This window comes from Diadema antillarum, unplaced genomic scaffold (genome assembly GCF_040938485.1).
Source record: "Diadema antillarum isolate AM-2024a unplaced genomic scaffold, OU_Dant_1.0 seq00002259_RagTag, whole genome shotgun sequence".
Taxonomy (NCBI): Eukaryota; Metazoa; Echinodermata; class Echinoidea; order Diadematoida; family Diadematidae; genus Diadema; species Diadema antillarum.
Window position 1 is genome coordinate 1 of NW_027272888.1, and position 125,160 is coordinate 125,160.

General features: G+C 38.6%; 4 protein-coding genes and 1 non-coding gene across 5 annotated transcripts; 3 read left to right on the top strand and 2 right to left on the bottom strand.

The window, feature by feature from the left end:
• Positions 1-674: 674 nt before the first annotated feature.
• Positions 675-22,603, top strand: LOC139714379 (116 kDa U5 small nuclear ribonucleoprotein component; the record flags this gene model as incomplete). Its single annotated transcript, XM_071626085.1, has 19 exons — positions 675-774; positions 1,668-1,917; positions 3,132-3,323; positions 4,335-4,425; positions 5,188-5,323; positions 5,867-5,994; positions 6,821-7,014; positions 8,327-8,438; positions 9,216-9,356; positions 10,894-10,987; positions 11,645-11,735; positions 12,463-12,549; positions 13,268-13,394; positions 14,649-14,736; positions 15,413-15,531; positions 16,952-17,046; positions 17,551-17,704; positions 20,569-20,676; positions 22,128-22,603. Coding segments are annotated over 19 exons (2,403 nt in total), but the record flags the coding sequence as incomplete, so codon positions are not given.
• Positions 22,604-26,965: 4,362 nt separating this feature from the next.
• Trnat-agu (transfer RNA threonine (anticodon AGU)) lies at positions 26,966-27,039 on the bottom strand. Its single transcript has one exon. It is a non-coding gene; the product is annotated as a tRNA-Thr (tRNA).
• Positions 27,040-32,565: 5,526 nt separating this feature from the next.
• LOC139714378 (ciliogenesis-associated TTC17-interacting protein-like) lies at positions 32,566-64,485 on the top strand. The gene is made up of 6 exons (XM_071626083.1): positions 32,566-32,584; positions 37,880-38,065; positions 53,061-53,116; positions 53,887-53,973; positions 58,296-58,356; positions 64,110-64,485. Exons 1-6 carry the CDS (start codon positions 32,566-32,568, stop codon positions 64,271-64,273), a joined length of 573 nt encoding a protein of 190 aa, XP_071482184.1. The 3' UTR covers positions 64,274-64,485.
• Positions 64,486-89,127: 24,642 nt separating this feature from the next.
• LOC139714380 (ciliogenesis-associated TTC17-interacting protein-like) lies at positions 89,128-91,081 on the top strand. The gene is made up of 3 exons (XM_071626086.1): positions 89,128-89,310; positions 89,916-90,081; positions 90,824-91,081. Exons 2-3 carry the CDS (start codon positions 89,956-89,958, stop codon positions 91,079-91,081), a joined length of 384 nt encoding a protein of 127 aa, XP_071482187.1. The 5' UTR covers positions 89,128-89,310; positions 89,916-89,955.
• A 6,091-nt stretch (positions 91,082-97,172) lies between these two features.
• Positions 97,173-104,316, bottom strand: LOC139714381 (uncharacterized). The gene is made up of 7 exons (XM_071626087.1): positions 104,193-104,316; positions 102,671-103,687; positions 100,930-101,068; positions 100,164-100,328; positions 99,335-99,486; positions 98,320-98,426; positions 97,173-97,391 (listed from the first exon to the last, which is right to left on the bottom strand). The coding sequence occupies exons 1-7, from the start codon at positions 104,314-104,316 to the stop codon at positions 97,173-97,175; spliced, it is 1,923 nt and encodes a 640-aa protein (XP_071482188.1).
• Between the last annotated feature and the right edge of the window lie 20,844 nt (positions 104,317-125,160).

Sequence of the window (125,160 nt, forward strand, 5' to 3'; positions counted from 1 at the left end):
GTTAGGATTAGGTTCTGAATTAGGATTAGGGTCAGGGAAGGGTCTGGGGTAATTGTCCAGGGGGTAATTGCCCCAGACCCGTAATATAACGCTATTCTTTTATATGGCATGGTTATTAACTGATGGTTGCTTTGACAGGAGACCCCAACGAATCAGGTCTTTATAATGTTTTTTTTTTTTTTTTTTAAGAGCAAACAGAAACCAAAGTGAACAAATCAGTTCATTTCAAGCAGATGGGAGTTTAATTGAGTTGTGACCCCCATTAATATACAAGCAACTGAGAACAAAGAGGCTGAACCTTATGTATGTATTTTATACTCTGTAAGTCTCCAGCAAAGTTGATCAAAAGAACTTGCAGATGATATCATCCCCTAGGGCATTGCTCATGCTTGTGTGTGTTTCTTCGCACCTTTGTCGGCATCATCCCCAGTTCCTATATACCAGTTTCATGGCTCCTTCTCCACTGTAAATGGCTTGGCAATTATCATTGTGCCTGATGCAGCTATGCATGTTCACCTAGGATTTGAAAATGTGATAACACATTCCATTCTGTAAAGAATTTTGTTACATTTTCTGGGACTCTCAATCTCAATCCTATATTGGTGTATACATTGTAGGCAGGTTTTCTTACCTCGAAGATGAGTAGGATTTGATGTCAAATTTGTTCACTTTTCTCTTTCCAGCGTGGAGTGAGCATAAAAGCCCAGCCAGTCACCCTGGTCCTCCCAGATTGCAAGGGCAAACATTACCTCATGAACGTCATGGACTCACCAGGTGTGTATATTTCACCCCTTGACTTGAAAGCCCCCAATGTGGCTTTGACTGCATATGAATGGGAAAGAAACATTTAATTAGTTTTAAAATAAGCATTTCCATTTTCCACAATGTTGTGTTTAGCTGCATTTGTGTTTTTCATTGAATACTCGTAAGTGCTATTTTTTACTTCCATTTCCTTTTAAAGGAGACCTTGTGTTGTTGTTTTTCAGAATATCGGTTAGTCTGCTCAAGAGCCACCATAATTTCCACAAATCTATACATGGAGCTGTCGATTTAGGTGCAACATGGTGTGGGATTATATGAATTGTCTGCTACATCCATATTTCTTGCAGTTATCTGGAGATCTAACATTCATTCCTTGCATCTCTAAAAATGTGAACATCCATCACAAACCAGCTGTTTAAATATGCATCACTGTCAGAACTTTATAAAAGTCACATTTGTCTCTACCGAGGGTGTTGGTTTACTACCACTATTTTCAAATGTCATGCACATTTTCAAGGCAAGATTTTGTCCAAGGAGTCCAGTATGCTTACCCCCTAGTTTCGCCTTAGGTTTGCTTGACTTGAAGACAGCTGATATTTGTGAAATCATCCAAACTTTGGGGGGGGGGGGGGGGGAATGGCAGAAGTACAGAAAACAAGAGCGGTTACAGGGAGCCACTTCATAAGAAACATCTAGAAAAATGTTGATGCATGCAGCCTGCAGTGGTCTGTCATGGCCTTCATAAGATAAACTAGAAGATGTGCCTTACTATATAAGATTCAATTTGAAGTGTCAACAGATGGTAAAAAGCATACCAGTGGTGTGCATATATCTTTAAATAGTCCAGATTTCATTAGATAAGCAGAGTAATCATTGAATACTGGTTTCACTGTCCACATTGTCAGGCCACGTAAACTTCTCAGACGAAGCCACGGCGTCGTTCCGCCTCTCTGACGGCGTAGTGGTGTTTGTGGATGCGGCGGAGGGTGTGATGCTGAACACGGAGCGCATCATCAAACACGCCGTCCAGGAGCAGCTGGCCATCACTGTCTGCATCAACAAGATTGACCGCCTGGTCCTGGAGCTGAAGCTGCCACCGACCGACGCCTACTACAAGCTCAGACACATTGTGGATGAGATTAATGGGCTCCTCAGGTATGATGTATAGGCCTGAATTCACGAAGGTGGTACAATTGAAACCATGATTTAAACTATGAACAAAGACCGTAGTTTTGTATGGGGCGCCAAGTGTCGCATGGCCTATTTTGTTACGAAATCAGTCTTTTCATCGATTTTATCACGAAATGTTAACATTACATCTTCAATGAAATGATCTTTTTGTTAATGAAATGGTCATTTCCTTGACGAAAAAGGCCATGCAACACTTGGTCATACCATACCCGCACCAAAGGACCACTCTAACACTCCTATAGTGTACTGTACCATATTATCCCGAGCCAAAAGTGAACCACTTCCCGATGTGCTCCAAAAGTGTACCATATCTGTACCAGAAGTTGGCACAAGAAGAACGCACACACATCATAATGAAGAGCTGAATTTCTCTGTTTGGGATACCTGTAAGTAGCGTAAAGCATGCCCTGTTGCTACAAAATGTGTATCCTCCTCTAAAAATTACTCATGAGGTGCGCTTTCTCCACAGAGTGCGTGAACACTGCAAATCTGTCATGATATGGTACTGTACGCAGTGGATTGGTTTGCTTTGGTTCGATTTTCGAGCGCTCAAACGCCACCATTGTATTTATTTTCCCAGTGTCTTCTTGCTATTTTAGGCACTGTGCACCTGTATTTGAATTCTGACCTTAGAGCGCTTTGTGGCATGCTGTGAAATGGTCAAAGAAGTGTTGTATAGATTACATCAACAAAGTTTGTATGCAGGATTGATTATTTAGTTTGCCTTCTATTCTTGACCTGGTAGAACTAACAACAATCAACAAAATAACAAGACCCTGTCAATGTGGATGTTGGTATGAGGTTGTGAGTATGGGGTTGTTTCCTTTAAGGGGAAAAAACAGCTTTTGCAAGTACGGACCTTTCTCATCTTGATTGTACTTCTTTCAGTTTTGTGTGATGCCTATTTTTATGTGATTGTAGAGAAGAAGTGAACTGTAGTAAATCATTGTAAAGTGTTTTTGTAATGGATTTTTCTGTAATCATAAACAGACTCTGTACATCAGCATTTATGAGACCTCTGAGATAATTTCCATTTAACAAGTGTCAGCTTTAAAGTCACACATCCAATGCCATGAATACTGTGGAATCTAATGATAGAAATTTATTTCCTTATGTAGTGACTTGAATCCATCTATGCATTTGTGATAATCCACACTCTCTTTCTTTCCCCTCAACAGTGTGTACACTGACGAGGCGGAGCAGAAGATTGTGTCCCCCCTCCTCGGAAACGTCTGCTTCGCCAGCTCGCAGTACAGCGTGTGCTTCACACTGGCCTCCTTCGCCAAGATCTACACGGACACGTACGGTGACATTGACTACAACCAGTTTGCCAAGAGGCTGTGGGGCGACATCTACTTCAGCCAGAAAACGTAAGTCCCGGCATTGTACCTTGCACCCGTTTAGTTTTGAAATGAAGCTTTCAGTACCTGCAGTTGAGATGAAGCATTTATTACTTGCAGGTTCAAAGGAAAATATTACAGTATGTGGTGACATTAAGGGCAGTATTTTGCAATGTTGCCCCCACAAAACCATACAAGTAATTTTGTCGCTTATTGCCCTCAAAAAGTCATGGAGAGACGGTATGGTTCCATACGTTAACTTAAATGCATGTTCACATCTATCAGTGTCATTTATTAATACCCTTCGTCTGCACAACACTTTGTGTAGTGTCCCTGAGACCTATTCCAAGTTTACCTCTCCTCCTGTGCAAATTTACCATCTCAATTGTAGTATATGAATGAACAAAATAATAATGCAACCACAGTAGTGACAGCACACACATGAGTGTCACTCATGGTGATAGTCTACAAAATTATCTGATTGGGAAACTTCAAAATCTGATATTTGAAAGTGTGGAATGCACAAGGGTTTGGTAATATGAGCAGATACCCTTGTCAGTGTTAACAATATTTGCCCTAAAAATGCAACATTGGTATGAAATGAAATGGTGATGCCAAATACCGTCCAACATGGAGCGTGTGTAACGTTTATATCATTTTTATCAATGAGATTGTGGGAGGAATGAGAAAAGAAGAGGCAAAAACAATAGACATTTGCACTTTGCATAAGACACATGTCATAGTTTTTGTACTGTACACTTGGGTATATATAAGATGAGCTGCACATGTTTTTGATTCTGTGGAATCAAGACGTGAACAACTGGAACATGTGTTAAGCAAAAATGATTGCGTGCTTTTATTTTTGTGCTTGTGTCTAGTTGCGCAAAATGCGAGAAAATTTCCACTGTTACAGTATTGTATGATTTCTACAATTTCAGTACTCACCCATAGGTTTGATAAAGTAGTTTAATTATTAAGTTGACTATGTAATTGTGGACTTCAATGACGTCTAAAGGGATCTTAACCCCTGTTATTTTGCAGTCGCAAGTTCACGAAGAAACCGCCAGTCAGCACGTCACAGAGGAGCTTTGTAGAGTTTATCCTGGAACCCATGTACAAGCTGTTTGCACAGGTGAGAGCCTTAATCCCAGGCCTTTGTTATAGCGTCATGTTTTATTTGCCTGGTGTCGAAGTGATTTGCATGGTTTTACTGTAAATATTGTCATGCATCAATTGCCAAAATTGGTTGGTTTTGTTTTTGTCTTGTTTTTTGTTTTTGTGTCAGTTTATTTGTGAATAATATAATGTATGTATATTTGTACTCATTGACAGTGTATGTATCTCTGTGTGTATGTATATACAGTATTGTAATTATGCTTTTATGTATGTGCGCAGTAGTTTATTTATGTGTGAGCATATGCACATATGCACTAATCTCTTCAATCAATGGCACATCTATCTCTCTACTGGTTGGTATACATACCTATTCATCTACCAACCTCTCAATTTATCTGTCCATCTATGTTTGTATTTATCTATTCATCTTTCTATATAATTCATCTTTCTATATAATTCTATCTATTTATATCTATATGTGCATCTATCTATCTGTCTATCTATCTATCTGTCTATCTATCTATCTATCTATCTATCTATCTATCCATCTGTCTATCTAATCTATCTACCTGTCTGTCTATCTATAGATCTATCTAGTCTATCTATCTGTCTATCTATCTATTTGTCTGTCTGTCTGTCTATTTATCTATCTGTCTATCTATCTATCTATCTATCTGTCTATCTATCTATCTATCTATCTATCTATCTATCTATCTAATCTATTTGTCTATTCAATCATCCTACTTTTTACCCATTTGCATCTCTTTTTGATGTGCAGGTGGTAGGTGATGTTGATTCCACTCTCCCTGGAGTCCTGGATGAGTTGGGCATCCACCTCACCAAGGAGGAGATGAAGCTCAACATCCGGCCGCTCCTCAAGCTTGTTTGCCGCAAATTCTTTGGTGACTTCACAGGTGGGAACCACATAGGGCAGCTTCAAATTCATAGTGATTAAAAAAAAAAAATGCATATGCAGGATATTCTTTGAAAGATTGGTAATTATTGCAATATGATATCTATTATGATATTGATAGGATGAATAATAAGTATAAAAGTGTCAATGTATATGCTGAACTGGTTATAATGATGTTTGTTGACTGGTATAACAGATTTGACACTTGAAGTATTTGAGAATGTTGTAGTGATGTAAATACCACCCTTGTTACAGTTGTTAGATAATTTATGTTACAGGGTATGTAAATGAAAATGTTATCACACTGCACTGCATGAAACGTATAATCCACTTCTCCAAAACAGTGCTTTGAAATATGACAAAATGCTTCAAAGTATAAATGCTAATACAAAGAGATATTGTTGGAAAGAGAAAACAAGTTTTCTTCCAAAGTAGACATATGCAGAAATTAATGATACTGTTTCCAAACTATGCTCTCATAAGTTTAAATTACTCACATGAGGAAAATCCCAGCAAATGTTTGTGTTGCTTGTCTCATTGCCAGGATTTGTGGACATGTGTGTCCAGCACGTTCCCTCACCGGCCGACAATGCCAAGACCAAGGTGGAGCATTGCTACACAGGTCCAATAGACTCGGACCTGGGAGACTCCATGGTGGATTGTGACCCAGAGGTAGGCTGTACTCTTTGCACAGGACTTTCATTGCAACCAATACATGGTATTCAAACTGAATATTTGCTGCAATGTATTTTTTTCCTAGAGTGGAATAGTTGTCGCTATGATGATTGCTTCGTACAATTGTTATATTTCGTGTAGACCTGGGGAACTCCATGGTGGATAATGACCCAGAGATAGGCTGTACTCTGGGCACAGGACTTTCATGGCTAGAGACACGGCGTGTTTAAATTGAATGATTGCTGCAATATTTCTTTTTTTTTCTGAATTAAAATAGTTGTTACTATGGTCATTACTTCTTATGATTTTTATATTTCATTCAGCTGTTCATACGTCAAAGAGGTTTTATTACTTTATCATAAGTTATAGGTGAAAAATTGAGCAAAGAAAATGGGGTTCCAGTGGGATTCCAACCCGAGACCTCCGGGTCGCTAGACCGGTGCTCTATTAACTGAGCTATAGAAAGCCCTAGTAAGTGCTTGTCCCAGAAACCCTTAATTCTCAGTGCTTATGTGGTCAAAAGCTATCGTGGTGTGTATGTGTGACACACAAACACAAGCACACACATTAACCTGACATACATTCAAAGGATGTAAACCAACTTGAGGATAAATGTGATGAAAACTTTATTCGAAGTTCGTAGTTTATAAAAAAACTTTAATGTAAGTTAGTAGTTCATGCTATTTGAAAAGTTCACAGACATTTCTTAACCAGAAAAAGACAAAGTGTGGTGGAACCTATTGAATCTCTGTCCCATTAATCCAAAAGACTCATGTTGTCTCAAAATAAATTTGCTTTCATTGTGTGTTTTTACCCTTCCTAGGCTCCCCTAATGTTGCACACCACCAAGATGTACAGCACAGAGGACGGGGTCAGCTTCCATGCCTTTGGTAGGGTGATGAGCGGCACCATCCACGCCAACCAAGAGGTGCGGGTCCTGGGGGAGAACTACACCCTGGAAGACGAGGAGGACTCCCGCATCACCATGGTGGGGAGGCTCTGGATCTCGGAGGCAAGGTACGTGGGTCAGGGGTCAGAGGTCACTCATTGAAGCTTGGCAACACAGTCAGGGTAGAGAACATGTTGAACAAGGATGAAATAGCCCCAAATTAGCATAGGGCATGTATCAGAGCCTTAACCCTAACCAGGCCGGGCTTTTTTGGGTGTTCTGTGGCCGGGGAGGGGTTGATTCAACCCCCCCCCCCTTGAGATCTCGGCTGTCGCTCGCGCAATCGCCATAAAAATTAGCACATACATTACCTGTGGCGTAATCTACCAAACCATACAAAAAGAAATGGCAATTTTCGTCACAATGATTAATTATGCTAATATATGCATAAAATTATACTTTTTGCTCTAAGTCAGAAATTAAAGCTCTTAGAATCCTAATTTTCGGTGATAACATTCTTTGTAGCATTCGTAACAATGTACTTGAAAAAAAATCTGGTATCAAAATCAATTTCTTATATATTTTATTGTTTTATGAATTTCTTATGTATTTCTCTGTTTTTTCGACCTTTTGTTTTATCAGTTTTTTTCGCAAAATTTATGACAGAACCTATTTCAAGCATAATTATTATAAAATCAATTAGTTTCAGCCTATGAAAGTGAAAATAATCATATCTTTATGAATAAGAAGAGAAAACTCCATTTGCATAGACTTTGTAAACAAAATCACGTTTTTGAGCCATTTTCGGTCTGACAGGCATGTAGAAAAGGTCGTGCAGCGTCGTAACAGTATGCACAATTTTCGCGAAAATGGTGTCAAAAGATGCGCGAGACTTGAAAGTAAAAAGTCAGTGAACGGCGCAGTCAAAAATTTCGCACGGCGGAGTAGTCGCGGAAAATGTCGAGGGGGGGGGGGGTTGATTCAACCCCTCCCCGGCCTTTTTAGGGTTAATGAAAAAAAAAAGGAAAAAAATCATACAGGTTTGACTCAACTGCACTTGTACTTCTCTACTTGACATTTACTGAGAAAAATGCTACAGTTTCTGTATGTTATGTGTAGCCAAAGAAATCACGCATGCAAATTTATTGAAATGTAGATAACGGTCGAGAGTATTAATGTGAAGACTGTGATGTGTCTGTAGCTTGAAAAGACAAAATTGAGAGAAGTTTCTGTTGCAATGGTACCAAAGCATGTATGGTACTTACATGCAAAGCCTTGAGATCCTGGAAAAAGCTTTAACCCATTGAGGAAGAGCTGATTTTATTATAGCACACATTTCCCATGGACGTCTGTCAATGAATACTCAGAATAGAACCAGTCTTCAACAAGTTGATATGCATCCTTGTTCCATTGTTCCTCCCAATTTCTGTCCCATCCCAGATACAAGATCGAAGTGAACAGAGTGCCGGCTGGAAACTGGGTCCTGATCGAAGGTGTGGACGAGCCCATCGTCAAGACGTCAACCATCACAGAGAGCAGGGGCCTGGATGAGGTGAGTCCACCTTACCATTCCTTTGTAGAGCGCTTCCTTGACTCATACAACTGTTTCAGATGAAGAGGAAACTGCTGCAAGTAATCTGCAGAATGAGTTTTGTGACAAAACTGTTCATTATCTGTGAATAGTCACAAGGCAGGTTGAAAGCTGTCACTGCCTGAAAAATCACTTGCCACTGTTTAATAGATATCTACATGCACAGGGTTTTGCAATGAGCATTGAAACTGGTCATAAAGTGGAGCATTAGAGCTGTCATTGAAGTCCTATGACATTCAATTTTTCCTTGCAGCTGAGATTTTGGTGATAAAAATACCAAAACTGTGTCATAATCCTGTTTGATATTGTCATTAATGGAGCAAAAAAAAAAAGAAGAAAGTGTCTTCATGTTGTCTGTCATCGTGTTTGAATGTCTAAAGCCTTGGAAATGTCATGTCTCTTTGCAGCATCTATTTAGATTGACACATTTTTCTTCTGGTATGTTTTACTAAAGTTTCATGCCAGAGAAGATCAGGAAACACATTTGAAAATAAGATGATATGGGAAGGATAATGCGGCCCCATAACAAGTGTCTGTTATTTATTGTGAACACAAGTGTCAGCACTTTAAAGAGAACATTAATTGATTTCAGTGCACACCAGTTTTAACAATGATGTTGATGATGATGATAATGATGATGATAATGAGTTGTAAGTTGAGTTTAGTGATGACAGTAGTGATAATGATGGGTATTGGAATCAAAATGATGAACCCCATCTGGTTATTGCCTTTTGACAGGTGTATATCTTCCGGCCTTTGAAATTCAACACGACCTCGGTCATCAAAATCGCTTGTGAGCCGGTCAACCCGTCAGAACTTCCCAAGATGTTGGACGGTCTGCGTAAAGTCAACAAGAGCTACCCTCTCATCACCACCAAGGTTTGTTGTGGGTCTTTCTTGAAGGGAATCTCTCCCCTAAAATGTGAATTTTGATAGGTGTGAGAGCATGTCCTAAAAACTCTAGAGAAAATTCTATCCCATCACAAAAAATGTCCCAAACTGTGAAATAATAATTTTAATAAATCAGCATGCACTAGTGCGCGCTTCAATAGTAGCCAAATCTGAAAATAGTAGCCGCGCATAGACCATTGGTGTGTGCATGTTTCCTTCGTTTACCTCCGTCTGCACACAGCTATATCAAATACTGTCTATGGGTATCACCTCATCGAGCCATATGCATCCGCATGAGTAGAGGCTGCCGCGGCTGCAGTTGCCCGGCGCGGTGTGGTAGCACCAACCTAGCTGCATATGTGGCGTGGACATTTGCATGCGTTTGCGTGTTTTGAGAGTATCATAGTATACTGATTGTACAGAAAATTATCGAACTACGCAATCGAATGCAGTCGATAACACCAGAAGACTACTCTTAGATCAAGGCGCATTTAATTTTTAGCATTTTAGAGATGGCTCTATGTCTCTTTATATATTGCTATATCTCTGTATGTGGGTAACGTTGCACTCTTATATTTCATAGGGATATTACCAGTACAATAACCTACAATGTCATAAAACTAAATTTCTGTGTACAGATACCCTTTAACTCTTTGAATGCCATGGTGTAAACCCCTTATGTGTCACATTATTCTGAGACGTTGATTTTACATTTTGTTTATTTTATTTATATGTACTTTTGTTATCAGCCAGTAGTATTTTTTGCGATCATCTTTGACACATGCAAACTCCAATATGGCTTCTTCTTGTTTTAATCAGTAAAATGTGGAAACTTTGACCTCTTATGTATTTGTATGTTTGCACATCTCATGAATTTTCCAGTAAGCAGACCTTGGCCGGTCATTCAACAGGGCATACTACAATATAAACAAGAAAATGGATTAATGCAAAAAAACAAAGAAATTCCCCCCAAATAAAAGCACCATTGCAACTCCCCATCATCTTGACTCTGTAGAAGATGCGGGCCAGATTTAGTGGTGCCATAGCAACACTCCCCCAGTTGATACATCCAGGAGCGAAATAATCTCTGTCTCCATGGATCTACAATTGGGGGAACATTTTTTTTTTCTTCCATGTTTGTTTAACATGATTAGGGGGTAAGACCAAGTCTAGGTGCTTCATACTTTTCCTTTGCAGATACTTTCTTTCTTTGTAAATTTTGACCAGTATACTTCTTGTAAAATAGTACATTGCAACATTAGAGTAATTAGGACTAAAATTTTCACTACTAGCCTCTCTACCAGTAACTCAAAGTTGCACATCTGAGCTTAAATCGTGTGCATCGATAGTGAAACCCCTCTCCAAGTTTTGACTCTTCTGCAAACAGCAAAATAGCAGAGCCTGGGGAAACAAGTCTAAGTATACAAAATGCAGTAGAAGATCTTATTATATTTTGCAAACAGGCTTTCAAATGTATGAATATTATTCAGATACGGTAAGCAATTTGTGTGTGTGTTAATCTTAGGTGGAGGAATCTGGGGAGCATGTAATCCTAGGGACGGGAGAACTTTACCTCGACTGTGTCATGCACGACCTCAGGAAGATGTACTCAGAAATTGGTAAGATGAGCCCTTGAAAACAAGATGCAGAGACCCATTCTGAAAAGATGTGTCTAATACAGTTTCATATACTTCAGCAGCAATTTGACTACTGGCAGCTGAATGGTTGTTACAATTTGTACATTACTGTTCCTATCTATTGTTTATTCCACAATTTTCAGCAACTTATGATATTGCAAACTTTGATTAGAAAAGTGCCTTAGAATTGTTGAGACATTGTGCTCTTGAAATCTTGAGGATTTTGTGGAAAGAAAGAATTCAGAGTCCAAGAAGACTCTGCCAAGCATGAGTGCCTGTTGGTGTTGTCGGACCCTCTCTCATACTGTAAATGACATACATTTTATGGGCATAACATTAGCCAAGTTCGGTCTTGTAGACCATTGGCAAGTGGTGGCAATTGGGAGGCAGTATTTTCATGAGTTTTTAACTTTGCAACCATCAGTCTATTCCCAAGCACAACACAGCTGGGATACTACATGTTCTGTTTAGTTTGTTTTTTTATTCCTTCTATACTCATATCTCTTGTTGATTCATGCATGATTGATAGACTGATTGACTAATATTTGTTGTTTTAGTTTTCGTTATGATTTGTAGGTGGCAGTAAGGTGACAGATGTTCAAGTTTCACTGTTATAAACTTGGTTTGATCTACTCTCAGATATCAAAGTTGCCGATCCTGTGGTGTCTTTCTGCGAGACTGTGGTGGAGACATCGTCGCTGAAATGTTTTGCTGAGACACCCAATAAGAAGTGAGCTCCTTAGCAGATTCTATAATCTCTTACAGAGATGGTGTATTCAATTGAAGTTATTAGCGTTTGGGGGACTTACGTAGATTCTTAGTGTGCCTAGCATTTGAGGGAAAGGTTGGTTGTTTGCAGTGATTGAATGGATGTAAGTAATGTTTGATAAGGAGCACAACTTTCTATTCTGAAGAACAACAAGAGAACTGTCAGCAATATTGATTTGATATTTAGGAGTGACCTTGGATTTTAGCATTTTGAGAGTTACTAACACTTATGACTGGAGAAAGAAATTACCATCTTAAATGTTTTGTAGTTTATCGCTCAAGGTGACCTACTAGGACTTTGAGATAACCATTGTGGTTGATGTCTCGCTGATCTGACTTGCTTTTAAGTCATTACCTGTTTATAGAATGTCCCAAGTTTAACTTTTTTTTGGATAAATATTTCCATGTTCTTAATATTTGTCTTGTCTCTCTTGTCACTGAAGACATACAAATATCCTCACACAAGCTGTTCTTTCATTCTTCCAAGACAGGAGCAGCCATTTATGTTTTTACATGCAAGTTAAATTGAAAACTTCATGATGGTAATGATGGTTGCAATCAGGACACAGCACATGAATTGTGGAACTCGTAAGTGATAGTCAACCTGATATAAATCGAAGTTGATATGTAGGAAGGGTTAAATATTTGAGAAGCTCTTCTTGACTGATTTCCGTCCCTCTTCACTCCAGGAACAAACTGACCATGATTGCAGAGCCGCTGGAAAAAAATCTGGCCGAGGACATTGAGAACGAGGTTGTTCAGATCACATGGAACAGGTACGCACGGCTCTCTGCATGCTGATTTCTCAGGGCAGCTCTGTCTGTCAGGCTGTGATTTTAATTTTATGTATGTCATGTGTGCTTCCTTGGTAAGAGTCCCATTTATTTTGTTTCATATGTTGAGCTTATACATTGTGATGGCTCCTTCTGTGCACTTTGCTTAACTTCTTTTTTTTTTGGGGGGGGGAGGGGGAGGGTAAACTGTGCGATGATGATAATGCTAGTCCACGCTATTATACTTCTGTTTTCACTCTTTCTTGAAAATAGTTTGCAGCTGAGCATTGAATTAATCTGTTGTAATATTGCTAGACAACGACATCAGGAATTGATGGAAATGTATGCAATTAAGTATTTAGAATGACATATTTTTGTGACAGTGACTTTATTTGCCATGACTACTTCTGCTGTCTGTGCTATTCCATATGTGTTCATTAATTTGTTTCTTTGATACACAAATAATAACACTTATTAAATTTCTTCTTTCTTTTTTTTTTGAGGATACAAGATATCATAGTTTACTGGTTATTTTTTGTCAAATTGTGTTGTTAATTCATCTTCCTTCCTGCATCTTTTGAGCCTTAAAATAATTGATATATGCCTGTTATCATTTACATGAGGCAAAAGGTGAGCTTACATTTGGATCGGCTTGAAATCTCACCGATTTAACTCAGGATGTTCATGCCCTGTTTTGTCTTTGATGTGTCATTTTGTTCAGGAAACGCCTCGGAGAGTTCTTCCAGACCAAGTATGACTGGGATCTGCTGGCCGCTAGGTCCATCTGGGCCTTTGGGCCCGACGCGACGGGCCCCAACATTCTGGTTGACGACACCCTTCCCTCTGAGGTAAGGAAGCGTGTTGCTCTGTGTTGGTCAAATTGCAATTCTGCACCACACTCATATAGATTTTAAGGGAATTGGTCATCGGATATTATGGTTCTTTGATTAGGTGCTGTATATGCCATATATTTAGTGAGTCTAAATTTTTTGCGAATTGGGACTTCCCAATGATTTCGTGAGCTGTTAAATTCGAGATCGTGGAGTCCTGTACTGAACGATGAAATTATACACATATGTCACATTCATATCGGGAGTAGAGTCAATATTTTTGTGTGTCTTGAATTTCATGAATAGCACCTGACTCGTGAAATTCACGAAAATAAAAACCTCACGAAATATTTGGCGTATACAGTAAATCGATCTTGGTTTTCTACCCACCGCGTTATATTTGCAAAACCAACAGTAAATTATTTGTTGTTTCCTATGATCTTTGCATAAATATAATTATACACCTGATTCCTTTAGTATGGACAAGCGAACAAATAGCATGTGACCATTAACATTGCTGACTGACAACCCCTTGAATGATATAGTGCAAAAGTATCAAAGCAAACAAAGACTGAAAATAAAAAAGCTATGGTGTTTTTAAGTCTCAGATCATTTTATGAAATGATTTCAGTAGCAACCACTTGAGCAAGTCAGATAAGATGATAGTTTCGTAGTTTCACATATTGACATGCATAGAAGTCTTTACTTGATATCTTTTTCTTGACATGAAAACTATAAGAAAATCGTTTCTCTTTGTAGAAGCTTTTTGTTGTAATACAATAACTTAGCAATGCTAACCTTTGAGGGGAAAGGGCCACTGTTGCTTAATTATCAACCAAAACCATGGTTATTATGATATTTTTGTTATCAAACATGTTTGAGAGTTGTGAGTTGCTGACATCATTGCAGTTAATTTCCATGTTTGATTGCTACTGACATCGCTATTTTGTTAAAAATGCATAAAACTATGAAATTTCATGACATTTTTATCTGAAGTTCAATGCTTATGAAATATTCATCATTTGGTTCATCTGATTTTAATTTGTTTATCATAGTCAGGTTGAACACGATGTGAAATGGCACTCTACAGGAGTTTCTTAGTTTTGTCCCCTGATCCAAACCATTCCATTTGCATCACAAAACAAAGATGTGACCAATCATACACAGATGTAGATGTGCAGTTTTGGTCATACATGGCTGTTGAATATTCATAACATATGAGATGATTCCCTGAGATGTCACAGCCACATATGGCTCTTTGCTTCCGAACAGGTCGACAAGGACCTTCTGACATCAGTGAAGGATAGCATCGTCCAGGGATTCCAGTGGGGTACCAGGGAGGGGCCACTCTGTGATGAGCGTAAGTCAAAATATATGAAGGTCACTTATGAGTACATTCTGCTGAATACTTGTAGCGTTCACCAATGTAATTTCACATGCAAGGAATTAAGAGTCAAATGAGAGTTTTTGACGAGAAATGCAGCAATGCATTGATGAGCAATGTGCAGCAGTCAAGTTCTTTAGAGAGGCTTAATCCAACCACATGAGAACTGATGGCCAGGGAATATTCTCATACTACCATGGACATGGTAAGTTGAAGGGGTCATAAAATAGCCAGATTAGTTTATATTCACGGGGGTGTTTCATCAACGTTTGTCAGCGCTGACAATTTCAGCAAAATCCTTGGTTTTTATTGGCTGAGATATGCTGGTCACTGACTGTTGCTATGGTGATTGTCAGTGATCCAACTTGTCAGCGCCGACAAACGTTGATGAAACACCCCCCAGATGACATTAAATCTTCAGTGGAAATGGTCCTACACATAATATTCAAATGCACAAGGCCTTGGTATTGCTTACATGGTAAGGCCGTAATGAATGAAACTTAAGTTTAAAACTCTTCTGTAGCCATAGCTACAGAAATAGATTACAAATGAGGGTTACAGCAAGGCATTCCAATATTCAAAGATGCCAATAATATATCGAAACTCAGCTTTGCTACATTTATTTTTATTTTTTTTTACCTGTTGCCTGCAGCAATCCGAAATGTGAAGTTCAAGATCCTGGATGCAGTGATCGCCAACGAGCCAATCCATCGGGGAGGTGGTCAGGTTATCCCCACTGCCAGGAGGGTGGCCTATTCAGCCTTCCTCATGGTAAGTTTTGTTACTTGCAAGAAAATGAATAAGTGGGACTATGTAGATTAGCCAAGCCTGGATACAGTTGTACAGAACAAATCAAACGAATTGGACTAAGATATTTACACAAACAAATGAATAAATAAAAGAATGAGTGAATGAATGAATGAATGAATGAATGAATGAATGAATGAATGAATGAATGAATGAATGAATGAATGAATGAATGAATGAATGAATGAATGAATGAATGAATGAATGAATGAATGAATGAATGAATGAATGAATGAATGAATGAATGAATGAATGAATGAATGAATGAATGAATGAATGAATGAATGAATGAATGAATGAATGAATGAATGAATGAACGAACGAATGAGTGAATGAATGAATGTTAGTTAGACATATTTCCATAGCCTTCTACTATGCTAGCTCAGCTTTCTCTAAATTGTGATGCAGAGGACTGTGGTTGGTTGAGGAGAGATACCTCACAACTTGATACAGTTGTACAGAACAAATCAAACTAGAAAAGCACTGTGAGAGCGCAGACCTCCGCCAAGCATGCAAATCATTTTCACCACTGATCTTGTTCTTCCGTGGAGATATCAGTGATTTCCACCCATACGTACTTATAGCATTGTGTGCTGAAAGTTGCCAGATTTCCCAATATAGAAGCCTTTGTTACGTCATAAACACTCAGCTGCATGGCGCGCCTCACCCTAGCAGAAACTAGAGCACGCACTTTAGTGCGCGCAGGCAAACCTCAAATACGCGTAGCCTGAACTCCCAAGTTCATTGACCCTACCTGCCAAAATGTCAAAAATCCTTCATAAATTCCCCAAAAATTTTCGGATCACTACCAAAAGTTAATCGTTTGGTACTTGTGTCATTCTCAACCTTTCCTGCAAGTTTCATCCCAATCCGTTCACTACTTTTTGAGATATTTTGCACACGGACAAACGAACCAACTAACAAACAAACCAACGGTAACAAAAACATAACCTCCCCCCTTGGCGGAGGTAACGAGTTGGACTGAGATATTTACACCAAAAAAAAAATGAATAAATAAATGAATGAGTCAATGAGTCAATCAATCAATCAATCATCATCGATCGATCAATCAATCAATCAATCAATCAATCAATCAATCAATCAATCAATCAATCAATCAATCAATGTTAGTTAGACATATTTCCATAGCCTTCTACTATGCTAGCTCAGCTTTCTCTAAATTGTGATGCAGAGGCCTGTGGTTGGTTGAGGAGAGATACCTCACAACAACTAGCCAGTCAAATGTAATGGTTGGTTGAAGCTTTGATTGTAGCCGTAAAGCTTTAAAACACTAGGAAAAGATGTGCGTGATGTACGTGTTGATGAAGCAGGCAGCCATTTATTATGTATATATCTCAAATGTTTTCCTTGTGATGTGATGCAGGCCACCCCTCGACTGATGGAGCCCTACAACTTTGTGGAGGTGCAGGCCCCAGCTGACTGCGTTTCGGCTGTCTACACAGTACTCGCCAGGAGAAGGTAGGCGTTTATGTTTATCTACCAAAATATCAATTGTAAAATTCATGAAGGAATGGAAGAATTCTGAGCTCTGGTGTACACAAGGTTGACTTTGAGTGGCAATTAGCAAATCACAACCTATGAAAAAAATAACCACCCGTTAGCCAATGCGAATCATGCATTCCAGAAGTTCAGTCAGTTCTGCTTCTTGCTAGCCTTGCTACCTTTGCCAGGCTTTTCATGCAATAAATTCACCAGTTCATTATTATATGAAAATATTCTTTGCATAGTTTTTGTGCGTTTGTTTCTGTGAAATGCCAATGAAAAAAAAAGAGAAAACAAATATTATGCCTCAATTTAAGTGTGCGTGTGTTCTCCTTTTTTCTTTGCATTTTGATAATTTATCATTTAGATGTCCTGAAGAAATTTACTGTTTATAATTACCATATACTTGATAATGTGTGTGATGTTAAGAAGATTAATGGTTTCCATCGTTTGTCTCTTTTCAACTTTTTCCTTATGCAGAGGTCACGTTACCCAGGATGCACCTGTGCCAGGGTCGCCGCTGTACACCATCAAGGCCTTCATCCCCGCCATTGACTCCTTCGGCTTTGAGACAGACTTGAGGACCCACACCCAGGGCCAGGCTTTCTGCCTCTCCGTCTTCCACCACTGGCAGGTAGGGATGCAGTCAGTTGTCATGGCAACATACCCACTCATCTCGTTGATCCTTTGTTTCTGTTTGGGGGTGCTTTAAAGAGGGGTGCTCCTGTAGTACCGTAAAGTTCCGTGTATAAGACGCACTATTTTTTCGTCGGAAAACGTTGAAAATCGGGGGTGCGTCGTATACGTGGGTACAGTCGAATCACGGAAAAAAATCTGTCATGTACACCCAATTTTATAAGGCCAACTTGGGGCCATGTATGCCCATCGACGTTTGGAAGGTAAGCAGTCACTAAAACTTACGGACAAATGAGCGATCTGGCAATCTAGACACACACAAAAGCTGCAAATACGAGATAAACTTACATCGGTCTTGTGCAGTAACGATGTATCAATCTGGCCATAGACAACAGCTGTAACAGCACTGATGTATGCTACAGATGTCAGTCTACCAAGCTACCAACAGCCATCCTAGTAGCTGGAATACGCGATGTACAGGTATCATTATTAAATTACCGATAACGTAAAACTTATCAATGTACTAGTATCAATATGGCCATAGACAAAAGCTGTAAAATACGGAGTAGGATCGACACTATGTCACCGTAAATATGAACGATGTGTGAAGCATGCATGCATATCCATGTCGTTCGTTTGCTCTTCATTTCAAGAGGCCAGCCAGGATAGCATAGCTACACTGTAGCTAGCTAGCTAGCTAGCAAGCCTTTGGCAAAGGCAGCAGCTGCAGAGAGGCTTTTGCAATGGACTCGCGTGCACACAGCGATCGGATCGAAGCGCGCTTGCCCGTTGCGCGCTGTGTGTGCAAGTCCATTGCTCTCTGTGTGCATGTGCTGAAATTATAGCGAGCTGCCTTTTGCAAAAGGCTAGCACTGTGCATACAAGCATGGTACAAGAGACACACATGTTACTGGTAATCCCTCCGGGCAAAACTGTAACAACAGTGCATGAGTGTAATTACCGTACGCACCGTACGTCTTGCCGTATGATCCCTCTGCTACACTTGTTGATGTGTTTCTTATTTTTTGTAACGAACCTTCCAGTCTGACATGCGTCAATATGCGAGACACCCTCTGCTATGTATGATAGCAAAGATCGTACTGTACACTCATGAGTACGATTATGCATGACACATGTACCGCGATTGAAAGGCGAAACAATAGCAAGTGAGTACCGAGACAAGTCTCGCATTTTGCGTCTTCCATATTTTGCCGATGTCCGATGAATACCGTTAAAAGAAAATATAAAAGGAAACAAAAAATAGAGCAAATACATGCTGCATTCTAGGGAAATTTTGAGCTGAAATAATATGTATGACACACGCAATATTTGCGTGGAAATTTTCGTGTTTTTTTTTTTTTTTTTAATTTTAGGTCCGAAAGTAGGGGTGCGTCTTATACACAGGTGCGTCTTATACACGGAACTTTACGGTAGTGAGTAGTGTAACAAGTAAATGTGTTACTATGCATTCTCTCCTGGGGGATCAAACACTAATAGATTTGTTATAGTTAGCAAAAGACTGTGTGAAAGCAAAGAGCATTACCAATAAATCCCCCCCCCCTTTATAGTGCCTGTGCTTTATGTATTCAAGATGTTATTCCTGTATGAATGTGCATGTGTTGTTGTCAAGCAATAATAAGACCTGGATTGAGATGAAGATTGTTCTATTTAAGGCCGACATTTTGTCTTTCGTAGTTTTTAAGTTCACCCTGTGTCACAAATGCTATAAAGTCAAGAGGGGCCTGAGCTTTCAATCCCAGCAAAATCTTTGTCAGAGGCAAAATGACCAACATGTAAGTGAAAGCAATGACATAATGGACTACACACAACAAGCACAGTCTGAGGAGGGCTAGGGACATAGCATAAGGAAAACAAAAGGGGTGGGTTAGAAGTCAAAATGCAGGGAGCCAAAGGAAGGGGGATTAAAGCAGGGGGGTGAACAGACAAAAGGCAGAGGTGGGCCAATGATAATCTAAGGATCATGGGGGCAACCTATAGAGAAGGATAAAGATGAATTTGGAGGCAACATCAAACAAGGCAAGAAACAACACAAGGGTGAAGAATAGGAAAGGAGCGAAATAACAGCATGGGGGGGGGGGGGGGGGGGGGAGGGGGGTTAATAAGCAGTGAGTCCTAGACCTGGTGTACAAAGATGTTGATAAAAAAAAGACCCTGCTGGGATCAAAAGCTCAGGCCGCTCTTGACTCCATTATACTCTATTGGCTCACCACTTTCGGATAAGCAGTTTTCAGCCTCCTTTTTTTCTGCATAAATGCTATGAATCATCTATAATAAGTTCATGTTGGATTATCAAAGTCATCTTTTTGTAGCAGTGCAATGTCTATCATCCAACAGCTTTTAGTGGGATGAGTTGTCTGACAAGTCACGAGTGTATGACATCATCCTCAAGAGGAGTGCCAGAGCTTCAGCTCCTGATAATCAAGAACTAAGTAGATAATGGTAGTCAAGTCAAACTGATACAGTGGACTCCCGATATAAAGAAGTCCTTGGGACCGGCAGTTTTCTTTCGTTATATCGAAATTTTGTTGTAACTGAACAAATAAACAATAACAAACACGGAGCCGATAATTTTGCGACCTGGATTTTTATTTCCTCGTAACCGGAAATTTGTTATAACCGTGTTCGTTATAATGGGAGTGCACTGTACAATATTTTTTTTTGATATATTATCAAATTGTAATCTATTCTACAAACATGTAGAGAACAAAGCCAAAAATAGTGTGTAATATGAAACTTTTCTTGTCTTAAAATGTGTAAGGACAAGATCTGTTCCATGTGAGAATTTGATATGAATTTTTTATTTTACCTTATTTTATCTTATGTTTTGTATGTGTCCCAAAGATCGTGCCTGGTGATCCACTGGACAAGAGTATTATCATCAGACCCCTTGAGCCCCAACCTGCCACTCACCTCGCCAGGGAGTTTATGATCAAGACTAGGCGAAGAAAGGTAGGTTTGTCTCCTCCCACTTTGTTTTTTGTGTTTGTTGAAGTGGCAAACCAATGGCTTTTGGAGGGAAAAAAAAAAAACTTTGTCTATCACTTTTATCATTAAAGACTTCATCAATTCATTGATTAAGTTGCTAATTGGTTGATAGATATCAGTTATCAATTACATACCTTAAAGAGTGTGTGATTGACACAAATTTAGTTTGGTTTAGTTTCTTAATTGATTGGCACACAGTGGTTATGGGAGAGACACATACTGCTGTAAACCCTGAAATATTCACGGAATGAAATTTTCATGCATTAGAGCTGATGGCCTTTTTCAAGTCATCAAATTTTCACTATTCAGTGTATAGTGTAGAAAAGAACTTTGCACTTTGATTGTGTGAATCTTGGCTCCTCACAAAATTCATGAAAGTTTCATGAAAATGTATGGCTCTACATTATTTCACTGCTTGCATCATTCATGGATGCATTGATTTAAAAGTGAATTTGTTGGTTTGTGAATGGATAGTGTGATTGAGATTGGGTCATGATTTGATGTGAAAGATTGATATGGTGGATTTTCACTTTTATGCATGCAAACATTTAAGCAAGAGTTTGAATTTCTATAAAGCAAGATATCTTTGTGGCATGTAATTTTCGCGAATTGGAGCGAATGGCCATTTTCGCGGCATGAAATCATTGTGAATTTTCACTAGCATTCAATGCATGTAGTGTAGACAAGAACTTTCACATGCATTTTAATTTTGCAAATCTTGACTCTCCCAAAATTTGCAAAATTAAGATGCCTGCAAACATTTCTGGTTTTACAGTAGTGTATTAATTGCGAGATGTAGACGTACACTTATTATTGGTACTGTTGTTTTTATTGCTGCTGTCACTACTTCTATTACTACTACTACTACTACTACTACTACTACTACTACTACTACTACCACGATTACTACTACTACTACTACTACTACTACTACTACTACTACTACTATTACTACTACTACTACTACTACCACTATTACTACTACTACTACTACTACTACTACTACTATTACTACTACTACTACTACTACTACCACTACTACTACTACTACTACTACTACCACTATTACTACTACTACTACTACTACTACTACTACTACTACTACTATTACTACTACTACTACTACTACTACTATACTACTACTACTACTACTACTACTATTACTACTACTACTACTACTACTACCACTACTACTACTACTACTACTACTACCACTATTACTACTACTACTACTACTACTACTACTACTACTACTACCACTATTACTACTACTACTACTACTACTACTACTACTACTACTACTACTGCTGCTGTTGCTACTACTACTACAATTACTACTACTGCTACTACTTGTTGCATCATCATGTTATTATCATTATTTATCATCGTCTGAATTCCTTTACCTGTCTGTTCAGGGTCTCAGTGAAGATGTCAGCATCAACAAGTTTTTCGACGATCCTATGTTGCTGGAGCTGGCCCGCCAAGACGTCATGCTCAATTACCCAATGTAGGAGGGCACGGCCATGCTTCTGCCGAACTTCTCAGAAGGCCTATGGACTCTATAAACAAAGCAGACAAAACAAAATCAACGACAGAAATCTCCTTCTTTATGGAACACAGTGGAATTGTGATGTCATTTTCTCCCGTGGACTAGCTTGAGGGTTCTTCAATCCTACAAGAGATGCTTTTTCTTGATTCTTCTGTGTTACGCCCATTGAGATGGATGCAAACCACACGCAAAGTTGAGGAGTTTTTTTAAGGCCATTGTGTGAAATACTTTGAGATAATAGCGGGCTCAGGAATATTAATCTCCATCACATGGAGTGTCTTTTATCATGACAGATTACATTACAAGGTCACATGTTGTCAAATAGCTCAAAACTCTTCCCAGCTAATGACCCAGGGTGCTCAGAACCGTTAATGTAGGTCCCCAGAGACTGTACCAGAAAAAAAAAAAATTATATATATATATATATGTATATATATATATATATATATATATATATATATATATATATATATATATATATTGCTATGGAATGTGCATTGCCAAAATTCTGTGTTCAAGGCCGTTTATTTCACAAATTATGCAGAATTTTATATGTCTGAACTGAATTCTTCAGTTATCTTTGGATGAAATCTTGATTTGTGTTAATGGTAATTGTTTGAGATGTATTTCCTGCTCCCAGAATGTCCTACTTGAGATATGCCTCAATTTGTGGTAGTCCTTCATGTGCTGTGAAGGAGGGCTTTGGTGTCTTTGAGTCCTGACAGAAATTAGAATTTGACCTTTAGTGTGCTCTGCCTGCAATAAATGAAAAATTTTTGAGCATTGTCTTGTGAATCACAAACTGGCCTTGAGTGTAAATTTTGTCTGAAATGTTAGATGAATTTGTTTTATTCCATGTCAGTGGTGTTGAATAACATTCCAAATGTAAAATGTTGAGCATGATACATTTCAATCCCGCTCATAATGGCTTAAACCAAAGATCTGCATTATGAGATAGGTTTAAAATCATGGCATGCTGACATAATTGCTGTTACTGTAGCATCAGCCTGGAATAAGTGGAACAGTAGCAAGACCAGTTTCAAGTGTGTTGCTGTAGTAAATGCAAGGATTACATCTAACAAATGGTTGCCACCCTGTTAAAGAGGAAATCCACCCCAAAATAAATAAACTCTAAAAGAAAGAAAAAAGAAATATTCCCTACAGAAAGATACAAAAATAACAAAAATTGGATAAGCAGTAAGGAAGATATGACATTTTGAAATTTCACATTTTTTAGGAAAACATTTCTTGTCCAGTCCTTATGAATATTCAAATCAGCAAGTTGATGATGTTATGCTCTCACAATTTCTTATTCATTTCATTTACAGAAATGACAAAAACCTCATATTTCAGCTGTCTTTGTCTTGAAACTTGTCTTAAAACCACCCAAAATAAAAAAGAACAAATGTACTCTGATATATCTTGGTATAGAAACATGCTTTTGCTTGTATTAGCTAAAAAGTAACAATTTTGATATCATAAATAACATACATGAAAAGTTGTGAGGGTATGAATATCATCAACTTGCTTACTTGATAGTCAAGATATGTTTTCACCAAGAATGAGATATTTCAAAATGTCATATCTTCCTCAATATTTTTTATCCGATTTTTGCCATTTTTGTATCATTCTCTAGGGAATATTTTTCTCTTTCTTTTGAAGTTTATTCATCTTGGGGGTGGATTTGTTCTGTAAAGAAATGGTCCAAAATGTCTGTGTTCTGTGTCATGCACAATGGAACCATGTTAGAAAAAGGTCAGATATAGCAAGATGCCTAATATAAAGAGATTATTTTGCATGTGCCATTTCTTTTTTATTCTATTGTTCATCATCCCTGATATAATGAGATACTTGATAGAACCATCAAATTTCAGCGGTCCCAAGCAGCTAATTATAATGAGGTTCCTCTTTATCATTGTGCATAGGAAGTATCGGATGCCAGTGTCTTGTAGGACGATTTCACAGCAGAGGAGCCTTCAGTTATAAACCTGCCAATTTGTATGCTTTGTAGTATTTTTGCTATTAGTTCTTTTTATATTTTTACAACCAATCCATAAAAGAAGGTATGCTTTTGAAACAAAAAAGAAAGCTTTTTCTACTGAAATTTGAAGCCCAATGTAGTTCAAAGAATGGTTTAAAATCATGATGATAAGAAATTTTGTGTAGTATCTTTGGTGTGTGTCTGTGTTGTTTTTTTTTCATTTTGTTCATCAATACAGCCATCGAATTTTTCAAATGTATTTTCAAAATGTGAAGTATAAGTAGTAATGGTGAAGGATAAACTCCTTGTTACAACATGCCTTTGCAACCCATGAGAACAGCTATACCACTTTTGTCATGTGTATCTGCTGAGTCTGCTACTCAAATTGTCCTTCATTAGGATGTGGAAGTTTTTTATGATGTGAAAAGCAAGGACAAAAACCTTTTGCAGAATATGTAAAAGTTTCACATCAGCATGACCCACTGTGTAGACCCTTGTATCATGGAATTGTGTTGCATTAGCACATTCTTTTATGTATTGTCTGCTGTGTACATACATCTCCTTGAGAAACTGATGTACAAAAAAATACAGAGCCGCAGAGCTCAGAAAAAAAAAAAATCACATTGCTGTAAATAAATCATTCTTTTTGAATTTCAACAAATACAACATTCTTTTGAATTTTTTGTCTGAGGTTTAGTCTTCTGGTGGTATACATTGTATTTGGAATGGATGTGGTCAGTGGAATGTATGATGGTAGAGTGATCAAATGCAGGGGGTCAGAGTGTGAATGGCTTGTTGGGCTACTTTTGTAATTTGATGTTGTCAACCCATTTTATAGAACGGGTAGTAAAAATTCTGCGATCTCATTGGTCAAGAGCTGTGTGTTAATTTTTACTGTTATGGCGCACTTATAGCAAGAGTTCCTGCACTTGTAACGAAGGGTTGCGCACTGAGCAAGCGCTTGTGCACTCAGTAAGAGACGCCTATGGGCTAGCAAACCATGCATCCAGTAAATTTGCCATGTATCCGGTAATTACTGGATGCATGGTTTTCATCTATGGCAAGCAAAAAGGAAATGCATCCTGTAAATTTGCCATCCACCATCATGATAAAAAAAACTGGATTTCTGGCAAAGAAAAAATGTCCACTGTTCCATAAAACAGATAATGCGCATTTCTTTTCATGCATCAGTAGGATTATTAGTGAACATGAGGTAGCTCTGGAATTTAACCTACACCCACTTGTAGGTTGTAAGCATTCCATGTTACCTTTATGCAAGCAATTACGACTGATGCACTCAGACCTGTGTGTTATATGTATAATGGGGTATAAATCTCTTGGAGTTTCACACAAGGGAGAACCATTCAAGGTATTTTGATCTAATCGACTGGGTACTTATTCTTCAAGTGTGTTGTTTGTGAGAGCAACAAGCAATCGAGTGTTTGGGAATAAAACAGTGTGAACTTAAGTTAGTGCACCCTCTACAGGATATATACTGGTATTATACCTTATGTCCCCCAAAAAAAAATTACAACGGGACCCTCCGCAATGATATCTTTAAAAATAGGGAATCAATCCAAATATAAATTCAGGATATGAAACTATAACTCATTGCCCATATCTTACAGAAAACCCCATTCGATTTGCTTCAGTGGTCAAAGAGAAATGAGGAATTTTGTAGAGGATGTCAAGAATCTCTTCCCTCCAAGTTCTGTCTATATTGTATTCACACACAAAAGCATCAAAGTGCTAAACTTGGAAGAATTAGACTCATGACATGCTTTACAACTTTTCACATTTCTCTGTGACTGCTATGGGGTTTTCTGCAAAATAGAGCTAAGATCTTATATTTTGATACCCTGAAGTAGCATTTAGACAGTTTAATCATATTGGGTGTTATCAATGCAAAAATTTGATTGTAATTTTTTTGGGGGACATACCATATAATAAATATACATATATACATATATATGATAGACTTTGTATATAATATAATGGTATCACTCAACTGAACGGTCATTTAGGTGAATTTTCTTAAAGATTTTTTTCTTTTTAAGATTACCGGTATCCTTTGTCAGAAATTAGATAAGCTCAGGAGATTAGGTTAAGGGCAAAGATCAATGCATGCAATCTCATCATCAAACAACAATTCTGCAAATGAATTGAGTAAACACAGTAGGTCCCTGTTTCATGGAATTTATGTGGGAGAATCAAGGGAGAGCACTCTTGGCTAAAGAGACTATTATAGAGATCTAGAGTCATGGATTCAACATCAAAAATCTGAACACAAATTGACAATGAGCATATTAATTACAGGATACATATCTGCTTTAGGGTGTTGGGGTAGTATGTTTCAAGCTGTGGACAAATGTCACCCTTTTTTTAACCAGGGATATGTGGCATAGAAAGATGTAATCAATTTGTGTTCCTAAGTCAGAAAATCAAATGTTAGTCACTAGGTAATAGCCAATCAGAATTGAGTATTCAGGGACTTTTCTTTTCTGACTTCTCTTTGATCTCAACTTCTATGCAACAGGCTCCGGATGTCTTAACACATCACCAACAAAATGTTGGGCTTGAAACACCACAACACGCTAGTCCACACCTAACTGTTCATGTTCACATTCATAGCCAATCGCAAAATACAAGTCGGTATTATGATAAGGGATGACCATAAAAGTAAAGTAGTGTAACAGTGCAGCAAAAGAGGGACACCCACCCCAAGGCACTGCCCGGATTCGAACCGGGGATCTCCTGTTTACTAGACAGGCGCTTTAACCAACTAAGCCACAGCGCCGCACGAGCAATGAGGAAGATAGTAAAGATATATACTTACCTCCGCAGTATGGAACGTTCCATTGCATGTAAGGAAGGGTTTGGTGTGATGCTAATTTCTGACATGAAAATTGCAGTTAGTAGCCATTAATATGTACAAATATGCACTTTAATCATCAATTCCCAGCTGATATAGGATAATGGTGATGAGTGAAGAAAATTATTCGTATCTTAAACTGAATTACAGTCTCGCACTTGCATACAGATAGCCCCATGCTAAATAGTTCACCTGTATTTGCATGATGCCATAGTGATACATAGGAAGTGGTGCTGTATCGATTCGGATATATTTGCTATCGTAGACCTTCATAGACACGTACGTAAGATTGTGACCGATATCAGGAACATATTACGTAATATATCGCCAAAATTATCGGAAAAAGCCGTACCTCGTATGCTGATCTAATATAACCTGTGCGTGAAGATCCTACGTAGGTTTATGCTGTGTGCAGAAATATCTGGAAATTGTAGTTTGATATAGAAGTTATCTTTGTCCTTTCACGATCATTTCCCTGGTTGTGAACGCAATCTCTGAGTCTGAATACGTATTATATTCACATGCTCTACGAATACGTATACAAGGACCCGACGTAGGTTACAGTGCAGTTGTAGTTGCCAGCGCCAAGAGACACTGATCACTTGATTTTACGATGGATGTGCTTGGCGCACTGGATGGACCGTCCGGGCTGCAACAGCCCGGGGAGCAGGAGGCGAGTGGGTAAGTCACCGTCCCGTCTGAAGAGTGAGAGCTCAGAATAGGGAGTAGGCCTAGCTGAAGTTTTGATTTGGAGAAGGCTGTGGCTCTTAGTCCTCTCGCTTCAGCCTTCTAATAAGTTCTAATAATACCGTATGTCATTTACCATGTTTACTGTCCACATTGCCATTGTGTAACATCGGTGACAGGAGATGTAATGTTACATAATTTGTATGAATTTGTAAACTGCGCTGCGTAGGCCTACCAGAGTCTAGCTATATACAGATTCACTAACTCACAATGTTATTTAAAACGACTCATTCTGCTTGAATGAATTTTCTGTTAATTTTCTGATGAGAGAAGGGTCTCAAACAACTTTAACCTTGTTAGAAATATTTTTATTGACTGGCACCAGCTAACGTTAGCTGCTTGCATGCTGCAGGCAGCTGAACTCGGCACAATCAGTGACAGTGACAATGTTATTGTTAATTGTTATTGTTGTGTCTACTTTAACTAATAGTATCTCATGTTCTACACACTGACTAACGTTAGAACCCGACACAGATTTACTGGCGTATAAATTCATCATCTAACGCTCACATTTTTTACCATGTCCAGTTAACTAATTACATTGTGCTACGATGTGCTAGAGTAGAACTAAAAACAGCTGCTTGCATGCAGTGCAAGCAGCAGAACTCAGCACAATATTGTTACTATGGTCCACACAGATTTAGGCACACTGTTCATCTTTTTGACCATGTCCAGTTAACTACATTGCTGTGCTAACGTTAGAGTAAAAACCCCCAGTTTTCTTTTGCCAGCCTCCAGAAGCCGGACACTTGTCACTTATCACAAGCTACTAGCTGTTAGAACCAAGACAGAAAGATCTGTCTGTCCGGAGGAGTCTTTTATTTTTTTGACGTTATCACTCTCCGTGAAGCCAGACGCAGTCGCCGCGGAACATAGCCCTGACGGCCAGATACAGACCGATCTTTCAGTCAAATCACAACTACACGAGCCAGCAAATTAGTCTAGGATCTATATTGCAGGGGTCGCACTTAACTTTTTTTTTAACTAGCCAGGCGGACTACTTAGAATCAATTTTGACACTGAAGCAATATTTTGGCTAGCCAGACGGACTAGTAACTTCAGAATTTTACGATTTTTAGCTAGTCCGACGTGATTTTGGGTGGCCAATGGCCAGCGGACCATCGCCAATTTCGAACCCTGTATTGTCTCGACACATGCATATAATCACATCATTTCACATTCTGGCACTGTCGTTCACAACAGGAAAGTGCCTTAGTCACCTCAAAAAAATCCATCTAAAATCCCAAATTTTGCCATAAAAAATGCAGAATCGGCGCAACTTTTCCAAAGCACACGCGAGTTAACTTAAGTCTCGTGTTAAGAATCAATGTCGCTGAAAAGGTGCTAAAAATTGAGAAATACGCCTATCTGTAGTGAGATTTTTTGCTTATAAGCTGCACCTTCTTGGAGATTTCGAGAAGAAAGTGCAACTTGTAAAGCTCCGATGAGCTTTCATCTTATTTTTAGCGGCACAAACAAAATTGTAGAAGATTTTTACCTGCACACTGTACACCCAGCACTTGACAAGCACAAGGTACGATAATACGCCAGAGGCAGAGTGTACCAGACTGGGAGAAGAAGAAGATGAAGAAGAAGGAGGAGGAGAGTGTGAGGGTATCCTCAAAAGCACAACAGTAAAACAAAATCTCTGTACATGCCGATGCAGTGACTAAATGTACAGGGGTTGACTGCAAGTACCGACTCGAAAAAATTTAGGACACCAACGGGCACCGCAGTGCCCCCAATGCAACCTTGTGCCAGCAAGGTATGGTGCGGCACATTTTTCAGTGTGATGTATTTATCAAAATCCACACTGTGATAAAGCAGTTTGATACAGTATTGATGTAGATATAATTTTGTATAATTATTTGAGTTGTACAAATTATACAAGTCCACCTTCATGTTGATTGAGTGAATGCAGCAATATTAGTAGAACAAATCAGTGAAAGTGGGGAAATCGGACAATCCATTCAAAAGTTATTAATCTTGAAAGTATCTGCACAGTCACTGCTGTATGAGAAGATTACTACAGTGTATGATGTCACAAGTGTACAGTGTACATTTGTATGCTATATAAGGAGAATATTCATGAAGAGAATTTCACAAAATTTTACTTTTTGAAAAAGTGCACATTTCCTCGACTCGTCACTGATATTCATATTAAGGGAATATCATTCCCCCTTGCCATCTGAAAGAGGGAAGTCAAGTCTTCTTTTATGATGCAAGAAAAGTGAAAATATGTTGAATTTTCTTTATATTTTCTTCATATCGTATGCATGTGACATCACAAGCTGTAGTAATCTTCTCATCCAGCAATGACTTCATGGGGTGAGCAGAAACTTCAATATGTTAAATGCTTTTAGGGTTTAGAAATCTTGACATTGGTTTATACCGAATAAGCTCTCTCTGTCATCTGAGGGAACTGCAGCTACAAAAAGTAGGTGCCTTATATTGATTCTTTTCAAGCCTTTTTTTCTTTTACAGTTTTAGATAAACTTGATTGGAGGTTGTCTGTCTTTTGTAACGATACAGAACTACTGCTTTAATAATTATTCTACCTTTATCCCAACATACATTGCATCAATTGTCTTGATTGAAACAGGTCAGAAATTCATCAACACAACATTCTCTAGTTGCTCCATCTACAATTTTAGTTGTACCTTACTTGTTTCCTGCATGAGTATAATATGGCATACAGTGTACACATGACACCATACAAATGTGTAACTCACACATGTTTGCATACGGTATACATGTATCACTCACAAGCTCAGACTAGGACTGTACATTGTACCTGTGTGCACTCAACAAGGACAAGCTTTTTTCATTTCAGTTTTTTACAGCAGTAAATTTGTAACTTGTTCACTCAGGAATTGATGTGCATGAATGTAAATAACAGCAGGACTGTCCCCAGCTAGCAATTGCAAATTTGTACAGTGTAATGATAATAATTAATAGTAATACAATTTAGTACAATTTGTAGTAGTGAATAATAATAATGATAATAATAATAATGATAATAATAATAATAATAATAATAATGATAGATAATAGTTTCATGATAATAATAAGAAGAAGAAGAAGAAAAAAAAAAGGAAGAAGAAAATGAAAAAGAGTAAGAAGAAATTTTAAACGAATGAAAATCAATATTTCAAAGCAATTATCACTTCTTCATTGCTGGTCATGGATAGGTCTGTCAAGTCAGCATGCTAAACTGCAATTGTGTCATCTTCCAGTTCTAAAGTTTGGCCACTGAATTATTAGCTGCAGAGTTAAGACTGGTATAAAATGTGGCAGGCTGAAAATAGGGCTAGAGTAGGTGGACTTATTATGAAATGCATTGTCTTTTTATAGATCCTATGCATTACCGGTACCTACCTTGTTAATTATTCCATGACTGGTAATGAAGACTGAAGAGTGAAAGAAAATGTGTTAAACTGAGAATTCAAAGGAATAGAACGTAGGGGTACTCGCATGAACAAGCACAATGTGGCTTTCACATTTACCGTATGATTAGGCATTTGGTATTAATTCAACAACAAAAATCATTTTTATCATTTCATTTACCCCGAGATCCATGATTTTGTGAAGACAGACATACTGCATTCATACAGGTACAAGTGTACATACCCGTTTATTATCAGTTGGTATGGGAATTTGCTATTTGAACAACTGCTGTAGAAGTGGATATTTTCACATTCTAATGAGTAATTTTTTGCGCTTGGCTGTGTGAGATGAATTTTCACGTTTTTAATTCTGCGAAATTGGGACATGAATTACTGGAACATACAACATGGCATGCAGAAATATTTGCGTGCTTTTATTTCTGCACTAGTTTCTGGTTGCGACATACATGTTCTGCGAAAATTTATACTTTTACAGTATTCAGTGACAGAACAACTTCTGGAAAGTCTACCTATAGGAAGACTACTGTATGACCTGAAGAAAACTCCCCCATATCGAGGCAAGCTAGTGTGCAATACCCTTGCCATCATTCTTGACAAACCCTGTTACGAATGGCAGTGCTCCACAACATCTTGTTCCAATCAGCGACAGTTAAAGATGTGTTTAGATTTATCTTTTAATTTTTTTAAATAGATATAATTATGGGCATCCAATCAAAAGCTCTGCCCCTATGATATTTGCGTGTGTGTGCGTTACTTCAAAAGATGTGAAGTATTGTACGTACATGTATACTGTGTATAACATACATTTTTCCACACAAAAACCTTGAAATTGGTTTTGAACCACTTTACCGTTTATGAGGTTTTGAATATTATTCCTCTTTGAGTTTCATCAAGTAACCACTGATGAGGTAACATTCATTTCTCAAATTCACTGGTTTACAATGTTGTATTTAGTTCTACATTGGACTTTGCAGCAATTCTCCTAAATGATTTGAGGACCTGCTGAGTCAAACTGATCCCTGCTTGTAGAATTAGCACTGTAATTGATGCCTATCAGTCAAGTTGTGACTCCCACATAAAGTAAATACTGTCATTAATTCATGTGACTATTAAAAGTAGAATTGGCATTAACTATTTTTCCTCTCCATCTCTTTCTTTTATTCACTTCATGTCATACACAGAGAAGCAGAAAATGCACCAGATTTACCACTTGCTGAGGCTAATAAGACAGCTCTGGATTTCTTGGACTCCATTAGTAAGTTACGGTTTCTGCGACATTTTCTGTACAAAGCCCAGGATGTACCTCTCACTGCATAGTAGGCTCAGGTTTTTATTCTTATTTTATTTCATTTATTTATTTGTTTTTTTGAGCAGGATGGACGCGATTCATACAGCTTTCTCTTCGGGCAATTAGGCATTGCATGCAAGTATGGTAGGGTAAATACACTCTGTGCTTGTGCGCAATGCTGCAAGGCAGATATTGAGTGTCAGAACATCAATAATTCACTGGTGTTCCTTCGTCTCACGATGCCTTCCCAGTATCCATTGATATCTGTGGTCTCAATTAGCTGCGTAGGTGCAAGATAATACCACCCAGAGCTGCAGGCTATGAGTTGGCCTCTTCCTTGCTTGCCCCCGGATACCAAAATTGTTGCACTCTTCTTCCCTGCCCCCAGAAACCAAAATTGTTGCACTGTTGTTCACACCACCTAGCTCTTCTCTGATTTTACTGGGGGATATTAGATGCAAATCAAATTGCAAGCACATCCATATGAAATATTCTTTACAGGGATTGTACGTGCCACGACAAATCAAAACCATACTGGTATAAAGCACTTTCATATTCATCTTCATGATCCCATTCTATGATTATGCACATTTGTTCACTGCAAGGTATTCAATTATTTGTTTTTTGGATTTGTTTTGTTGAATTAACATTCAATTGCATTAATACAAAAGATTGTTTACTGTAAACGTCAATATTTTCGCGCGATTAATTTTTCGCGCTGAGCGGCTCGAAAACATATTCGCGGGTTCTTAAATTCGCGCTCCGCAGCGGGTTAATACACAGTCGCTGTTTTCATCCAGCGATGCCAGCGTATGAAAGCGACGTAGCGAGCGGCGCGAGTGTGAGTACAAGCGCTCAACTACGTAGTACATGTACACTGTACACGTATTTTACTCGATACATGTACTGTAGTACTAGTACTGTAGTCGCGGAGATGTAGCACATCAATCGGCCATGGGCTTGGTGCGTGCGGTGCGTGCGATGATACTGCTAATATGCGTAAACATGTCTGTACTATGTAGCAGTATCATCGACGAAGCGCACGCAATTCAGGCCGTTCAAAATGTGCATAGAAAATTGCGAAGATATATTCGCGCGTTTTTGAATTCGCGCTAGCCGAACGTAACGCGAAATCCGCGAAAATTAATGTACCGCAAAAATTTCCACGTTTACAGTATATCTATCATATTTTAGATCATTTAGAGTTGTGCTAAATGAAGGATAAAGAGAATTGAGCTACAAGTCTTATTATCACAAACTCTTTATGTGCCATGTTTGCACGCCCGACTCGGTCAACGGCATGCAAACTTCGCATGTTCTGCTCAAACGCACACAACCGCCCAAACAGATCGATAAATCGCCAGATGCCACTGTACAATAAAAGCGTTTCTTGTGACTCCTGTCACATGTAGCTTGTATTTTATGTGGTGATTGACTGTCAAGGGATGTTCCCTACTGGATTTGTGAGTAAATTCTAAATTTCTGTCACTGTTGTGTGTGCAAAAGTCATGCCTCTACACTAATGTAGCTACTGGTCATTTGAAAGAAAAACAATCATAAATTTGTCACACAATTTACATCAGAGCAAAGCTGGTCATTTTCTCTGTAAATTTGCTGAATGTTGTCCAGGGTAACAAAAATCTATAAAAGTTAAATAGATTTGAAAAACAGAATGCTTTCCCAAAGCATGACTTTGGTGCTATCTCAGAATTAGTGTGGCACACAGGGGGTTTACACCATGGCACATACAGAGTTCAGTGGATAAAATGAAGGCAATTATGCAACTGCTAACCAAAATGCTTCAGAAAATGTCTTACTTTTTGGGAAAAACAGATGTTTGAAGCAAACAATGACATGCCAGGACCATCCCTGTCAGGGAAGAATTTCCCCCAGTGTTTCTATGTGCTTTCTAGACAACAAACAAGATAGAGAAGGATTTTTTTTCAATGTCGTTTCATGTGGGAAATCCTTCTGTATCCTGAAGGTAGAATTGGGACATACTCACTAAAGTGAGAGATTATTATGTGGAACCTGGAAAGGTGCAGAAAGTGTATTACCTCCTCAAAGAACTGTGAATTGAATTTTTTGGAGAGTAGTCACATGCAGACCTGATGATGAGAAGCAAGACAAGCAACATTAAACTTCTATGACCCACTCAACTGAAGCTGTCCTGCTGTTTTCATAAGGCTCTTTCTCTCCCCCTCTCGAAAGAGACAAGAAATGGCACTCTCTTTGAGAGTGAAGGCATATGTTTGCTTTGTCTTGCAGACGTGGGAGAGATAACCTCTTTAAGTGTAATTGCCAAGGCATCCAGAAACTTGAAAGGTAGAAATGCTGAATTCACTGGGCACCCTACGATCCTACTACAAAACACTACATCCTTTTAATGTTCCTGTTTATATTGAATCTGCCATTGAATAAATAATCTGGAATAGGGGCAAGAAATCTTGCATGTCAGTTAAAAACTGGGAACATCCAACTCTTTGCTCTTCTTTGAGAATAGACTGAATGTGTTTGATTGGGATGCAGATGTATCGAAAGCTGGCTACATGAACTCTTTGACATGCTGGCTATTTTGTCCACAACAACAGCTGCAACAAGTGTGAAATGAATGCTTAATTTCTGAACCTCAGCTTATTCCTATACATACTTTAGATGTCCTTTGAATGCTAATCCTCATCAAAACTCTACTTGCATTTGCTGTTTGCGCAAATGTTTGGTCTACTCCACAAGATTAGCACAAAAAAAAAGTTTAACCTTATTTTGTTGCCAAAAGTCATTAGAATAATTGACCAATTTGATCAAGATCATGTGATTTACATCATGCTGTCTGATAACTGGATATGGATTGTCCTTTAGTTGTATTTTTTTTTCTCTTTGTACAAAATTGTATTGACTGTTTAGATATATCAGAAATATGTGAGAGTTTTGTATTTCAATACCTGGTATCTGACTATTAATATGGATGATGCTTCGGGGGGGGGGGGGGGGGGGGGGGGTTGGTTTTTTTTTTTTTTTTTTTAAGTGTTTTGAAATTTGTACACTGGGATGGGAGCTTTTATGGATTTGAACTGTGAAACCTGTATCTGATCCAATTTGCATTCATAAGTTTTTGTGTGGTAGGATAAGGTAGTGCAGGCTTTGATACAACCATTAGGAAAGTACTTTCTTCTTGGGTTGTGATGGAATCTGCCCTTTATAGTCAGAATGGCAATTTTTGTGTTTGCTTAGAGAATTGATCAGACTTACTTGCACAAAATGGAATAATAAAGCAATGGTGCACCAAAATAATTGATTTTAAAATGATGGAATCCATACAAACTTTAGTAATGAGCACAAGTGCTGGATATTTCCATGCTATAATGCTTGTACATTGAAAACTTGTACCAGTGAATGACCTTCATAAATCTCATTTGGGGTAAAAAAACAAGTACACATGTATGAAGATGTACCCTCATATGAAGCCATTTTGTTCCTATCAACAAGCATTTGCTAGCCAGAGCTGCTCTCAAATACCTAATGCTTCATGCCTACGTATACAATGAATGAGTAATCTTGGCAAGATTTATAGGCCTTTTGTTTACACAAAGCATGTCTGTGGATAGCTGCAATCTGTAGCCTCTCCTCGCATTTGCAAACATTCTGTGATGTTGAGATTGTTGCCATTGAGGGATTTTTTATGCCAGTCATTATTTTTTCAATGCTATACATTCTGGCAGACTTACATTGTGATTGCGTACAACAGATATTCAGTTCATGGAATTTTAAGGGAAAGTTTACATTTCAAGGTCTTACAAAATATGTATAAAAAGATATCAAGGACATGTTGTTCTGATTCTGTAATTCTAAGCAGAGAATAAGAATTGCCTGTCTACATCTTCGAGAAGCCATATTACTAAGTCCTGTTCAGAATAGGTCTTCTCTTTGTCTCGAGCTCTGATTTTGACTCTGGTCGATCAAATCACCAGCCAATACCTCATACAATGAATCCTGAATGATTTCAGAGACTTCTTGTATTTTTGGCATGATTGGCAGTGCTGTTCATAGCATTGTACATGTAGGTGAAAAGACCAAAAGATGTTGTCTTCCTGAAAGAAGGGTACCAACTGCTCTCAGTAAACACTATTGATCCTAATCTATCTCTGTGCATATATACATTGCTTTTCTCTCTACCATGAAAGAGGCACTTTGGGTGTCTTCTGTTTACGTCAAAGCAAATGTTTAATAGTTCAGCAGTGTGCTATAGAAATTTCAGTGAATCTGTTAGTTTGGTACTAGGACAAATCATTGGCAGAAAAGGCATCACAATTATTATTGCTTTCAGTATGGGCAGTTTTGCAGCATATTTTTTATATACTTTTAATTTCCTTTCATCATAATACAATCATAAATACAATCCACATCTCAGAGTCAACTTCACTCTTGCTTTGACCTCTTGCCAAGCTTTTATCTTTTGTGTGAACTAGTTAAACATACTGATGAAGCAAAAAACATTTGAACTGAACCTAGAAAAGACAATTAGATTTTTTTTGCATCTAGAGAAAACTTAGTGAAAAACTGAAATTAAATTACCATATTGTAGCAAAGTATTTTGTACATATCTATCAATGATTTAATATCGATAAAGTTTTTTGGGTTGGTCATGCTGCTGAGGCAAAGTCGCCTGATAATTTTTTTTTTTTAAATCCCCAGATAAAAATCTCATGTATATTTTATTGTGCAACTTTTGATAGATTAGATTTGAATGCATTAGCTTTTAGTATGGTCTTCAAAATATAGTGTCATGTCTGATCATATTTCCATGCCTTGACCAAACTATTTTGATCAAAATCTTTACAGAAGTTCAGTTTAATACTGTCAAGCTTCCTCCAGAAGATTTTGCCTATTTGGTGATATTCTTCAACCACGATATCAGAAGGCCTGGTAGAATATACTCTAAAACCAGAAAATTTTGCATGCATGAAACTTTTGCAAATTTTTTGAGATTTACAATTTTTAAAGTGAAATGCACAAGAAAGTTTCTGTCGACGAAATGCATTGAATGCCAGTTGGCAGTTTGCAAAAGTTTCATGTCGTGGAAAAGGCCGTCGGCTCCAATGTGTGAAAGTCTCATGCTGCGAAGAGTTCTGGTTTTACATTATTACAATGATATGCAGTCAAGATTGATCGTCTTGGCAGCAGGTGTGATAATTAAATCCACTTTTCATATTACATTCCACATTCACTGTATTCAGTTAAGCAGCAAAGCTGCCATATTTGCAGTTTCCATTGCAGATATTTTCAGAAACCCGTTTTATCTCTCCCTCAACCTACAAACCCACAGCCACAGAAGACCTCCAAGATATCCTCTTTACTGACAGCCTCGTGGCCATTTCCACAATCGGCAAGGAGCTGGGAGAGTTCACAGTCACCGTTGAGCCGGCCCGGCACAATGGAGAGGACTGCCTCCTCATCCATGCCAACAGCCACGGCACCATCGACAATATACCAATGGGAACGTCACTTAGAGGTAAGATTTTGAAGATTTCCACTGGGCTTCTTTGCAGGCTTCCTATTACCCAAATCTAACATACCCGCACGCTGTATGTAGGCCAGTTTTAAAGTTTGCCTTTTTATTTGCTTACACGTACCAGGTTGATAGCCAATTAACTCATTGAGGACGGGCTGATTTTGCTAAAACACCCGTTTCCCATAGACCCCTGCCCGAGTATACCCGGGACTCTTCCTCAATGGGTTAAATTACCTTAAATATGGACAATTCATCAATATTTAGCCAAATATTCTGTGAGAAATGTTAACTTGAAAAAGTATTTGCTTTCTTTTTTTCTTTTTTTCTTTTTTTCTTTTTTTTTTTTTTTTTTTGCTGAGTGTACATACATGCTACAGGTCATAAATTTCATACATTTGTAGGTAAATTAAATACCGGTAGTAATAAAATGAGTGTACAATATATGTCAGGAGCATGCTTGTATAGATGTAGTCATGCCACTCATAATTGCTGCTGTACTGGATGATATCAGAGGTGAGATATTGATAATTAAGTACATTGTAGGTGGTTGCACATGTATCTTTGGGTGATAGTGTTACTTTTGTGTATAATCCCATTTAGAAAGACAAATATATCCTCACATAGGTTTACATATGTCACCGACGGGACAAACAGGCGTCCACTCGGTATTTAAGTAAATACAAAAGAAATATAAATATCAAAGTGGGAGAGCAATTTTCTAAATCTGTTGTTCAAATAAGAAGACTGGGGGAGAAAGAACGACGCATTATTAGCAATTCTTTTAAATTGAATAATGAATTTATTTATTCATTTATTTTTTAGATCTGAATAACAATTACAAAACAATACATTTTTTTGGAATACAAGAATACAAAGAATGAAATTAAAATTTAAACCTAAAACAACGCAACACTGTGTTCAAGGTAGAGAGCTAAACCATCTCCATCGTGATCCAGGCTGTGCACATCAGAAGAAACAAAATGATACAACAATAGTTAAGCGAATAAAAGAGACAGATCCACGTGATAATAACAACGAAAGTAACAACATCTATTCTGTTAACAATAATGATAACAATTGTAATTAGAAGAATACACGATAAGATAATCATGATAATGAGAGAGGAAATAAGAAGATGAAGTAAAAAAGGAGAAGAAGAAGTAGAAGAAGACGCAGAAGGAAAAGAGGGAGAAGAAGATAGCGATGAAGTAAAATAATACTTTCCCTTATTTTAACAAAAGAAATCAATAATAATATGGAGGACATTCATTATTATAATGAAACACCTTATGGTACAACTGGTATTACTTCTACGAATACATTCATACGAAGATTATTATTGACCTGCATGAAATACATTTTCATTTGAACTCTAAAAACCAAGCTTTAAATATTATCTTCACTATTCAAAACCTGACGTAATAGTGTGTCGATAATAAGATACATCTAAAAAGAAATGAGGAAATACACCAATGAAAGCAAAGACCTGCAAAAACCTCTCACATCAGGTGACAAACTATTGGCGACCTATGCAAAACAAGGGTACAAATATTCATAAAAACATATTGGATATAAGCCTCGCCAACGTAGTATTATATTAAAAATATTTACAATTTGCAAAGGTCATAATTACCGTTAAAACAGGAGGCAGACAACAAAGTCCTGACAAACTCCGTGATGGCGAGAGTATGCCTCAGCCACCTGCAAAACATATCCATTTCATCATTACTCACTGTCAAGTAGATGACATGTAGATAATGCAATGTAAACAGAAGGAATTTCATCACACAACATATGCTAATTAGATCATTGTTGACATAATAATAACAGTATTGTTGATGTCATAATAACACCATTATTTCCCATCCAGGGTAGCAAACAGGGGTACGCGCGTGCACCTACAAGGATGCGCGCATCAAGAAAGCGCTACCCCGCGCGTGCCCCAAAAGTAAGCCACATAGCGCATTTGGACACCGGCACACCGCACACGAAAATGGCAAAATCTACAAATTTCTTATTCTTTACGTTAGATAAATCTACATTTACAACAATTCAATCCTTCGCATCGACAATGCAACATCAAATAAATCATATCATCAGAGAGGCAGGAAAGATCTGAACAAGATGCACTTACTCAAAGAATGTCAACCAAATTCTTTATCTTAAATTAAATGGCACACATTTAGCCTTGTAAATGAATTCATTACGGCGAGAATTCGACAAAGTGCAATCTATCAATATTCAATGACTCTCCTTTACTTCAGCATCCGAGTGCCTAATAAATTTCAATAAAATTACTTCAAATAACTCTGTAAATAATCAATATTTGCATACATTGTCACACAATGAATAAAATGATATTTCTTGTCAAACTTACCGATATTAACTGGTGTTAAATGTGGATAAATTATCCACAAAACAAGCGAGAGTGCGGGGTGTCCGGTAACGTTGGACTCGGATCAGCTCAGTGGATGAAAGCGTTCTTTTGTTATGATTTCTTCTATGACAACAACAAATAATTGCGCATGCGCATTAACAAAAATACACAGAAATAAGCAGTAGTAAAGGGGGCACACGTGTTGAAATATTTTGTATCATAACACATATATTCATTGGAAATTTCAGATTGTGCACTAGGTTGCCACTTGAATGGGTTACCATTAATATATTCTGGAGTTTATGACATCATATTGAGTTAAATACTTTTAGACAATATTGCTTCTTCCTCAGTGCTTATTGAACAGTTCAATCATTGGTACAAATATATCTTTCTTACATATTTCTTGTATAGATGAGGGTGTAGTTGAGGTAATATGACAATGCCGCCATGTCACCATGTGAAGATGCATATACTCAGGTTTAAAAAGTAGAATGGATGGAGAGCGTTATTAAATATACAATATTATACAGTGGACCTTCAAACCTTTTCAAAACTTAAAAAGCTATTTGCAAACATTCCATTTAATGAAGCACACAGTCTGTACTGTATATCTTGACATGATTCTTGTAAAATCTTTTGAAGACCACTACAGACAGCTAGTACTAAGAGGAATGTGCATGGACTGAGCTTGTTTTACTACATCAACTGCATTCAACAGAGTGTGACATGTATACATTTCTGTAGACCTCTATGAAATAGCAAGAGTAATATCGTAACATTTCTTGCTTTTCTGTCACAGTTACCCAATATTTGTTATAAATATAGCCTACATCTGTAGAACTATTGAAAAAAAAAAATAGTATGATAATAAAATAGCCCCAGATTGACATCAAAACAAAATTTAAGGATTGCTTTCATAGAATGTGGATAAGAGTGTTATGTGTGAATGGCACAAGGAATATGATGAAATATAGGGTCATGTGTGAACAGTCATTTCAAGCAGTACTGCTCATTTTTTTATCAGTTTTTTTTTTTAATGTGATTTGAGAGAAGCCATCAAATTCAAAATTGGGCCCTGCCAGCCTCCGGAAGTGAGTCCTTTTCGATGTTATTGAATCAGATGAATGTTGGCGGTTGGAGTTGAGGGTTGCCTAGGAGTGGAGGGGAGGAGGCAGTTGGGATGGCGTTAAATGCAATAAGATTACTCAAGTGTGAATGTGCCTGGGGCACGTAATGACGAGGACCTGCCTTATGTTTAAAGGGATTGTAGAAGTGTCTGCAGTATAGTAGATGAAACATGATTATGAGGTCATAATGTACATGCCTAAAATGTTATTTGTCTGCTTTAAAAGTTTTGCTGTATAGTAGTCTTAAAAAAAAAAAAAAGTAGTGGCTCATGTTTGACAAAAGGAGCAAGCTGTATTTTAAGAAGTTTAACTCTGACATATTGCAAGGATGTCTGATAAATGCTGTGATAGCTGCAACAATGTAATACCTGAACTGTCATTTTCACAAAAAGAAAAGAAAAAACTTTCCTGATCAGGCTGAAGCAAACAGTTTTTTTACACACATGTGCAAAAAAAAACAACAACAACAACTTTATACTGTTGTTGTTGGCTTCAGAGCGAGGGAGCAGTGGGGGGGGGGGGGTACTAGGAGCACTATCAGTAATTGCATTTCATAATTTCTCCATGGACTATAGTAGATACAGCATATCATAATCCTGAGATGATGAAGTTAGGTTATGATCACAGAACACACCTAAAGTGTAATTGGTGTTATGTCATGCAAACATGCTACTTAGTGTAATTGCATGCATGCATCTAAGATGTAGGTCTGTCTGTGCAAAAGGGAGAACATGGTCTATGTTGATAGGTGCACAAGCTACATGTATTCTGTTCATGATAAAGATTTTTTTCCCCTTTTTTCCCCTTGTTTTTTTGTTGTTGTTTTGTTGTTGTTTTGTGAATAAACTACAATTTTACCCATGTCGCACATGTCGCGCAGTTGTGTGGAAAACTGAACTGTGGAAATGCTCATTAGCAACTAATTGCCCATTATTGCGAGGAGCACCTTGTGATAACTAGCTCTGTTTGAGCACTTTTAAGCTTTATTTTCAAGAGGACAGTTAAATTTCCAGACATTTAGACATTTAATATACACATATTAAATACTTTTAATAGACGTCCACGTTGGCTTCCAAAAGCTGCACTGACAGCAATGATGATGGTATGTATATATGGCAACCACAATGATACATGTAGAGCTTTAAAAATTTTCTGAGGGATATATTCATTATGGTTGTTTTTAAAAACTTGTTTGTTTGTCTTTTTACCTTTTAGCATGTCATTATATTCATTTATCAACATCAAAGCATAGATTTCAATTGTACCTTGTATAGTGACTTTAGAAACCTGATCACATCTACAGTGTATTTGACAAAAACTTTGTTCCAATGTGAGTTCAGTTTTCCTTAAAGGAAGATGCAATGATTTGTACCACTGCAAGTGTACAGTGCTTTGATTCTGTATATTTTTCCCGAGTCCCATGACATTGATTCAAGTGACAGTACAGTGTAATATCCATGAATGATCATTCATAGAAAACATGAGGAAGGGAAATGGGACTCTTCTCTGTTGTCATCGAGCCTTCTTAACACATTTATAGCCACGTTCATACACACTTGAAATTACCGGGTTTTGAAAATCAGTTTTTGCAATGTAATGCAAAAACCGCTAATTCTTGTGTGGACGGACACACACACACCACACACAAAAGTATTATTTTTTCAGATACATGATACGCATCGCGATGCTAAGATCAGTGCCACTTGATTTTTCAACTGTCACAACAATTTGACCTGTTCGGCATATGTGTGAATGATGACAAATAAAATTGATTTGTGCATCACGATGCAAAAAAAAAATTATAACTCCGGTATGTGAATGCAACTACTGAATGGCCATATACGGGTAACTGTCTTTAAATGTAGGGCGATGAAACTCTGAGGGAGGAACTGCTCACTTATGTCCTTTTTGTGACCAGCAGTTGACTTCAGTTAATGTTTTCTCCAGTTGAGCAAATTGTATGTTGTTGCCATTATCTGAGTGCAAAGAGGGGACTCTTTGGGGTACTCTCAGCTCAGTTTTCTGAATATTCTCTTTCGTTCATTTGCATGCGCAGTCATTCTGCAATCCTTACTACTTAAGGGAAGTGCTGGGAGCTTCAATCCTTTTTTTAATCCCTAAAATGTCATGAAAATTCATTTCATTTTAATTCAGTTTGATTTTATTGTCTGTTTCTGGAAATTTGTTTTGTTTGCATGCATACACATTACATTGATACATACATTGTACATATATGCACGTACAAGCACATGTATTACATAGATACATACATGTAGACGTGATAGACATACAAGAGATATACAGCAATACAATATCAATATCATTATCAAAAATACATAACGTTAAAGAAAAAAAATTAATCAAATGCGAGTCGGCATTATGTTGGGTGTGATAGGCTGCCTATACAGGTGTGTAAATGTGTATCAAAATGTAAATTAAAACATATTTAATGTGATCTGGGTGCCTTTGTGGCATTACAAAAGGCAAAATGAGTTCTCAAGACAATTGGTGGTTAATATCATTCACAAAATATAACATAGGATTTGCATAATTCTTCAATCTTATCTCTTGCACATTTCAAACTACACATACTCACTACTATTTCAAAGTAAATTATATGCAATTTGTTTATTCTCTGGTCTTTAGTTGTAAATTTCAATGTTGTAGTCAGGTGCTTTTTTAACTCTATGACTGCCCAGTTTTGTGGAAACAATACATTTCATGATATAGAAATGAAATATCTGAATTATTTTGCTGAACCCTTGTTTTGTCAAGAGAAATGTCTGTCATGCAACATCATCATTTGTTTGTTTGTTTGTTTGTTTGTTTGTTTGTTTTTTGTTCAAGCTGTCTGAGGATAAAGACTAGGCAAGACCAGTGAAAGTAGGTCAGGATCTAATCATGCTACCTCTAGACCATGTCTTTCCGACCAGTGTTTCATTTCCTTGCCTCACGTAATTCAGACCTTCATCTCTGTTCCAGCGCAGAGGCAAGTTGCCATCCTCGTGATAGCCATCAAACATTCAAAGGTTATGTTAAGTCATGTTTTGGTTGCCTGTCAACAAACTTTTTTTTTTTTTTTTTTTTTTTTTTGGGGGGGGGGGGGGGGGGTTAGGGATGGCTTTTCACTCTTGCTATTCATAGAGTATCATATAGGGACCTTGAACAGATATACAGTAGAGATGATTGCAGTTTGCAGACAGACTAATGACAGATGCAGAGGATCCAAGTGATTGTCAGTCCATTATCATGGTGTAGTCTGTTCAAAAGTAAAAACAAAACAAACATCAACAAATCAAAACACAGACAGTTAATGTACATACATCCTCTCTTCTTCGTGTTTCATCTATTTACAATTGTATGTACTAACCAAACTGTTGTTCAAAGTAAATCAATGGTGTGAATTTTATCAAAGATCAAAGTATCTATTCCTTCCCAGGATGTAAAAATGCTAAATGCAATTTATGATGAGTGCATCCACATTCCAGACAATAATGTTCAGCTTTGCCAAAGTCCCATTCTTTGCAACCACTCATGTAGAGCTAAACCACAGTATACCAAAGATGATTTTTATAATGCTTATACTATAATACACTATAGTGCTTTAGAAGAACATGTTGTATTATCATTGAAAGTAGCAGTATCTTATCATCAGTGTCATCTTATTATCATTATTAATCATCATTATTATTATTGTTCCAAGCTATCCAGGTTGTGCCTTCATCATCGTTTTCCCAAGATAACTGAGATTTGAAACCGGTTGATAGTTGGCAAAACAATTCTGGTCAAGTTCAGGCTTTTTAAGAAAATAAATTTAACACAACCAGTCAAGTTTGATAATTTCCATGTTTGATGTGATGACCCTGAGATTCATATTGTAGAAATTTCATCTTAAATGGTAAATTACCAAGATAAGCATTGGCTTAAAATGATTTTTTTTTTTTTTTTAGGTACAAACTGAAAATAGCATTAATAATATTATAAGAGTGGAGTCCATGCAGAGAAAAATAGATCCCATTCAAGTCCAGTCACCAGCTGCTGCAATATTTACACACTCTAAGTGAAACACATCCCGGTATGCAAGGCATAGTCTGTGTATCATCAACAGCATGGTGATGAATGAAATGTGCTTTCAGTCACTGTACATGTACTGGAACCTATTTTCTTGTTGGGGTCTATAGTCTTCCTGCAAATGTTAAATCCTGCATGATACGTTAAATGTACAGGTATAACTCACAATTCGATATGAAATTCACTTGTTCTGCATATATTTCCAGTTACCCAACAACTTTCAAAGTCTGATAGTCCTTATTTCTGCTGATGAATAGCTTGACGTAAATGTCATTTTTAAATTCCAGATGAAGACAAAAAAAAAACTCAGAAAGCAATTCGGCCCATAGTACAGGCTACAGTTTATTTGGCTGTCCAGTTTGTTTATTTGCAAGTTGATACTGATCGTGCGATCATTTTCTGTCTGCTGCACGGCTTGTCAACATACATCTTTGTGATGGCTGACAGCGATAGCAAGCACATTGATTGAATCAGGGAGAGATCAGTGACGAGGCGTGGTGGGAAAAAAAACGGAGGAGTCAAGGCTGCTGTGCCACACTCGGAGGGGTGTCTGCCTTTGTGATGCGCAAACAATAACAGCTGCCAGTGATTCTCGCAAAGCATTTATTATTCATGAGGCTCTGTGGTAAAAGAGAAAATAAAAAAGCTACTCTCTGGGCACAGCTTTGTATTTAATGCTATCAACAATTTATCTTGGTCAGGATGTGACACTCGCCACGGCTACTGTTCCAATTAAAAGAGAGTATAGAACAACTCTGGTCTATCAACTAGAGAGAAAGAATCACCAGCAGAAATGGAGTAATACCCACTCAAACATGATACAGTACTTGCGGATTGTCTGAACTTTACCTATATATCTACCAAAGTCAGGGGCGGATCCAGGAATGCTGTAAAGGGGAGGTGCTTTTACAAAATTAAAGGGGGTGCACACACCCCCCTCCTCATTTTTTCTTTTTATTTCTTTTGTTTTTGAGCAAAAAAAAGAGCGGGCACACGCCCGGTGCGCCCCCGCCTGGATCCGCCACTGAAAGTGGCATCACTTTCTACCCTTGATAAATTTGTTCCTTTTCCATGGTAACATTATGAAAAGAAAATCTGAACAATTGATTTTTCCAAACTTTCTCAACATTATCATTATCTATTACTTTGTTTTCACAAAGTGACAGTGTCCCAGATTATGACTGTAAAACTCCTCCAGCACTTAATTGTGTTAGACTTACAAGTTTTACAGTGAACAATGGGGGAAAAGACCTATTGCCAACTGTTATTGTGATGCAGACAAGTTCCACTCTTTATACACAGTAATCTATAGTAGATGTTGAAGTACTATTGAATTAACTTGATGATTTAGAATTAGTTACAAGTTAATGCTATATCATTTCATTAAAGATGAACTTTTAATGAAATGATTCATTGCCTTCCAATCTAAAGTTTAACCTTTCCATTGCGAATGGCTCCTAATTTTAAACGATAGAACTTTCTGTTATGCTTGACTGGATATTTCTGATGTACATTGTCAGCAGTCGTTATAGTTTGTCTTCTTGCATCAGCATAAGTATTCTGAATTAATTTTTACTTTATTATCTTGTTGCCAGGCATCCAAGGATAGCAATGAATGAACCCCTGATTTGGCTGTCTTTAGATGAAAAACAATAAAGTAAATACATTGATAAATTAAAGAGATACGAAGTTAACCATTGGAAGTATTCACGAGCTGGCATCAGATGCTCAGTAAGCCATCAATAATAGTCTTCTTTTATTCTAGTATCACTATTCCCGAACCGAAAAAGAAATTGATTTCAAATACATGTACAGTGTAGTTCAAATCGGCACAAGCTGACCCATCAGTGAAATAACTGAAAACACAGCCCTTGTTTATTGTGTGTGACTGATTGACAGTCATAGGATGCTTGTTGGCAAACGTGTACATAAAAATATTGTAGTCATCAAGTTATGTACCAAGATAGTATGCATTTGATAGCAGATTGCATCCCTAGTTCCTTTAAGTCACATGTTATACCCACAGCAGGAGGGGTGGGACATCCCTGTCGTGGTATGCCACCCCATGCTGTGCATTTAGAGCTACGTGTGCATTATACAACACCAGCAGTCTTTCAGCTTCAAACCTCCTTCTGTCATTCAGTTGGCAATGGTGGTGGTGGTAGGGGTGATGGGAAGGGTGGAGTGGTGCAGTGTTTACCCATTTCTTGTCAGCAAGAAATTGTTGACTATCTGTCTCTCTTTTTCTTTATCTATAATATTTGTATCAGTCTATTTGTTGTTGTATGTATCAAACACTCTCTTGTTCCTTTCTCTGTTGTCACTTAGTCTCTGTTTCAGACTTAAAAGGTCAGTATAACAGTATCCAATAATTATATTATATTGGATGGCCTTGAGGTTAATACAAGGAAATATTGGACGAGTCGAAGACAAGTCCAATATTTTGCTTAGCAAGTCCAATATTTCCTTGTATTAATGGAAAATAGGACATCCGATATTATCATTATTATCCTACAGAGGATTTTAGCAAAGAATATCACTTATGCTACCTTTCTGTCTCTGAGTATGCTGTATGGTCTCCTACTGTACTTGATCCTGACATGGGGTATGGTTCACTCTGCAGTGCAAGTTAATCCACTTAATTCCCAGATAAAACAGTGATCTATGTATTTTGATGTACAATATTAACTAATTAATATATGACATTTGTTGGTATAAACACAGAATTTTAGAGAAAAAAAAAACGATATTGTAGTTAATTCGTGATTGACCAATCACAGACGTTTTTACTATATATTTCGGGTCATTTCGTATATCTCAACCAATCACGGAGCAGTTTATAAAAACTTTGGGGAATCCCCCTCTTGCCATCCAATATTTTAGATATTGGTCGCCTCAGCAAAAAATATTGGTCGAGTTCAACAAACTTTCTATAAAGTGGGTCGGAGGTAATGAGGTGCGTTGACAAAATAACACTTGTATTTGGGTTCTAAAAATCCTCTGTATGGATAATAATCACAGATATTTCTCTGTCGATAACCAGTTACACCATAAAGTCAGTTTATCCATCAGTAGTTCAGTGTCGGGTGGTTATTATTTGTTTTAAGGATTTAGACATTGAGGCACTTTTCAAAGTGTGACTTTGTCAAGAGCACTTGAAAGAAATTAAAACAGGAAAATGGAGAGTTGTAAATTTTATATCAGAAATCTTTGAGGCAGTCGATATAATACATATGTAAAATGTACATTCTTTATGACATCACAGACAAGAACATTTCTGTGCATTACATCCTTGTGAACATTTGGTCATTGTCTGTTGTTGATTCTCTATACAATGTATGTAGTTGAACTTTGTAGCCTTCTTCCTCCCATTCTTCTGTATTACCTCCCATCATCATCTCCCTTGTGTTATCTGTTGCAAGCTGAATGTTTTGGTTCCTGTAGTTTATTATGATCTTTGCAAGAACTGTTTTTTCCTTTTTATTTTTCTTCTTTTTTTAACCTATAGTTTCATATTCTTACAGTTGAGTTGCCTTTAAATGATGGCCACTCAGAAAGCAATCATGGGCTAATTTTCTTTATTTTTTTCTTGTTTTTCCTTTTTTTTTGTCACCATTTTCATATATGTTACAATGACTGTGCCTTCTCTTCATTACGTTCTGCTTTATTAAGTTTACTTCATATTTCTTTTATGATTCCCGCCCTTCGGCCAACACGCTCACTTTGTATAACTGCCACCAGCTATCATCTTTTACCCTCGAATGATGGATTGTGGTAGGGGCGCATCATTCATGTCCATGGCTAATTACACCTGATGGTAATAATCTGGAGTGAGGTGCTTCCCTTTGCTTTTATCAGCCTATAAACATGCGCCACTCCATCCCTTCATGGTCAGCAGTAGCCATCTATGAAAGCAAAGCACTCTCAATCATTTGCACAGCATCAGCTGTACATGGCAGGTACTGTGTAGTGCCAGGATAGGAAAATCATGGATAAAGTTCTCTTGTGGGATATTACTTCTACGTTTGATCACAGACAGTTTTCATGTAGATGCGTGTATGTTATGATTAAACATTTGTAGAAGCCCTCTTCTGCAAGCCATCCTCAGCCTGATTTCTGCCAAATTTTGTCTGAATGGTACAAGACCAGCACTGTTGAAAATGGACTAGAACATGCAGGAAGATTGTTACTAGTTTTGCTAGTTTCACTGAGTACCACTAAAAGCCACTTGCCAGCAAAAATTTTGCCGATATACTGTATGTGCGTGAGAGTAACTTTTAGATACTGTAAACGTCAATATTTTCGCGCGATTAATTTTTCGCGCTGAGCGGCTCGAAAATGTATTCGCGGGTTCTTAAATTCGCGCTCCGCAGCAGGTTACTTTACTGTAGTACACATTCACTGCTTTCATCCAAAGCCTCTGCTACATAGCTTGCTATGCCAGCGTACGACAAGCGACGTAGCGAGCGGCTCGACTGCGAGTACAAGCACTCAAATACGTAGTACAGCTGTGACTCTAGTACCGTAGTCACGGGGGACTGTAGCATCGATGCGTGCGGTGCACACATGCATGCTACAGTACACAGCAATCTAGGGTATCGTCTCTTCGCACAGTACTAGTAGCGTAAACATGCCTGTACATTGTACTACGTAGCAGGATCATCGATGAAGCGCACACAATTCATCCCGTTCAAAATGTGCGTAGAAAATTGTGAAGATATATTCGCGCGTTTTTGAATTCGCGCTAGCCGAGCGTAGCGCGAAATCCGCGAAAATTAATGTACCGCGAAAATTTCCACGTTTACAGTAGATGGAGAGACTGATAATCAGTGATATTATCAATTGTCTATAAAGTGTTTATAGTGCATTGCATTACAAATGCTGTTAGGATAGAAGGAGTGAGTGAATATCTGTGCTTTATGTACTATTTATATCATGAATATAACACTTTTTTTTTGTACATGTGGAATATATAGTGCAAGTAGTTCGTATGATGAGAGAGAGAGAGATGGGGATGATGTCGTGGGATATGAAGTATAATGTCTAGTGGAGGTGAAAGGACCAGAGAGTGGCAGTGAGATTATCACTTAATAAGCTGGGCAAACATAGGTCCGTGGCGTAGGAAATAGGCCTGAAGTCCTGCTGCGTGCAGCCAGCAAATTGAGACAATTTCCCTGTCAGGCTTGAAAGCTTTTAATATTGCCTTGAGAATTGTCAACACTGGAATTGTCCTCCTTGACATGATTTCCTCACAACTTTGACTTCAAAATGTCAGCAAAGATAACTTAATTTATGAGTTCATGAGATTTTGTGACAGGAAGGGCATCTTTTCTAGTATGCATGCCAAATTTCTGACATCCTGTACAATTAATATTCATCTGCCATGTGGCTTTCTGGTATGTCTTAAACATATTAACCTAGCTGGTACAAAATTGATGTGCCACTCATATAGAAATTGACAGTATTTCCAGCCATACAATTTTTTTCAAAACTATACCAACCCGCCATGCACAATATGAAGAAATGCTTTGCAAGATCTCAATATATTTCTCTAATGCTTTGTTATATAGTTTTTGTTTTGTTGTTGTTGTTGTTGTTGGGTTTTTTTTCTTTTTTTTTTTGGGGGGGGGGGGGTCAGATGTAGCGACTGCAAACTACCTTGATATTTGAGCCAAGAAAGATCACAACTCAGGATATTATTCTCCGTGACAACCCTGGAATGGGTAGGTTTATGTGCATATATACTGTCATCTTCAGATGCAGAAGGATAGTGGCACATCATGCTTTCTTTTGAAGCTCTCAGCCATTCCTCTAGGTCCCAACAAATACGGTAGTTGAATCAGTACTGGGTACCGCAAGAACTGTTACCACTCAAAAAAGACACAACTTGCCAGGGACCGGTGTGTGGCAAGGGATGATCTTGCACAGTATTGTGATGTCATAATGCCCAGCCCTTCCTGTGAACGTTTGTTTGAATGCAATCAAATGCTCTTTGCATGCCTGTAATCTATCACAGCGACATGTCTATTTATTTGTCCCAACCATCGATAGTTGGGGGATGCTGACAGACATCTTTTTTTTACTCCGGGAACATGTGACACATATTATATCTACCAGTTTTATGTGTGATAAAATCGGAACGTTGAAGCAGTGCCTTGGTGCCCTTCAAATTGAAGATCACTCCTTTGTCTGTTTGTCTGCATGTGAGTTACGGAAGAAATGAAAGCAATGCAATGTCATCTCATGAGAGCAAGAAAGGCAGTAATTCCATTGGGGAAACCTTTCTAAAACTTTTGTCTTTTTTCAACTTTGCAATAGTATACAATAAAAAAAAATGTTTTGAGCATGTGTTTAACTCTGTTAAATTTCATTCAAAAGAAGAGGAAGATATTGTGTATTATGAGTGGTTTTGGACAAGAAGGGCACTTCAATGGCATACATAGCCAAGAAGGATGTTAATAATATATCTACCCAACTACACATAGTTGGAGATTTCCTCAGTTTCAGAAACAGGGAGACAACAGTGTCAGAAGAGTATAAATATATGTTAATGCTTGTCACCATATCTAAGTCATAACTTCAGCTATTGCAAATGTACTGTTTGCATTTGCGACCTTCTCGTCCCAGCTGAGTATTTCATGTTTTATTTCATCTGGCGATAACACATTATTGCATGCCAGTGATGACATAAAGATGGTATACCAGCAGCTGAGAAGCAGCTGGGGCATGTTCTCTGGATGAAGATCAAGTACTGTTGTCATTCTCTCTTCCAGCAGACATTGTGGAGCACGTCTTTAAATATGATGAAGACGATGTCTATAAAAGGTGTCTATATGACACAGTGCAGGCTGTTGAAAATGGAAGTGAAAAGTAGAATGGCATTCACAATGTCATTGACCAGTAGCTTCTCTGATGCGAGCTTGGCCTACACCTTACCAATATTTTGTCACCCCCATTGAGTGAATAACTGAAAACTTTTCAGTCCTTCACTACACCTGATGTACCATAATCATTACAAGCACACACACCCACCTACACACACACACACACAATATCAATGTACTTAGCAAATCGTCCAGTTATATTTCAGTACCTAACAATTGCCTGAGAAAATTGCAAGAATTGAAATAGATGAACAAGAATATTAATTTCTCAAGTACAGTGTACATTGTTTTCATAGGAAATATAAGGACACAATTCAAAAATGTGTCAGAGAGAAAAGATGGGAAATTGTGTAATGTGTGTGTGTGTGTGTGTGTGTGTGTGTGTGTGTGTGTGTGTGTTTGATATTGTTCCTTCTTCTCCTTCCAGTACACTTACAGTGCAAAACCTTCTTGGAGTAAACACAACAAGTGATATTATTTGAAGTAGGTATGGCTACATTATTCCTCTTTTCTTTTTCCATTTCTCCCTGCAGCTTATATCTCCAAAAATCTGAAGACATTAGACCAAAACCATCACGAGTATGTAGAGGTAAGCCATGCGACCATCAAATACTGCACATATTCATGATGCGAAAGCTGAAGATGATGGTTTGAAACACTGTAGGAGCTACTACCAGTAGAGAAAAGTCACTTTTCTATTGAATATACTGTAAAAAACAGAAATTTTGCGTGCATTCTAATTTCGCGAATTTTGCGAGAGCCAGATTCGCAAAATTAAAATGCACTTGAAAGTTGTTGTCTACACTATAGATGTGTATTGAATGCCAGTGACAATTCTCGAAAATTTCGTGCCGAAAAATAGGCTGTCAGCTCCAATTTGCAAAAATTTCATGCTGTGAAGATTTCTTGCTCTATATTTATAGAATGCTGTGATGCTATAATTCAGTATGTTATGTTTCCCTGTGAAAAGTTATCATTTTCAGCCCACTTTATGCAGAGAATGCTCATCTTTATTCAACACAATTGATGTATAACTACATATATGGAACTAAAAAGAATAAATATTAGAATGATACATGTACAATTGTATGCATTGATTGGTATCGAAAATGAAACCTCATCAGACATTTAAAGGTAAACAAGACACTTTTAACTAATGTATGATAGCAGATGACCCAATATTGAGATTTAATGGTATGTTGATCTGTAGTATACTACTCAAATGTCAGAGCAGTCTCTATATTTCACCCCTCTGTATAATCATAATGTCATATCATTTGCCTGTGCTGTCTAACATGCAAGTCTTCTGCAAATGAATGTTTACCAGTAGTTGTTGTTTTTCATTTCCTGTCATTACAGTTGGAAGATGTACAGCTTGATAAGAAGACACACATTATATACAAAGATGGCCAATACATCCTCAACAAGATCGTCGCTCGGGGCCAGGTTGGTATTATGATCAGTAATATCACTGTCTTCAGTTTGTGATGGTGTTGATGTGTACTGCACTATCGATGAGAAGGTGCAGGGTTCAAGCCCTGTCTTGACACTTCTGTCATTGAGCGAGATACGTTTTGGCCACCCCTACATTTCCTCTCTACCTAGGTGTGTGAAGAGGTGGTACTCAGGAGGGAACAGAACGTTATCTTAATGAGATTTGAATGAAAATTGGCAAAGAAAATGGAGTTCCAACAGGATTTGAACCTGAGACCTCTGAATCGCAAGAGCTGTGCTCTTATACCTACTGAGCTATGGAAAGCCCTAGTTTGGTTTTCTTCCTTTTAATAAACCCCTCAGTTTTCATTGCTCATGTCTTCATAAGATATCACAAACCTGATATAAACCAGAAAGAAAGAAATCAACCTGGGAATAAATGCGAGGGATCACTGAAGTGATGCAGTTGTTTATGTAATGAATCCAAACATGAGCAATGAACAGTTCAGTAGACTCCCATTGTAACAAAGTCCTCGAGACTGGCAATTTTCTTTTGTTATATTGACATTTTGTTATAACTGAACAAATAAACAATAAAAAACTAAGAACCGGTAATAATGCGGCCAGAATTTTAATTTCGTTGTAACCGGAATTCCGTTATAACTGTGTTCGTTATAACGGGAATGCACTGTGAAAGATTTCATGCACAAATGCAGAACTAGAGCTTTCCAAAACTCGGCCAGTAACAGCACCAGCTAGCAGTGTGGAGGTTTTGGGGTCAAATCCCAGTGGAATCCCATTTTCTCTGCTAAGTTTCATTCGTATATCATTTCTGGTCAGTCTCCTTATGCTTAAATTTATCATACTAAAATCTAGCATGAGTGTACAATTAAGTGGTTGCCTTACCAGAGTGTTCCCCAAGGAGTGCAAAGAATAAATGCTGGTTTGATTCCAGGGCCCGGTTGATAAGATGTTGACGAGTTGACGATGTTGACGAGTTTTGCACATCACAACATTGTTGAAATGTGCTGTATCAACCGTAACCAGGCCAGGCATTTTTGGATATATGCTAAAACAAGGCTTCTCGAGGATTCTCACATTTCAGAATTACAATGCGAAACGCAAAGGGGGGGGGGGGCAGATTCCAGATAATTTGAGATAATTAAGGTATCTTCAACTTTTGACCCTCACAAACTCTGCCAAATGTATGAAGGTGGCTTCTCTTAAAGCTGATTAATAGTAATTAGAGGGAAAACATATAAAAGAGGCAATTAGGGACTTCCCTACAAGTGCGCACCAAGCTGTACTCCATGTAGATTCATTCAAAGTTGCATAATCTTAACCAGATGAATACTCCTGCTGATCAGGAGTGAGTCATTACCATCTGTTTAAAGGCCTCCCAAAGTGTCTCTAGAGCAAGTTGGCCAGCGCCTCTATGAAAGGGGTTAATTCGTGGTTTAGTGGACATGGGGGAGACGGCACGTCGCACCGATGTGCTCAATCACGGCGTCCCATGAGCAGGCTTCGTGGCGTGCCCAGTTACCCATGCACTCTCAACCAGAGACAGAGGAAGCACCCAAGAGGTTGCGGAGAATATTGATTGCACCCAAACAAGTCTCATCTGTAAATTCGCCCATTACCAGTGCCTGCAGTGTCATCGGGCTGTTTGTCCCATTTTTTTTTTCTCTGTTTCTATCTCTCTCTCTCTCTCTCTCTCTCTCTCTTTCTTTTTTATTTATACACATCTCAGTCACATTGTTGGGAGCAAAGGACATATTAGGAGGTAGATTTTGCAGCTAGGTGTTGTTACATGACGGGAAACAGTAAATACCCATAGTAGACCAGAAGCTCTAGGTGTTATCTGCACCTCATGTTGAATTCCTTTCAAAGACAAGGTTACATCTCTGCAAATCCTGCAAGCTTTCGTGAAATTCAGATTTTGAAACCAGAGCAATTTGACTAGTCGGTTGCGATTCCTCCACTTACATGTATCTCACAATCACTGTTATACGATGTGCCATATGTGTACATGGCCAGGCTTCACACATATTTTATTATGATAAAGTTTATTGACCTTGACCACTGGCCAATGATTAACCTTTAACCCTCTGCACAAAATATCTATTTTCTTATAAGTCTATTTCATTTCTTATTTATTTCAATCCATTTACAGCAATATATATATATATATATATATATATATATATATACACATACATATATATATATATATATTTTTTTTTTTTTGGGGGGGGGGGGGGACCACCTACGTGGTGAAATTTATGGCCAGAAAATGGCATGTGCTTAAATTTTGGTGGTTTTTAAACCTTAACCCTTGACTTTTCACCCCTGTCATTGTAAGCCACTGATTTTTTGTTCATTTCTAATCTTCTTACCAGATAATGATAGTACCACTGGTTATTCTTAGCTCAGGTATAGCTGGAAAGTGATGTTTTTGTATTATTTTATACCAAAGTACAGTAAGTTTGACCTTGTCCTTTGACTTACCATGCCCGCTGTGTCCATGCAAATAATTATCAGCAACTATTTCTACCTGTCCAACAAACAAAAGTATAGTGACCTTTGACCTTGTCCTTTGAACTTTCAACACTTGTGTTTCAATTCCACCAATGTGCATCACCACTGGAGAGTCCTCCAGCTGAAGTAATGGCTGGATGTGACAGTTTTAGCCGAAGTTCAGTGACCTTTTAGCTTTGTCCTGTCTTTGTCATGCTTAGTTAATCACTGCTTCAAATTCATAATTTAAATTAGTATAGTATGGATGTGATTTGTCTTATGATGTGATGAAAAATATATGTTGCATCAGAATTCCAAGACTGACTTTGGCATGCATTCTCTCAAGGAAGGATTTTTACACTGTCAAGGGTAACTTCCCCCTTTTAATCTGGCTGGATGTCTTATTGTTTAAAGGTTGATAGTTAAGAAAGCTGCTTCGTCACAAACTGTTGCTCTGTGTGCAGTAGTTAAAGATGGGTGGTGGCAGAACAACTAAAGCCTAGTGAATGAAATCTGGCAAGTTAATGGAGATTAATATATGTGTCAGCAGTTATATTTTGGTAAAAGTAAAAAAATCAAGCAACGGTCAGCAGATATTCATGTAAGAAGAATTCAAGGAACACCTTTTTATGCCTCTGCCACAAAGTGGTGCCGGAGGCATTATGTTTTCGGGTTGTCCGTCCGTCCTTCCGTCCGTCCTTCCGTCAGTCCATAATGAATTTCGTGGACAGGGTAACTATCAAAACCTTTTGAGGTATCCTAATGAAACTTGGCATGTATGTGTATTAGGGGGTGAAGTTGTGCCTATTAACTTTTGGATGCACGTGCTCAAGGTCAAAGGCCAAAAGGTCAAGGTCAAATACATAAAATTTCACTATTTCCATCATATCTATGCAATGCCTGAAGATATTTTCTTGAAACTTAGTGTATACATGTATTACCCAATTAAGATTCTCCGGTGAAAGTTTGGGTCATGAGGTCAAAGGTCAAAAGCTCAAGAAAAATATTAAAACTTCACTTTTTTGAAATTGTTCAAGGTATCTTCATGGAACATAGTATATATACATGTACTGACTGGCAGTGATTATCTGGAGAATTTAGGGTTCATGGGGCCAAAGGTCAGGGGTCAAAGGTCAAGGGCAACACTTCAAAATTTCACTATTTCCCTCATGTTTATGCAATGCCAGCAGGATTATTTTTTTTTACACTTGGTGTATGCATGTATAACCTAATAGAGATTCTCTGGAAAGTTTTTTTTTTCTTTTGTTTTTGCCTCAAAGGTCAAAAGGTCAAAGATCAAGTGAAAGTGCTGAACTAAGTTTTTCCTCCATATCTCGGAAGTGGCTCAAGTTATCTTGAAACGTACTACATATTTATGCATGTTCTGCCTGGTAGTGATTATCTTATGAATTTTAGGGTCAAAGGCCAGATGAAAATGGTAACAATTTACTATTTAATACAGAAATTGCACTTTTTCTCCATACCTTGAAAATTACTCAATGCATAAACGTATGAATGGGTCAAAGTCAAGTTAAAGTTCTTCAATCCCAAATACATACTCTCCTATTCATCCAATTAAACCTAGGTCAAGGAAGGTGAACATTCAACACATTTGTGACAAACTTGTCATTTTAATATTTTGCCAATTTTGTGAAAATGTAATCATTCATTGTCCACATGTACTATCTAGACCCATTAGGAGAATCATGCATTATGGCGGAGGCATAACAGTCGCCATAGCGAAATTTCTAGTATAATATGTCGTTTGACTGTTTCTGACTCCATTTGTTTGTTTGTTTGTTTTTCCATGTTTGTAGGAGGTGCAGAGAACAGCAGAAACATTCAGTGAAGACAGATTAAAAGGTTTCATCTCAGAAGGTAAGAACTCCACTCACGTGAAAATAATAAATGTCCATGTGCTGAGCCAGATTTTGCTACTCGAGAGAGATGCTGTCAGAATTGTTATGCTTGAAAAGTATTGATCGTTCAGCTGTTGTAGAGTATTGGACTGACTGACCAAGCCGTCAGGTATCCCCTCCAAGCGAGAAAGCTTGCTTAAAATCACGCCTCTATACAGCTGATAGGAGTTCCATCAGCTTGAATTTCTGTCAATAAAGGAGCTCACGTTCCATACTATTGCCCTTTTCCAATTGTTTGTGATGTCTCTCTCACAACGTTCTGGATAATGTTGACCACATCGTATGAAAAAAAAAAAAGAGTGAAAGATTAGGAAAAAACTAGTGACAGTATAAACTGGTTAAAGAAAAACAACAAGTGAGAGTATTTAGACTGGGAAGAGGTTTTCTGGCATGACTTTGAGCAACAACCTGTCTCTTACACAAATGGTTGTGGATGCTCTCAAAGTGAGGTGTGTGCTCTTTTCTTCCTTTTACAAGAACAAATCAAAAACAAAAAGGAATTAGAAAAGAAAATGTGAGCGTGTACTGTACACATACTGTATATAACCCATATCAGTAGCAGGGTTTGACACTAACATTTTTTTTTTTTTTTTTTTTTTGTGGTAGCCTAAGAACAGAAATGTAGTGGCCTGAAATAAAAGGACATAGAAACCTCTCAAGATTTATTTTGAATTTTAGCTACCTGATCAGGCTACCGAAAGATAACCTTTTTGGAAATTTGGTGGCGCAACATCTAATTTTAGTGGCCCCGGGTCACCGCTAATGTGGAGCCCTGTCAATAGATAAGATTGTAGATAGATAGATAGATAGATAGATAGATAGATAGATAGATAGATAGATAGATAGATGATAGATAAGATAGGTATTTATATTATGTCATTATCAATAAAATGCTGTATACCAACTGAACCATAAGTAGTCAAACACATTTGCAGTTCGATAGATTGTGGAATTATTGCTTTAATATATGTATGTAGTGTTAAATTGTAGCTATTAAAGTTTTAAGAAAAAAAATATCTGTAACACATTTTATTTATTGAATGACCGAGAGCCAAATAGTATTTGTCATAATTCAGCCCTTTTTAGTTTTGGGGGGTTTTTTGGAGGGGGATTCTTTACTTTTAGTTTAGTTTTTTTTTTTTTTTAATGTATGCAACTGATAGAACAATGTGAAGGATATGAATACCATACTGTAACATACAGTGAGATGACACTCTCATAAAAAAAAAAAATGTACACATAGATCTCACAAACAAATAAATAACATGGAATCATCAACAACCTTTAAAACCCATCAATACATCTGTAGAAACAGAACAAAGGCAGTATTGATTTTGCGTCTCTCTTCGTGCAGTTGAATATCAGCAGCTGCATGACTGAATGCAATGAAACGGAGTGAAATGTGGCATCACTTAAATGAGACAGTTCGATACGGTCACTATGGTAAATTACTGTGAATATATATATGCCTCACAGTCATACAGTACACCTATTGGCCACATGCTGAACTTGAGTCGCTGATAATGAATATGGAAGGTATAAAGAATTTTACTGAACTGGTATTATGAGAGTATTCTCACTTGTGTAGTGTTGGCATTGGGCTGCAACTGGCATATTTGTTCCCTGTGTATATAAAGTGTTGTACAAAATTGTTAAGTGCATTATTACAGAAACCAACATTGAAGAGAAACACTTCTAGTGATCAACTGTGTAGTAAAGGCATCAGTCTGCCTTATTGTACTTTCAGTTTAAACTATGTGTTCTATTAAACTTTGTTATGGGGGGGGGGGTAAAGACTAAAGTCTGGGTGACACGACATTTGCTCCTGCGACAATTGCTCCGGTCTTATTTTCTCTAAGGACTTAGGGTTAGGGTTAGGGTTGTGATAGGGTTTTAGGTTTAGTTTGATGTGAGAATTAGGATTAGGGTTAGGGTTATGTTTATGGGTTGAATTTACGTTTGGCTTAGCATGCAGATATATCATGGGAGTGATTGTCGCAGGAGCAAATGTCATGGAACCAAAGTCTGAATTACAATTTAACAAGAGATCCCAACTTTAATGTGTTTAATAATCTTGTGTGGAACAGCATTATTGCTGCAGATATTTGCAGGACTTTTTGCAGTCGTGTTGAACTGTGTGGTTTAGAAAATTACATAGCCACCATAAAACACTCCATTCTTAATACAGTATACTGTAAAAGTGGATATTTTCGCGCAGCTAATTTTTCGTGCTTGGCCGGGTAAACAGAGTTTCGCGTGTTTTTAATTCCGCGGAATCAAGACATCACGCACAGGAACATATGGCAAGCAAAAATATTTGCATGCTTTTATTTTCGCGCTAGTTTCTGGTTGCGCAAAATGCGCGAAAATTTCTACTTTTGCAGTAAATACCAAATTCTGCCCTGTCCTAAATTACATAGATATATATACAAAGGTAATGCTGTGTGTACTGTATGGAATAAAAAGTTGTTAGAAATCACAAGTATGCCCATCTTTTGCCAAATTCTGACGGTATTGATAACTTGATGATTGAGATATGTTTTGGTTTTAGTTTTGGTTTTGTTTTGTTTTGTTTTGTGTGTGTGTTTTTTTTCTTTAAAACAAAAAAAATGAAGAAACCCAAAAACTGTTTATTTATTTTTTTCCCAATATGCCAGAATTTCATTTGATTTCTAATTCAAAGGATAGGAGCTATAGTCTTTGATAAGAAACAATAGCAATAAAAAATTGTGCCTCTTGATATTGAAAACACAACTTTGCCAGTGTAATTTTTCTTTTCTTTTCAAAGCACTAGAATTTCATATGATGTGTTCTTGATCTTGTAAATCTTCATAGTCATTTTCAGATGAATGCCTCGCTGTAGATGTGTTCTATACAAATATTAGACAGAATATGAGATGATAATTGCTTATTCATGATACAATCATTCATTCTTGCAGATAAAACCGCTGACCAATCCTGTCAGGTTTAAAATATGATTCCAAAAATATTACTCTGTCTACCTCCACTACTTTTTAAGTTTTTGTTTTCAGAAGAATTGATCCAGTGAGCATGATGTACTGCATGTCATGCATTTTATGCCATCGATCCCACCATGAAGTATGACTCTGATGATAAGAGTTGGCATGTTTGTGTTTCCAAATTTGGTTTGGATCAGTTTCGGGATAACTCAGCTTGGCATGTTGTACAAAAGCAGGATTTGTGTAAATGCCACCAAGAAAGGCTGTTACATCACCCCGCTCTTTGTGCCATACTTTTTTCTTCTTTTCTCGTTTGATTGGCTCACAAGTGAAAGTTCTCTCCAAGATCTTCTGTTTGTGTGGCTCATTTATCACAGTTAGGGCGTTGAGATATTTTAGATGTCTATGGATTGAAACATACATTGACAGTGACAGTTTGCATGCAAGAAGTAAAATTTATTCGGTTTTAAAGGATTCGGTATATACATCACGTTTGATGCCCTTGTCCATCCCTCCATTTTGTTGTTTTGGGGCTTTGTCTGTATTACTGTTCGACGAGTAGATGTAGGGCAATGCGTAAATCAAGATGTTACTGTCAAAACAACCGAGCCAAAAACAAAACAATACCAAACCAAAAACAAATAAAACTCTGCCTAGTAATTTGACCCATTGAAGATGTTTTTGATTTCAGTCAAAGACTTTACTTCGCACAAATATAAAAACGCAAGAAGGCAATTTCGGTCACCCTAAACAAGTTTTTTTAGGGTTCATGAGAAGAAGGACTGGATATCATAAATGTATGAACAAGATGTGCTTTGAATTATAAATGATAAAAGTCATAATACAAATGGTTGAACCAACTGTTATTGTGTTTTGACCTCTTTCTTTCTCTCCTTGTATGACTCTGTACGGAGCAGCTTTCTGTACTGTAGACTATATAACTGCTTAAATGCATCACTAACATGCACTGTACGTCCAAACATGTGCTAAAATAAGAAATGTATAATAAATGCTATTGATAAGAAACAGATGTACACAGTGTATACTCTCCTCATTCTGGACAACCAGCATTAGTACTGTATGTTGCAATTATACATGAGGACCATTGAATAAAATAATACACTGTTAAATCAAATTATGTAGTGCTGTATTCAGTTACAAAATAATTGCCTTAGAGTGCAGCCCAGTTCAAATGTTTGGAGGCATATACTGCATGATGGCTTTTAGAATTACTCTGCTGTATCAGACAAAGCTTTTTGATTGCAATTCAATTTTCCATATAGATGTATTTCAGGGGGAAAAAATCCCTATAAATTTTAGATTTAAGATGTCTGCCAGGCAGTGAAATGAATAGCCCAATTGAAATTTGGCAGACTTGAGCTATTTTTGAGAGACTCTACAAATCCACTGAATCCTGTGCTTTATAGGCGGTTCCTTGATGTAATAGATCTGTGTGTGTTACACGCTGATTTTTCAAAAATGAGAAATAACCCTTCTTGAGTCAGACAGATATAATCACTAACAAAGTGGCTCATCGTACAAAGTATATCCATTGAGCAAAAAAAGCAAAAGAAAAACATGCCTTTTATGGTTAGTAGGTTTTGTGGACACACAAATAGCAAGGTACAAAAGTTGTGAAATAATCCTTCCTGCAGCAATTCTATCCAGAATACCTCAACCCCTTTTGCAAACTGTGAGAGTTGCACGATATTCAGATTTTATTTTTCTTTGAAATAGATGTCCCATGCAGGGGTAATGATTTTCATTAAACCCTACTGCATGCCAGTATACTTACAGTATGACCACATGATCACCTGGAATGCAAATTATGGAACTTCATTCTATATCAAACGTTGCTACCTATTAAATGTTTCAGGGACACATACATTGTACATGGCAAGGGAAAAAGATGAGTGTAGTCACCCTGCTGCACACATTTTAATACAAATCCTTGCTTGACGAGTTCATTACCCTCTGAAAAATTGTGAGGGTTGCTTTCTATTTCAATTTGCTGTTACATCCAAATAGATGGGCCCATGAAGGAATGGTGTTTTGTCTAGCTAGTACAGTGATTTCTGACCTTTCAAGGATCTTGTGACTGTAGCCTTGAAAGTATTTTTCTATACATGATATTGGCATTGATAGCACCAGTCACATTTTTAAAAATCTAAACTGGATGTCTCCCTCTCCATGTTGCAGATCAGTGAAGTGTAAGTACTCCTGAAATCTGTTGTCACTTTCCCCTGTGTAGATTTCAATACATGATCTGTTCACAGCCACATTTTGATAGGGATTTGGGGTTTCTTTTCCTGCATTAACCCCCCCCCCCCCCCCTTGCTGCTTTCCTTGGTATGAAAGTGTACTGCATTTAATTTTCATTGCATGTTAGCAACTGTAGAAACCTTTCTGCATTATCTCCATTATCATGAACTAAATTCCTATGGGAGCATTGTGGCATAGTGGATAAAAGACTCCTGACTCCCAATCGGAGAACCTGAGTATGATTCCCGCCCAGTGCTTACATCATTGGACAAGACGTTTTTACCCACCATGTCCCTCTCGACCCAGGTGTATAAACGGGTACCTGGCAATGCTAGGCTAATAATAATGGCAGGGCCCTCTGGTACCAGAGCAGTGGCAACACTGAAGAGGCTACCCTGGATAAAAAAAAAGACCTCTTTATTTCATATTTATATATCATATGTATCTACAAAATTAATGTATGAATATAATCTGCTCATGATTGGTCCAGGTTCCAACCTGATCCTGCAGCGTATGATGGCCAGGAAAGGAGTACCAGAAGATCTTGTCTTCATCTCCTTCGACGCAGAGGCCAAACTCTGGACTGCAACATACGTGAGTACAAGGTTTACTCCTGTCAACAGCTCTGTACTTTGTCTGGACCCTTCACATTAGCAGGTCCATCATGACCTTTGACAGGCACTGAGATGGCACTTGTTATTTTGCCTCATTTCAGCCTTTTTGATTTAAAAAAAAATCCTTGTGAACTTTACCATCAGAATCAAATAAACAGCGAGCAAAACAGAAATTAAATCATGACATGAAATATTTTTAAACATGCCTTCAATTGTACACTTAGCGTGCAGATTTTTTGCTCAATATCATTTCAGTGCTGTAATGTAACTTCAGAGGTATTTGCTAGATGCGTAAATGTTATATTATTTCTTCTCTGTTTGCTGTGGATGGATCTTTTCTGTTTGCTATGGATGGATGTCAACTGGATGTTCAAAAGTACTGGTTTTACACGCCAGGTGAATTATCATTTCATGGCCAAGATTTCTGCCGGCACGCCAGCCCCACCCCAATCCTAGCAGTAGTTTTCCAGCGCCTTGAACTCGGGCAGTTTGTCAGGGAAAAAGGAAGGCAGTATCCACTGCACATCCATTGCAAGTCCACTTTCCCAAGGAGGGATAGATTTGTGGTTTGTGATTTGTGGTTGGAGAGGAAAGGGATATCACTTGGATAGTCTCAGTACCAGTCCATCCTATTTTGGTTCATCAGTGGTGAATTCCCTTTTAGGCATGTTCATGAGCATTGGCTAGCCATGTAAATTAAGACTGGCATCATTTCTAGCCCCTTGAGTTCAACGATATGTCTGAAATTAAGAAAATAATAATAATAATAAATAAATAAATAAATAAAGATAAGGTCCTAGTTGTGGTTAGTTGGAATGCAATGTGATTTTGAGAAGTGGACATTAATGCGTGAAGACCAGGGTGGTCAATGACCGACTAGATGACCATCACTTACAGATAGCCACAGATGATGCCAACACCAGAGAGCATTTGATTTCACAGCAGTCGTCTTTGCACAAGGAAATACTGTGCTGTCTTTTTTGGCATGCTGTACGATTCGGGCTGCACAAGTTTTTTGGGTTTTTTTGTCTTTCTTTGTCTGTTTGTTTTTCCCTTAATGTTGTAGGTTGATAAAGATGATGTTAACCTGAATAGAAAGATAAACCTTTTGTGATGTGTCATCTCTTCCACATATCCTTGATCACATTCCATTTGTCCTGTTTTCATGTTTTTCCAGTTCATTTCATATTCTGTTTTGCAGCAATGTTCTTCAAACAGCTTCAAGTGAAATGCTTTGTAGAACTCGCCTTAACCATGGAATATTCAAATTCACCTTTCTGATGACCTTTGCATGCTTGGAGTGGCAATTTCAATCATGTAAATTGCATTCTGAAAAGGTTTCATATGAACATCTTGAGTGCTCTCTTCATTGTATGGTGGTTTTTGTTTTTGTTTTTTTCTTGTGCATTGTCTTCTACCATCAGCAAAGTAAAAGTTTCCAACCTGATGCGTAAACCCCTATCTCCTTCACTTTGTTTGGGAGTCACAAGTATGATGTGACATGATCCCAGCTGTTCATCACGTTAATTTGATTTGTGCTTCACGTTTCTGCGCAACATGCTGGACAAGGCTCTTATCAAGGCAAAGTGGGGGGGGGGGGGGGGTGTAGTCAGAGAAAGTACAAGGACTAGATACAGTAGTTGGCTGGTGACAAATTATGCTGACAAGTCAAAATTGGTGACTTAAACTAGAAGTAAACCTTTTTTGAGTGAATGTACAGCTGTAGATTGAAATAGTGGAAGTTTCACTTTTAAAATGTCATGGGGGTAGGATTACAGTCTCTACAGTAGTGGGGTCTCAGTGGCTGAAAGTGACAGCATACACAGAAGATGGGACGTCTGCAATGAAATCATACTTCATATGTCCGAATATTTGACCTTATTTGATATAACCCAGATATGGCTGAAAGGGGAAACTCCATTCCATTTTCACACTGAGTTAGGTATTATGTGAAACCAAACTAACGGAACAGTGAGTTGATGTTCCAGAAAAGATTGGACAGGAAACAGAATATTGTGTTTTGAAGTGTCATTATATGATATCACAAGTCAGTCATGTTGGTTACAGTCAGTGAGTCTCTGATATATATTGTGTCTTTACAACAAATGTGATTTATTTCTAGTGCCTGAACTTCCGTGTTCACAACTTTATAATTTAAAATCAATCATTGCTTTTATACTGACAAATACAGGGATGCACAGGCTGGATACTTTGTTCCTTTTGTTCCACAGAAAGATGTTTTGATGAGTGAGCGTGAGCAGGTACAAATGCCACTGTTATGATTATTCACTGTCGCCAGAATCTATAAAATGGTGTGTGTGCTGCAAGATTCTGAACCTTCAGTGGCAAACCACATGACTAGCATGTTGACAGTGGTCAACAACAACACATTGTATTCAAGGCATGGTCCTGAATCAATATGGAAAATCAAATGTTAATGTAAGGCACAAAAACAAAAGGTTTTAGACAAATTGATCAAGCAATTTGTAGCTCAGTGAGGACAAGCTATAGTTTTCAGTTTTCTTTTGATCAAAATCCCAGGTACCAGTTACTAAAGCAGGGTACAATGTATAAAACTTGCCGGCAGGGAGGTGGAGTCAATATGCTGTTGAAAGAAAACAAACAGCACAGTCGAGAACGCAATAGCAACAACATAACGAGCAACCCTTCAGGGTCGCGAAGTACATAGTGTTCAGAGTAACTGTCAAAGAGCACTGCCATCATTTTGATCAGTATTCCTGCCCTAATCCCCTCCTTCCAGCATTTTGTGATGTAAAAGCTTTGCCATTTCCCGGATGCATGATCTAACAAAGATGTGAAATTACAAAGAACAGATGTGGTATATAATTTTTCAAATTATGCTTTATGGTTTGCTTGGTTGTTTTTCTGAGGCCTGGATATTTTGTGTTTTTCCGTATTATGTGACCACCATTTTCATATTTGAAAATGGACTCTTGCAACATCCTTACATGTTTACTTACAATAGAAAAAAAAATGACACTTGCCTGTTGCCTGATAGAAAAACCTGGATTGATAATGATGATATACAACTTTACGACAAGTAGATTGAAGCAAAATAAAGTAATTTGATTGAATGTGAATTGGCAAGTAAAGAGGAAAGAACATTCTTTTTGTATTCTTACACACTATGCTGGTTACTTCTTTCTCTCTTTTTCTTATTTTACAGTCCTCTATGCATATTTTGTTCACAATGACCAAGCAAATTAGTTTTGACATGGTAGACAATAAATTACTCTGGAGGAATTCGCTGATATCGGCTTACAAGTTTGAGGCGGGCGGTTTTGAGGGATGAAGTGTTCGGTAGAGGAATCCACACCCGCTCCTTCTACTCTCTCCATCACTCCCCACCCCCACCCCCCCCCCCCCACCCTTTCCTCATCTACTGATTCCATACAGACATATCAACAGACAGACGCATACATGATTTAAAAATGTTAAAGCAGGCAGATACTGCTGTACAGTACACTATCAGGTTTGACCTGAATTTGCCATGACCCTCTGTTTCCCACTGGCAAGGAGAATATCATTACATTGAATAATAACGCTGCCTTAATCCTCTTCGCTTTCCCTAATGCGGGGTTTATAAAGGCTAATGACATTCAGCAGGCTAAATTGTCAGCAGCAGAAGGTACGTACCTTCTTGCTGTCACCCTTTAAGGTTTATTGGAACGAGAGAATTGCAGATTTCGTCCACTAAATCTGTGCATAATGTTTCTTTGGTCAGCGTATTTTGCTGTGTTTTTATGCAACTCATATGGGAGGCTTCCACAGAGATTTATTTGCAAGGCAGTGTAATTGAGTTCGCAATTTTAACCCTTTATGCACCCAGGCACTGGGCTTAACTTGCCAGGATTTTCCCATCAGCAATCAGGAATACATCCACTCTTGACCCAGTTGTATAGAAGCAATCTCACTCAGGTGTAGGATTGTGCCTCAGTCTTAGAGGAAGGCCATTGTGATGTCATGATTGTCAGGGGGATTAGCTAATCTCTATTCATTGACAATTAGTTTCCTGACATCTGTGTGGATCGGCAAAGAAAGCGCTTCAGTGTAAGTTTCAATTAGAGAACCAAGCAGAGTAAGGCTTAATCATATTGGCAGGTTACAAGTTACTGCCATTAGATATTGATGAGATGCACCAACAGAAACATGTGATGCATGCATTTCCAATACTTAACATTATGTCCATTACTCAAAAGCTATGCGCTATGGATGACATAGCGTACAAATCATGGCAGTCTTGACATTTGTAAAAGAGTGCTGCTGCATGGTGTGTGCGTCACATGAAATTGTGCCAAGATCAAAATTGTGATGTTTGCACTAGTGTGAAAGGCACTTCCTGTCTGCTTTTCTTGCCCATCTTGTCATATCTATTACATGGAGCGCTCTCACTCTCTTCATACCTGTTCTGGTTCATCAGATAATACTTATAAAGCTGAACCATGCCATTATTTCTGCTCTGTTCCCGTCAAGTGAAGACAGCCTTTCCCTCATATCTTTCTCGCTCTCTCTCTCTTTTGCTAACCCACTTCCTTCCTCACTCACTCTCACCGTTAATGAATTCACAGTCACTTCAAATGTGAAGTGCTTACTACTGAACTCCCATGGCATCTCCACTCCACATGTCCTTGCACCCTGCTTCCCAGCCGCACCACCTATCGATTCTTGTTCATGAGGTGCATACTGCTGTGTTCACTGACACTTTTCATGTTCTCGTGGCTGGATTTGAAACCTGCAAAGAAAAACAACAACAAAACAAAAATGTGAAGGAAGTGACATAAGCTTGCCAGGACACTGTCATGAACATACCTCAGTCCACCAACTTCTTTCCACTTTTAAAGTACTCGTACCATGCTCCGCCAAGAACAGCACGTGCCCCGTATTTCATGTGAATATTTTCAGGTTCCAACCACTTTCTTTTCCCTTCCCTAAAGCTATGCTACTGCAAAACCAGAAATTTTCACGTGCATAAAACTTTTATAAGCAAATTCCGCGATGAGCCACGATTTGTGACAGTTAAATGAGCATGCAGGCTTTTTTTCTGCTCATTTCATTGACTGCTAGTGACAATGCGCAAAATTCTCATGCCACACACACACACACAAAAATGGCCTTCAGCACTTGCAAATCTACTGCGTTTGGTTTTACAGTATCCCCTGCATGAAGAACTCTTTATCTTGTCTCCTCCTCTCCATCATCACTTACACTCCCCACCCCCTTCCCCTTTGAGTGACACACCCCACCCTGACCCCTACACCCTACACTTTAATATCAGAGAGCCATCCTTGTCTGCTTTTCCTCGTTACACCAGGTCAATCTCCTTCAGCCATCCGAAGTGTGTCAACCACCTAGTGGTGTAACCTCAAGCTATGATCGGATCGGAAAATCGGATCGGCAAATTTGCCGATAAATCGGTATCGGATCGGAAATCGGCAAAATGATCGGCAACGTATTTTCGCGTGTTTTGCGGCTTTTGTTTGTTTGTTTGCTTGTTTTTTACGACCCTACCCCCCCCCCCCCACACACACACACACACACACACACACACACGTTCCCGGGTGCGCTTCCGTGATATGTTTTTTTTTTTTTTAGCATTTTGTTTTTAGCATTTTTTTTAAAGCAAATTATTTATTTTAAAAAAAAATGTTCGTTTTGGTATTCCCTTTTTACCGTGCATGAATCTCGCAAATACGAACATACCAGTGGATCGTACAGTTTTAACGTTACAACTTGCGTCGACGAAAAATGTTACTAAAAGTTGTCTATACGAAATTATTTTATCCATTTGTGACAGAATTATTAATACTAACTTACGTAACTAATGTGTATGCTTGCATCGCATTTTATCTTTTCGGCGATTTTGTTTTTCAAGGACGTGCACGCGATTTTACAAGAAAAAAAAAAGAAAAAGAAAAAGAAAAGAAGACAATATTGCCGCAACTAACGTAAATGCCTTCGCACTTTCAATGTTGGCTTTAGCTTAACTTTGCGTGGCGATGATTTCCAATGTCAGAAATTATCTTTTCTTCTGTGACATATAGTTATCACGTACTTACAATTGTAAAGGTATGTTTGCATCGCATTGTATCATTTCGTTCGCCTATTTCTTAACTTAATACACACGGATTAGAAGAAAAAGAACGGAAAGAAAAAAGGAAGATGAGAATGTGTAACTAACGCAGCGGCATCGCACTATCAACGTCGCTGTGAAATAAGTTTTTTTATGCATGATTGTTGGTATTTATCACGTAACAAAAGTGCACAAAATGTGACGAGATTATCGGGAGAAAAAAATTATTCATAAGATTATCGCAGTCTCGTTGAAATTTGGAAACAATTGGCGCAAAAAGGATCTTGAATTCGGTCCTGCACGCCGTGTTGGTTATCAAAAACGCATGCACAAATGCGAAGAGATTATCGGGGAAAAAACTAGGCCTAAAGAACGCATTTTCAATCCTTGTGGTGGGTGCATTACAACAGAATACAGCCGAAATAATTCACGAAATCGTCGCAATCCCGCTGATATTTGAGGTAGAAATAGGCGCAAAAAAGATCGTGATATTCGGCCTGGTCGTATACCTTTTAAGAACGCATTTACAAAATGCGAAGAGATTATTGGCAGAAAAATTAAGGACACATTTTCAGCCCCTTCTGGCGCGTGCATGATAAAGATTAGAGCTGAATATCAAATCATCGCAATCCCGTTGAAATTTGAGGAAACGGTAGGCGCAAGAAGGATCTCGAATTCGGCCCTGCATGCTGTGTATTTTTTCAAAAAACGCATGAACAATTCCGAAGAGATTTTCGGGAGAAAAAATAATGAAGAACGCATTTTCAACCCTTCTGGTGCGTGCATCACAAAAGATTAGAGCAGAAATAATTCATGAAATCAACGCAATCCTGCTGATTTTGAGGGAGAAAATAGACTAAAAAAGGATCATGAATTCGGCCGACCGTGTCGTTTACCTTTTAAGAACGCATGTACGAAATTCAAAGAGATTACCGGGAGAAAAATAAAAGGCAAATTTTCAATGCCTTTTGGCGCTTGCATCATAATACAGCCGATTAATAATTTAAAATCATCGCAATCCCGTTCAAGTTTGAGGAAACAATAGGCGCAAAAAAGAATCATGAATTCGGTCGTGTTGTATATCTTTTAGAACGCATTTACGAAATTCGAAGAATCTTCATATCGGGAAAAATTAAGGACACATTTTCAACCCCTCTTAGCGGGTGCATCATAAAGATTACAGCCGAATAATAATCAATGAAATCATCGCAATCCCGTTGAAATTTGAGGAAACGGTATAATAGGCGCAAAAAGGATCTCTAATTCGGCCCTGCATGCTGTGTATCTTTCAAAAACGCATGCACAAATGCGAAGAGATATTCGGGAGAAAAATAACGCATTTTCAACTCTTCTGCGTGGTGCGTGCATCACAAAAGTTTAGAGCCAAAGTAATTCAAGAAATCACCGCAATCCTGTTAAAGTTTGAGGAGACAATATAGGCACAAAAAGAATCATGAATTCGGCCGTGAATATCTCAGTTCTAATCCGAGAGGATGCATTTACGAAATGCGGAGAGATTATCGGGAAAAAGTATAAAGGACACATTTTCAACCCCTTTTTGCGCGTGCATCGTAAAAGATTACAGCCGTAGTAAATCATGAAATCGTCACAATTTGAGGTAAAAATAGGCGCAAAAAGGATCGTGAATGCGGCCGTGTTGATTATCTTTTAAGAACGCATTTACGAAATTCGAAGATATTCGGGAGAAAAATAAAAGACACATTGTCAACCCCCTTTGGCGCGTGCATTATAAAAGATTACAGCCGAAATGATTCATGAAATCATCGCATTCCCGTTGAAGTTTGAGGAAACAAGAGGTGCAAGAAGAATCATGAATTCGGCCGTGTCAATCTTCTAATCCGAGACGAAATGCGAAGAGATTATCGGGAGAAAAAAATAAGGCGCATTTTCAACCATTCTGGTGTGTTCATCACAAAAGATTACATCCGAAGTTGTTCATGAAATCGTCACAATCCCGCTGATATTTGAGGTAGAAATAGGCGCAAAAAGGATCGTGAATTCGACCCTGTCGTATACATATACCTCTCAAGAGCGCATGCACAAATGCGAAGAGAATATCGGGAGAAAAATAAAGAACCCCTTCTGGCACGTGCATCAAAAATAGTAATACTACAGCTAAAATAATTCATGAAATCATCGCAGTCCAGCTGAGCACCAAGAGTGTGAAATGCGCAGCAAGTTCAATGATAAACGCGTGTTACTCCACGTGCGCCGATGTTTACAAAAAGTCACAAACGCATTTGATACAATGTGATTTTGTTCATAATCATTTTACACTTTAATTCACAAGCAAACATTCAATTCTTTTAAAATGGGTCTATGCACGAAGAAGAGATAGGAGTACAAATCATCAGTCACAAATTCGACCCTGCAGTGTATGCTTTCAAGAACGCATACAAGATACGCGAAGAAATTTTCGGAGAAAAGTTAAAAACCGCATTTCAATCCCTTCTTTATTTTTTCTTCCTTTTTGTATCAACAAATCAATTCGCAAATGATCCTTTTCGTTCCTTCTCAATGTAATGATCCATAAACAATGCAAGTTTCAAAATATCAATCTGTAAAATGTATTTTTTTTGGGGGGGGGTACTATAGTGTCAACAAAAAACATGAAAATAAATTTGCAAGTCATTTAATACTTTTTTAGGTTGTTGTTGACCAGTAAATTTTCTGTTCGGACCAATAAAAAATTGGTAAAACGGGGTATTTACTGGTCCGACAGAGACAGGTTGGACCGGCAGAAAAAATGGGTTAGTGTGCAGCCCTGCGTTAATATGATTATCATCAATACTCAATAATCATGTCAAAGAAGTAGTGCATTAAGGAATATTTCGGACATAAGACGTCATTTCAGCGCCGCAAAATTAAGCAAAACGCGGCCTTGACAGCGCGATGCCGCTCCGTTAGTTGCACCAATATTTTCTTCTCCTTCCTACGATTTTTCGTTGTTTTTTTCCCTTCAAAATTGCGTGCATGCTCCTTGAAAAACAAAATCCCCGAAATGATAAAAGCCGATGCAAGTATAAACATCGGTTACGTGAAAAGTATCAATAGTTACATGATGTATGTCATAAACGGAAGGATTATATTGTAGTTACACCTTATAATATAATTTTGTACTATTAAAAAGTAAAATTTTTCATCGTAAGTGGTAATTTAGTGGTATGTTCGTATTTGTGAGAGTCACATTCATGAGCGGTGCGTTGTGACATGCGGTCCGTTTTTTTTTTTTTTTTTTTTTTTTTTTGCGCTTGATGGGTCACCGATCCACCGATTTTTTCCGAAGATCGGCGATCTGTAAAAAATTGCCGATCATGCATGATCGGCATCGGATCGGCATCGGATCGGATGATCGGTTACACCACTACAACCACCCCTGCCCAACTCTTGCCCCCCCCCCCCTTTTTTTTGGGGGGGGGGAGCAGAGAGAGAGAAGAGAGTCCTATAAGCCCCTGTTCTCCATTCGTCATACCCCATTTCCCTGTATCATATCCTCTTTCCATTCATGTATCAGCAAGCTTCACTGTTGGTCATGCAATACAAGGTATAAGAATTTGTGTTGCTGTGTAATCTCTTGCTTCTCACAATTTTTCAGCCTCAACGCCATACTGGATGATATATTTTTTTTTTTCACTCCTACCAACATCCTAGATTTACGTTATGTAATTGATCTACCTGTCTGGCTCAAGGATATGTAGTTGATGTACCCCTCAATTCTTTTAATGACTTTCTCTTGGCTTTAAATCTCTTCAAATAACATGGAGAAAGAAAATATCAGCACTATAATTAGCTTCTCCATGGTCAACATTTATCCAGGACCAAGTTAATACTTTCGAGAAAAAAAAAAAAGAAGAAGAAATGTTCTGATGGATAACCATAGAGATAAAATGAATCTGTACCTTTTGATACATTGTGAAACATTTAAAGTGCTGGCTATCAGTACATGCTAACTTGACCCTGCATTGTCTCATCCATGTATTGGTTTGGTAAGTTTTTGATGAAATTGGGCAACTACAATGTATCAGTACATGATGCATACTATCATTCTGTGAGTGCCTACTTGGGGAACAATATGTTTTCACTCATAAAAAAAGAAAAGAAGTATGAATGAGGAATGGTGTTGTGAAATGACTTTTCAATGTCAGGCTCTGCTGTCCACCATGGTGGCTTTATCAGCAGGCTTTATTTCATATTTTTGTCAATGTTTCATTAATATTTTACCCATTTTATTCAAATATTGTTGCATATCCAGCACTAGATCAAAATCATTCAGTTGCTGTCTGTTCATCATCAGTTGTGAAGCAAAAGAGTACAAGCCTGTAGACCATGTTACAAATGACCATCTAGCCCTCTTCAGCATGACCAGGTGTACTTAAAGGGATGGTACAGTTCTGGTTGAGATGGGGTTTCAATTTGTTAACATAATTTATTAATGATTTTTTTTTTTTAGATAATGAGAAATGTCTCATGAAATATGAAAGAGTATATATTTTTAAAAGGGATTCAAAGTTTTTATGATTAAAATTAGTTTTTAAGCGGTTTAGATTTCCAGAACAGAGCAATCCGCATGAAAAGATGGGACCCACCTTTTATAAGAATTGCTTTGTTTTACCTTGTTTTTGCATATCTCGGCCATTTCAAACCAATTTTCATCAAATAGACTTTGAATTTGTCTTGGAATTGTATGGCTTTAAACATTTCATAAAAATATGGTTTCTAAGTACCTCACAAAAAGTTAAAAGAACAAAAAAAAAAATCCTCACCTCAACCAATACTATACTAGAATCTGTATCAAAATTGCAAATAGAGTACTCAGGCACGATATCTAATCAAGGAGGACTAGATTCTCAGCTTTCAGTTCAGTGACCCCCCCCCCCCCCCCCCCACCAAAAAAAGAAAAGAAGAAAAGATCACATTAATTATTTATATTCCACTCCTGCTGCTCAAATTATATTCTGACCGTACATATCCAGGTCAGTAGAGCACCAGCTCTCAAGACAGCTGTCTGAAAAAGGGAGGGTTCAAACGCTGTTTTTCGTCTGAACAATAAACTCAATTACAGTCTCTTGTATTCTTTCTTTCTTTAGATCTTTTGTGTGGGGAAATGATCTTGTGCACATTTTTGATCGAACATTTTGGAAGTTTTCATTAAAAAAAAAAAAAGTGTATTGAATCTATGGAGAGGGTCTGAGCAAGGTTTGTAACCTGTTTTATGCACTTAACCCATTGAAGACGGGCTAATTTTGCTACAACACACATTTCCCATAGACCCCTGGCCGAGTATACTCAGGACTCATCCTCAACGGGTTAATTGTGCAATCCACATTGCACTGTCCCTTCAGATTGTGTAAGTGATAAAACACAATGGGCAGTACACTGTAGGCTCAATAAGCAAAGTCAGGGGGGGGGGAGGGATTAGGGTCTTTGCATTATAAATACAGCATATCACTGCAGCCAAAAATGGAGACCCATTATACAAGACATTATGTATCAAGAGAGTCATGAATATAACATGATTTTTTTTTTTAGATACCCTTTCTTTGATGCAGTTAGCATAAAATTCAAAATGCAAAATGAAAGCTAGAACATCTATCTTCTTCCACAATTTATGATGTCATATTCATTGTTTTGTGATGGCTTGGATATTGTTAGGCAAAAGGGAAAGAAGAAGTGGGGTAGATGGGGAGAGGTAAATGGGGGAGCCTTCTCCTGTTAGGCTGAGCAGCTCCCGTAAGATGCTGCCGTAAGTATGTCAAACTCTTGTCTGCTGCAGGTAAATACCGCCGTAAATTGTAAAACTCGCTGCTCACAGGGAATCACCTTCTTCTGTCAGAGCGTGTTGATGCAAAAGGGGCAGAACTTTTGCATGCATTGCATGCAACGGTGCAGTGGATCTATTGCGGCGGAACAGATGGCCGTAGCTGCAGTGTCGGGACCTAAATTGGCAACATTTACGTCTTAAATCTTCGCATAGAAGTGGAGGCAGAAATTGCTGCTTTCTGAATACAAATGACACAGAGGAATGAGAGGAAACGTACAACATGAAATCATTTTTTTAAAGAGAGTGAGATCATTGACGAAGTCCTCATACAAAGCAGTCATGCTATGATGGTAAAAGGACAAGAGTCTATGTTTCCAGGACTTCTGTCCTAATACAATTATGCTTTTGAAAATAAGCGTCTTTTATACTGGAAAGAAAGACTGAGAATTTTCTGCAGAGGCTTTCTCTGTCAAAAAAAAAAGAGTCCCTGAATCCCTCAATGTGGATGGACAATAAGTTCAAAAGTGGCATTTTAAAGTAATAATTTAAGAAAAAGTCCCTTTACTGGGAAATATTTTTCAGATGCACTCGGTACATAAACAGCTGTTGATCATTCTGTGTTGCATTTTCTCATGTATGTAGACATAAATGACTAACTGCCTGCCAAAATGTCTGTCCCAACACTTAACATGAATGGGGGGGGGGGGGGGGGGGGGGGGGGTGAGCAGGTTTTTCGTTAAAAAAAATAAAAAATAAAAGATACTTGCATACAACGTTTATTATACTCTGAAGAGCCATTCCTTTCAGTAGTGGGTAGGTTGAACATTACATGATGATGTTGTGCAATAGCAATCATATTTCCCAACAAGCCGCATGCAATTCCCTCTAGTGCTGAAGATCGATGGGTACTGCAATGGCCCACTATGTGGATAATTGGTTATCGAATATAAAGCATTAAAGAGCAACCACAATTGAATATGTTCTCAAATTGCAATACTTTTGACATGCATTTTGTTTAAAATATTGCATTTTTGTCTTTACCCGACTGAAATTATGTTATCATAGCGTCATTTCTCTTATTACACACATGTGCCCATTTTAGAACAAAACACACCAGTTTCTGCAAGCAGTGTTGAAGGAAGCCATATGATGTCATATTACTAGTATGTTTCTCTGGCTGTTATTGCCTCCAGATAAACATACTCTCTTCTCTGTTTTTGTCTTCATTTAAAAGTTTACATTGGTTCCTAAACAAATTAGATTTATATTAATTTCTTCTGTTGCAAGTCATTCTTGCCGGTGTTGCCATTCAGCAAATGTAATTAACATTAAAAGTTGTGCACCAATATATTTTCCACATGCTTTAACACAAGACACAATTACATGTCGGCACTTTCTCTCTCGTCTGTCATAATTCTATCTATGTATGGGCGGCAGAAATGCTCCCCTCAGTAATATACACGTGTAACATGAGGAAGTCAACATGATATTTTTCATCAGGGATATTTGATTTGTTCACAATGTGCAACTCAGACTTTGCTTGCTATTTAATAGTGCATTTTCAGTATGATACTTGTATTGCAGTTTCTGTCAAAGTACAGTTTTTTTCTTGTGAGTGGTATAACTTCACATTCCCCATTTGCCTTCGTTTTCCAAGATCAGAGGCAGAAATTTCATTGCAAAATTATTTTAACAAGGAGTACACTTTATAATGATACAGGCAAATATGTGTTTGAATGTAGGGGTTTTGTTTTGTTTTGTTTTGTTTTGTTTTGTTTTGTCTTTTGTTTTCTATGTCGCACTCATAAGCGCATATGCAATAGCTGGTTTTGTTTTTTTTTTTATAAAAATTAATTGCCAATGACTATGTTAAAAGCCACCAACTGGGGAGGGGGAGGATTATAGATGCCATGTATATATCATAATTAGGAATGAAGGTTACAATTTAAAAACATTGACCATGAAAACAAAATAATGTGTGTTTTATTTTTGCTACTCAGCATTTCGTATTCTTTCTCATCTTCAACAGAAACATTGAGCAAAAAAAAAAAGATGGTTCGTAATTTTTGGCAGTTAGTCAGAATTGTTGTTGTGCGTTACTCTTTGTCAATGATAGTCCAAACTCAAAGTATGTATAACTACATCACAGTAGCTGTGCAGTATCCACTTTCATTTCCTTCTCTCTCTTTTTTTTCTCTCTCTTTTTTTTTTTAATACACTGATCTCATAATGCATGTGACACAGATATTATCCAGAGCTGGGCTGACCTTTCCGTAGTTCAATCTCATAAGGTTTCCCCAAGAAAGGCATCGCGAGAGACAGGCCTGAGACGGCCACTCTGGCTCTCAGCTAGAGTACGCCCTGCGCCCTGCGTGTGATTCATTGTCGGCAAATTGGTGTTGACACAACTGCCAAGCAGACATAATGCTCTGTGCATCCGGCGAATGTACAAAAGCCGAGATATGAAAAGGAATAACTCTTGTCGTGAATATCCGATTTAACAGCATATCGTGCCGCTGAGTGCCCTATGCCAGAACTAATTAGTAGCTGGGTCCTTGCTGACTGTAGCTTATATGGATTCACACTAGTCTCCCCATCCATTTTTCAGCTGTTTTCCAAAGTGTCACAAAACCATCTTGAAGAAACTTCAGCATTGGCAACAAAAAAACCCCCCAAAAAGAGAGGGAGAGTTCAAGCTTTTTTAGTTTTCTATGTATTCATAAGGGAAAGGGATACTGCTATGAGCAACTTTGAGTAAAAAGTTTGATCATTACATGATGAGAGTTAGGATCAATAATGTTGTAAAAGCCTCCAATTAACTCATGATGGGTGAATTTCTTTATAGTGTGTATCGTGATGAACAGTTTTTTTCAGTCCGCCTACTGTAACAGTTGGACTGTGTGTGTGTCTGCTTTATAGTACTAATATCATGGCATGTTCAGAAATTGGTAGCATCTAAAGTCTCCATAAACCATTTGAAATGAATTGCATTTTTTTTTCCATTTTGGAAAGGTCTGAAAAGTTAATTGATTCTTATTAGTGAACTCTCCCCTTAATAACATTAGACAGGTACATGTTATGAGGGTCTATCATTTTATATAGGTCTGATATTTTCAAAAGGGTGGTGAGTTTTATTCACACTTATTAGCTACATCTCATGAGAATGTGCAGGGAAGAGTTAATTGATTCATTCAGGCGTAGTAATCACTTTAGGCACACACTGTGTGGTGTATCACAATGTGCATAATGTTGCATTATTAGCGACAATTAAAATGGATTTTCATTCAAGCGATCAACAGAGTACAACAACACCCAACCAGGGTTGATTTCCAGTTCATGTTCTCTCTGGGTTGTTTTTTTTTCTCTCTCTCTTTCTTTTGGGTTTGTTGTTGTTTTTTAGCGATTTTTTTTTTACCCTGGTTACGGCGCAGATGAAAGCTTTTGAGGCATCCAGAGTCTCAGTGTATTAATTAATGGAAGTGTTGAAGTGTTGATCCCCAGGGTAATTTGCTGAAGATGTTGTTTCTCTCTCAGGCAGGTAATGGATTATTGCGTAGGAAGAGGAGGGGTGTAGGGGTTGGATAGAGATGTAAAGGGCTTGAATACCCGGTATACAATAAGGAGCTGATGTTTGATAGTGTTTTGTATCAATCATACAAGAAAATATGCTGCGTGGGTAGAAACAAATATCCTTGTAGACTGTTGTCTTTTCCCCACAATTTTTCTCCATCACCTTTTTTTCACCTTCTCCCCTATCTGCCCATAATCTCTTTCTTTATATTAATAATAATAATAATTGCATTTATATGGCGCTTCATACTGACGTTTCTAAGCACACTTTTGCTACTCATAGACTAGAAAACACAATAACATTAACAAAATCAGCGTTAACAGTAACAAAAGAAGAAGAAAGAAAAGAAAAGAAAAGAAAAATACATGTGATACAATGGTAAAATAATTGATAACTGTGTGCGCCTCCAGAAAAAAAAGCATGTCTCTTTTCTCTCTCTCTCTCTCTCTCTGTATATCCCTCTTTCTGTGTCTTCTTCAACAGCTCTTGTTATTTTGTTCTGCTTTTTATGCGCTCTGTACCCATCCACAACTTTTCGTGTGATTCGTATTGCAAAATTAATGCTTGTACACGCTTTAATTGGACCCATCCCTCAACCCCCCATCCCTCAACCCCCCCCCCATAAAACAAGTCCTGTCTGTTTTGCAGATTGCATTCAGTCTTCATTCAAAGTGTGAGCATTTCTTTCTGTGTAGATAAGATACACCTATTGATAATCTATGACATTTTATTAGAACAGGATTTGTGGTCTTGCAATTTTTCGTCATGCTTCATCAATATATAAATCAGTGTATGTGATTAAACAGCAGAGGGAGGGACATTCCTAATTGAGCTACAGTACAACAAGCTGTTATGATGGATGCTATGGGCTGGATTAAATGGAGACAGCTCTCACCTAGAGAGACAACCAGCAAGCATCAAACCTTTTATTTTTGCTTTCTTTCTTCTCTTCTTCTTAACACATTTTGTGTGCACTGTGTATCCTTGTCCCTCTCTTGAGGATTCTCGTAGGAGACGTGAAAGATGCATTCCACCTCGAAATGAATGTCATCTTATTGGCTGCGTGATTGGACCTAATTAGGACTTAACGAGTTTAGACGGGAAGTCGACTCTTTCACCCGACTTGAACAATTTGCCAGCCATGCCACTGCCATCATTTCTCTTCCCCCCCCCCCTTCCCAACTTTGCATTAGCGACACAAGATGAGCCTGTTAAAAGCACTGTCACTTTCATGTGTCATTTATCATTGGCAATATCATTAATGCAACCCAATTTCCAAAAAGGATATCAGATTTAATATGTAATGCTACATGTAAAATCTGTATCATTTTTGTGCTGTATGCTCATTTGCCTTTCCAAGGATCCTTTCAACTTTTGAATGGAGAGAATTGATGCTTTCAACCATCTCAAAACAATTTGCCATCCATGCTGCCTCATCATGTCTTTCATAGAGCGATACAATTTTGCATTAGGGAGCTGATGTGTCTCTTTGAACTACTATCACTTCCATGTGTCATGTACAAATACTGTGCAATATCACTGGGGATATTTACGTACGGTGCACCTGAAAGTTAGAAAGGAATAAAGATTTAGATTCACAAACAATGCTACATGAACAGTGTACATACATGTATACTTTTTGATATACCGTAAAGTTCCGTGTATACGACGCACCCGTGTATAAGACGCACCCCTACTTTCGGACCTAAAATTAATAAAAAAAAAAATTCCACGCAAATATTGCGTGTGTCATACATATTTTTTCAGCTCAAAATTTCCCTAGAATGCAGCATGTATTTGCTCTATTTTTCGTTTCCTTTTATGCTTTCTTTTAACGGTATTCATCGGACATCGGCAAAATATGGAAGACGCAAAATGCGAGACTTGTCTCGGTACTCACTTGCTATTGTTTCGCCTTTCAATCGTGGTACATGTGTCATGCATATCGTACTCATGAGTGTACAGTACGATCTTTGCTATCATACATGGCAGAGGGTGTCTCACATATTGACGCATGTCAGACTGGAAGGTTCATTACGAAAAATAAGAAAAACATCAACAAGTGTAGCAGAGGGATCATACGGCGAGACGTACGGTGCGTACGGTAATTACACTCACTGTTGTTTCGCCCGGAGGGATTACCAGTACTAGTAACACGTGTGTCTCTTGTACCATGCTTGTATGCACAGGGCTAGCCTTTTGCAAAAGGCAGCTCGCTATAATTTCAGCACACGCACACAGAGAGCAATGGACTTGCACACACAGCGCGCAACGGGCAAGCGCGCTACGATCCGATCGCTGTGTGCACGCGAGTCCTTTGCAAAAGCCTCGATCTCTAGCTCTGCAGCAGCTGCTGCATGCCTTTGCCAAAGGCTTGCTAGTTAGTCTGCTAGCTAGCTACACAGTGTAGCTGTGCTATCCTAGCTGGCCTCGTGAAATGAAGAGCAAACGAACGACACGGATATGCATGCATGCTTCACACATCGTTCATATTTACGGTGACATAGTGTCGATCCTACTCCATATTTTACAGCTTTTGTCTATGGCCATATTGATACTAGTCCATTGATAAGTTTTACGGTATTGGTAATTTAGTAATGATACCTGTACATCGCGTATTCCAGCTACTAGGTTGGCTGTTGGTAGCTTGGTAGACTGACATTGGTAGCATACAGCAGTGCTGTTACAGCTGTTGCCTATGGCCAGATTGATACATCGTTACTGCACAAGGCGGATCGTAAGTTTATCTCGTATTTGCAGCTTTTGTGTGTGTCCCGATTGAAAGATCGCTCATTTATTCGTAAGTTTTAGTGATTACTTACCTTCCAAACGTCGATGGGCATACATGGCCCCAAGTTGGCCTTATAAAATTGGGTGTACATGACAGATTTTTTTCCGTGATTCGACTGTACCCGTGTATACGACGCACCCCCGATTTTCAATGTTTTCTGACGAAAAAAGAGTGCGTCTTATACACGGAACTTTACGGTACTTGCGTAGCGTTGTAGTGTTTAAGTTTTGATCCATAGTAATAATGTGTTTTGTGAGGTCAACAACTTAGTTGCCAAATATATTTTGTGTGAAGGAAAAATGAAGCAAGGGCCAATTCAGATTATACCTCACTGAAAGTACTGTAAAACGAGGAATGTTCGCATGCATTTTAATTTCGCGAATTTCGCGAGCGCCAAGATTCGCAAAATTAAAATGCACGCGAAATTTCTTGTCTACACTATATGCATTGAACGCCAGTGGCAATTCGCGAAAATTTCATGCCACGAAAAAGGCCATCGGCTCCAATTCGCGAAAATTTCGTGCCGCGAATATATCATGTTTTACAGTATAATCTTCCACCTTGTTTTGCAAACACGGATGATGATGATGTCTCCTACCTTTTCATATTCTGTGCCTTGGAGTCTGAATATCATTATATCATGAAGGCATACAATGCAAATCTTGCTACCAAATCATGTCACTATCTTCTGTAAGGTTATTCAAAGATGCAATTGCAAGAATACTGCCAGAATAACTTTATCAACAGTAAGTCTCAGAAATTAAATGACTACATGACTACTGGTATAAGAGGAATAGAGGAATTCTACCCTTTTTCTGTAGAAAGCTAAGACATCTCATGCTGGTAGAATGGGGGTATTGGTTTAAGTTATTGGGGCACATTCCAACAGTATTGCATTCCTCATTCTGGTTAGGTTGGGTTTTAGGGAGTTGTTTTGCCTTTTGTCAATTACCCAGTTGCAATATGTTTGAAGTGATTTTATCATTCTGGGCTATCTTTTAACAACATTGAATTGACGGCTTAAAAATTAACAGGTTTGACTCCAAACCCCCCTAATTAAAAGTTTGTAAAGGGGGCAAACTTTTCACCAAGGCTATTTTATCAGCGGCATGAATAAGAGTCACCCACAAGGTCCCCACAATCTGAGGCGATTCCTCCGAGTTCAGCCCAGGGGGGAAAAGCACGGCTAGACAATCAACCTAGGCGCAGACAGGTCGGTGAAACCATCAAAGCAGTTATCGAGAGCAGGAAGAGTGCATGCAGCATCAAAGGAGAGGGGGGATGTGTGATCACCTAGAGAAAATTGAAGATGTGCTGAGGTTGGAAAGCAGGATGGCACGTGAAGTATTGGAGAAGGGCAGTTCATCGACGCCATGCCTTTTTTTTTCTCTCTCTCTCTCTCTCGCTCACTCGCTCTGTCTCTCCTTGACCAAACCTTGTAAACAAGCTTCGAGCGCATAGAATAATATCATATTAGTGGGGCCGTGCATCACAGTCATAGGAGCATCATATCTCAGCCGGCAGAAGAGAAATGAGGTGCAGAGAAGCAATTTTATGCCACTGCCTCAAGGCTCTGGGAGGCATTTTGGTTACCCGTCCTACCAGAATAAATGCATTCAGTTCATATGGTGACTCCAGAGGATTTTTGTTTTTGTATTATTGCCCTTTATTCTCCAAATTGATACTAGTCTTTTAAGGTAACAACCCTGTACCAAGCTATAGAATTGTCTCTAGAGGGAACAGGCAATTAGTATCGTGTATCTCAAAATATACGATCAGTGGCATGAGTAATTGATTAATAGAATTGTGTTGTGCAAAAGATTACAGAAAAAAAAATGGCAGCGACAATTTCACCTGTGCTCTGTTGAAAGTGTTTTCAGAAGTTCATTCAATGCTTTTTATTGGGCATATATTTCATGCTTTCATTATGATTTGGATTGACAACATTTCTAAGAAATCACAACACCTTTGCCGGATAATGTGACTGATAAATTGTATCTGTACAACTGTTTATGGAATCTGGTTTGTCTGACCTTAAAATGCCTTCTCCATTCACAATGAAACCTTGCAGGAATTAAATGATATTGTGTCAGAGGATTGGAATATATATATAGAATCATACCTTGAATAAGAACATGAAGTTGAATGAATGAAGTTTTCTGATTTTGGCACACCACGCACTCATTAATGAATGATGTAGGATGACTAATGCAGAGTAAGCAGTTTGGACATTTATGAAAGCATGAGCTGCAATCTGAAGATGTGATTAATATCAAAGCATTATTAAATGATATGGAAGATTGTGAATACTCAGCGGTCTGATATTGATAGAGCCTTATAGCTACATTATTTGAAGTGCACTCAACGTGCCTTTGTGCCAGTTCAGCATCCTATAGCATACACTGCATCTCTGCAGTGTGCAATCGTAGCTGAGTATTCAGACCTCACAAACGCTTCAATATTCTTCCTTTCCATCAGTCTTTGTCTTCCTCGTCCCTCCCCATCGTATCCCCCCCACCACACCCTTCCACACTGTACCCCGTCTACTAGTACACCGCACCGTTTCCACACCATACCCCTCTTCACTGCACCCCCTCCCCTGCACTCCCTCCCTATCGCACCCCCTCTCTACTGTACCCTCTCCCACCACGCCCCTTCCACACCTCACCCCCTCTCCAACGCATGCCCTCCCCACCACATCCCTTTTCTAATGTATCCCCTCTCTTACATACCCCTCCCACCATACCCCTTCCACACCTCACCCCTTCTCCACTGCACTCCCTCCCCACTGCACCCCTCTCCCATCTTTCTCACCATGCCAATCTTTTTTCTCTGTACCCCTTCCTCTTCTCCTTCCCCATCTCTCTCTTTCCATCTCCCCTCTCTCTCTCTCTGTCTTTCTGTCTGCTTTCTGTTGCAGTATTTCTCTTTTTCTCTCTCTCTCTACCTTTCCGTCATGCCACTTCTCGATCCCTGATGAGCCATGAAAGGTAACAAGGTGTTCATGCATTACTGCTGCAATTTGAATAAGCCAAGCGACTGACGTTTGAAATTAGCTCGGCCCACTTCTCTCCTGTACCTCTCTCACTCCTTAACTGAAGCGTTTGTTATCCGAGGCTTAAAGGAAGTGTAGCCATTTTTGTTGACAAGCTCTCCACAAATCCACAAAATTTCTTCTGATGATGACATTTTCGATGGGATGAGCATCTGTCAATTCTTCGCCATAAAGATAGAAGTCCACTCAATGAAATATAATAGGAAGATGAAATAATACAGAAACAGGAAAAAAGTCAGCTTACCATATACTTTTGAATAACACTATTGTGATAACTAAGATGAGATATATATCAAGTATTTTAAGAAACTAAAAAGGGAAACTGGAAAAAAAGAACAGAAATACTGTCATTAGTACTCGTCAGTTAGACACTGTAATAGGAAACGTAGGTGCTTAAAGCTCATGTTACTCTGGTACCTAGTGACATCAACAAATGCAATGTGATTGCTAATATCAAAGAGGAGCCCAGCAACATAAACCAAAATACTTGTTGTGTTGTAATAAAGTTAGATTTGCAGTCAAAAAGGGATAATTCTTTTAAATTAAAGTGTCTTTTTCCCCTCTTTGTAAATGATAGTATATTCCCTTGGTGTTGATGTTAAACACCAGGCATCAAAAGTCAAAGTCTGCTTGGCACAAGCATTGTAAGTTGTGAATGTGCAATCAATGTGTACTAGTTCTGCTCCCAACCATTGTATGCAACTCAGGGTTTCCCCCTTTAAAATGCACTTATAATTTGTGTTCAGGTGTCTGGCCACAAACGACTTCAACATCTTCATCCCTGTTTTATGGGAAGTTGTAACTGCCACAAGTTGTTCGTGTTTTTTTTTCCAACAAAAACAAAACAAAAAGGAAACCAGTCTGATGTAATTTCATCAGCACCCAGACAGATCCGTGTAATTGCAAGTCGGCCTATCTTCATCCTACATGTTCAGAAATTGACTTTTGCCTCGGTGCTGTCTCAGTAAGATGTGAACACACAGCTTCTGCTCAGTGTTCTCTAACACCCTGAGCATTTGTTTGGGTTCTTTGTTGTTGTTGTTGTTGTTGTTGTTGTTGTTGTTTTCTCATTCATGCTTTTTTGTTCAATTCAATTCAGTTCCTACATAAGGGGCACATATTATTGTATAGCTGTTAGCCCCCCCCCCCCCCCCAATCCCTATCCAAATCTGCCCTTTTGGGGCTCTCGTCGATATCTCTGTGTCATGCTTTCCCCAAGCAACATGGACTCCACGCTGGGAAAGTGTTGATGGCTATCCGGGGAAGCATTGTGCCATGCGTGAAGAACATATTGCGGGAAGTCGGGACCAATACACCACAAAAACAAGAAATGGCCGTGTCAACCGGTTGAGTGTGGTCTCTGCATCTCAGCTGATGGGCTCAGCCAATTTCTTTGTGTGTGTGGCGGTAGAGAAGGGAAAAGTTCCTTTAGGGTTTGTGATTGCTGCTCTGCTGGTATGCTAACTCGTCTCATTTGCACTCACCAGAATTTGGTCTTCCCTGTACTTTGTGTCCTGTCAGGCTCAGTCCAACCTCGAGCTGGGAATCTTTACGATTTGCTTGTCCCTGAGATTTAGTTCATCTTGACATTATTCAGAGCCTTTCATCAAATATGCCATATCAGCAAAGGAGGTTTGGGTGGTTAACTCTGTGGACTCTTCGTGATGCTGAAACCATTTTGATTATCTGTAGACTGTGTGTCATTGGATAAAAACATTTCTGGACTTGCGAATCAAAGTATACTCATTCTACTCATAATTATAGGTGAGACAAATGTATAACTACATTGATCAATGACTATATGTCATGACTTTCGGTCTAATTTGTCAACAAGTTTGTGTTCCACCCAGATGTGAATAGACATTTGTGTTTACCTTTGATTTTTGAAGGAAAAAAAAACAAACAAAAGTAAAATCTTAAGCACTTTCTCACCACTAGACCAAGAGTGCATGTGGTGTGAAAAAGCATTGATAGTCACCTGCAGCTATTTGTGGAATATTATACAGGAAATTTTAATGGTATATGAAAGAATACTGCCTCTTTTTATCATTTGCATATAGATGAAACTGAGTGCTTAAAATGATTTTCTGTATAGAAGATACAACAGCATTAAACAGCTGTTGCTGATAGCCTTTGCCATTTTCTCAGAGATGTGATATGGACCCTTTAATGCCCGCACTGTTAGCATACAGCCTGGAAGGCATGCATTGGCTTGTGTGTTTGCAGATATGCATTATATCCCAATGAGATTACTGTATTGAAAAAGGGGGAGGAAGAAATCTTAATTGAGTTGATAGGTATTACCAGGTATTTACAGAAAACTTTCATCAGTGGGGAAAAGATATAATCACAACAGAATTGAGGTTCAACCAATGTTTATGCTTGTGTCAAGGTGTGAAGGAATAATTCGACTTGAGAAAATACAGTAGTTGATGAGCACTAGCTAGTCAGATATAAAAGTTGGTTAGAGCTTTATTTTGTTGTGATATGGGAGATGTTTACCTTGGCAGTGTGTGTGGTGTCTGTTTGTTTTTGTGGAAGACATGCGATACAGTTGGAAAGGTAATCCATTGCAGGGCAGTTGTATGATTTCCTTCTATGTCGTACAAGACAACAGCATTTCATTAAAGCAGTTCTTCATAAATACAGGAAAGGAAAGCACAGGATTGACCGTCTTTGATGTTGTTGACAGTGTTCTTGGATGCCAAAGAGTTGAATGGCTTCTGTGCCTTTTATTTCAAGGTGTTTACCATATTAAAGCTACTGATGTACGGCACAAACCCTTCAAAAGGCTTATATAACATACATGTACAAATTTACTACCTTTCAATTCTTTATATTACTCTGACAGTTTTTCTCATTCAGGTGTTGTGGTTCTGGTCTCTGGTTCATGTCACACCTTCCAGCAAGTACAGAATTTTTTTTCCACTTATTGGAACTTGATCCCATGCTGTTGTCTCGTTCAAGCCCTTATGTGAAAAAAAAATGAGACAAAGCCTCTCATAGCTTTTATAACATATGAAGAAATTGTGCTGAACTTATTACCATTATTGCATTGCTTCTTTTCATGTGCTTGTTAGACATGATATCATTTCTTGTTATTTTTTCCAACCAGTAAACACACAGGGTATACTATATTTATGGAAATGAAATCTGTCCTATTTTAATAGTGAAATAAGATTTCCAACTTTCCACTTGCAGTATTCCTGCTTGATCTGGATTTATTGGTCTATTCTCCTGTGCTGATTTGACCAGGGGGATTGAATCAGCATCATGCATTATTTTCTGTTTCAAATGTGGCAATAGGCGCAGTCAGACTGGCAAAAGATCAAGAAGTTTAAGATCGCGATCTTTAAGATCTCAAAGTTTTGCCAGTGTGACCGCAAACTTCCTGCAAAACTTCTCGATCTGTTTGCGGGCGGTGTTTTCGAAGCACGAGGCCATTGCCGTGTACAGATGTGCATTGTTACGTCACAATCACTAGCCATCGGATGTTGCACTCTTTCTTGCATGCGTACCAATGGCCCAAACTGCGCGATCTTAAACTGCTCGATCGTTTGCAAGTCTGACCACGCCTATAGAGTACAATAATGAAAGACATGTGGATACATATTCTGAGATGTGTCTTGATTTGCTTTCATCTCATTTTCTTGTGATGACAGAGGGGGCTGGATGACCGCACCCAGCGAGTCGGAGAGCAGGAGGTGACGGTGAAGGGCATCGAGAGGACAATTAACTCCTACGGCAGCGTACCGGACACGTGGCAGTCATACTTTCTCCCCGATGGGTAAGTCGTATCAGAATGCCATGTGACTACCCTGTGCCGAGACCTTTTCATTAAAGGGAATTTCTATCCTAAAATTATGTTGCTTTGTATATAGATAGAAATCTGAGAAGTAGTTCAAGGAAAATGTGAGGGGGAATCAAAAATGTTTAAGAAATCAAGTTTTACAAAAATTAAATGTGGCTATAATCTGCTCATTCGGTTGTTTGTGAGTAGCGAGGACTTCTGTATTTTCAGTAGATATACAAGTTATCATACATACAAGAATACACAATAAATTGTCATGACTGTGACTATGGGTTAGCTATAGGTTAGATATTAAGTACTTGCATACGTGTATGCAAGACATACTTTGGGTTTTTACCAAAAAAAAATTCAGCAGTGACAAAAACTCTCATTGAAAAATCCTTTAATTCACGTTGTGCGTACAGTTATTCAACCATCATACTTTACTAAACCACAACAGCATGCCGTATTTGCTGATGAACATTTGTGTATTAAAGCAAAAATGTTATAGGGATGAATCACTAATACCTAGTGCCTCCTCACATTATGCATAGTATTTCATCCATTTTACTCACTTCAGTCTCTGCTTCACCCCCAATTAGCCACCTGGCCAGCAGAGTGCACGTTGGCTCCCCCGTCACGATGCATCTACTCAGGATACCAGAGCCTCCACCGGTGGACGACAGGGAGGAGAAGCCGTCGTTTCCAAGGAAACCCCTCAACTGGGAGGAGGACATGCAGTTGTATTCACAGTTCTTGGACAGGAAGGTGAGTCTGGAAACCTCACAGGAATATAATGGTCAAGGGATTTGGTCTAAACCTTTACTTCTCCTCTCATGCAGTGTGTCTGCATTTTGCCTGGTTTCTACTCTTCCTGAGGCAAAAAATCTATCCCTTGGGCATCACTCGAGAATAACAATCCATAGTTGTGTCTGCATATATTTTCTTTACTTTTTTTTTTCAGACAAAGTCAGAAGATGGTAAAGCTCATACAATATTGTATCAAATATACCACATGTGTAGTTTGATGCCATAGTGAAGTTTTGAAATAAGGGCTCACAATAGAAAAGAAGAAATATGCTTCTTATACGGGGCATTGAACTTCTAATGGCAGTAAAAGCTATAACCTTGGAGATTTTTAGCTGTCAGAGCTAGTGCATTCCTCTGCATTGTTATGTGCATGATGTGATCTTTGACGACATCACATGATGACGTGGTTGTTTGTATACCCCATCCCAAATCTCCCCATTTGTGAGTGAGGTTTATAGAGAACAAAAGTCTGATGTCCTAGCCATTCATCGCCATGGAAACTAGTTCTAAATGACCTCACCTAGCCCAAGTGTTTATGCACCCGCTGGGTTCTAACCAAAGCTGGAACAATAGACTGGTGACATCACTTTGGAACTTTATAAGTCCTGTTGTGAACTGAAGTACGGCCAAAAGTTAATCTCATCCCCTTGATGAAGTTTGGTAACACTTTGCTTGTCCCCCTCCCCTTCCCGATCTCCAGGAGGAGTTGAAGGGTGACCACGCCACCTACATGAGGCATCACCCGGAGCTCAAGGCCCTCCTGGCAGACTTCCTCCAGTTCCTCCTCCTACGCAAGCCGGAGGACATCGTCTCCTTCGCCGCCGACTACTTCTCATCCTTCTCAGCTTCCACCAAGGCGGGCAGCGCCTACGCCACGGCCCAGGAGCCGCGCTTCACCCCCCGACCCACCTCGCCTTATAAGAAGCAGGGACCCTATAGCACCACCTCCACCCACTAGGCACCGTGCAGCCAAGCCCCCTCCCCTTCCCCCTTCTTCCTGGACCCCCCTTCCTTCCCCCTTCCCTCACTCTGCCCCCCCCCCCCCCCCCCCTCTCTGCAAGCACAAATATGCATCGGTTGTATAGCACATTGTAGATAGTAACATTTGCATTTTTTCAGCCTGCATTTTCTCATGGTGTGTCCTTGTTTTGGGCCATTTGACGACCACAGAAGGGACGTTTAGCATTTCAAATCCCAAATGTGAAATCAGAGTGTAGGCGGACGTGTTAACCACTGCATCTTAAGGTAATCACAGAAGGAGAAGTCTAGAATTCCAGATATGGCACGCTGGCATGTGTGTGGGGAAGAAATGAGCTCCAGCAACGTTTGAGAAGCAGATGGGCATTATTTACATTGCTGCATTTCAACTGAGTTAATGCCCTTCTTGTTCTGAAAACACAAAACTGGTGTAGCAGAGTATGTTGTGCATTTCTTTTACATGTCTTGTCAATGAGACAAGCATGAGGAACAATATGATGGGTTGACTGCCCTTTAAAAGAATGAAAGAGTTTCAATGGACGTGTGTGGGTTTGGGTTGTCTGTCTACATGTCGTGATATATAGCATCATGACAAATGTGAGTTTGCCAAGTATGCAAATGTGTAAAGCGATCGGCAACTTGTTTGAACCAGCACAGGAAACTAGTGCTACCCAAGGTACTTGCCAACATGGAAGAATTATTTGAGATCTTTGTTCTCTTTTGCTGTATGAGCAGTTACCAGTCATGACTGCAACTCTGACGTCCACTGAAACATTGCAAACTGTGGCTTTATACGATTGCATTTTTCTTGGAGAAACCTACTGGTGCAGTGGTTCAAGTTTCACCATTGTATTATGATGCTGTGAATTTATGTCCACATATATATCCCAATCTTTCAAATTAAAAAAAGGTTGGCATTATAGCCTCTTTGATACCATACTGTAAAAGTGGATAATTTCATGCGAGTAATGTTTTGCGCTCAGCAGGGTAAGATGAGTTTCGCGGGTTTTTAATTCTTGAGAATCAAGACATGAACTACTGGAACGTATAGCAAGCAAAAACATCTGTGTGCTTTTATTTTCACGCTGGTGTCTGGTTGCATGAAATGCGCAAAAATTTCAACACCGCGAAAACTTCCACTTTTACAGTACTTCTCCTATAGGACCAATGTAAGGCGAACTTAACAACAAGTTGCTAAAATAGTTGAGCTAACTCAAATAGATATGTAGTTCGCACGTAGTGCTGTGTGAAAGACTACCAGGGCTATTCCATGCCTTCCTTGGGCTGGACGTATGATATCTATATAATGCAGCTAGACTTAGAATAATAGCCCATCGATAGACTGAATGAAGCGGCTACTTTTCCTGTGTATACAACATGTATGCAAAGCAGTATTTCATAGTGTACATATGTAGATGGCACAAAGATTTGATATGTAGAGATTACAGAGTGGAATTATTAATATGATGTTGATGATGCATATACATGTATAGTGTATTCATAAGCTTGTACAGTGTGAAATAGAATGCCTTTATTCTGTGTCCATAATGCCTCCCTCTTTCATCCTCCTCCTCCTGTACTTCTTTCTTTTCTCTCTCTCTCTCTCTCTCTCTTTCGCTCTTATTTTTTTATGTCAAACCGCTGCCCCACATGTGTATGATTCATGTGTATCCCCTGGTATTGTCCAGACGTACAATGTGTGTCTCGTACACACTAGTACGTCAAGATGGTACTGCATTCTAAAATCGGTATGAGACCTTTGAAGCATAATGTGTTTTCCAGTTCACATTCTATCATTTTTAATCATGGGGGGGGGGGGGGGATGTGAAAGTAAGATGCAGGGGCGGATCCAGGAATTCCGTAAAGAGGGGGCGCGTTTACGAAATTAAAGGGGGGGCGCACACACCCGTCCCCCTATTTTTTCTTTTTATTTCTTTTGTTTCAAAAAAAAATAAAGGGGGGGGGGGGCGTGCGCCGGTTGCGGTCCTCCCTGGATCCACCCCTGAGATAACCATATGACCAAATGCATCATAAATGTCTGTTGGGAAGTCCTTTGTACTAAGGAGATGGATAGACCAAAGGGATGGTAAGCGATCCATTTTAGGAAGTTTTATGTGATTCAGACTATCTTAAGCTTGGTTGATAAAACTGCCAGAACTAGCTGCTCTGCCCAGAGAAATACTGTAGAACCAGAAACATTTGCAGCGTGAAGTTTTCGCGAATTGGAGCCGACAGCCTTTTTGGCGGCATGAAGCCTTTGTGAATTGCCACAGGCATTCAGTGCATTGTGTAGACAAACACCTTTGTATGCATTTTACTTTTATGAATCTTGGCTCCTCGTGAAATTTCTGAGAGTTTCATGCGTGCAAAAATTTCTGGTTTTTACAGTATCAATAATGTAACCCTTGATGAACCAATATCCAATAGCAGCACTCTGAGAAAACAGTCCAAAGCTGGTCTAGAGGAATGTGTGTCTTTCTGATAGAGTTTACACAGATCTTTAAACTAAATACAGTCGACCCTGCATAAGTCGATGGTGCAAAAGTTGAATAAGTCAAATAATAGTCGAATAAGTCAGAAGTCGATGGTTTGAGACCATTATTAAGGTATTAGGGTATTTGAGGTTTTACCCTTGTGTATCTGTATCAGAGAAAGAGGAAAAAAGGGTATGGCAAAAAGGGTATGGCCAAAAAAAAAACTGTACAAGAGTTTGAAAGAGAGACAAGGGTGTGATTGGCAGTATATTGATGTGAAGTGTTAGAGGAGCGAGGTGGTTTATTCAAATCCAGGTGGGGCATTCTACAATTGAATATGCATTGTTCATAGTTGAATAGGAGATGGATATGAATAAATCTGTAACCGTAGTCGACTGGACTCATAGATACCAAAGGAAGTAAATTTTGACTAGTCTGCATGCTCTGTTGTATATTTCATGAGAGATTTGTTGTTTTTTGACAGGGAAAGTGAAAGAAAAAGGTGTGGACTCTGTGATCAGCATGTATTCACAAAGATGTAAATGCACATTGATGTAGTGAGAGATGAGAGTACCCAATCAGATGTACATAAATGAGCCGGGACTGTCACATAAAAAACCATAAAGGACAGGTAGTATTCAATGTTAACCTGTTGAAGACTATAGTGTACCAAGTACATGTTATCCTCGGGCAGGTGTCGATGGGAAATGCATGTTGTAGCGAAATCAGTTCATCCTCAATGAGTTTAACAAGTAGTAAGTCATAAAAAACAACAATGTATAATTCCCTGGGTAATGTCCTGTGTTCCATGAATACTATTTGTTTGAAAATAGTAGGGAGCAACGTTTCCAGGTTATAGATATTTGGATTGTAGTTCTGTTGAGGCAGAAGTAAATACAATTTTGTTTCTCCTCGTGGTCGTTGGAACAATTACTGGACGAAGTTTCATCTTTTCAGGTCACTGACCACTGCCAATTGTCGAATCAGTATCATCTGAAGAAAAATAAATGAGAACAAAACATACTTCGGTAGGAAACAAGAGTTGTTAAGTCAAATGTTTTGATTTCATGTACTTTTGTTTTGTAAAACCGAAATCAATGATAGTGGCAGCAAGCGTTAGCTTTGTGCAAATACAAGCCAATAATACTGTGAAGGCCTCTGTCTGTCCCATGCTCTTGAGTTTGTTTGAAAGAATTCGAAAGAGACGTTGGATCCACATAGCATGTTTCTCATTCTCTTGATGTTAATGAGATGGAAATTCAGCTTTAGTCCTTTCTTCTTTGATGATGGTTTTGTATCCCTGCTGGTCTCTAATTCTTTGTCCAAATGTCACCCTTGGACAACACTTTGCGGAAAATTTGATGGGCAGTGATAGGGAATATTGTTGCCTCAGTGCAGTTGTCGTCTTGTTTTTTTCCTCTACAGACCTTTCAAACATGAGTTTACCTCACCCTGTAAGCTGCCAATGGTGTAAAATGTGCAGGGGTGAACAAAGCTAATGTATGACCTCTATGGTGCAAGTGTGTCACGCTCTGTGGTCATTTCATTGAGGATGCAGAAATGAAAAGTCTAGCAGGGAACATTGTGTTTGACTACCTTCAGGCTCTACTAACATAGGATTAAAAAAAAAAAAAAATCTCAGACAGGGTTGATCAGAATTGTGCCAGTTTTGGCTCTTGTGATTGTTTCAGTTGATTTATTTCTTTTGTGTATATGTGTGTGTGTGTTTTTGTGTGTATGTGTGTGTATGTGTGTTTGTGTGTCCCTCTCTCTCTCTCTCTCTTCAGCTTAGAAACTGTATCTTCCTACTGTAGAGCTGAAATAAACCCGACAGAATTTGCTCATCTTGTATTATACTTTGTCTCAGTGAGTGTCTTCTTTCCAGTGTTTGTGACAGTAAGAGATGAATGGGCTGCTTTGTCTTTTTTTATCTCCTTTTTGTGTCAATATAATCTATATCCAACTGTCAAAAAAGAGATGAACATTATAAATCTTCCATTCTTCATAGTAATCCACATGTCATCAGCAAATATCTAATGCTTCTGTCAATTATCCCAGCATACCAGTTCTTTTTAAACATAGTTTGATTTCTCAAATCAACTGATGTTTAAAATGATATTTCCACTATTCAAAATCACCAACAACAAACCCTCCCCACCGAGGGATGGTGTCTGTCTAGAACATGCTTCTCCAAACTAATTATTTGATTATCACAGATCTGTTATCCCCCATCGCCTAGGAGTGGTCTCGTCTGAATGGATCCAAATTAAGGTAAAGCCGAAATACACTCCTCGTCTGGATGCCAGAGGCTGAACCTTGTTTACCGTCCGCCCAGTGCTGATATCGAATCTGGATAATGTAACTCCTGCATCTTTAAAGGGTTTGAGATCTTCCAAGATGGCCACCAAAATGGCTGCTAAAGAATTAAATTTCCATAATATTTCTTATAAATGGTGAAGATTGAAAACATTTGATTTTTAACCCTACTTTGAGGGAACTTAATCCAAATCAAGATGATGCAGCCCTGTTATCCTTAAATGTTTTGAGATATTCAAAATGGCTGCCAAAATCTGTAATTCCTCTACTAGGCATATACCATATGTCCCCCCCCCCCCCCCTGCAAAAAAAAAAAAAAAAGTATAGATACATATATGTATGTATTATATGCATAACCACTTAATGTAATGTGCTTATACAATGAATAAAGACCATCACACATACACACACGTTCTCATTACACATGTGAAGTACATATACACATACCCAGTAGCATAGAGACAAAAAGCAATACAAACTGTCCAAAATACACTGTATACTGTAAGTATATAGGCTTATAGCAAGAATGTGTTTGACTGGTAACTCTACTCGAATCTAAGTAGGAATAACACCAAATCTCAATGCGAAAAAAGCTTCATGTAGTAGTTAAGAGCTAACTCAACACAAAGTAATTTTGCTTTACAGTTCAAACTTTCAATTTACAATCTTAAGTATCTGTCAGTGTAGTTCACCTTCAGACTAAAAGGAAAGTGCTGCACAAAAGTCATTACACTTGTAGTGGATAATACCTTATTACGTTCTTCATTGACATGGTCATCATAACTAATATGTTCAATTCAGTTCAGTTTGGTTTATTTTATTTTTGAACGGAACCTGCTTCAGCCAATGCCTGTTCTTCAGCTGGTCCGTGCCTAATATCATGACATGACATTGAATGAATGTATCTACAAAGACAAACATCTGTATACATTTTTAGACTAGAAAAATAAAAATAAGCATGTCTCCAATGTAAAGACTGTTTAACTTTTCATTGATAAGGTTTATAGGCCTTAAGTCTGACACAGGTCCATGGCATACTACATCGAGAGCATTGTTGCTGAGCATAATAACCTGTTATTCTCTTTGGAGAAAAAAAACACACTATATTTTCCAGGTAATTTTGGTTATTTTGCTCAGCATATTATAATTCACCTGTACCCATATACTGACTTGTATTGTCTGTATACATTTATTTCACCAGGCTTCACTGGACTTTTATCCTCTATACTAGTCAGCAGCACAAGAGATGTATTTATCTGAGCCATCGTTTGGTCCATACAATCACACGACTTGTTGAAGTAAAAACTCGACCAGACTTTCCGACCGCAGTTTGCGCGGTACTTTGTACTGGTTAGCAGTGGTACTGGTGTTGGCCAGAATGTGGGCCTTCAGTGCCTCGAACGCTCCCGGTTTCACGATGTGAACTCGAGGGGGCGCAATGGCACCTTCCCAGCGCAGCCGTTCGTAGTCGCTATTGCGGTCACGCAGTTCCTGATCGAGCTGACAGTAAAATAATCAAATGGATTATGAAACAGCAAATCGATTAACTGAAGATGAAAGAAGAACAAAGTTAACATAGTGAATAGGCTACATGTATTCATTGACGAACTGTAAGTTCGCTAAGCATTTAACTGTTTGTCATTTTGTCAATCGATTGATTAATGATATAATCGAATGAATGATCTAATCGAATGGGTGGGTGATTGCTTGATTGATTGATTGATTGATTGATTGATTATTAATTAACCGGACTGATGAATGAACAAATAAAATTGGTATTATTTGCTTAAGAGCCGTCGATCCTCCCCACGGACCTAGGAGGCAGGGATAGTGGCGGATCAGCATTTCTCTATGTCAGGCTATTTCTGAAAGAGAATTATGTGAAGCTCCGTATAGATAGAACTTTATAGTATCAAAATTTCCAAGCAGAATTTTCAAGATATCAACATTGGAGAGTTCAGAAGGAAACACTCCCATTTTGTTGACGAAAATGAAATTGAATGAAGAATAAGATGTGATTAATAGTAAGAAGCGTTTACTCAAAATTGTATTCGTGTCGTGCAAAATGCCCGTCCAGCAATTGAATAAAAGTGAGTATCCAATGTTTCCTGCCTAGTTGCTCCTTGACTTGAACTGTGTAATCGCTCTCTTTCATTAATATAATGTGGTCCACGTTTGCATTTCATTTTGCCAAGGGCGGGAATTCCATGAGAATCATTATTAGCTTTACGGTTTCAGAGGAGAAACTATTTGAAAGTAGTGCAGCGATGATGTTCGAATACCGTTCGTAAATTTGTCGGGGGGGGGGGGGGGATCCACACTTGTGTTAAGCTTGGTCATGGTGTGTAAATAACTGAACTTTGACATTGATTAAACATGAAAAGGAGAACAAAAGTCGATGATAGAAAGACGGTAGGTGGATATTTACCATTGCCTTGTGTTCTTGTGTGATCTCTTCACACGACTCATTTCCAGATGGGAACTCTAACTCCACGAAGAGCAAGTAGTATGGCATAATTTCGTCCCTCTCATAGGCTGGATCAGAGAGAAAAAAAAAAAAAAAAAACAAACAAACAAACAAAAAGTTCAAAACTAAATAATGTCAAGCATTTCCAGAAACTCCTGACGAAAGAAGGAATACATCCGATACAAAGTTATGAGCAGATAACAACCTAGTGACACAAGGGGGAGGAGGAGATGGTAGAGAGAGGAGGGAGAAGGGAAAGGAAGGGGAGAGGAGAAAAGAGACGGAAGAGGGTAAAGGAAGAGTGGAGGGGTACATTTGAGGGAAAGGGATAGAGGAGTAGAAAGTGAATGGGAGACTGGGGGAAGAGGATCGAAGGGAAAGGAGCAGGGGACAGAGGAGGGGAGAAAGGGAATGGGAAGGGGATCTCGAAAGGGGAGGGAAGGGGAGAGAAGGGAGGGAAGGGGAGAGAAGGGAAGGGATGAGATCAGAAAGGGAAAGGGAGCAGGGAGGGGGCAGGGGGTGGGAATGGAGTCAATGAAAGAGGGAGAGAGGGAGGAGTGAAAGGGGAACTACCCATATTGATAACAGGAATGGTGTGCCTAGGAGAGAGTTCATGGACGCGGAGTAGAAACGGACCTTGTAAGACTTAATGTTTGGCAACGCCCCGGCGAAAGGCTGAGCGGTACCAACGTATAGAAGCAAAGAATTATTAGAGAAGGTAGCACACGCTCTCCTTCCACGCAGTCCATAGATGGCACCCAGTACAGGATGATGTCATCAATCACAGTTTACCCATCTTGACGAACGCTTAAGATGCGGCTGTCACTAATTTGTAGTTTTTTTAAACTCCAACTTTGAAAGCTATGCTTTGTTTTAGCATTCTACAATTATCACTCTTGGTTCTACTCATTAGGGCATCGTTGGAATCGTTATATTAGTGTCGGTGTAAAACTCCGTGTAGTGTGCGTATTCTCACCAGCACACGTTTCTGAGAGCAAGGTACTTTCGGCAGCGGCGAACTCAGTCAGTTTGACCCGGCCCGGCCAGCGATCCACGGCGGCCTGAACTGACTGGAGTGCGACGCCTTGGTCGATCTTCTCGTATCGCAAATTCAGCATCAGGCCCAGACTGAAAATGGCACAAAGTGAAAGTAAAATATGCACATGGTGATTACCTTTATAGCTCCGAGTAAATCTATTTACCTCCACTGAATAGACAATGATGTCATCGTTAATTGAGATCATTTAGACACTCATCATAACATGACTGGACACTCCAACCATGCAACTCTCTTATTCATATTGACAATATTACTACGATTACACATTGCCGGAATATGTCACTTGAATTAGGACATGATGGTTAAGATCCCAAGGAAGCTCTAATTAGTATCAACAACATCGAATTAAGCCTAAAAAACAGCTTAGATTATAATCATAAACTATCGCAGCTATAATTTTATATGCTAGAGTAAGCTTGCGCTTAACATATCATCAAGAGTTTTAAAGAAATCAAGAAAGTATGCATGTAAATAGCATTATAATAGGGAGGTATAGCGCTATTTGTTCACAACGCAAAACAACTGAAGATCACTAATCTGGTATACACTAATGTGACAAATTTCTGCCTTGCGACGCGAACGCTACGACGACGCTGATTTGGATTTTTTAAATGATGTTCTATACACGCGCGAGACAGCTGTTTCCGTCGTCTTACGCGGGAGGCTGCGTCGTCTATAGTTTAGCGTTCGCGTCGCAGATCTAAAGCTCACTAGTTACAAAGGGAACGCAACTGTTCTCACTGACCGGTACAAGAACTGAAATGAAGGACAGTTGTCATGGAAACCAGTGACTCGAATGATGTCTCCCAATCTGTACCGATAAAGCCCGCAATCCTGGGTGATCACAACCTCGTACTCCTGGCCAATCTCGAGCTCGTCGAGGAACAGCGTTTCAGGCTGACTCTCATGACTGATTTAAGCAGAAAAAAAAAAAACCAACAACAAGCAAACTATATACACTCAATGTAGGTAGTCGTTATTCACGAGACAAGAAGCTTGATGTAAACTATACTAGGTTTTCGATTATCATTTTTTATGCATCAGCCTGTACGTTTATCATTCATTCCCCTTCAAGATTCCTATTTTCTCTTTTGTTTGCCTTTTTTACGGCTTTTGTAGCTCTGAATCAGTTTAAAGGTAAATATGGTGGAAATGTATGTCTCTTTATTTATCACTTTCTAAACATTCCATCAAAGTTGACAACAGGTCGTTGAATTTCTGTTCTAAAAATGCAAAAGCTCCAACATCCTCCCCCTCCGGTCCACCTCCATTGACGTAGTATTTACACAATGGTACGAATGAACTTTATTCGGATCATGCTCAAAGTGAACTCCGAACTGACTTATTCCGACAACATCTCTCGGAAGTGAAACATAGACAGCGAAACTATACTGCAGCCCGCATCCACATTTTCTCTACTTTAACTAAGACCGTTAGACAAGCGTTTCTTACTATCTGCTATATTTTTTTTTCACCTGCTTTGAGCCGAGCAACAGGTGGCACAAACTTACGTTTTCTGCAGCCTGATGAACTCGAAAAAGTTTGAAGTAGGATGGAAGAGCATCTCTGGTCGCTCGTCCCAATCCCAAATGGGGATCCCCATGATAAACCCCTCTGAACATCCGTAACCACTGGAAACCAAGGTGATACCTGGTAGGTGGTAGGTAGAGGGGATAAATCCAGGGAACACTGTATATGGATAATAATGCTATATGGGCTCTTAAACAAGCTATGCCGCCCAGTGGATACATCCCCGGATAGATGTACACTGTATTATGGAACACATCCGAGAGATTTTTGACAAATTCCTTTTAGATTTTGCCCATTGCTACCATCCCATTTTCTCTTTTTCCCCTTTTTGGACTCAGGTGTAATTCAGGACATACCTGCTATTACAATGGGTTCACGTCACGAGTTTGACACCCAAGAATCTAACAGCCCACGCGTCATACAGCCCATGAGTTCGACACTAAGCAAACAAGGGCCATGAGATCGACGCATCAAACCCATTTTGTAATGTCGAATTCAAGGGCTGTATGACTCGTGAACTGTGGATAAGTCATGGACATTTTTTTTCAATGTCGAACTCGTGGGCTGTATGACTCGTGGGTATTGGTTTCGTGGAAGACCCTACAATGCGGGCTTGGCAATGATTGCAGGGCCCCGTGGAAGAGCAGTCTGTCGGCCATCAGCGTTTCGAACGAATGGTTTGAAATGCTATGGGAGTAGGGTAGGGGAGGGTAGCTTATATACTACCCCGAGGTAGCATTTCGAATTCTGAGGCCAGAGTTCTCTGAGAATTAAAACCGTTGTTTACTCGAATATTATTCAGAAGCCAGCGTCGCAGTATCACCCCAGCCGAATGCATGCGAGGCGGACCAATGTTTTATTCCACACTAAAATCAAATTCTGCTTCCCGTCAAAAATGATACTGTCGTACTCCCTCAATTTCTTAGCTCTCGGTGGAATACAAAATATTTACATCATTTTTGCATTCTTGGCTGAAGTTACATTGAGAAAAGACCGGTATTGTTTTTGTTTTGTTTTGTTTTGTTTTTTACCTTGAACTTTTTATCTCTATCGCACTGTGTAAAGAATTGTGTATCTATTTTTACACATTCTTCCAAATCATCGCCACATGCCATGAATAGCTGATTTACTAGATGAAATTGCCGTTTGGGGCTTAAGGTTAGTCATAACCTTTAAGGATTAACGGATCTTTGACCTTTAAAAATTTGAAGCGCATAAGCACACTTATAACTGGGCCAGACAACAAATTCACTGAACAAATTTTCTTAAGTCGTGAAAACTATAAAAACATTTGGACGGGCCGGTCGGACAGACGGGCAGACAAAATTATGCCTGGGGCCGTCTTTTGAGATATAAAAACTGAGTGATTAATAGTTTGCCTATTGTATGCAAATGTGTCTCAGGGAAGCAGCATAAAGTAAAATAAGGGTAGGCCTATACGCAATGAGTGTTACCAACAGTGGACTCCCGTTATAACGAATTCCTCGGGACCGGCAATTTTCTGTCGTTATATCGAAATTTCGTTATAACCAAACAAAATAAATAAACAATAATAAAAAAAAAAAAAACATAGAGCCGATTGTGTTGCGGCCTGAATTTTTACTTCGTTGTAACCGGAATTTCGTTCAATAACCATGATATTGATAACCGTGTTCGTTATAACGGGAGTGCTCTGTAATATATCTGTCCGTATAGGTTTTTGTATAATGGATGACACAGTACCTCTCGAGTATTTCTCTCTTATTTTGGGCCAGATTCCAGTGTTGTCCGAAGATAGGATGACTCTGAACTTCGGCCACACCCTTGGCAAGATGTTGTCCAGTCCGACCACAAAATTTTGCCGTAATTCTAGCGCCCTCTGTCGGTCGCCTCCACGAAGTTCAGCTGTCAGTGCCGACCGTATGTCGTCCGGGAGATCGAGTTCCTCATGAATGGTTCCGAACTCGATGTCGTGGACGATGTTTTCCCACCACTTTGAGAGTTGTTTCATCATGCTCTCGAGCGTGCTCAGAAACAAGACGCAGATGGAATCGAGATTCCTGTCCCGCAGAGCAAACAGGAGATGGATGTAATTCGCTACCTCGTAGGAGTGGATGCGAAAACCTGCCGGAGGTGTGGTGTGATACAACCTTCTGATATCTCTTAATGTCAGGGCACTTTCGATAGACGCGCCATTTTTACCTCGAGAGACTACAGGGGCTACATAGTGATATAGTTGCTTCTGAATTATCCCCATATCAGGATTTGTCAGGTAAGCGATGGCGTAAAGAATATCCAGATAGCTCCCGAGTCTCCCTAGTCTATTCGTCCTAGGGATCAGCTTGGAGTGACCAGTCGTACCGGAAGTCCTGGCATAACTGGATTGGAATTTCCGGGTCATAATGTTTCTTTCGCCATTAATCTCCCTTTCAACGAAAGGACGGTAGTGCTCGTATGTTGTGAGTGGATGGCGAGCCCTGAACTCATCTCTGTCCTTGATGTCTCGAAGTCGGTATCGTCTGCCGTACTCCGTGTCGCCATTCTTAAGGAGAATGTGTCTGAGGATGCGATCCTGGGCTCGGCGAGGATTCTTCCAGTGCTTCTGCAGACGATAGAGGGCGGTCTTCCCTCTCAAGAACGCCGCAGTGGCCGATAGGAAGTGACGCAGAGTGGACTTTACCCCGTCATTGGGCGCAGGGTCAAGAGCGAGGAGACTAAAAAATAGCAGGGAGAGACAGAGAGCTACAATAGCAAGGAGCCCTGGAAAGACACAGAGAGAGAAATACATTGTAACAGCAAAACAGTGAACGATAGAAGAGATATTATGTTACAGTCATTGCATTCTATAGTGGTCGTTGAAAAAGCCCGTGGACATGGAGGAGTATCGAAAATACTCTGAACATGGTTGGTGCAAACACTGCTATTACCGTAATGTAACATCAAATGATGAGAATTCTCCTGATTGTATATAGTTCAATGTTTGTTTGTTTGTTTGTTTTGTCTGCAGAGTAAACGTGAATATTCTGACTTTCTAAAGAGAAAATCAAAGTCCTCTGCTGTCGTAACATAATTGTCGTAATGATTATAGGAGGGAGGCATTGGTTATTCGAGTCCATGGCTGAAACAAAAGTAATATAACTGGAACATGACTCTACAAAAGAAAATGGAAGCGGAATCGCTGATTAAGTGACGCCCTTGAGATTTGCATGACTGGACATTCAGACAGACAGCAGGGAATACGTGATGTATTACTATAAAAGCTCACCCAAACTAACGCAAGCGATTCCTCCAGACTCCGCCATTCCTGCTGCTTGGGCGAGATGCAGCGCCATGACCAGACAGACGGTCGACAACAGCGACAACTTCGTTTGAAGATTCAGGAGCGCCATATTCATCAGCATCGATATATCCACAGTCATGAGTCAGACGGTGTAATCTTATAGACAACGCAGCGATAGGATGACGACTATTGACGTTACCAATCATGGATCCAGCAAAGCACAAAGCTATATGAAGACGGTGTTTTTTTTTTTCTCGACGCAGTGGCACTAGGCACCCTGAAAGCGATCTCTGCCCTCAAGTTACAGAATCAAAGTTGAAAAGTGCAAGCCATGATATTATATTGACACAGCGATTATTCTGTTGACTCTCTGTCGACCTCGGGTCAACCATGATATAGGCCTACTGGCCTCGACATTCTCGGTTCATACTTCGTATTTCTGTCATTGTATCTATCATGTGCCTCGCTCGCAATATCTTCCATCTCCTGGACCTTCTTTGTGCATACTTTGTATTTCTGTCATTATACACTGTATCTTACTTGTACCTCGCTCGGATGATCACACAACTCTCCAGAGGTTTAGTACCGTGACATTGTTTTCTTTGTCTTCTCTCTTTTTTTTTTTTTATTCTTCGACGTTTATATTTCCCCAATTCATAAATTGTCATTCCTTTCAATTGTAAATATAAAGTAACAATCAATCTCATATCAGCATCTGGGAATCTACTGCCTATATTACAAGCAATGCTTTTACGTAGATTCCTCATATTTCACATGTTTTATTGTCTTAGGTGCTGTGTTCGGCAATTCACTCATGCATCTTTTATGTTTATGATTTATTTGATGAAATGTGAAATATGTAACAATAAAAAAAAAAAACTGGCAGTGGTTTTAATGTGTCTACGTGCCTATATACTCATTGTGGCGTTTCTGAACTGTTGCTTTCAAGTGTTGCGGGAATTAGGCTTGAAAAGAAAATCGTAAAACCGAGGTATAGAAAGCAGTGGTGAAAATTGAAAAAGGAAGAGAGAAAATGAGGGAAGGGGCGGGGGGCGGTGAGAGGATGTACCTGAGCAGACAGGGGGAAATGCAGCCAAATTATCCTGTTATCTTTGTGAATGTAAGCAACAAACAAATATTAATTCCTGAAAACTAGTAGCTAAGTCTGACTGAAAAATGGCCAGACAATGTTTTTCACATTAATTAGCTGCGTTTGTAACAAGTGTGTGCCTACCTATAATTTAGATTTCGTAATTCCGCAGTTATCAAAGGACATAAACATAAGCATAAGAACATTATTTTGATACACGATTTGAATGAAACTATATAAACAATAATCGAACATCATTCCCAACATGATTATATTAGTACAAACCAAACATGTTAAAATACATGTCGTAATCGATGGAGGATAACAGAATAAATATGATTATTTGTTGCAAAGCGCAGAAGATCGCAATCTTTATATTGCTCGATCATGATGCCGGTCCAAACGGCCTGTTTATTGAAACAAAATGAATAATTATGATACATGTGGTGATATATATATATATATATATATATATATATATATATATATATTAGTCCTTCATCTTCTGCATTATCAGATTCCTCGACCATCAAAACGTACTCTCTCACTGGCAACCAGCCGTCGCTGCCTCTGCCGTAAACTTTCTGGCCAACATTATTTTGATCATTAGGACTGAGGGTCACAAAAACAAGCGCGCCAACTAACTGGACCCCACCAAACAACACGACCAAATAACAACAGATAGAGGATCCTTAAAAAGTGAAAAAAAGAAGAAAGAATAACAAATGAAAAATTAAAAATACTGAATTCAGACGGTGATCCGGATCACTGCAACAAAAAAAAAAAAAAAAAAAAATGATCAACTTTTTTTTTGTATACATTTTTAACCTTCCCTGAAAATTTCGGTTTATTGCCACTTGGTCTACTACCAGATGGTCTACTTTCCAGTTCGTCTCACACCACTACGGCTGAACTCATTTAGTCTACTATCAATTTTGTTTAATTCTCGTTTGGTCCAATTCTCACTTGGTCTGAAGCCCAGTTTGGCTAATTATCAATTCGTCTAATGACCAGATAGTCTACTTGCAATTTTCTCTCCTTGGACTTTTCCCCATTTTGTCTCATAAACTGTGGGTATTTAGACGAAATGGGCAAAGCCCATCTGAAAGTAGACCAACTGGTAATGAGCCTAAGTGGCAATTGGACTAAATGGTCATTAGACAAATTTGTAGACGAAACGGAATTAGACCACATGGGTTGAAATTAGGTTGCTTTTGGACGACGTGGGAGTAGACCGAGTGAAAGATCACCAAAATTTCATCCATATGCGTTGGTAACTTTGAGCTATGTTGCAACGGACAGACAGACAGACAGACAAAAAAGAAATAAGAATCATATTGTCGTTAAATAAGAAGAGTCCACCCGAGAATATAGTATGAAATGGGTTATGAGTGAAATTACAAGTTAGTGCAGTTGTTATCGGCATGTGCGTGTAAACATTTTATACGAGATTGACAGACAATTATTATTGCCGTACAAACGATAATAGATTGTGCGGATAGTCTGTGGGTGTATCTTGATGTATGTGAGTGATGCTTGAAGCAGAGGCGGATGGGGGGGGGGGGGGGGCGCCACCGGGCGCGCTCCCCCTCCCTTTTATTTTTTATTTTTATATATCACATTCCTCGAGTAAAACGATATTTCCAGAATTGTAAGGTTATAAAATCATAAAAAGTATACCACAAAAAGTATGCATAAAGTCGCACAATGGCCAACTGAAACATATAGGCCTATAAAAAAAAAATCTCCCTATAGATACCCCACACTCACCCTTTGAAGTTTAATAAGTCACTCTTACTAGATTGATGAAGAATATATTGTATTGTTGTTTTTTTCACCGTATTATAAAGACACGTATTGGATTTATCTAATTCGTCGCATCATGGTCTGGGATTCCTGAAAATGCGAAGTAAAGTCGAGGACAACATAATTCCTGCTGGAATAAGAACACGGTGTCCATACAGTGTGGAACACAATATGAAGTACAGTGTGAATCATCAATTCACAGTGTGAGTACAGAACATTACTATGTGAACACTCTGAAAAACCACACCACAGTGTGAAATATCTTTACACGGTTAGATTCGAGCGCTTACAGATAGCGGTCTATGTGAAAACATTGCGAACACGCTGTGATACACTGGGTTTTTTTTCCAGCAGGGATGTTCAATAGAGAGCTCTGCGTCACGTTAAAAAAAAAAGAAAGAAAACAGTATAGTGTATAGTGAATGATTATCTTCACACTGTTAATTCGAGCGCTTTTACATAGCGGACTATTATATGAACAGTATTGTGAACATACTGTGGGACACTGTATGTGTTCCTTCCAACAGGGACGTTCAATAGAGAGCTCTGCGTCATGTCAAAAGACAAAAACAATAAAGAGTGTTAAAAATAAGGTTGAAGAGTTAAGACAGTTAGAATTTACATAACACGGGCCTACGTTAGCCATTATATGCCCCGCCTCCATCCTTATACTTTTTTATTTCTTATTTATTTATTTCACATCTTTAAAAAGGGTGGCCCAAGTCAGCACTGGCTGATTTTCATCGGGGCCCTTTAAAACACAACACATAAAACAATCCAGAATTACAGTTACTAACAAACAAGGAAAAAGAAAAAGAAACATATATATATACATTCAATACGATCAAAATCAAACATATAACGCTTATAGAACAATTTGACACATTAATGCAGATATGAATAGGAAATAGTATAGATGAAAGAAAACTGAAGTTTCAATAACTAGATCTAAGCGAAGGTTGTATGGAAATAATGGGAAAGAACATTCGATATTACTTGAACTTGGAAAAACTAAATAAAAGAGATAAACAACAAAGGTTTATGATGAAAAGGGACAATCTAGTCCATGTATTCATTAAAAGCACACTTTTCACTTTACTAAAAAGTATCATAGGGCAATATTCATGATGTCCAATGGCATTCAAGGGGTTCCTTGTAAACAGATGTCCCCCCAAATTAGTTAGGTTTTAAAACTTTCACTAATCTTAAGGTATAATAAACGTTGAGGTTGAATAACAATGCAGGAGCGCCGATCTGGATAAAAAGAAGATCATCATGAGTATCTATAGTTTTTTTTTTTCTTTTGGATTTTACAAGATCTCATTTGAAAACTTGGAAAATATCTTTTCAGTTAGGAGTGAGGTCTCCTAGATCAAAGGAGCTAGGTTTATCAGTCTTGAATTAATCTAGGAAACGCTATTTCTGAAGAATTAGCGACCAATAGGCCTATCTGTCTTAAATGTATAGATACAATATGAGCCCGCGGGCACCTCTTAATTGCTGCTTCGAGTCCTCAGTGGGCTTCGGTTGTCAGAAACTACCCTTCTGGTATAATCAAGGCATATAAAGGTGATCTATTATATGGGCAGCCATACATCTAGATCATTCTCGAACATTCTGAACAAGGGCTTTCCCTCTGACAACCGGGTCTTTAAAGGGAAGTTAAACCCAAAGAGCAATGTGGATTTAGTGAAAGCATTAATATTAGTAGAACACATCAGTGAAAATTTGAAGAAAATCGGACAATCGATACATAAGTTATGGATTTTTAAAGTTTTGGTGTTGGAACCGCTGGATGAGGAGACTACTAGAGGTTATTACGTATGAGAGGACAACAATTAAATATAAAGGAAATATAAAGGAAATTTCACAAAAATTCATTTTTCATGAAAACCACGAATTCCATCAACTTGATACTGACATATGTTAAGGGTAGCAATTATTCCCCCTGCTTTTTGAAAACGGTAAGGCAAGTGCTCTTTCATAATGCTAGAAAAGTGAATTTTTGTTGACTTTCCTTTATAGTTTCTTTGTATTGCAGTCCACTCATACGTCATAACCTCTAGTAGTCTCCTCATCCAGCGGTTCCAACACCAAAACTTTAAAAATTCATAACTTTTGCATCGATTGTCCGATTTTCCTCAAACTTTCACTGATGTGTTCTACTAATGTTGTTGCTTTCACTCAATCCACAATGCTCTTTGGGTTTATCTTCCCTTTAATTGCCCTGGACTATAATTGCCAGTTACAGAATCGACTCCTTGGCATGCAAACTCCACCCCGATTACCGAATCTAAATGTGACTAAGTGAGAAGCGGGACTACAGGTGGATGAAAAAACTTAATAGTCGCTACTAACTATTTGCCCTCGAAAGAGAAAATCCATAAGATACTTAATGGGATTAAATTCATACCCTCGAACCACATGTACTTTACCATAGGGAAAGGTGAAATGGAGCTATATAGGTCTCTATATCCCCCCCCCCCCCCCTCTTATCTGCGGGAGTTCACTGAATCTACCCTGTCCGTCACACTGATTCAGAACAACGAAAAGTCAATGACAATAGGTCGTTGTGTTTTGCTTGAAGGCATAATAATGCGTACGTCGAAACACTGTACATGTATACATGCATGCCCTATGCGCCGTTTAGCGTGTTAAAAACAGGCGTGTGGGAAAAAAGGGTCGGAGATCGTGCACTATTTGCACGTTTGTTCGTATACATACACCAACAAAGGGAGACAAGTCAACGCGTTTACTCCTGCACTTAGACGGTTATATGACTTGCCGTTATGATGTTCACTCGAGTACTCTGGAAAGCATTAGAACTGCGGAAAACGGTGGCTAGGTCAACATAGAACGGCGGGCAATTGTGCACTTTACGGCCCTATATTATCGGTACCTCATTCGCCGTATGCCAGGGTGATATCCCATGAACCACCACGCACTGATCAGCTGGCGAGCTTCTCTTGCTGTATGGACCGCCGTTTGACAAGTGATAAGGTCACTAAAAGCCCGCCTGGAGTTTAGGGGCACAAGACAATATTGTGACCCTACAACAATATAATTTGATCATAAAAATTGTTTAACGGTATTCTTACATGTTTCAGCTTCCTAGTGCCGTCATTACAGATCAAATGCAGCGTATAAAATTGAATTTACAACCACAAATATTGTCAGATGCACTAGAAAACAGCGATGTACCGAGACTCGTTCGTCGATCGCTGAGCATCATCGGCGCGCACGCATTCGCCTGGTATACGTGCACTCCCTACTGAAGTGAGCGCACAATCCGCCGACATCGCCTATGTATGGTGGCTTTAAGCGGCCAAGAACCACAGGAAAATGGCGGCTGTTTTGATCATGGCGGATCGTAATGGTAATTGTGAACCGATTTTCACCACACTTCCAGGGTTTGTTGTCAATGAAGTAAGAAAAAAATATCACTTTGGGGGCGAAGGCCAAAGGTCAAGTGGATCTTAAAATGATTAAGAAAGTTAAATCTCCCATGCAGTATAGGGCCTAACTTAAGAACGGAACATTTTTTTCACAAAACTCTCAGGGTGTGTTAACAATGAAGTGAGGAAGAAACCATTTTTATTTAGGGAGTCACGAAAATTAAGGTCAAAGGTCAAATGTCACAGAGGTCATAAGTACATAAAATGTGCTTAATCTCCCAATAACTCAAGAGTTAGTGGTCGGATTTCCACCATGTGCACTAGTAAAGTGTCTTAATGATTTGGCCCAAGTGCGAAAGAAACAATTTAATTTTAGGGTCAGTTGGGGGTCATTAGGTCAAAGATCAAAGGACATGTATGGGGTAATAACTTGACATTCAATGATAGTGATCTTTCTTTCACTCGATGCAAAATTTGGGGGTCATGATTTCGAGTTCCAAGGTCAAGTACCGGTACCTGAAATGTGCAAAAATTAACAAAAATCGTCCTCTCACAGGACTCAAAATACGTGCCAACCTTGTCATTTTTTTTTTTTTCATATGTTCTGAAAGAGCAATTATTTTTTACGTTAATCTATAAACCAAATATGCGGAGACCACAGACCTAATCTTACTAGTAATCTCCCAACAGCTCAAGAACGGGTAATCGGTTTTTCATTAAACATGGTGTCTTAATTATGAAGAAAAGATGTTATTGGGGTATTAGCTAGCAGGTCGAATGTACAGATCTTAAGGTTAAAAAAGAACATTATAACAATTAGCACTATCCCTTTTTACTAAAGAACAGATGGACTTGCAGGATGTGTTATAATGCCAAATCTGTACCTGACAGTTTTCCTTCAAATAAGAGCAAAAATGGAAGAAACCTGTTTAAGGGAGTTCTCAAAAGAAATCAATAAATAATGCCTGTGTTCTAACTTCAAATCTTGTCAACCCCTCATTCTGTGGAAATATCAAATACTTAAAAGATGAGTTTGCAAAGATTGGCGAATATGTACGACGGCCATTCAGCGTCAGAACTGAGTTTGGGAGCTATAAGACAAAGAAGAAGAAGAAGAAGAAGAAGAAGATATTATAGACACACTTTTATTTTTGTCTTGTCAAGTGGTATAATGCCTTCAAATCCTATACAATTAACATGGCATCTCGAAAATTCCCTAATTTCCGTTGATTATGACATGAATATCAAGATTTTTCTGTCAATGTTTGAACGAAATCAGGGAAAGCATAAAGGGCCGGCGGAGAAATTAGGTGGAGATAGTGTATCTGCATGTAACTGTTTAAAAGTTCCCTTGGAAGAAATGGTTCTTCTTATGTGACACCATATCCGTCCGAATTCGATAGGAAATACTTGTCTTGACAATGGACGACGTTTCTGAAGATTGGAAAAAAAATATATATGAATAGTTGGCAGCAATAAAAAGTCAGAAATGGCTCGTTGTTCTGGGACAATAGTCCTTTATATAAAGCCCACTGTCTTCGGGTAACGTCTCTGAGAGCTATAGAAATGATCCCCCCCCCCCTATCGAATTATAATATACCATATTTATTGAAATTGAGGTACATGTACACTGTATTCAATGAAGATAGCTTACATATCCCTCATTTTCTGCTAAACGATACAAAGACGCTTCTGACAAAGTTTGTTTGAAATTAACACGATGATGAAGTAATTACAATTTTGTCAACTTGTTTGTTTGTTTCTTTTTCATCTCAGTAACATTATTGGTGTATTACCAGTTTGTTTTATTTTTATTTGCTCAGTAGCCTATTTTTCATTCGGTTTATGGGCAGTTTGTGTAATGATTGTTTGGTCAACTAAACCCGTTTTGGTCACATTTTATGAAGAATCTAATTTCATCTTGTGTAATGGCAATGTCTGATTTCCATGTGGATACAAGTTAATTCGTTTAGTTTCCAGTTCGAAGCGCGGTATATTTAGAAAACTCAATCTTTTCACTCGAGTAGAAAGCAAAAATTATTGACCAAAATTGCTCTACCTTTTTTTTTTTTCAAATAGAACATACAAACTGCAATTTAACCCCTCAATTATATTTTTTCAATTTTCTACATTTAATTGAAAACACAACACGTTCAAAAAGCAATTCCATCTTTGCGTTTCAATAGACAGAGGAAAGTACAAAACCGACCCCTATTTTCCATTGTTCTATTTTTCATTTGGAATATGAAATAGAAAGTCGAAGACGGCCCTCATCGTTCAAAAGTGCGCACGCGGGAATAGAATGCTGCGTGCATTTCGGCCAATATTACGATTAAGTCTAATTCTAATCTAGGGCAGCAATTACCAATACAGCTACTCTTATATTTCGTCTAGTATGTAAATGGGATCAGCTAAGTTTCTGTTTTGCATGTCATTGTGATTACGTTATTTTAAAAAAAATTAACCAGCCAAGTGTCGACATAGTTTTATGAATTCATTTCATGGATAAATTGGACGAGAAACATATTAAGAGGGAGAGAGAGGGAGAGAGAGAAAGAAAATGAAAGACATAGAACAATCCATAATACTTTGAATTAAGTTTTGAATATAAGATGTGTATACATTATAATCATAAATGCAGGAGAACGTCTTCATAAGGTTTTAAATATAAGGTAGTGAAATTGATTTAAAAAACAGAAATAAGTCTTCGCTTGTGAGAACGAGACAATATTGTTTGACGACAATGGCATGTAATGGATTTGTAGAAAGATCGTGGCTGTTATTATCGTTAACACTTCTGCCACTTCAAGGGCAATGTCATAAGCCGTCATTTTGGTGTACAAAGCCTATGGGGTTGTAACGGGGGAGGGGTCAGAGGCAAAAAAAGCGTTCCGCTTTGAAGATAACTAAATTGATGTCAAGATAAACCTATGGAAGTTGTAGTCTGATATCTCCTTCACACATTCTAATCGATTTCATAAGATGAAAAGTTGTTTCAGGTCCGTAGAATTCATAATTTCAAGAGCAATGTCATAAGCCGTCATTTTGGTGTACAAAGCCTAAGGGGTTATAGCCGGGGAGGGGTCAGAGGCAAAAAAAGCGTTCCGCTTTGAAGATAACTAAATTGATGTCAAGATAAACCTATAGAAGTTGTAGTCTGATATCTCCTTCACACATTCTAATCGATTTCATGAGATGAAAAGTTGTTTCAGGTCCGTAGAATTCATAATTTCAAGAGCAATGTCATAAGCCGTCATTTTGGTGTACAAAGCCTAGGGGGTTATAGCCGGGGAGGGGTCAGAGGCAAAAAAAGCGTTCCGCTTTGAAGATAACTAAATTGATGTCAAGATAAACCTATAGAAGTTGTAGTCTGATATCTCCTTCGCACATTCTAATCGATTTCATACGACGAAAAGTTGTTTCAGGTCCGTAGAATTCATAATTTCAAGGGCAATGTCATAAGCCGTCATTTTGGTGTACAAAGCCTATGGGGTTGTAACGGGGAGGGGTCAGAGGCAAAAAAAGCGTTCCGCTTTGAAGACAACTAAATTGATGTCAAGATAAACTCATGGAAGTTGTAGTCTGATATCTCCTTCAGAGGCAAAAAGAGCGTTCCGCTTTGAAGATAAGTAAATTGATGTCAAGATAAACCTATAGAAGTTGTAGTCTGATATCTCCTTCACACATTCTAATCGATTTCATAAGATGAAAAGTTGTCTCAGGTCCGTAGAATTCATAATTACAAGAGCAATGTCATAAGCCGTCATTTTGGTGTACAAAGCCTATGGGGTTATAGCCGGGGAGGGGTCAGAGGCAAAAAAAGCGTTCCGCTTTGAAGATAACTAAATTGATGTCAAGATAAACCTATAGAAGTTGTAGTCTGATATCTCCTTCACACATTCTAATCGATTTCATACGACGAAAAGTTGTTTCAGGTCCGTAGAATTCATAATTTCAAGGGCAATGTCATAAGCCGTCATTTTCGTGTACAAAGCCTATGGGGTTGTAACGGGGGAGGGGTCAGAGGCAAAAAAGCGTTCCGCTTTGAAGATGACTAAATTGATGTCAAGATAAACCTATAGAAGTTGTAGTCTGATATCTCCTTCACACATTCTAATCGATTTCATACGACGAAAAGTTGTTTCAGGTCCGTAGAATTCATAATTTCAAGGGCAATGTCATAAGCCGTCATTTTGGTGTACAAAGCCTATGGGGTTGTAACGGGGGAGGGGTCAGAGGTAAAAAAAAGCGTTCCGCGTTGAAGATAACTAAATTGATGTCAAGATAAACCTATGAAAGTTGTAGTCTGATATCTCCTTCACACATTCTAATCGATTTCATAAGATGAAAAGTTGTTTCAGGTCCGTAGAATTCGTAATTTCAAGAGCAATGTCATAAGCCGTCATTTTGGTGTACAAAGCCTAAGGGGTTATAGCCGGGGAGGGGTCAGAGGCAAAAAAAGCGTTCCGCTTTGAAGATAACTAAATTGATGTCAAGATAAACCTATAGAAGTTGTAGTCTGATATCTCCTTCACACATTCTAATCGATTTCATAAGATGAAAAGTTGTTTCAGGTCCGTAGAATTCATAATTTCAAGAGCAATGTCATAAGCCGTAATTTTGGTGTACAAAGCATATGGGGTTATAGCCGGGGAGGGGTCAGAGGCAAAAAAAAAAGGGTTCCGCTTTGACGATAACTAAATTGATGTCAAGATAAACCTATAGAAGTTGTAGTCTGATATCTCCTTCACACATTCTAATCGATTTCATAAGATGAAAAGTTGTTTCAGGTCCGTAGAATTCATAATTTCAAGAGCAATGTCATAAGCCGTCATTTTGGGGTACAAAGCCTACGGGGTTATAGCCGGGGAGGGGTCAGAGGCAAAAAAAGCGTTCCGCTTTGAAGATAACTAAATTGATGTCAAGATAAACCTATAGAAGTTGTAGTCTGATATCTCCTTCACACATTCTAATCGATTTCATACGACGAAAAGTTGTTTCAGGTCCGTAGAATTCATAATTTCAAGGGCAATGTCATAAGCGGTCATTTTGGTGTACAAAGCCTATGGGGTTGTAACGGGGGAGGGGTCAGAGGCAAAAAAAGCGTTCCGCTTTGAAGATAACTAACTTGATGTCAAGATAAACCTATAGAAGTTGTAGTCTGATATCTCCTTCACACATTCTAATCGATTTCATACGACGAAAAGTTGTTTCAGGTCCGTAGAACTCATAATTTCAAGGGCAATGTCATAAGCCGTAATTTTGGTGTACAAAGCCTATGGGGTTGTAACGGGGGAGGGGTCAGAGGCAAAAAAAGCGTTCCGCTTTGAAGATAACTAAATTGATGTCAAGATAAACCTAATGAAGTTGTAGTCTGATATCTCCTTCACACATTCTAATCGATTTCATAAGATGAAAAGTTGTTTCAGGTCCGTAGAATTCATAATTTCAAGGGCAATGTCATAAGCCGTCATTTTCGTGTACAAAGCCTATGGGGTTGTAACGGGGGAGGGGTCAGAGGTAAAAAAAGCGTTCCACTTTGAAGATAACTAAATTGATGTCAAGATAAACCTATAGAAGTTGTAGTCTGATATCTCCTTCACACATTCTAATCGATTTCATAAGATGAAAAGTTGTTTCAGGTCCGTAGAATTCATAATTTCAAGGGCAATGTCATAAGCCGTCATTTTGGTGTACAAAGCCTATGAGGTTATAGCCGGGGAGGGGTCAGAGGCAAAAAAAAGCGTTCCGCTTTGAAGATAACTAAATTGATGTCAAGATAAACCTATAGAAGTTGTAGTCTGATATCTCCTTCACACATTCTAATCGATTTCATAAGACGTAAAGTTGTTTCAGGTCCGTAGAATTCATAATTTCAAGGGCAATGTCATAAGCCGTCATTTTGGTGTACAAAGCCTATGGGGTTGTAACGGGGGAGGGGTCAGAGGCAAAAAAAGCGTTCCGCTTTGAAGATAACTAAAATGATGTCAAGACAAACCTATAGAAGTTGTAGTCTGATATCTCCTTCACACATTCTAATCGATTTTATGAGATGAAAAGTTGTTTCAGGTCCGTAGAATTCATAATTTCAAGGGCAATGTCATAAGCCGTCATTTTGGTGTACAAAGCCTATGGGGTTGTAACGGGGGAAGGGTCAGAGGCAAAAAAAGCGTTCCGATTTGAAGATAACTAAATTGATGTCAAGATAAACCTATAGAAGTTGTAGTCTGATATCTCCTTCACACATTCTAATCGATTTCATAAGACGAAAAGTTGTTTCAGGTCCGTAGAATTCATAATTTCAAGGGCAATGTCATAAGCCGTCATTTTCGTGTACAAAGCCTATGGGGTTTTAACGGGGGAGGGGTCAGAGGCAAAAAAAAGCGTTCCACTTTGAAGATAACTAAATTGATGTCAAGATAAACCTATAGAAGTTGTAGTCTGATATCTCCTTCACACATTCTAATCGATTTCATAAGATGAAAAGTTGTTTCAGGTCCGTAGAATTCATAATTTCAAGAGCAATGTCATAAGCCGTAATTTTGGTGTACAAAGCATATGGGGTTATAGCCGGGGAGGGGTCAGAGGCAAAAAAAAGGGTTCCGCTTTGACGATAACTAAATTGATGTCAAGATAAACCTATAGAAGTTGTAGTCTGATATCTCCTTCACACATTCTAATCGATTTCATAAGATGAAAAGTTGTTTCAGGTCCGTAGAATTCATAATTTCAAGAGCAATGTCATAAGCCGTCATTTTGGTATACAAAGCCTACGGGGTTATAGCCGGGGAAGGGTCAGAGGCAAAAAAAGCGTTCCGCTTTGAAGATAACTAAATTGATGTCAAGATAAACCTATAGAAGTTGTAGTCTGATATCTCCTTTACACATTCTAATCGATTTCATACGACGAAAAGTTGTTTCAGGTCCGTAGAATTCATAATTTCAAGGGCAATGTCATAAGCGGTCATTTTGGTGTACAAAGCCTATGGGGTTGTAACGGGGGAGGGGTCAGAGGCAAAAAAAGCGTTCCGCTTTGAAGATAACTAAATTGATGTCAAGATAAACCTATAGAAGTTGTAGTCTGATATCTCCTTCACACATTCTATTCGATTTCATGAGACGAAAAGTTGTTTCAGGTCCGTAGAATTCATAATTTCAAGGGCAATGTCATAAGCCGTCATTTTGGTGTACAAAGCCTAAGGGGTTGTAACGGGGGAAGGGTCAGAGGCAAAAAAAGCGTTCCAATTTGAAGATAACTAAATTGATGTCAAGATAAACCTATAGAAGTTGTAGTCTGATATCTCCTTCACACATTCTAATCGATTTCATAAGACGAAAAGTTGTTTCAGGTCCGTAGAATTCATAATTTCAAGGGAATGTCATAAGCCGTCATTTTGGTGTACAAAGCCTATGAGGTTTTAACGGGGGAGGGGTCAGAGGCAAAAAAAGCGTTCCGCTTTGAAGATAACTAAATTGATGTCAAGATAAACCAATAGAAGTTGTAGTCTGATATCTCCTTCACACATTCTAATCGATTTTATAAGACGAAAAGTTATTTCAGGTCCGTAGAATTCATAATTTAAAGGGCAATGTCATAAGCCGTCATTTTGGTGTACAAAGCCTATGGGGTTGTAACGGGGGAGGGGTCAGAGGCAAAAAAAAGCGTTCCGCTTTGAAGATAACTATATTGATGTCAAGATAAACCTATAGAAGTTGTAGTCTGATATCTCCTTCACACATTCTAATCGATTTCATAAGACGAAAAGTTGTTTCAGGTCCGTAGAATTCATAATTTCAAGTGCAAAGTCATAAGCCGTCATTTTGGTGTACAAAGCCTAAGGGGTTTTAACGGGGGAGGGGTCAGAGGCAAAAAAAAGCGTTCCGCTTTGAAGATAACTAAATTGATGTCAAGATAAACCTATAGAAGTTGTAGTCTGATATCTCCTTCACACATTCTAATCGATTTCATGAGACGAAAAGTTGTTTCAGGTCCGTAGAATTCATAATTTCAAGGGCAAAGTCATAAGCCGTCATTTTGGTGTACAAAGCCTAAGGGGTTTTAACGGGGGAGGGGTCAGAGGCAAAAAAAAGCGTTCCGCTTTGAAGATAACTAAATTGATGTCAAGATAAACCTATAGAAGTTGTAGTCTGATATCTCCTTCACACATTCTAATCGATTTCATAAGACGAAAAGTTGTTTCAGGTCCGTAGAATTCATAATTTCAAGGGCAATGTCATAAGCCGTCATTTTGGTGTACAAAGCCTATGAGGTTATAGCCGGGGAGGGGTCAGAGGAAAAAAAAGCGTTCCGCTTTGAAGATAACTAACTTGATGTCAAGATAAACCTATAGAAGTTGTAGTCTGATATCTCCTTCACACATTCTAATCGATTTCATAGGACGAAAAGTTGTTTCAGGTCCGTAGAATTCATAATTTCAAGGGCAATGTCATAAGCCGTCATTTTCGTGTACAAAGCCTATGGGGTTGTAACGGGGGAGGGGTCAGAGGCAAAAAAGCGTTCCGCTTTGAAGATAACTAAATTGATGTCAAGATAAACCTATAGAAGTTGTAGTCTGATATCTCCTTCACACATTCTAATCGATTTCATAAGACGAAAAGTTGTTTCAGGTCCGTAGAATTCATAATTTCAAGGGCAATGTCATAAGCCGTCATTTTGGTGTACAAAGCCTATGGGGTTGTAACGGGGGAGGGGTCAGAGGCAAAAAAAGCGTTCCGCTTTGAAGATAACTAACTTGATGTCAAGATAAACCTATAGAAGTTGTAGTCTGATATCTCCTTCACACATTCTAATCGATTTCATAGGACGAAAAGTTGTTTCAGGTCCGTAGAATTCATAATTTCAAGGGCAATGTCATAAGCCGTCATTTTCGTGTACAAAGCCTATGGGGTTGTAACGGGGGAGGGGTCAGAGGCAAAAAAGCGTTCCGCTTTGAAGATAACTAAATTGATGTCAAGTTAAACCTATAGAAGTTGTAGTCTGATATCTCCTTCACATGCCTCTGACCCCTCCCCCGTTACAACCCCATAGGCTTTGTACACGAAAATGACGGCTTATGACATTGCCCTTGAAATTATGAATTCTACGGACCTGAAACAACTTTTCGTCTTATGAAATCGATTAGAATGTGTGAAGGAGATATCAGACTACAACTTCTATAGGTTTAACTTGACATCAATTTAGTTATCTTCAAAGCGGAAAGCTTTTTTTGCCTCTGACCCCTCCCCCGTTATAACCCCATAGGCTTTGTACACGAAAATGACGGCTTATGACATTGCCCTTGAAATTATGAATTCTACGGACCTGAAACAACTTTTCGTCTTATGAAATCGATTAGAATGTGTGAAGGAGATATCAGACTACAACTTCTATAGGTTTAACTTGACATCAATTTAGTTATCTTCAAAGCGGAAAGCTTTTTTTGCCTCTGACCCCTCCCCCGTTATAACCCCATAGGCTTTGTACACGAAAATGACGGCTTATGACATTGCCCTTGAAATTATGAATTCTACGGACCTGAAACAACTTTTCGTCTTATGAAATCGATTAGAATGTGTGAAGGAGATATCAGACTACAACTTCTATAGGTTTAACTTGACATCAATTTAGTTATCTTCAAAGCGGAAAGCTTTTTTTGCCTCTGACCCCTCCCCCGTTATAACCCCATAGGCTTTGTACACGAAAATGACGGCTTATGACATTGCCCTTGAAATTATGAATTCTACGGACCTGAAACAACTTTTCGTCTTATGAAATCGATTAGAATGTGTGAAGGAGATATCAGACTACAACTTCTATAGGTTTAACTTGACATCAATTTAGTTATCTTCAAAGCGGAAAGCTTTTTTTGCCTCTGACCCCTCCCCCGTTACAACCCCATAGGCTTTGTACACGAAAATGACGGCTTATGACATTGCCCTTGAAATTATGAATTCTACGGACCTGAAACAACTTTTCGTCTTATGAAATCGATTAGAATGTGTGAAGGAGATATCAGACTACAACTTCTATAGGTTTAACTTGACATCAATTTAGTTATCTTCAAAGCGGAAAGCTTTTTTTGCCTCTGACCCCTCCCCCGTTACAACCCCATAGGCTTTGTACACGAAAATGACGGCTTATGACATTGCCCTTGAAATTATGAATTCTACGGACCTGAAACAACTTTTCGTCTTATGAAATCGATTAGAATGTGTGAAGGAGATATCAGACTACAACTTCTATAGGTTTAACTTGACATCAATTTAGTTATCTTCAAAGCGGAAAGCTTTTTTTGCCTCTGACCCCTCCCCCGTTATAACCCCATAGGCTTTGTACACGAAAATGACGGCTTATGACATTGCCCTTGAAATTATGAATTCTACGGACCTGAAACAACTTTTCGTCTTATGAAATCGATTAGAATGTGTGAAGGAGATATCAGACTACAACTTCTATAGGTTTAACTTGACATCAATTTAGTTATCTTCAAAGCGGAAAGCTTTTTTTGCCTCTGACCCCTCCCCCGTTATAACCCCATAGGCTTTGTACACGAAAATGACGGCTTATGACATTGCCCTTGAAATTATGAATTCTACGGACCTGAAACAACTTTTCGTCTTATGAAATCGATTAGAATGTGTGAAGGAGATATCAGACTACAACTTCTATAGGTTTAACTTGACATCAATTTAGTTATCTTCAAAGCGGAAAGCTTTTTTTGCCTCTGACCCCTCCCCCGTTATAACCCCATAGGCTTTGTACACGAAAATGACGGCTTATGACATTGCCCTTGAAATTATGAATTCTACGGACCTGAAACAACTTTTCGTCTTATGAAATCGATTAGAATGTGTGAAGGAGATATCAGACTACAACTTCTATAGGTTTAACTTGACATCAATTTAGTTATCTTCAAAGCGGAAAGCTTTTTTTTGCCTCTGACCCCTCCCCCGTTACAACCCCATAGGCTTTGTACACGAAAATGACGGCTTATGACATTGCCCTTGAAATTATGAATTCTACGGACCTGAAACAACTTTTCGTCTTATGAAATCGATTAGAATGTGTGAAGGAGATATCAGACTACAACTTCTATAGGTTTAACTTGACATCAATTTAGTTATCTTCAAAGCGGAAAGCTTTTTTTGCCTCTGACCCCTCCCCCGTTACAACCCCATAGGCTTTGTACACGAAAATGACGGCTTATGACATTGCCCTTGAAATTATGAATTCTACGGACCTGAAACAACTTTTCGTCTTATGAAATCGATTAGAATGTGTGAAGGAGATATCAGACTACAACTTCTATAGGTTTAACTTGACATCAATTTAGTTATCTTCAAAGCGGAACGCTTTTTTTGCCTCTGACCCCTCCCCCGTTATAACCCCATAGGCTTTGTACACGAAAATGACGGCTTATGACATTGCCCTTGAAATTATGAATTCTACGGACCTGAAACAACTTTTCGTCTTATGAAATCGATTAGAATGTGTGAAGGAGATATCAGACTACAACTTCTATAGGTTTAACTTGACATCAATTTAGTTATCTTCAAAGCGGAAAGCTTTTTTTGCCTCTGACCCCTCCCCCGTTATAACCCCATAGGCTTTGTACACGAAAATGACGGCTTATGACATTGCCCTTGAAATTATGAATTCTACGGACCTGAAACAACTTTTCGTCTTATGAAATCGATTAGAATGTGTGAAGGAGATATCAGACTACAACTTCTATAGGTTTAACTTGACATCAATTTAGTTATCTTCAAAGCGGAAAGCTTTTTTTGCCTCTGACCCCTCCCCGGCTATAACCCCATAGGCTTTGTACACGAAAATGACGGCTTATGACATTGCCCTTGAAATTATGAATTCTACGGACCTGAAACAACTTTTCGTCTTATGAAATCGATTAGAATGTGTGAAGGAGATATCAGACTACAACTTCTATAGGTTTAACTTGACATCAATTTAGTTATCTTCAAAGCGGAAAGCTTTTTTTTGCCTCTGACCCCTCCCCCGTTACAACCCCATAGGCTTTGTACACGAAAATGACGGCTTATGACATTGCCCTTGAAATTATGAATTCTACGGACCTGAAACAACTTTTCGTCTTATGAAATCGATTAGAATGTGTGAAGGAGATATCAGACTAACAACTTCTATAGGTTTAACTTGACATCAATTTAGTTATCTTCAAAGCGGAAAGCTTTTTTTGCCTCTGACCCCTCCCCCGTTACAACCCCATAGGCTTTGTACACGAAAATGACGGCTTATGACATTGCCCTTGAAATTATGAATTCTACGGACCTGAAACAACTTTTCGTCTTATGAAATCGATTAGAATGTGTGAAGGAGATATCAGACTACAACTTCTATAGGTTTAACTTGACATCAATTTAGTTATCTTCAAAGCGGAACGCTTTTTTTGCCTCTGACCCCTCCCCCGTTATAACCCCATAGGCTTTGTACACGAAAAAATTCTGACGGCTTATGACATATGCCCTTGAAATTATGAATTCTACGGACCTGAAACAACTTTTCGTCTTATGAAATCGATTAGAATGTGTGAAGGAGATATCAGACTACAACTTCTATAGGTTTAACTTGACATCAATTTAGTTATCTTCAAAGCGGAAAGCTTTTTTTGCCTCTGACCCCTCCCCCGTTATAACCCCATAGGCTTTGTACACGAAAATGACGGCTTATGACATTGCCCTTGAAATTATGAATTCTACGGACCTGAAACAACTTTTCGTCTTATGAAATCGATTAGAATGTGTGAAGGAGATATCAGACTACAACTTCTATAGGTTTAACTTGACATCAATTTAGTTATCTTCAAAGCGGAAAGCTTTTTTTGCCTCTGACCCCTCCCCGGCTATAACCCCATAGGCTTTGTACACGAAAATGACGGCTTATGACATTGCCCTTGAAATTATGAATTCTACGGACCTGAAACAACTTTTCGTCTTATGAAATCGATTAGAATGTGTGAAGGAGATATCAGACTACAACTTCTATAGGTTTAACTTGACATCAATTTAGTTATCTTCAAAGCGGAAAGCTTTTTTTTGCCTCTGACCCCTCCCCCGTTACAACCCCATAGGCTTTGTACACGAAAATGACGGCTTATGACATTGCCCTTGAAATTATGAATTCTACGGACCTGAAACAACTTTTCGTCTTATGAAATCGATTAGAATGTGTGAAGGAGATATCAGACTACAACTTCTATAGGTTTAACTTGACATCAATTTAGTTATCTTCAAAGCGGAAAGCTTTTTTTGCCTCTGACCCCTCCCCCGTTACAACCCCATAGGCTTTGTACACGAAAATGACGGCTTATGACATTGCCCTTGAAATTATGAATTCTACGGACCTGAAACAACTTTTCGTCTTATGAAATCGATTAGAATGTGTGAAGGAGATATCAGACTACAACTTCTATAGGTTTAACTTGACATCAATTTAGTTATCTTCAAAGCGGAACGCTTTTTTTGCCTCTGACCCCTCCCCCGTTATAACCCCATAGGCTTTGTACACGAAAATGACGGCTTATGACATTGCCCTTGAAATTATGAATTCTACGGACCTGAAACAACTTTTCGTCTTATGAAATCGATTAGAATGTGTGAAGGAGATATCAGACTACAACTTCTATAGGTTTAACTTGACATCAATTTAGTTATCTTCAAAGCGGAAAGCTTTTTTTGCCTCTGACCCCTCCCCCGTTATAACCCCATAGGCTTTGTACACGAAAATGACGGCTTATGACATTGCCCTTGAAATTATGAATTCTACGGACCTGAAACAACTTTTCGTCTTATGAAATCGATTAGAATGTGTGAAGGAGATATCAGACTACAACTTCTATAGGTTTAACTTGACATCAATTTAGTTATCTTCAAAGCGGAAAGCTTTTTTTGCCTCTGACCCCTCCCCGGCTATAACCCCATAGGCTTTGTACACGAAAATGACGGCTTATGACATTGCCCTTGAAATTATGAATTCTACGGACCTGAAACAACTTTTCGTCTTATGAAATCGATTAGAATGTGTGAAGGAGATATCAGACTACAACTTCTATAGGTTTAACTTGACATCAATTTAGTTATCTTCAAAGCGGAAAGCTTTTTTTTGCCTCTGACCCCTCCCCCGTTACAACCCCATAGGCTTTGTACACGAAAATGACGGCTTATGACATTGCCCTTGAAATTATGAATTCTACGGACCTGAAACAACTTTTCGTCTTATGAAATCGATTAGAATGTGTGAAGGAGATATCAGACTACAACTTCTATAGGTTTAACTTGACATCAATTTAGTTATCTTCAAAGCGGAAAGCTTTTTTTGCCTCTGACCCCTCCCCCGTTACAACCCCATAGGCTTTGTACACGAAAATGACGGCTTATGACATTGCCCTTGAAATTATGAATTCTACGGACCTGAAACAACTTTTCGTCTTATGAAATCGATTAGAATGTGTGAAGGAGATATCAGACTACAACTTCTATAGGTTTAACTTGACATCAATTTAGTTATCTTCAAAGCGGAAAGCTTTTTTTGCCTCTGACCCCTCCCCCGTTATAACCCCATAGGCTTTGTACACGAAAATGACGGCTTATGACATTGCCCTTGAAATTTCTACGGACCTGAAACAAC

What these genes read in the sequence shown, in the direction of transcription:
- LOC139714380 (XM_071626086.1), top strand. Translation starts at nt 89,956, where the DNA reads ATGCATCTACTCAGGATACCAGAGCCTCCACCGGTGGACGACAGGGAG. An exon ending in CACAGTTCTTGGACAGGAAG is followed by an intron (nt 90,082 to 90,823) that starts GTGAGTCTGGAA and finishes CCCGATCTCCAG; the next exon opens with GAGGAGTTGAAGGGTGACCA.
- LOC139714378 (XM_071626083.1), top strand. An exon ending in AATGGGAACGTCACTTAGAG is followed by an intron (nt 38,066 to 53,060) that starts GTAAGATTTTGA and finishes TTCTCCCTGCAG; the next exon opens with CTTATATCTCCAAAAATCTG. An exon ending in ACCATCACGAGTATGTAGAG is followed by an intron (nt 53,117 to 53,886) that starts GTAAGCCATGCG and finishes CTGTCATTACAG; the next exon opens with TTGGAAGATGTACAGCTTGA.
- LOC139714381 (XM_071626087.1), bottom strand. Translation starts at nt 104,316, where the DNA reads ATGGCGCTCCTGAATCTTCAAACGAAGTTGTCGCTGTTGTCGACCGTC. An exon ending in AATCGCTTGCGTTAGTTTGG is followed by an intron (nt 103,688 to 104,192) that starts GTGAGCTTTTAT and finishes GTGTCTTTCCAG; the next exon opens with GGCTCCTTGCTATTGTAGCT. An exon ending in AAGAGAGAAATACTCGAGAG is followed by an intron (nt 101,069 to 102,670) that starts GTACTGTGTCAT and finishes ACCACCTACCAG; the next exon opens with GTATCACCTTGGTTTCCAGT.